Source organism: Schistocerca serialis, chromosome 7 (assembly GCF_023864345.2).
Source record: "Schistocerca serialis cubense isolate TAMUIC-IGC-003099 chromosome 7, iqSchSeri2.2, whole genome shotgun sequence".
In the NCBI taxonomy this organism is placed as follows: domain Eukaryota; kingdom Metazoa; phylum Arthropoda; class Insecta; order Orthoptera; family Acrididae; genus Schistocerca; species Schistocerca serialis.
Genome location: NC_064644.1, coordinates 469047119 through 469191297, shown reverse-complemented (window position 1 = coordinate 469191297; position 144179 = coordinate 469047119). Strand labels below are relative to the sequence as shown.

General features: G+C 43.9%; 1 protein-coding gene and 1 non-coding gene across 2 annotated transcripts; both read right to left on the bottom strand.

Moving 5' to 3' along the window:
- Positions 1-47903: 47903 nt before the first annotated feature.
- On the bottom strand, positions 47904-93934 carry LOC126413150 (uncharacterized). The gene is made up of 3 exons (XM_050083044.1): positions 93790-93934; positions 48389-48492; positions 47904-48047 (listed from the first exon to the last, which is right to left on the bottom strand). Exons 1-3 carry the CDS (start codon positions 93932-93934, stop codon positions 47904-47906), a joined length of 393 nt encoding a protein of 130 aa, XP_049939001.1.
- Trnat-agu (transfer RNA threonine (anticodon AGU)) lies at positions 84791-84864 on the bottom strand. The gene has a single exon. It is a non-coding gene; the product is annotated as a tRNA-Thr (tRNA).
- Positions 93935-144179: the final 50245 nt, after the last annotated feature.

Here is a 144179-nt window from a genome sequence, read left to right as displayed (position 1 = left end):
ACCTAACCGTGTCGCCCTCTAGGCGGCTGAATAGAGAAGTAATACGCAGTATGTTTCGGACAGCCCTTGTGATAGTGTGTGTTCTCCATGGAAATTTGAAAGATTCATTATGGACGTGTGTTTGCGATAGAGAGAGTGGCTAGGTCACAGGAACGTAGCCCACCTAACTGTGTCGCCCTCTAGGCGGCTGAATACAGAAGTAATACGCAGTATGTTTCGGACAGCCTTTGTGATAGGATGTCTTCTCCATGGAAATTTGAAAGATTCGGTATGGACGTGTGTTTGCGCTAGAGAGAGTGGCTAGGTCACAGGAACGTAGCCCACCTAACCGTGTGCCCTCTAGGCGGCTGAATAGAGAAGTAATACACAGTATGTTTTGGACAGCCTTTGTGATAGGATGTGTTCTCCATGGAACTTTGAAAGATTCGGTATGGACGTGTGTTTGCGCTAGAGAGAGTGGCTAGGTCACAGGAACGTAGCCCACCTAACCGTGTCGCCCTCTAGGCGGCTGAATAGAGAAGTAATACGCAGTATGTTTCGGACAGCCTTTGTGATAGGGTGTGTTCTCCATGGAAATTTGAAAGATTCAGTATGGACGTGTTTTTGCGCTAGAGAGAGTGGCTAGGTCACAGGAACGTAGCCCACCTAACTGTGTCGCCCTCTAGGCGGCTGAATAGGGAAGTAATACGCAGTATGTTTCGGACAGCCTTTGTGATAGGGTGTGTTCTCCAAGGAAATTTGAAAGATTCAGTATGGACGTGTGTTTGCGCTAGAGAGAGTGGCTAGGTCAGAGAAATGTAGCCCACCTAACTGTGTCGCCCTTTAGGCAGCTGAATAGAGAAGTAATACGCAGTATGTTTCGGACAACCTATGTGATAGGATGTGTTACCCATGGAACTTTGAAAGATTCGGTATAGACGTGTTTTTGCGCTAGAGAGAGTGGCTAGGTCACAGAGACGTAGCCCACCTAACTGTGTCGCCCACTAGGCGGCTGAATAGAGAAGTAATACGGAGTATGTTCGGACAGCCTTTGTGATAGGGTGTGTTCTCCAAGGAAATTTGAATGATTCAGTATGGATGTGTGTTTGCGCTAGAGAGAGTGGCTAGGTCACAGGAACGTAGCCCACCTAACTGTGTCGCCCTCTAGGCAGCTGAATAGGGAAGTAATACGCAGTATGTTTCGGACAGCCTTTGTGATAGGGTGTGTTCTCCATGCAAATTTGAAAGATTCAGTATGGACGTGTGTTTGCGCTAGACAGAGTGGCTAGGTCACAGGAACGTAGCCCACCTAACTGTGTCGCCCTCTAGGCGGCTGAATAGGGAAGTACTACGCAGTATGTTTCGGACAGCCTTTGTGATAGGGTGTGTTCTCCATGCAAATTTGAAAGATTCAGTATGGACGTGTGTTTGCGCTAGAGAGAGTGGCTAGGTCACAGGAACGTAGCCCACCTAACTGTGTCGCCCTCTTGGCGGCTGAATAGGGAAGTAATACGCAGTATGTTTCGGACAACCTATGTGATTGGGTGTGTTCCCTATGTAACTTTGAAAGATTCAGTATGGACGTGTGTTTGCGCTAGAGAGAGAGGCTAGGTCACAGGAACGTAGCCCACCTAACTGTGTCGCCCTCTAGGCGGCTGAATAGGAAAGTAATACGCAGTATGTTTCGGACAGCCTTTGTGATAGGATGTGTTCTCCATGGAAATTTGAAAGATTCGGTATGGATGTGTGTTTGCGCTCGAGGGAGTGGCTAGATCACAGGCACGTAGCTGACCTAACCGTGTCGCCCTCTAGGCGGATGAATAGAGAAGTAATACGCAGTATGTTTCGGACAGCCTTTGTGATAGGGTGTGTTCTCCATGGAAATTTGAAAGATTCAGTATGGACGTGTGTTTGCGCTAGAGAGAGTGGCTAGGTCACAGGAACGTAGGCCACCTAACCGTGTCGCCCTCTAGGCGGCTGAATAGAGAAGTAATACGCAGTATGTTTCGGACAGCCTTTGTGATAGGGTGTGTTCTCCATGGAAATTTGAAAGATTCAGTATGGACGTGTGTTTGCGCTAGAGAGAGTGGCTAGGTCACAGGAACGTAGCCCACCTAACTGTGTCGCCCTCTAGGCGGCTGAATAGAGAAGTAATACGCACTATGTTTCGGACAGCCTTTGTGATAGGATGTGTTCTCCATGGAAATTTGAAAGATTCAGTATGGACGTGTGTTTGCGCTAGACAGAGTGGCTAGGTCACAGGAACGTAGCCCACCTAACCGCGTCGCCCTCTAGGCGGCTGAATAGAGAAGTAATACGCAGTATGTTTCGGACAGCCTTTGTGATAGGTTGTGTTCTCCATGGAAATTTGAAAGATTCGGTATGGACGTGTGTTTGTGCTGAAGAGAGTGGCTAGGTCACAGGAACGTAGCCCACCTAACTCTGTCGCCCTCTAGGCGGCTGAATAGGAAAGTAATACGCAGTATGTTTCGGACAGCCTTTGTGATAGGATGTGTTCTCCATGGAAATTTGAAAGATTCGGTATGGACGTGTGTTTGCGCTCGAGGGAGTGGCTAGATCACAGGCACGTAGCTGACCTAACCGTGTCGCCCTCTAGGCGGATGAATAGAGAAGTAATACGCAGTATGTTTCCGACAGCCTTTGTGATAGGGTGTGTTCTCCATGGGAATTTGAAAGATTCAGTATGGACGTGTGTTTGCGCTAGAGAGAGTGGCTAGGTCACAGGAACGTAGCCCACCTAACCGTGTCGCCCTCTAGGCGGCTGAATAGAGAAGTAATACGCAGTATGTTTCGGACAGCCTTTGTGATAGGGTGTGTTCTCCATGGAAATTTGAAAGATTCAGTATGGACGTGTGTTTGCGCTAGAGAGAGTGGCTAGGTCACAGGAACGTAGCCCACCTAACTGTGTCGCCCTCTAGGCGCCTGAATAGAGAAGTAATACGCAGTATGTTTCGGACAGCCTTTGTGATAGGATGTGTTCTCCATGGAAATTTGAAAGATTCAGTATGGAAGTGTGTTTGCGCTAGACAGAGTGGCTAGGTCACAGGAACGTAGCCCACCTAACCGTGTCGCCCTCTAGGCGGCTGAATAGAGAAGTAATACGCATTATGTTTCGGACAGCCTTTGTGATAGGATGTGTTCTCCATGGAAATTTGAAAGATTCGGTATGGACGTGTGTTTGTGCTGAAGAGAGTGGCTTGGTCACAGGAACGTAGCCCACCTAAACGTGTCACCCTCTAGGCGGCTGAATAGAGAAGTAATACGCAGTATGTTTCGGACAGCCTTTGTGATAGGATGTGTTCTCCATGGAAATTTGAAAGATTCGGTGTGGACGTGTGTTTGCGATACAGAGAGTGGCTAGGTCACAGGAACGTAGCCCACCTAACTGTGTCGCCCTCTAGGCGGCTGAATAGATAAGTAATACGGAGTATGTTTCGCACAGCCTTTGTGATAGGATGTGTTCTCCATGGAACTTTGAAAGATTCGGTATGGACGTGTGTTTGCGCTAGAGAGAGTGGCTAGGTCACAGGACCGTAGCCCACCTAACCGTGTCGCCCTCTAGGCGGCTGAATAGAGAAGTAATACGCAGTATGTTTCGGACAGCCCTTGTGATAGTGTGTGTTCTCCATGGAAATTTGAAAGATTCAGTATGGACGTGTGTTTGCGCTAGAGAGAGTGGCTAGGTCACAGGAACGTAGCCCACCTAACTGTGTCGCCCTCTAGGCGGCTGAATACAGAAGTAATACGCAGTATGTTTCGGACAGCCTTTGTGATAGGATGTCTTCTCCATGGAAATTTGAAAGATTCGGTATGGACGTGTGTTTGCGCTAGAGAGAGTGGCTAGGTCACAGGAACGTAGCCCACCTAACCGTGTGCCCTCTAGGCGGCTGAATAGAGAAGTAATACACAGTATGTTTTGGACAGCCTTTGTGATAGGATGTGTTCTCCATGGAACTTTGAAAGATTCGGTATGGACGTGTGTTTGCGCTAGAGAGAGTGGCTAGGTCACAGGAACGTAGCCCACCTAACCGTGTCGCCCTCTAGGCGGCTGAATAGAGAAGTAATACGCAGTATGTTTCGGACAGCCTTTGTGATAGGGTGTGTTCTCCATGGAAATTTGAAAGATTCAGTATGGACGTGTTTTTGCGCTAGAGAGAGTGGCTAGGTCACAGGAACGTAGCCCACCTAACTGTGTCGCCCTCTAGGCGGCTGAATAGAGAAGTAATACGCACTATGTTTCGGACAGCCTTTGTGATAGGATGTGTTCTCCATGGAAATTTGAAAGATTCAGTATGGACGTGTGTTTGCGCTAGACAGAGTGGCTAGGTCACAGGAACGTAGCCCACCTAACCGCGTCGCCCTCTAGGCGGCTGAATAGAGAAGTAATACGCACTATGTTTCGGACAGCCTTTGTGATAGGTTGTGTTCTCCATGGAAATTTGAAAGATTCAGTATGGGCGTGTGTTTGCGCTAGAGAGAGTGGCTAGGTCACAGGAACGTAGCCCACCTAACTCTGTCGCCCTCTAGGCGGCTGAATAGGAAAGTAATACGCAGTATGTTTCGGACAGCCTTTGTGATAGGATGTGTTCTCCATGGAAATTTGAAAGATTCGGTATGGACGTGTGTTTGCGCTCGAGGGAGTGGCTAGATCACAGGCACGTAGCTGACCTAACCGTGTCGCCCTCTAGGCGGATGAATAGAGAAGTAATACGCAGTATGTTTCCGACAGCCTTTGTGATAGGGTGTGTTCTCCATGGGAATTTGAAAGATTCAGTATGGACGTGTGTTTGCGCTAGAGAGAGTGGCTAGGTCACAGGAACGTAGCCCACCTAACCGTGTCGCCCTCTAGGCGGCTGAATAGAGAAGTAATACGCAGTATGTTTCGGACAGCCTTTGTGATAGGGTGTGTTCTCCATGGAAATTTGAAAGATTCAGTATGGACGTGTGTTTGCGCTAGAGAGAGTGGCTAGGTCACAGGAACGTAGCCCACCTAACTGTGTCGCCCTCTAGGCGCCTGAATAGAGAAGTAATACGCAGTATGTTTCGGACAGCCTTTGTGATAGGATGTGTTCTCCATGGAAATTTGAAAGATTCAGTATGGAAGTGTGTTTGCGCTAGACAGAGTGGCTAGGTCACAGGAACGTAGCCCACCTAACCGTGTCGCCCTCTAGGCGGCTGAATAGAGAAGTAATACGCATTATGTTTCGGACAGCCTTTGTGATAGGATGTGTTCTCCATGGAAATTTGAAAGATTCGGTATGGACGTGTGTTTGTGCTGAAGAGAGTGGCTTGGTCACAGGAACGTAGCCCACCTAAACGTGTCACCCTCTAGGCGGCTGAATAGAGAAGTAATACGCAGTATGTTTCGGACAGCCTTTGTGATAGGATGTGTTCTCCATGGAAATTTGAAAGATTCGGTGTGGACGTGTGTTTGCGATACAGAGAGTGGCTAGGTCACAGGAACGTAGCCCACCTAACTGTGTCGCCCTCTAGGCGGCTGAATAGATAAGTAATACGGAGTATGTTTCGCACAGCCTTTGTGATAGGATGTGTTCTCCATGGAACTTTGAAAGATTCGGTATGGACGTGTGTTTGCGCTAGAGAGAGTGGCTAGGTCACAGGACCGTAGCCCACCTAACCGTGTCGCCCTCTAGGCGGCTGAATAGAGAAGTAATACGCAGTATGTTTCGGACAGCCCTTGTGATAGTGTGTGTTCTCCATGGAAATTTGAAAGATTCAGTATGGACGTGTGTTTGCGCTAGAGAGAGTGGCTAGGTCACAGGAACGTAGCCCACCTAACTGTGTCGCCCTCTAGGCGGCTGAATACAGAAGTAATACGCAGTATGTTTCGGACAGCCTTTGTGATAGGATGTCTTCTCCATGGAAATTTGAAAGATTCGGTATGGACGTGTGTTTGCGCTAGAGAGAGTGGCTAGGTCACAGGAACGTAGCCCACCTAACCGTGTGCCCTCTAGGCGGCTGAATAGAGAAGTAATACACAGTATGTTTTGGACAGCCTTTGTGATAGGATGTGTTCTCCATGGAACTTTGAAAGATTCGGTATGGACGTGTGTTTGCGCTAGAGAGAGTGGCTAGGTCACAGGAACGTAGCCCACCTAACCGTGTCGCCCTCTAGGCGGCTGAATAGAGAAGTAATACGCAGTATGTTTCGGACAGCCTTTGTGATAGGGTGTGTTCTCCATGGAAATTTGAAAGATTCAGTATGGACGTGTTTTTGCGCTAGAGAGAGTGGCTAGGTCACAGGAACGTAGCCCACCTAACTGTGTCGCCCTCTAGGCGGCTGAATAGGGAAGTAATACGCAGTATGTTTCGGACAGCCTTTGTGATAGGGTGTGTTCTCCAAGGAAATTTGAAAGATTCAGTATGGACGTGTGTTTGCGCTAGAGAGAGTGGCTAGGTCAGAGAAATGTAGCCCACCTAACTGTGTCGCCCTTTAGGCAGCTGAATAGAGAAGTAATACGCAGTATGTTTCGGACAACCTATGTGATAGGATGTGTTACCCATGGAACTTTGAAAGATTCGGTATAGACGTGTTTTTGCGCTAGAGAGAGTGGCTAGGTCACAGAGACGTAGCCCACCTAACTGTGTCGCCCACTAGGCGGCTGAATAGAGAAGTAATACGGAGTATGTTCGGACAGCCTTTGTGATAGGGTGTGTTCTCCAAGGAAATTTGAATGATTCAGTATGGATGTGTGTTTGCGCTAGAGAGAGTGGCTAGGTCACAGGAACGTAGCCCACCTAACTGTGTCGCCCTCTAGGCAGCTGAATAGGGAAGTAATACGCAGTATGTTTCGGACAGCCTTTGTGATAGGGTGTGTTCTCCATGCAAATTTGAAAGATTCAGTATGGACGTGTGTTTGCGCTAGACAGAGTGGCTAGGTCACAGGAACGTAGCCCACCTAACTGTGTCGCCCTCTAGGCGGCTGAATAGGGAAGTACTACGCAGTATGTTTCGGACAGCCTTTGTGATAGGGTGTGTTCTCCATGCAAATTTGAAAGATTCAGTATGGACGTGTGTTTGCGCTAGAGAGAGTGGCTAGGTCACAGGAACGTAGCCCACCTAACTGTGTCGCCCTCTTGGCGGCTGAATAGGGAAGTAATACGCAGTATGTTTCGGACAACCTATGTGATTGGGTGTGTTCCCTATGTAACTTTGAAAGATTCAGTATGGACGTGTGTTTGCGCTAGAGAGAGAGGCTAGGTCACAGGAACGTAGCCCACCTAACTGTGTCGCCCTCTAGGCGGCTGAATAGGAAAGTAATACGCAGTATGTTTCGGACAGCCTTTGTGATAGGATGTGTTCTCCATGGAAATTTGAAAGATTCGGTATGGATGTGTGTTTGCGCTCGAGGGAGTGGCTAGATCACAGGCACGTAGCTGACCTAACCGTGTCGCCCTCTAGGCGGATGAATAGAGAAGTAATACGCAGTATGTTTCGGACAGCCTTTGTGATAGGGTGTGTTCTCCATGGAAATTTGAAAGATTCAGTATGGACGTGTGTTTGCGCTAGAGAGAGTGGCTAGGTCACAGGAACGTAGGCCACCTAACCGTGTCGCCCTCTAGGCGGCTGAATAGAGAAGTAATACGCAGTATGTTTCGGACAGCCTTTGTGATAGGGTGTGTTCTCCATGGAAATTTGAAAGATTCAGTATGGACGTGTGTTTGCGCTAGAGAGAGTGGCTAGGTCACAGGAACGTAGCCCACCTAACCGTGTCGCCCTCTAGGCGGCTGAATAGAGAAGTAATACGCAGTATATTTCGGACAGCATTTGTGATAGGATGTGTTCTCCATGGAAATTTGAAAGATTCGGTATGGACGTGTGTTTGCGCTAGAGAGAGTGGCTTGGTCACAGGAACGTAGCCCACCTAAACGTGTCACCCTCTAGGCGGCTGAATAGGGAAGTAATACGCAGTATGTTTCGGACAGCCTTTGTGATAGGATGTGTTCTCCATGGAAATTTGAAAGATTCGGTGTGGACGTGTGTTTGCGATACAGAGAGTGGCTAGGTCACAGGAACATAGCCCACCTAACTGTGTCGCCCTCTAGGCGGCTGAATAGGTAAGTAATACGCAGTATGTTTCGGACAGCCTTTGTGATAGGATGTGTTCTCCATGGAACTTTGAAAGATTCGGTGTGGACGTGTGTTTGCGCTAGAGAGAGTGGCTAGGTCACAGGAACGTAGCCCACCTAACCGTGTGGCCCTCTAGGCGGCTGAATAGAGAGGTAATACGCAGTATGTTTCGGACAGCCTTTGTGATAGGATGTGTTCTCCATGGAACTTTGAAAGATTCGGTATGGACGTGTGTTTGCGCTAGAGAGAGTGGCTAGGTCACAGGAACGTAGCCCACCTAACCGTGTCGCCCTCTAGGCGGCTGAATAGAGAAGTAATACGCAGTATGTTTCGGACAGCCTTTGTGATAGGATGTGTTCTCCATGGAAGTTTGAAAGATTCGGTATGGACGTGTGTTTGCGCTAGAGAGAGTGGCTAGGTCACAGGAACGTAGCCCACCTAACCGTGTCGCCCTCTAGGTGGCTGAATAGAGAAGTAATACGCAGTATGTTTCGGACAGCCTTTGTGATGGGGTGTGTTCTCCATGGAAATTTGAAAGATTCAGTATGGACGTGTGTTTGCGCTAGAGAGAGTGGCTAGGTCACAGGAACGTAGCCCACCTAACTGTGTCGCCCTCTAGGCGGCTGAATAGGGAAGTAAGACGCAGTATGTTTCGGACAGCCTTTGTGATAGGATGTGTTCTCCAAGGAAATTTGAAAGATTCAGTATGGACGTGTGTTTGCGCTAGAGAGAGTGGCTAGGTCAGAGAAATGTAGCCCACCTAACTGTGTCGCCCTCTAGGCAGCTGAATAGAGAAGTAATACGCAGTATGTTTCTGGCAGCCTTTGTGATAGGGTGTGTTCACCATGGAAATTTGAAAGATTCGGTATGGACGTATGTTTGCGCTAGAGAGAGTGGCTAGGTCACAGGAACTTGGCCCACCTAACCGTGTCGCCCTCTAGGCGGCTGAATAGGGAAGTAATACGCAGTATGTTTCGGACAGCCTATGTTATAGGATGTGTTCCCCATGGAACTTTGAAAGATTCGGTATAGACATGTGTTTGCGCTAGAGAGAGTGGCTAGGTCACAGAGACGTAGCCCACCTAACTGTGTCGCCCACTAGGCGGCTGAATAGAGAAGTAATACGGAGTATGTTCGGACAGCCTTTGTGATAGGGTGTGTTCTCCAAGGAAATTTGAAAGATTCAGTATGGATGTGTGTTTGCGCTAGAGAGAATGGCTAGGTCACAGGAACGTAGCCCACCTAACCGTGTCCCCCTCTAGGCGGCTGAATAGAGAAGTAATACGCAGTATGTTTCGGACAGCCTTTGTGATAGGGTGTGTTCTCCATGGAAATTTGAAAGATTCAGTATGGACGTGTGTTTGCGCTAGAGAGAGTGGCTAGGTCACAGGAACGTAGCCCACCTAACTGTGTCGCCCTCTAGGCGGCTGAATAGTGTAGTAATACGCAGTATGATTCGGACAGCCTTTGTGATACGATGTGTTCTCTATGGAACTTTGAAAGATTCGGTATGGACGTATGTTTGCGCTAGAGAGAGTGGCTAGGTCACAGGAAATTGGCCCACCTAACCGTGTCGCCCTCTAGGCGGCTGAATAGAGAAGTAATACGCAGTATGTTTCGGATAGCCTTTGTGATAGGGTGTGTTCTCCATGGAAATTTGAAAGGTTTAGTATGGACGTGTGTTTGCGCTAGAGAGAGTGGCTAGGTCACAGGAACGTAGCCCACCTAAGCGTGTCGCCCTCTAGGCGGCTGAATAGAGAAGTAATACGCAGTATGTTTCGGACAGCCTTTGTGATAGGGTGTGTTCACCATGGAAATTTGAAAGATTCGGTATGGACGTGTGTTTGCGCTAGAGAGGGTGGCTAGGTCACAGGAACGTAGCCCACCTAACTGTGTCGCCCTCTAGGCGGCTGAATAGGGAAGTAATACGCAGTATGTTTCGGATAGCCTATGTGATAGGATGTGTTCCCCATGGAACTTTGAAAGATTCGGTATGGACGTGTGTTTGCGCTAGAGAGAGTGGCTAGGTCACAGAAACGTAGCCCATCTAACTGTGTCGCCCACTAGGCGGCTGAATAGAGAAGTAATACGCAGTATGTTCGGACAGCCTTTGTAATAGGGTGTGTTCTCCAAGGAAATTTGAAAGATTCAGTATGGACGTGTGTTTGCGCTAGAGAGAGTGGCTAGGTCACAGGAACGTAGCCCACCTAACTGTGTCGCCCTCTAGGCGGCTGAATAGAGAAGTAATACGCAGTATGTTTCGGACAGCCTTTGTGATAGGGTGTGTTACCCATGGAAATTTGACAGATTCAGTATGGACGTGGGTTTGCGCTAGAGAGAGTGGCTAGGTCACGGAAACGTAGCCCACCTAACTGTGTCGCCCTCTAGGCGGCTGAATAGGGAAGTAATACGCAGTATGTTTCGGACAGCCTTTGTGATACGATGTGTTCTCCATGGAAATTTGAAAGATTCAGTATGGACGTGTGTTTGCGCTAGAGAGAGTGGCTAGGTCACTGGAAAGTAGCCCACCTAACCGTGTCGCCCTCTAGGCGGCTGAATAGGGAAGTAATACGCAGTATGTTTCGGACAGCCTTTGTGATAGGATGTGTTCTCCATGGAAATTTGAAAGATTCAGTATCGACGTGTGTTTGCGCTAGAGAGAGTGGCTAGGTCACAGGAACATAGCCCACCTAACTGTGTCGCCCTCTAGGCGGCTGAATAGGGAAGTAATACGCAGTATGTTTCGGACAGCCTTTGTGATAGGATGTGTTCTCCATGGAACTTTGAAAGATTCGGTATGGACGTGTGTTTGCGCTAGAGAGAGTGGCTAGGTCACAGGAACGTTGCCAACCTAACAGTGTCGCCCTCTAGGTGGCTGAATAGAGAAGTAATACGCAGTATGTTTCGGACAGCCTTTGTAATAGGGTGTGTTCTCCATGGAAATTTGAAAGATTCAGTATGGACGTGTGTTTGCACTAGAGAGAGTGGCTAGGTCACCGGAACGTAGCCCACCTAACCGTGTCGCCCTCTAGGCGGCTGAATAGAGAAGTAATACGCTGTATGTTTCGGACAGCCTTTGTGATAAGGTGTGTTCTCCATGGAAATTTGAAAGATTCAGTATGGACGTGTGTTTGTGCTAGAGAGAGTGGCTAGGTCACAGAAACGTAGCCCACCTAACTGTGTCGCCCTCTAGGCGGCTGAATAGGGAAGTAATACGCAGTATGTTTCGGACAGCCTTTGTGATAGGATGTGTTCTCCATGGAAATTTGAAAGATTCAGTATGGACGTGTGTTTGCGCTAGAGAGAGTGGCTTGGTCACAGGAACGTAGCCCACCTAACCGTGTCGCCCTCTAGGCGGCTGAATAGAGAAGTAATACACAGTATGTTTCGGACAGCCTTTGTGATAGGATGTGTTCTCCATGGAAATTTGAAAGATTCAGTATGGACGTGTGTTTGCGCTAGAGCATTATCCCCTCACATGTAAATCGTCTCGTTCACTGATTCTTCATATTTTCCATCTTCGTTTGGTTGACAGAACATCGTTTGTGGTGTGTGTTATGTGCATCTTGATCGTGAAAAACAGGTGGACGAGACGTCTGCTGGTTCTCAAGACATGAGTAACATCTTAGCTGACTTTGTAAAGTAGAAGGATGATTTGGAATCTGTCATACCATAGACATACATACTCGTTAAAAAAATATGAGTGGAAGTAACAGTTTCCCCTATTTTTCGAGTTTTCTTGTAAAATTATTGCCGGCCCTGTGGCCGAGCGGTTCTAGGCGCTTCAGGCTGGATTGCGCGACCGCTACGGTCGCAGGTTCGAATCCTGCTTCGGGCATGGATGTGTGTGATGTCCTTAGGTTAGTTAGGTTTAAGTAGTTCTAAGTTCTAGGGGACTGATGGCCTCAGATGTTAAGTCCTATAGTGCTCAGACCCATTTGAACCACTTTGTAAAATTCTTCACAGACGCGAAAAGTTTCTAGCTACTGCTGAGTGATTGATATTGAGAACTATGGTGTAAAAGTTATGATATTCTGGCAAACCATTTGAAAATACGTATGCTCTTGTAAACGCAGAATCTGGAGATGGCTGTAGAAAGCATGGCAGGAAGCAAGCAAGCAGGTCAGGGTTTCTCTTGTGAATATTGTGTGTTCAGGTATCTCCTATAACAGGATACCAGCCCATTGTTTCCTGTCGGGTTTTCCTCCATTAGCCGAAGATAAAGTTTTAATGCTCCCGGTACTCGCCTTTCTCTCGTCTGCTCCACTCCTAATGAGGGAGTGCATTGCGCAGGGGCTACGTGATTTTCAGCTTTGTGGGCATGGGAGCTGGGTCTGCTGGTAGAGTTGCTAAGTGATCACAGAAGCGCTATGTGGTGTTTTACTACGCCAACGTACTCGGCATCCGCTGGGACTCTCGAGACCGCGAGACCGTACCAGTCTTTAGCCCTCATTAAGTGTAGGGAAGGTTAGCGAGGAACCGGCGAAACAATCACACTATATATATATATATATATATATATATATATATATATATATATATCATAGTTTTATCAGTTTTACGTGCATCGAAAAATGTGTTAACGTGTTGTCATTGATAGTGAATTGAACGACGAATACCTATCACAGTGCGACGTTTCTCGCTACCATAGCAGCATTTAAAAAACTGCAAAGCTCATAGCTCACAAATTAACTAAATGCAATTATTCACGAATTATGCGTCACCGCATTTCGTGTAAATTGACCGTCTGGCATTTCACACGCGGTTCGCACAAATCAGTACGCTATCGAATAGTAATTACGTGGGATATAGTGCGATACATCCGTCAGCAATATTAAAAGCTTGTGACCGTGACCTTTGCTAGAAAAGTGTAATCAGATCAAATTGACTGTGGAGATTCATACCAACAAATAACTTCTACAAGGCAGTCATTGAAGAAATACAGGAACCAATCACATTTTACATATCTTTATGTATTCCAAGACACGATTCGGGCTTTTGTCGACAGCATTTTCAACGCTGCAGCTACCTTTTTAACCTGCAACTTGTAAGAGGGAAGGTCATGAGGTTTTTACTATCCCCACGAACAAATGGAGTTACATAATTTATTTTTTGTTTGTTTGCAGATAATTTATCAGGCCAAAGTACCACCACTACGGAGCCATAATAAAATGGCGCAGCGCATTAATAAACTGGCGTACAGAGCTCCTTGTTTCTTATTTACTCGCACATATGTAATAAACAATATCCGGTAGCACATAAAATAAGTGGTAATTACAGCGAATAATCGATAGACTGCGTAGAGCGTCTACATCTACTCTTTCTTTCCAGCTCAGAGACACTGCGAAGAATCATTGAGTTTGCACTGTATACCTTACACATAAAGTATGTAGCAGATGATCCATTATCCACAATGTTTCCTCCGCCCCCTCCATCCCCAAATGTTAAAGATATTTTAGGTTAAAACGTATGTGGCGCCCTAAACTAGTGGTGTCTTGAGGTTCAGTTGGAGGCATGGGCTGTGGCAATTGCAGACTAGGTGTCTCCGGTATTCTTGTGGAATTACAACGGAAGCAGCATCTCGATGCTAACTCGAGTCAAGGCTGACTTGAACCTGTCGACGCATATTGTGACAGAAGGACCACTGATATTTACCTCACACGTTTTGTCGTAGCGTGCCAATACCGTGTATGCGCCATGTATTGGGGGGGGGGGGGGGGGCTGGAGAGGTTTTCGAATAGCATTGTGTCGGACGAAAACCTGTTTGCCAGACTAAATCTCAGTAAACAAATGGTCTTCGGACAGTGAGGATGCAGCTTAAGAAACTGCAAGCGAAGATGTTGTGCAAAGCCCGTGTCTTCAGGAACACTGTTTGATGTATCAGCAAAGAAGTATGCCGGTAGACGAAGTGGCTGTCCCTACACTGTCAGCTGTTGCGATCAGATCTGCTTTGAAGACTGTCCGGAGGCCTAGTAGAACAATTCATAGGTTGTCAGTCCAGAGCTATGTGGCATGACATGTGAGCGAAGCTCTTAACTGCCGATGCACGTGACCATTGGCGGCGTGAGAGACGCGGGTTCGAATACGGTTCATGCCGAACAACGATGATAGTGGTTTAATGAGCCATGACTGCAAATGTTTGCCGTGACCAGTAGATACATGGAGGGGAATGCCGAAGCGCCGGATCCACGCAAGGAAAAATCCCTTTATAGTGCTATGTTCAAGCTCGGCATTCGGTGTGTCGGATCAGTAAGCCTCACAGTGTTTCAAGGCGTGCTATCAGCTGGCTGTCTCTTCCCTGGGCGTTGGAAAGTGCTACGAAGTTCCTTTGTGACAGTGTCAGTGCGAGATTGTGCATCTCCTGGTCCATTCTGCTCACCATCAACATGCTGAATATGTGTTTTAAATCGCACGATGAAGTCTGGATGCTGTAACTGGCGCAGTGATGCATTTTCTGGCTTCTGGCGGGAAGCAGACAGCGTGGCTTATCGTCTCTAAAAGCAGCGTAAATTGTCTAACTTTTGATTGACGTATACGCCGCATACAGTTCGCAGTTGTATCTTGTCCAATTTACTTGTGAAGCTGATAATTTATCGCTAAAGATAGCTAGAGGCTGTCGGTAGTATTGCACATGTTGTTGTAACACGGCTCCAATTGCAGCAGATGATGCATCTACCATAACTGTGAGAGGTGCGTTAGGAAGCTTTTACTCTGGCCAAGGATGCTTTCTTTTTATCAGTTGACTGTAGCGTGTCTCCACGTTTAAGTTAACTTTTTAACATTTCGTTGAAGTGTGCTGCCAACAACGTGTGATTGTGCACAAAACTTTGATAAAAGTTTGCCAAGCCCAAGAAAGGGCGCAATTCTTATTGTAGTGGGTTAGGAAAACTGAGAAATAGCTTTCACTCCATCTTCAGGTGACAGGATTCCTTATTCATTGATACCCAAGGGCTTCTATTTCTATTGCTTCGAAGACGCGGTTTTGCTGGTTAATCACTAAATCATGTTCTTGTAGGCCAGTGAATAGTTGCTGCAGATGTGCAAAATGCTCTGCCTCATTAGATGACATCACAATCAGTTCATCAATGTAGATATAACCACGTGGAGTGAAGAGGCCGAACTCCTAAATGAGACGCGAGAACTCTTCCTTTGTGGCCTTTAGTTTTTCTGGATGCAGATGACGTGGTTGGGCATGAACTGGAGGTCCTGATGTAGTAACAACGCGATGTACTTGTGGGTGTAGCATCAGTGATGCAGTAGGCGATGACTTCAGGGAACTGATGGAGCACGTAGTGGTATCGTGATTCACCTTCAGTCACTTTAATGCCACCGTAGTTCCCATGACTAGACACCCGTGCTGTAGTATCAAGCAGGCAGATCCATTCCAACAGTCGGCTAGGCAAACTTGCAGCAATGAATCTCTACGTGAATTCAGGTCGAAAATTTAAGTTTAGGTGTACGTTAGTGTATCCTTAAGTACCGGTGGGAGATCCATTCTCAATATAGAAGTAACTACCATCGGTATTCCGCCATGGAAGACGAGAAGAGGTATAAACTGAGAGATCAGCACCAGCATCAAAGAGAAAATAGTTTGGTAGTGTGCTCTGCTATGAAAAGTCAACGGCTGTCCGGTTTAAAATCAGTCGCAGTCGCTATTGATTTCTAACAGCGTTTGCCTTGTCATTCGGTGGTCGACACTGCCGAGGTTCAGCTCCAAAAATTTTGTGGTGCCGACAGATATTTGCCTTGGTGGGCGAACACCCGTTTCTGCTGGAAGAGCGTCGCCGTCGCAAAGGACGTGAGGAGTGCCGTATTTACAGTACCGCGGCTTGGTTAGACAGTTCAGCCACTTGGGTTTCCAGTGCTTCCAGAGAAGTCGCTATTCTAGCAGAGATGGTTGCTCCCTCGACTATTCGGTCAACAGGTTGAACGAGAACGTCGAAGACACCAGCGCAGATTGTGAGTCCTTACTTTGCATTCGCAGATAAGCGCGAGAGCCATATATTCTGCAGAATATCTTCATAACTCCGTTGCAAGCCAGCGTGCGAAGATGGCGAATTAGTTGAGTTGGTTTGTGGTCTCGGAGTTCAATGCGTGGCAATTTTTCAAGTCACCCAACATCTGAATGCAAAAAGTACGTTACAAGCACACGCTAAACAAGAGTAATTTTCTGTGCTTGTTGGTGAAGCTAGGAAGTCTTGTACATCGCTAGCAATTTGCTTGTTAAGCATAGCCACCACATAGGTGTATTTAGTATCGTCCGAAGTGATGTGATCCAAAACAAATTGGCTCTGAAGTTAGGCGGGTACTGGATTATCCGGCCAGAAGGGAGGGCGTTTCATCGAAATAGGAGTAAGGATCACATTTGCCGCTAGTAAGTGAGTGCCTGCAGGTTTCCATATACTATCATGGTAGGCGTTGATCTCACTCCGCTAGCCTTCACGAGTGATTCTGTGCGGCCCGATTGACGCGAATTCTTTCTTAAGGTGCATTTTATTGTTCCTGCTCGCAATTCAGTTTGGCAAGAGATGCGACGGTTCCAGCGCAGTATTCAGAAACTCGGGGTCACCAAATTTTGTCGTAATACTTAATTGCAACGGGTAATTCTGAGGCTGCTAACAACGTCTGTGTCTATTCTTTGTTTTCAGTTCGTTTCATAACAATACTCGCAAACGTGACGTTATTCAGAAGTCGCACAAGATACCTATGAACGAATGATCAGCTATCGCCGTTAGATAGCATTCGATAGAGGCGTCTCACAAGATTTCATGCGCGTGTACCGGAGATTTACAAAAACACGTCATGCTTGGAATGATTTTTTACAATTATTGCTATAATAAAATGTCACTAATGATTTATCGGAGGTTAATAAAAATGGTTCAAATGGCTCTGAGCACTATGGGACTTAACATCTGAGGTCATCAGTCCCCTAGAACTTAGAACTGCTTATACCTAACTAACCTAAGGACATCACACACATCCATGCCCGAGGCAGGATTCGAACCTGCGAACGTAGCGGTCGCGCGGTTCCAGACTGAAGCGCCTGGAACCGCTCGGCCACACTGGCCGGCGGAGGTTAATACCTTCATAGTAGAGAGCTCTCTTAGGAGTGAGTTGTTATCGTCAATATTTCATAAATTAAGAATGAAATAGACTTTTTTTATAATTTGCAGTATGCCGTTTCAGTGTAACAGAGCACTGAAAATTTATCACAAGCTTATCTCCATTATCATTAAATGTCACTTAATAACGCATCAGCGATACAAGCCTTAAAAAAATGGAAATGAGCGTTTGGCGTCATTGGCCGGGAGGCCCCTTGCGGGGCAGGTCCGACCGCCTTGGTGCAGGTCTTATTACATTCGAAGCCACATTGGGCGACCTGCGTGCCAGATGGGGATGGATGAAACGATGACGAAGACAACACCCAGTCCCTGAGCGGAGAAAATCCCCGACCCAGCCGGGAATCGAACCCGGGCTCGTAGGACGGCAAACCGTCACGCTGACCACTTTTTTTTTCGATATTGTGCGTTGCACTTGTTCGGTTCGGATGTCCCATGACACCCGTTCAAGTTCAGTGTTGAGCCGTTGACTCAGTTTTTTATTACAGAGGGCAGCTAACCCTCTGACCGAACACGATGAGCTACAGTGCTGGCACCACTCAGCTATCGGGGCGGACACAAGCCTCAAAGATAAAGTACGATAATCACGGCCGGAGCTAAACATCACATGGCCAAGTATCAGCTAATAAATAATGTCGCGGTTTTTCGATTCGAAAGTTGTTGGTTCGCGTAGCTTTACATGCAATTTTTTTTCATGTTAGTGTTTTTAACATGTGCTGTTACTTTCTTATGAATGTAATACAAGTGTATTCTTCAATATTGGATGTTATTTACATTCACTCTGATCTGAGAAAGAAGGACGAACCAAATATTTTGCATTTTCCGAGTATGTAGTTAGGCAGAAACCTAAGAGGACAGCTTGAAGTGCTGTAAGTGAAACGGGGAGCATTAACGTTAATATTCTTCCTCGTAACAAAGAATTCGCTGTTTGTTTACGAATTTGTGAAGTTTTCCGAGGGTGCGGTTAGGCAGGACCTTAAGAGTACAGCTGTAATTGCTGCGACTAAAACGAGCTGTAAGACAATTTCTATTTTTTCTTCTCACGAATATTTATCTCTTTTTTGTTTCCGAATATGTAGCGACTTCCGAGTATGCACTTAGGCAGGAACCTAATATGAGAGCTTAAATTTCTGCGAGAGAATCGAGGAGCAACAATATTCATATTCTTCTTTGTCACAAAGTCAATAGCCGATCATGCGGCCGTCGATATTGCGCATGACATCAAAACGCGACTTTTGAGAGGAATTGTGAAACGAGCATTACCCTTATTTCAGTGCGCGAAGATTAAGAGAGCTCACACTGTACACTGCACACATGAAATATGTTGCAGACAATTCACTGTCCACATACATTTTGATTCGCTGTTTTACTGATGTACGGATAAATTCATCTTTCCGACACAATACAAAAAAAATGTAACATGGAACAACATGCAGCTCATCCCAGTACTTATATTTGTTGTTGGTTAAAGTACATTTAAGGAAACTGGAATGTAGAGAGCTTCCAGTTCCGAACACATTGTGAATTGCTTTTGATAGGAATATAACTGTCACAGAAAACGAAGACAGTACTTTTCAGTATAAAAGACACACTGGGGACTAATATACTCGTACTTTTAAAGATTGTGTAGTCTCCTGCAAAGACTATACTGAAGAAAGACTCGGCAAGGTGAGCAGTAGAGAGATTTATGCAAACGGAGAAATTTATCAATGGTATCTCAAGTTTCCCCGTAGTGATTTATAGAACGTATTTTTTTCGAGTTGTGTAGTTATGTAACATATTTGTTTGCCGAAAATGAATTCGGAGTTTAGATTGATCGTGGGTTCCCATAACTCATATAAGTTCATCTCAGCCCGCAAAGAAGCCGAATAGTTCATTTGTATACAATCACTGTTTCCGAAGAAGCTCCGTTCTCTTCAACATGTAAGTCACTGCATGAAAAATTAATTTCAGAAATAGTGTTACAGTTTCTCTTGTCATCAACTCGCGAGATAAAAGTCATGAGGAGCGTAACAGGGATGACGACATCTACATCTACGTCCATACTCCGCAAGCCACTTGACGGTGTGTGGCGGAGGGAACTTTGAGTACCTCTATCGGTTCTCCACTCTGGATGCTTCAGTTTACATTACCGTCACGTAACTCAGTCACAGAGTAGCAAAGAGCTTCTATATGCGGTTCCAAAACAGTAAAAAAATTCTTCACTCGCGTTAAAATACCCTCAGATTCTGCAAAAGGAAAGGAAAAAGCCATTCTCTGTTTAAAATATGCTGTACAGGTCTCCCGCCCTCAACGCTTGTAAAATTAACGTATATCGTTCGTTGAAAATTATGATTAGTAATTTCAACGAATCAGCCCGTTACTCTGAGATAACATTTAATTCCATCACCAACTTTCGCTCAAAATTAAACTTTCATTCGTATCGAAGTTAATCTGAGAGACTTCCATCGTCAACTTACTGTTAAAATTCATTCAGCAAATAATTAGAGACATTCATTTAAATAATAATTATTCCGACGCTTCAGTGTTGTTCGGAGATTCTAAGGACAATACGTAAGCGCTTCGCTGATCGGCGATGGCCGGCTTTCGACCTTCTGCAGCCGGTTGCCACTCGACAGCAGGACTCGGTCTTCGGAGGCGTCACACGTTGTCCCACTGAACAGCAGTTACACGAAAATAAAAACAATTTTTGTTCTTACGTAGAAAAAAGGTATCTACTTAAACAAAGTACACTCCTGGAAATTGAAATAAGAACACCGTGAATTCATTGTCCCAGGAAGGGGAAACTTTATTGACACATTCCTGGGGTCAGATACATCACATGATCACACTGACAGAACCACAGGCACATAGACACAGGCAACAGAGCATGCACAATGTCGCCACTAGTACAGTGTATATCCACCTTTCGCAGCAATGCAGGCTGCTATTCTCCCATGGAGACGATCGTAGAGATGCTGGATGTAGTCCTGTGGAACGGCTTGCCATGCCATTTCCACCTGGCGCCTCAGTTGGACCAGCGTTCGTGCTGGACGTGCAGACCGCGTGAGACGACGCTTCATCCAGTCCCAAACATGCTCAATGGGGGACAGATCCGGAGATCTTGCTGGCCAGGGTAGTTGACTTACACCTTCTAGAGCACGTTGGGTGGCACGGGATACATGCGGACGTGCATTGTCCTGTTGGAACAGCAAGTTCCCTTGCCGGTCTAGGAATGGTAGAACGATGGGTTCGATGACGGTTTGGATGTACCGTGCACTATTCAGTGTCCCCTCGACGATCACCAGTGGTGTACGGCCAGTGTAGGAGATCGCTCCCCACACCATGATGCCGGGTGTTGGCCCTGTGTGCCTCGGTCGTATGCAGTCCTGATTGTGGCGCTCACCTGCACGGCGCCAAACACGCATACGACCATCATTGGCACCAAGGCAGAAGCGACTCTCATCGCTGAAGACGACACGTCTCCATTCGTCCCTCCATTCACGCCTGTCGCGACACCACTGGAGGCGGGCTGCACGATGTTGGGGCGTGAGCGGAAGACGGCCTAACGGTGTGCGGGACCGTAGCCCAGCTTCATGGAGACGGTTGCGAATGGTCCTCGCCGATACCCCAGGAGCAACAGTGTCCCTAATTTGCTGGGAAGTGGCGGTGCGGTCCCCTACGGCACTGCGTAGGATCCTACGGTCTTGGCGTGCATCCGTGCGTCGCTGCGGTCCGGTCCCAGGTCGACGGGCACGTGCACCTTCCGCCGACCACTGGCGACAACATCGATGTACTGTGGAGACCTCACGCCCCACGTGTTGAGCAATTCGGCGGTACGTCCACCCGGCCTCCCGCATGCCCACTATACGCCCTCGCTCAAAGTCCGTCAACTGCACATACGGTTCACGTCCACGCTGTCGCGGCATGCTACCAGTGTTAAAGACTGCGATGGAGCTCCGTATGCCACGGCAAACTGGCTGACACTGACGGCGGCGGTGCACAAATGCTGCGCAGCTAGCGCCATTCGACGGCCAACACCGCGGTTCCTGGTGTGTCCGCTGTGCCGTGCGTGTGATCATTGCCTGTACAGCCCTCTCGCAGTGTCCGGAGCAAGTATGGTGGGTCTGACACACCGGTGTCAATGTGTTCTTTTTTCCATTTCCAGGAGTGTATAATACCCGTAATAACGAATAGTACATGCATTTCGTCGAAGTTGCAAGTAGTTGTAAAGCTCTGTCAGTGTCATCTGGGTTTAATTTTGATTAAATTTTCAGCTATCTAACTATTGGACTCAAGTGTGAGAGCTTTACATACAGCATACGCTTCATTGCGAAATAAACCTAATCATATGCTTAATGCAAATACGCGTCTCACAAACTTTTCAAATATTAAATTAATTAATTCAAAAAGAAAATGTCACTTTGATATAATAACAGTCCAAGTCGCATTACTTCGTTTTACTGTACCTTTAGCACGTAATACACTTCTCTAATAATACCTAAGATCATCCAGTCTCTTTTTAACAGTTATGCTTGTTTCGTATTCACACTGAAGTAACCATTGCTACGTTGCGTTTCGACATTCATTAAAAAGGTAACCACTGATCACACAAGCCTTCTCAATCACGTTCTACTATCAACATGTTTCTTCTCGTTCATTACTGATTCTCTAAGACGACACTGTTTCAACGAAAGTTCTCATAATAAATCTCGCACGCATTTCCGCGAAACATCATAATTACTGAAACACGTTTCTTCGGCGACGCGAATTAACAACTTCAACTACAATGATGGAGAAAGAACGCGAAACACTAGAATGTACCTGTGCGGCTGGTCCCGGCGGGGGTTACAGTCCTCCCTTGGGCATGGGTGTGTGTGTTTGTCCTTAGGATAATTTAGGTTAAGTAGTGTGTAAGCTTAGGGACTGATGACCTCAGCAGTTAAGTCCCATAAGATTTCACACACATTTTTGAACTAGAATGTAACTAATACAGAGTAATGAAATTTAGGAGTACACTTTTTTAGGTAACATACTTAAGTGATTAATACTGAAAGATCACAGATAGAATACATTTTTTTTAGTTAGTGTACTTATGTGTTTAATATTGCAAGATCACAGATTAGTGTAAGAACAAGAGATCCACTGCAAATTGAAATGCTAGTACTTTAAAAACCACTGTAACTCCCAGAATGTTGACTGCAAGCGTGCAAACGTGCATGCATTGTGTTGTTAGGATACCAGATATCAGTTTGTGGGATACAGTTTCAGTCCTGTTGCACTTGGTCGGTCAATACAGCGACGGTTAATGCTGTTTGTAAATGACGCTGGAGTTGTCGTCCGGTGATGTGCAATATGTGCTCTGGTCTAGCAAAGCAACATGTCGACACTCTGTAGAACATGTAGGATTACAACAGCAGTAGGTGAGCCAGCGTTATCCTGTTGGAAAACCACAGGGTTCTGGGTTCGATTCCCGGCCGGGTTGGAGATTTTTTTTTCTGGCCGTGGTGTCTGTCCTCATCACTTCATCATCATCATCATTCGTGACGGTGGCTAGATTGGACTTTGGAAATAATTAGACTGGGTGCAAAGTGGGAGTTTGTAAGGGCGCTGATGACCGCGCAGATGAGCGCCCCACAAACCAAACATCATCATCATCGTCATGATCATCATCCTGTTGAAAAACACCCCCTGAAAACGCTGCTCATGAATGGCAGCACAACAAGCCGAATCACTAGACCTAAGCACAACTCTGCAGTCAGGTGCGTAGGATAATCGCGAGAGTTCTCCTGCTGTTATACAAAATAGCACCCCAGACCATACGTCTAGGTGAAGGTCCAATGAGTCTAGTATACAGAGAGGTTGCTTGCAGGCCCTCAACTGGCCTCCTTTTAACCAACACTTGGACATCACTGACACCGAGGCAGAACCAGCTTTCATGAGAAAACGCAACAGACCTCTGTGCTATTTTCCAATGAGCTCTCGCTTGACACCACTGAAGTAGCGAAACGCAATGGTTCGAGGTCAGTGGAATGCAGTCTACAGAACCTCTGGCTCGGAGCTATCCTTGAAGCAACCGATTTCTGATAGCTCGTTGTGTCACTATGGTGCCAACTGCTGCTCAAATTGCTGCTGCAGATGCAGTTAGATGCGCCAGAGCCGTACTCCGAACACGATGGTCTTCGCTCTCGGTAGTGCCACGTGGCCACCCGTAGCCTTTATTGTCTCCAAGCGACGAACAAACAGCAAAATGATTAAAAAACAATGGAAAGCCGTACATTCCCGTGACCACCGCTGGCAGCAACCATATACAGTGGCTACGTTCCTGCCACGTCTTTCTGTAATATCGCAGAAGCAACATCCTAGCCCTATTAGACGGCCTCGTTCAAACATAGTGCGGTGTTGATAATGGCATCTTTGTCACCGTAAAGGCTTTCTTGAGTAACATGAACTCAACGCGTCCAATCTCACAGGTAACTTACGCTCATGACAGTTACAGCGAGTATTTAAAGCAAACCTGATTTGCATTCTCGCAGTGGCTCTACTAGCATCACTCTATGCGATGTGCACGAAATTTGATTAGACGTCATCGTTCAGATGTAGAAACACGCCTACCAACTTTTCTTTAAATCGTACAACGCCTTCTTGGTGTTACAACTTCTTTTCCGTCAGTGCGTTAGTTATCTTTCTACGAAATTATTCCGCTCCACGTGGGAGCTCAACACCGTCTCTCCTTCATACATCAAGACGGCGCGTGTCTACTACAGGTGGGGCACTGTTGCCCCGTGTAAGAAAAGCCCCGCTCAGGTTTAAAAGTTCCAGAAGCCAGCGATAAGTAAGGAGTACAATCTCTATACGTTACAATCTCAAAAATAGCAGAACTCCGTACGTAGAGAGTGTCGCAAATAAATTTTCATTGTAAGTCTACGCTTGGCCGGCTGGTCGAATCGTACGATATCCAGATTTGTAGGGCATTTGGATGTGACACTAACCTAATGTTGTACTGCGTGAGAACAGGCGTTCTCGTTGTCAGGGGTCTGGCCAACCACATGACCACCACAAGGGTGGACCGCTGTATGGTGCACCAAACATATCCTCACCGCCTCAGATCTGTGCCAGCAATCCGAGAACAAGTAATGAACATACTGTATCATCCCATGCCACTGGTCGGAGACTAGAAGCAGTCGGATCAGCGAATTACTGCCGACTAGCGTTAACACCGAAACACAAACGTCTGCATTTGAAGTCGTGCTGTGACTGGGTAGCATGGGCTGCTGACGAATGGCGTCGCATTATCCTCAAGAATGGTTCGCGTTTCTCCTCTACCCAGATGACCCTCATATGCGAGTAAGGCGGCTGCCAGGTGAGAGATTCAATTCTTCTAATGTGATGGAGAGGCACAGCGATGTTACTTCCGGCGTCACGGTGTGAGGAACCATCAGGTTCAACTCCAATTCACTGCTGTTAGTTGTCGAGGAAACTCTGACAGTACAACAAAAAGTTACGGATATTATGCGTCCTTATGGTGTTACACACGCAACAGTATCGTGGTGCCATTTTTCAACAGGACAGTGCTGCACACGGTACATGTCTCTATGAACTGTCTGATACTGAGTTTACATCCACATCTCCATCTACGTGATTACTCTGCTATTCAGAATAAAGTGCCTGGTAGGGGGATCAATGAACCACCTTCATGCTGTCTCTCTACCGTTCCACTCTCGAACGGCACGCGGGAAAAACGATCACTTAAATTTTTCTGTGCGAGCACTGATTTCTCTTATTTTATCGTGATGATCATTTCTTCCTATGTAGGTGGGTGCCAATAGAATGTTTTCGCAGTCGGAGGAGAAAACTGGTAATTGAAATTTCATGAGAAGATGCCGTCGCTACGAAAAACGCCTTTGTTTTAATGATTGCCACTCCAATTGACGTATCATATCTGTGACACTATCTTCCCTATCTCGCGATAATACAAAACGAGCTGCCCTTCTTTGTACTTTTTCGATGTCATCCGTCAGTCCCGCCTGATGCGGATCCCACACCGCACAGCAACACTCCAGAGTAGGGTGGAGAAGCGTAGTGTAAGCAGTCTCTTTGGCAGACCTGTTGCACCTTCTAAGTGTTCTGCCAATGAATCGCAGTCTTTGATTTGCTCTTCTCACAATATTATCTATGTGATCGTTCCAATTTAGGTTATTTGTAATTGTAATCCCTAAGTATTTAGTTGAATTTACACCCCCCAGATTTGTGTGACTTATCGCGTCATCGAAATTTATCTGATCTCTTTTAGTGCTCATGTGAATAACTTCACACTTTTCTTTATTCGGGGTCAATTGCCACTTTTCGCACCATACAGATATCTTATCTAAATCATTTTGCAAGTCGTTTTGATCATCTGATGACTTTACAAGACGGTAAATGACAGCATCATCTGGAAACAATCTAAGGCGGCTACTCAGATTGTCCCCTACGTCGTTAATATACACTCCTGGAAATTGAAATAAGAACACCGTGAATTCATTGTCCCAGGAAGGGGAAACTTTATTGACACATTCCTGGGGTCAGATACATCACATGATGACACTGACAGAACCACAGGCACATAGACACAGGCAACAGAGCATGCACAATGTCGGCACTAGTACAGTGTATATCCACCTTTCGCAGCAATGCAGGCCGCTATTCTCCCATGGAGACGATCGTAGAGATGCTGGATGTAGTCCTGTGGAACGGCTTGCCATGCCATTTCCACCTGGCGCCTCAGTTGGACCAGCGTTCGTGCTGGACGTGCAGACCGCGTGAGACGACGCTTCATCCAGTCCCAAACATGCTCAATGGGGGACAGATCCGGAGATCTTGCTGGCCAGGGTAGTTGACTTACACCTTCTAAGGCACGTTGGGTGGCACGGGATACATGCGGACGTGCATTGTCCTGTTGGAACAGCAAGTTCCCTTGCCGGTCTAGGAATGGTAGAACGATGGGTTCGATGACGGTTTGGATGTACCGTGCACTATTCAGTGTCCCCTCGACGATCACCAGTGGTGTACGCCCAGTGTAGGAGATCGCTCCCCACACCATGATGCCGGGTGTTGGCCCTGTGTGCCTCGGTCGTATGCAGTCCTGATTGTGGCGCTCACCTGCACGGCGCCAAACACGCATACGACCATCATTGGCACCAAGGCAGAAGCGACTCTCATCGCTGAAGACGACACGTCTCCATTCGTCCCTCCATTCACGCCTGTCGCGAAACCACTGGAGGCGGGCTGCACGATGTTGGGGCGTGAGCGGACGACGGCCTAACGGTGTGCGGGACCGTAGCCCAGCTTCATGGAGACGGTTGCGAATGGTCCTCGCCGATACCCCAGGAGCAACAGTGTCCCTAATTTGCTGGGAAGTGGCGGTGCGGTCCCCTACGGCACTGCGTAGGATCCTACGGTCTTGGCGTGCATCCGTGCGTCGCTGCGGTCCGGTCCCAGGTCGACGGGCACGTGCACCTTCCGCCGACCACTGGCGACAACATCGATGTACTGTGGAGACCTCACGCCCCACGTGTTGAGCAATTCGGCAGTACGTCCACCCGGCCTCCCGCATGCCCACTATACGCCCTCGCTCAAAGTCCGTCAACTGCACATACGGTTCACGTCCACGCTGTCGCGGCATGCTACCAGTGTTAAAGACTGCGATGGAGCTCCGTATGCCACGGCAAACGGGCTGACACTGACGGCGGCGGTGCACAAATGCTGCGCAGCTAGCGCCATTCGACGGCCAACACCGCGGTTCCTGGTGTGTCCGCTGTGCCGTGCGTGTGATCGTTGCTTGTACAGCCCTCTCGCAGTGTCCGGAGCAAGTATGGTGGGTCTGACACACCGGTGTCAATGTGTTCTTTTTTCCATTTCCAGGAGTGTAGATTAGAAACAATAGAGGGCCTATAACACATCCTTGGGGAACGCCGGATATTGCTTCTATTTTACTCGAGGTCTTTTGTTTATTACTACGAACTGTGACCTTTCTGACAGGAAATCACGAATCCAGTCGCACAACTGAGTCGATATTCCGTAGGCACGCAGTTTGGTTAGAAGACGCTTGTGAGGAACGGTGTCCAAAGCCTTCTGGAAATCCAAAAATATGGAATCAATTTGACATCCCCTGTCGATAGCACTTATTGCTTCATGAGTATAAAGAGCTAGTTGTGTTTCACAAGAACGATACTTTCTGTATCCATGCTGACTGTTGTTGTTGGGGTCTTCAGTCCTGAGACTGGTTTGATACAGCTCTCCTTGCTTCTCTATCCTGTGCAAGCTTCTTCCATCTCCCAGTACCTACTGCAGCCTACATCCTTCTTAATCTGCTTAGTGTATTCATCTCTTGGTCACCCTATACGATTTTTACCCTCCACACTGCCCTCCAATACTAAATTGGTGGTCCCTTGATGCTTCAGAACATGTCCTACCAACCGATCCCTTCTTCTGGTCAAGTTGTGCCACAAACTACTCTTCTCTCCATTTCTATTCAATACCTCCTCATTAGTTATGTGATCTACCCATCTAATCTTCAGCGTTCTTCTGTCGCACCACATATCGAAAGCTTCTATTCTCTTCTTGTCTAAACTATATATCGTCCATGTTTCACTTCCATACATGGCTACACTCCATACAAATACTTTCACGAACGACTTCTTGACATTTAAATCTATACTCGATGTCAACAAATTTCTCTTCTTCAGAAACGCTTTCCTTGCCATTGCCAGTCTGCATTTTATATCCTCTCTACTTCGACCATCATCAGTTATTTTGCTCCCAAAATAGCAAAACTCCTTTACTACGTTGTCTCATTTACTAATCTAATTCCCTCAGCATCACCAGACTTAATTCGACTACATTCCATTATCCCTGTTTTGCTTTTGTTGATGTTCATCTTATACCCTCCTTTCAAGACATTGTCCATTCCGTTCAACTGCTCTTCCAAATCCTTTGCTGTCTCTGACAGAATTACAATGTCATCGGCGAACCTCAAAGTTTGTATTTCTTCTCCATAGATTTTAATACCTACTTCGAACTTTTCTTTTATTTCATTTGCTCCTTGCTCAATATACAGATTGAAAAGCATCGGGGAGAGGCTACAACCCCGTCTCACTCCCTTCTCAACCGCTGCTTCCCTTTCATGACCCTCGATTCTTATAACTGCTATCTGCTTTCTGTACAAATTGTAAATACCCTTTCGCTCCCTGTATTTGACCCCTGCCACCTTCAGAATTTGAAAGAGAGTATTCCATTCAACATTGTCAAAAGCTTTCTCTAAATCTACAAATGGTAGAAACGTAGGTTTGCCTTTCCTTAAGTCGTAGGGTCAGTATTGCCTCACGTGTTCCAACATTTCTACGGAATCAAAACTGATCTTCCCCGAGGTCGGCTTCTACCAGTTTTTCCATTCGTCTGTAAATAATTCAAGTTAGCAGTTTGCAGCTGTGACTTATTATACTGATAGTTCGGTAATTTTCACATCTGTCAACACCTGCTTTCTTTGCGATTGGAATTCTTATATTCTTCTTGAAGTCTGAGGGAATTTCGCCTGTCTGATACATCTTGCTCACCAGATGGTAGAGTTTTGTCAGGATTGGCTCTCCCAAGGCTGTCAGTAGTTCTAATGGAATGTTGTCTACTCCCGGGGCCTTGTTTCGACTTACGTCTTTCAGTGCTCTATCAAACTCCCATTTCATCTTCATCTACCTCCTTCCATTTCCATAATATTGTCCTCAAGAACATCGCCCCTGTATAGACCCTCTATATACTCCTTCCACCTTTCTGCTTTCCCTTCTTTGCTTAGAACTGGGTTTCCATCTGAGCTCTTGATATTCATGCAAGTGGTTCTCTTTTCTCCAAAGGTCTCTTTAATTTTCATGCAGGCAGTATTTATCTTACCCCTAGTGAGATAAGCCTCTACATCCTTACATTTGTCCTCTAGCCATCCCTGCTTAGCCATTTTGCACTTCCTGTCGCTCTCTTTTTTGAGACGTTTGTATTCCTTTTTGCCTGCTTCACTTACTGCATTTTTGTATTTTCTCCTTTCATCAATTAAATTGCGTATCTCCTCTGTTACCCAAGGATATCAACTAGCCCTCGTCTTTTTACCTATATGTCAATAAATCGTTTTCTTCGAGGTACTTCATAACGTTCGAACACAGTATATGTTCTAAAACCCCACTGCAAATCGACGTTAGTGATGCAGGCCTGTAATTCAGCGGATTACTCCTACTTCCCTTGTTGGGTATTTGTATTGGTATTACTCCAACAAGATCCCCAGGTCTGTCCTAGGTGGAACGTGTGTGGTACCAGCTCGTTTGTCAGCTCCATTTCGGTGCCAGTATCCGGGATTTAAAGGTCCATTTACAATAGTTGTGGGTAAGCTTGCGTCAGGAGTGGATACAATGGCCTTATGATACCCTTCGCAGCAATGCATATATTCAGGCCAGTGCGGGTACTGAAATAACGTCACACACCCTCTCAGTCCGTGAAGTTTCATTTCGTTTCCTCGTCCCCTTCTTTTTTCGTCAGGCAGTATAAGTAAGTGCTCTACTCTTAGTCAACGTTAAATTTAGCAGACATTAGCGTAAATACGTCGCTGGACAGCGACAAAATCGTCCGAGACGCAGGTAGGGGAAAGCGGCCCGGAGAAGGTCACACGGGCCTTTACGTCAGCCGGCAGGTTGCTGCATCCCAGCTGCACACGATCGATGGCCGGTCGCTGGCGCCGGAAACGTGACACGGCTGCCCTCTCCGTGTGTCAGGGGCCATTAATATTACGAGCAACACATTTCGCGTCCCGTGGGCTTCAGTAACCGAAATGCAGGTCGTAGATGCCCGTAGAAAAATAATTAAAAACCTAGAACGGCGAACAATATGTTGTGTTTCACGTAAGCTCTTGGGGGAAACGTGAAGATATTGAACTAATATTTTACGCTTAATGATGAAAATTCACCACCGAAAAGTTTCTGCGCACGAAATGTCGAGAGGATTTATGGTTACTAACGCTGCAGATTCAAATAACACTTTCCGACCAGTAAGGAACTTTTTAAGGGTTCAAATATTGTACACTTACTTCTTCATCTATATATACATACATTCATCGAAAATGTTACTTAAAAATAAACAGTCTAAAACTAGATTAATCTAGAACACTTTGTTTTTTACTGTAGCTGCCGGTGTGGCATTTGGGGGGAAGGAGGGGGGCAGTGTATATCTAGAAATCGAAGTCGGGGGGAAGGAGGTGGGCAGTGTATATCTAGAAATCGGAGTCAATTATGTCTTCTGCTGGTTTTCTTCTTTGTTGTTGACTATGTATATCACAGCCTGTATCGGATGCAGATAGATTTTCATCAGTTATGTGTTACGAAAATAGTGTGAAAGGCTTTTATATGACAGTTGATCACTTACAGTTACATCATCTTGCTGCTTCACTTACGTCATTGATGTAATAAACGCTCACCCAAATGCTGCAAGATTTGTAAACTCAGTTGCCACAATTCATCGTAAGGATATGAAATGCAATTTTACCAGCAGGGTAATGCAAAAACTCGCAGTGCATTTATCTCCACAAATACCTGGACTAACTTGCCCAGCTGTGTCACATATTCAGTATGTCTAGGACCCGCCTCCAATCAGCAGTCTCCATGAAGTGACACAGCATTTGTTGCAGGCATGGCAAAAAATTAGTCAAGGTTATATTCGGAGCCTGTTTGCTTCTGTTCCTCAACCAATGCAGCTGTGTATTCATGCGTATGAGGAAAAGCTTAACATGGACATGTTGCGAACGAAATACAACTTTTATCATTTAATTTTTTGATGAACATCTAGAAAGTTTTTGGGAAATGTAGGACGTTTTCTTCATAATGTAATGCTTTCCATTTAGTCTAGTTCATTTCCAGTCCTAGTAGCCTCTATTCGATCTTTAGCGTTCGGCTAGAAGCAGTTTAGACTTACGATCCATAACACTTTACTTAGCCGTAAGTCGTTTAGGAAATAGAGGGCGTGGCAGTAGTCGGGAGCTGGGCGTGCCTCGCATTTCACCCTCATTGCCCCAGTTCCGTCGGTCCGTTACTTAGCTTTATGTGAAACGTAGTTTTTAAGGGAAAGCCGTTTTTAAATATTACGACCGGTGAACTGCAGTCGGCAATCTTCGTGTGCGCACTGAGTATGCCCGGGTCTATCAGTTGTACTACAGTATTTGTTAGTGATTACGTTTATTTGCGCTTCTTTAATCTTTAGCTCACGATGTGTGGTCCCTCATACCGAGCTAAAATTTTACAACTCGCCTTCCAATGTCATTTCTGGCGGAATGCTTATATACAACACCCGCACTCCTTAAACCGTGCCGGCCGGCGTGGCCGAGCGGTTCTAGGCGCTTCAGTCTGGAACCACGCGACCGCTACGGTCGCAGTTTCGAATCCTCCCTCGGGCATGGATGTGTGTGGTTTCCTTAGGTTAGTTAGGTTTAAGAAGTTCTAAGTTCTAGAGGACTGATGACCTCAGAAGTTTAGTCCCATAGTGCTCAGAGCCAGCCCCTTAAACCGTCGCCCAGATACTGTTTTGCTGTCAGTTGCATTACCGCCTTCTTTGCTTGTTTTGACACACGTCATTCACACGTGCTAGGGTCTCCTAGATCACGCCTCATGAACTACGTACCTACTTTGTTTTAGTATAGTACACGGTGTGTACACAGGAACGTGTCAATTTTAACACTCCTAAGTGTGATGAAATTGCTAGTCGGTGTATGGATGAAGATGTCAGTGATGTAAATCAAGAAATAGACGATGAAGACAACAGTCAGTAATCACAGCTCTGTTACAGGAGGGTCATTCAGAGGAAGAACATCAAAACAACTGTGGTGTATTTTTCTGTTTCTCGAATAAAATACTTAGTGTTAGTTGCAATAAAATTTGTTCTGAATTATGATAAAGAAATCCCAGCACTGAATGCCACTTTTGCCGACTTGCACTTTGTACCTATAGAGAACTTCTACGTGCAAGTTTAAGACTTTTAATTTAGTTTTATGCGAAAATTTACTTGCTACAAAGAGACGATAAGTCCTCGGAACACAAAATTCAGTTCTATAACAGTTCGTTTAAGTGAACTGTTTAGAAACCTGTAGAAAAGTATGTGATTTTGAGTTGTAAATAGTAAAATACTGCAGGCTTTATTCAGGCCAAGAAATCAACAAGGAGTATTTCAGAAACACTTAAATATTTGTAAAAATAAATGTTCTACAACTTAAATTAAAAATTTCAAATGATGAACCTTATGTCTGGGTTTACACGCGGGAGCCCCCGAGATCTCACCTTGTACTGTACGTTACTGGAAATTCACCTCGTGTGTTAAGGGTTAAAACAACTCGGTTAACTACATCCGTTTGTGAAACACGAACATTGATTCGTTTTCTGTGTGAAAAATAGATGTAGGTGGTCGAAATCCATTGGCAGATACGTGACATTTATCGACATAACACTACAGCTGACGGTATGATAAGAATTTGGATTACACTGTTTAAAGATGGGCGCAATACTGTACATGGTGAAGCGCGAAGTGTAGGACCCTCTGTCATCACTGAAGACGTGTGACTGAAACGTGATGGACAGTTCAAGAAAACTGTAGCTTCACCATTTCATTTTTATGTCATGAGTTTTTAAAGTCTTTTGAGATTTTTAAGAAACACTTAAATTATCAGAACCTGTCTCATACTAGGCAGCGAATATTGTAACTGAAGTGCACAAAACTAATCGAGTACTCAGTACTTCGAATTTATTGAATGAGGATTATGTATATTTAAAGCGAAGTCTCACTGAAGGCGAAGCATGTATGCCTCATGTTACATCAGAAACCCACCCCCTCATACCCACCCCCCAAAAAGTAAGCAGAGAACGCTAACTGTGTATTTTTTGCCTCAGGGCAACATAAGACTTACATCGTGATACCTCAACTAAATTACATGGATCTATCCAAGTCTTAATGAGTGGTAAGCACAGTGAAGGGATTTATTTGCTTCATGACGTAGCCCAACCATATGTGGCTGAATGATGCAAGAGTTCACAGCTTCATATGGTTGGGAATGACTTGACATCCGTCTGTATGGATCTGACCAAGCGCCCGGTGATTACCATATCGTTATGAACTTGGAAAAATAAAAAAATAAAACCTTATACACGGTCACCACCACAACAACGATGCTGACGATGATGAAAATTATATTTAAAAAAAAGAGGAAAACTGCCAGTCGAGCAAACGCTCTGAGGATTCCGTAAAAACTTAATTATGTATACAGGCTAGAAGCGAGCAAACTAAGGCTATTGGTCACCGATGAGAAAACAAGGTATAGTGTAGTCTCTCGTCGACAAATGGTATGGACGCCATCAGTCATAATTTTGAAAGAGTTGAAAAATTCAAATACCGAATTCAAATACCGAATAGAGAAGACAATTCTACAAAGAATAATAAGTGCGAACCAGGTGTACTACAGTTTAAACCACCTATACATGACACGGATCGTATTCCAGGAAAGAAAGATACAGTTATACACTACTTGCCATTAAAATTGCTACACCAGGAAGAAATGCGGATGATAAACGGGTATTCATTGGACAAATATATTATGCTAGAACTAACATGCAGTGGTCTCTGGAAGATATTGTCAGATTCTTATTGTACCGCAGACACTCCAGCACCGTCCGTACACTCTCATAGTTGCGCAACGGCGGCGCTAACGGCGGCCACATGTTCTACAGCACCTGTGCTCGGGCAACACCAATGCCGCATACCAAAGAACATCATCACTATTAGCGATAAATTAGCCACGTCAGGCCCAGTACTAAAACAAAATTGTATTATATCAAAATTGTAATTGTATTACATTGTATTAAAATTGTAATTGTATTATATCAAAATTTTATTATATCACGCCTATGTGTGACCTCAGGATTGCCAGCCACTTACATTGTGGCAGTGGTCTCCGGAAGATATTGTCAGATTCTTATTGTACCGCAGACACTCCAGCACCGTCCGTACACTCTCATAGTTGCGCAATGGCGGCGCTAACGGCGGCCACATGTTCTACAGCACCTGTGCTCAGACAACACCAATGCCACATACCAAAGAACATCATCACTATTAGCGATAAATTAGCCACGTCAGGCCCAGTACTAAAACAAAATTGTGTTACATCAAAATTGTAATTGTATTATATTGTATTAAAATTGTAATTGTATTATATCAAAATTGTATTATATCACGCCATGTGTGACCTCAGGATTGCCAGCCACTTACATTGTGGCAGTGGTCTCCGGAAGATATTGTCAGATTCTTATTGTACCGCAGACACTCCAGCACCGTCCATACACTCTCATAGTTGCGCAACGGCGGCGCTAACGGCGGCCACATGTTCTACAGCACCTGTGCCCGGACAACACCAATGCCGCATACCAAAGAACATCATCACTATTAGCGATAAATTAGCCACGTCAGGCCCAGTACTAAAACAAAATTGTATTATATCGAGAACAAAACACATTTCTCAAGCACAGTGGACCTAAAAAGTAAATATTTTCATGTCTACATTTGTCTGTATCACTGCTTAAAATACGGATGAAAGCACACACAGCTTGCATATTGGCCCTATTGATAAAAACTTCTAGGTTAAGCAGCACTCGCTAATGGCAAAAGTTCAATTTCTGTACCACGCTTAGCAAGCTCTATGAATCTTCAAATTAAATATTTTCATATCTAATTTGCCTGTGTAACATATGAAAATACACGCAACTCACTTTTAGGCACTAGTGAATTAATTTATAGGTTAGTACACGATCTTGCCAATGGCCTTGCGGCAGTGATAACACTGCGTCCCTTCAGATCACCGAAGTTAAGTGCTGTTGGGCATGGTTAGCACTTGGATGGGTAACCTTTGAGGTTGCCGAGTCCTGTTGGCAAGCAGACCTGGTGGGGCCAATTGAGAAACCCTCTGACTGTGAAGCAGCAGATCTGGTCACGAAAACTGACAACGGATGGGAGAGCGATGTGCTGATCACATAACCCTTCACATCAGCATCCACTGACGCCTATCGGCAAACGACGACACGGCGATCAGTCTGTACCGTTGGGTTTTACGAGACTTTTCGGACGGAGTTTAAATGAGTTTAGTTCGAGTTTTATTGCAAAACCCACATACAAGCACTATCCTGACCTAACTTACAGCCTTAAAGTGCTCTGATAGTTATCAAAGTAAACAAAGACAAAAAATCACGGTCACAAAAAGCAATAAATAATAGTGTGTCTACAATTAGGCCTAAATTTTCAGTTCTCCTTTGAAATCGAAAAGAAACCCTCACTACTGGATGTTAAACGGCATTCTGATCCATGTAGTTTACAACTTTAACAAACGAATGGTCATTAAATGTAATTGTTCCATTGGTTTTAATCACTACATACAACTTTATAGTTGGTAGATGCAGAATATACTATTTTTATGACCTCTCAAGTAGATGCAAGCAGGAAGCATACATTCATTCTAAAAGAAGTTTCATGTGATCAAATAGGAGGAAGACTTGCACACAAGTGTTACACTTAAATCTGCTAGTATTAAAAAAATGGCACTGTCAGATCAACAGTGAATTATTTTTCACGGTTAACAAAGTACAAAAATGTATATCAACAATAAATTTTAAATGTCACAATTATTCGTTGGTATTGGAAAAACATGCTCTTACCAGAGGCCAAATAGGGCTCTCACACACGGCACACGAGGAAAGGGAAGGTGCACATTTAACTTAAAAGTAGTGTGTCTGCATGGAAAGAAAAGCATTCCCATCTTTTCCTGGGAAATCAGGAAATGAAGCACTTGCTGCCTTGAGGTTAACAATCGTTATAGATCTCTGAGAATTTGAAGGAAGTTTTATATCAGCTGCGTCCTTTACTGTAATCAATACCTCATTGTTGTGGTTCAAAATGGTTCAAATGGCCCTGAGCATCCCGGGACTTAACATCTGAGGTCATCAGCGGCCGACCGTTGATCAGGTATCGGTTGAAGTCAAAACATTTCAGCTCGTTGTTACTACTCCTCAACGAACTTCAGTGTTATGATGACTAATATTAATGCAAAAGCTTATTCTTGGTGTATTTGTAACCTTCAGCAGGAATTCTAGAAATTTCTGCACTTTCTGGCTTAGAAAGGTGCAGCGGAAAGCGTGGGACTGTGACACTGTTCCACTGGAAATTTCGGAAAACACGCAACATTTCCTACGCTACGCAGATAACAGGAGGGTCAAACACGGCATATATTGTCACCGAACTCGACTTCATCCAATCACGAACTGCAGTCGACAGCAAGCGGAGAGGATAAGGATGATCATTGTTTCCCTACACACAACTTTCGTTCAGCGCTGTCAGACGCCAACCGGTTTAAACAGGACTGTACAGAACAGCTACCTACATCATTGTCTACCAGATACGCCCAGAGTTGCTGCCGTGCGGATCAAAGCAATGGCCAGTAATTGCTCTTCACTTGTCACTAATACCAGATTATCCATCACTTTCCACTGATCACATATGGTTTCGTGATTCCGTAATATCTTTGGACGTAGTAAAATCACATTCGTCCTAAAAAACGAACGAGCGACGTTTTGCAGCAATGAACACGCCACACTGGCATTCGTGTGAGCAGCTCTGAAAACCTCATCCATTCAGATTTTCCCTAAGACGGAACGGTTGTTTCGAAGCTCGTGTCCGTTCCAAGATTAAACAATGTCTTCAAAGGAGTCGTCATCGTCGAGACGTTGAGTCGTAATCCGCCATGTCTCCCTTTTGAACTGCTACGACAGTTTCAAACAGAAACAAGATAGTACGTAAGAAGCCTTCCGAACAAACGTGCGCCACTGTCTACTCGTTTTAACTACTTTTATATATTGAAACTTCGTGGCACATTAAAACTATGTATTCAACTGAAACGGTCATTTTTTAACGTGTACGTTTCGATTTTTATGTACATCATTGGTTCATTCTCCAGTTTTAATGAAACTATTATCGCATATGTTGTTAAATTAGGTATAATGATAAACTGAGCAATTATATTTTGTTGTCACATGTGCATATACTGTGTAAGCTATGGTTACAATATGAACTGAAAATTATACTCTCAATTAGATTAGAAATATGTTTCACTTGAGGAAAATGTTGTCGAGATTGAGGATATTTTGTTGCTGAAACAAAAGAATGCTAATTGCCGTGTCGGGAGGAGGACTTGCAGACGCGCTACGTAGAGATTTCATTTAATTGTGAGACATTTTGGTTACGAATTTAAGCTTGGACTGCGAGAAGCTTCGCAAGTGGTCACACAGAGGCCTCATCGGCTGCACTTACCTAAGTGAAGATGTAACATAAGCCATGAAGTAGCAATTATGTACACCGTATTATTATGCAAATGGAGGTTACTGCTGTATTAAACCCGAAGCTTATTAAAGATTATTAAAAGATTACACTCGTGAATTGGAACTGTGTGGAAGTTTAATAGGTGAAATTTCTAATAATAGCTGTGAACTGTGTTAATTAGATGCCGAAGGGTATCCTATTGTAATTTGTATTTCAGGACTTTATTAAGGAGAGGTTAAGACTTTCAGCAGTCGATTGCAGTTCAAACAGTCAGAATCTGACCGATTGTACGGACCGTACATTATAAAAATGTGTGGATCTATGTGTGTACGTACGTTCAACATCTCCTCCTAAATTACGTAATCGATTTCAACCAAACGTGGTACAGCTATAATTTGCTATCTGGGACGAAGTTCTATGTGATTAGGAACCACCTACGAAAGGGATGGCGGTGGCAGTGAGAAAAAGAAGCATAACACACGGCCCGCAAATACCCACACTATATTTACCCTGTATTTGATTCAAATGGTCCAAATGGCTCTGAGCACTATGGGACTTAACATCTATGGTCATCAGTCCCCTAGAACTTAGAACTACTTAAACCTAACTAACCTAAGGACACCACACAACACCCAGCCATCACGAGGCAGAGAAAATCCCTGACCCCGCCGGGAATCGAATCCGGGAACCCGGGCGTAGGAAGCGAGAACGCTACCGCACGACCACGAGCTGCGTCCCCAGTATTTGAGAATAAGAGCACGTAGCGAACGGAATAATTTCAAAAGTTTACGAAAGTAAGTTTTTCTTGCTGACATCCCCACAAAATAAAGGAAGGAATAATGGTTGTTGCTTACTACATTTTCGGCTGTTCATGCATTAAAACTGTTGCGTCAGGCATGACATTTCAATTTATTGCTTCTTTACTACTGACTACTCTCAACACATTTTGCGGACAGTATCCACATATGCAGTTGAATGTACAAGTAGTTGCAAAATAATATCGCTGTACGATACAAAGTTTAGAAGAACTGAGCTGCATGAAAACGAAACTGGCGGGCGCCATTCGCTAGAAATACAGAAATTATGTGCAAAAATACGCATGAATTATGTTAAAGAGATGTGAAATATGTCTGACACGTGCGCACACCTGTGAAGTGGCGTGCATAAATCTCCTCTTAAATAAACCCCTCGATCAATTTCAGCGAAACTTTGTACATACGCTATATGATCAAAAGTAGTCGAACACCCCCAGAAACATACGTTTTTCATATTAGGTGCATTGTGCTGCCACCTACTGCCAGGCACTCCGTATCAGCGACCTCAGTAGTCGTTAGACATCGTGAGAGAGCAGAATGGGACGCTCCGCGGAAGTCACGGACTTCGAACGTGGTCAGGTGATAGGGTGTAACTCTTGTCATACTTCTGTACGCGAGATTTCCACACCCATAAACATCCGTATGTATACTGTTTCCGATGTGATAGTGAAATGGAAACGTGAAGGGACACGTACAGCACAAAAGCGCACAGGCCGACCTCTGTTGTTGACTGACAGAGACCGCCGACAGATGAAGAGGGTCGTGTAATAGGCAGGCATCTATCCAGACCATCACACAGGAATTCCAATCTGAGTCAGGATCATTTGCAAGTACTACGACAGTTCGGAGGGAGGTGAGAAAACGTGGATTTCGTGGTCGTGATGCTGCTCATAAGCCACACATCACGCCAGTAAATGCCAAACGACGTCTCGCTTGGTGTAAGGAGCGTAAACATTGGACGATTGAACAGTGGTAAAACGTTGTGTCGAGTGACGAATCACGGTACACAATGTGGCGATCCTATGGCAGGATGTGGGTATGGTGAATGCCAGGTGAACGTCATCTGCAAGCGTGTGTATTGCCAACAGTAAAAATCGGAGGCGGTGGTGTTATGGTGTGGTCGTGATTTTCATGAGGGGGGGGGGGGGGCTTGCACCCTTTGTTGTTTTGTGTGGCACTATCGCAGCACAGACCTACACTGATATTTTAAGCACCTTCTTGCTTCCCACTGTTGAAGAGCAATTCGGGGCATCTTTAAAGACGATCGAGCTCCTGTTCATAACGCACGGCCTGTGGCGGAGTGGTTACACACCAATAACATCCCTGTAACGGACTGGCTTGCACAGAGTCCTGACCTGAATCCTATAGAACACATTTAGGGCTGTTTTGGAACGTCGACTTCGTGCCAGGCCTCAACGACCTACATCGATACCTCTCCTGAGTGCAGCACTCTGTGAAGAATGATCTGCCATTCCCAAAAAATCTTCGAGCACCTGACTGAACGTACGCCTGAGAGGGTGGAAGCTGTCATCAAGGCTAAGGGGTGGACCAACACCATATTGAATTCCAGCTTTACCGATGGAGGGGGTCACGAACTTATAAGTCATTTTCAGTCTGGTGTCCGGATACTTTCGATCACATAGTGTATATAGCTTACTATCTGAAAAGAAATATTGTGGACGTAAGAATCACCAACCTCCTATTGGTGTGGGGTGATAACGTGGTGATGGACGAAGGAGGAGGAGATGAAAGAAAGGGGTGGAGGAACTGTACAGAGAGGGCGGAGATGATGGCCTGAGACAGTGAGACGGAGGAGATCTATATCTACACCTACATCTACATGGCTGCTCTGTAAATTACATTAAAGTGCCTGGCAGCATTAGCCGAGCGGTCTCAGGCGCTGCAATCATGGACTGTGCGGCTGGTCCCGGTGGAGGTTCGAGTCCTCCCTCGGGCATGGATGTGTGTGTCTGTCCTTAGGATAATTTAGGTTAAGTAGTGTGTAAGCTTAGGGACTGATGACCTTAGCAGTTAAGTCCCATAAGATTTCACACACACACTTCGAACCATCTTCAGAATAATTCTGTTACTCCACTCTCGAACAATGTGTGGAAAAAACGAACATCTATATCTTTCCGTGCGAGCTCTGATTTCCCTTACTTTATTATGATGATCGTTTCTCCCTATGTAAATCGGTGTCAAAAATACATTTTCGCATTCGGAGGAGATAGTTGGTGACTGAAATGTTATGAGAAGATTCCGCTGCAAAAAAACGCCTTTGTTTCAGTGATGTCCACCCCAAATCCTGTAATCATGTAAGTGACATTGTCTCCCATATTTCTCGATAGTAAAAAACGTGCTGCTTTTCTTTGAGCTTTCCCGATGCACTCGGTTAATCCCGTCTGGTAACGGTCTCCCGCCGCGTATTCCAAAAGAGGGCGGACAAGCGAAGTGTAGGCAGTGACTGTAGCAGATCTGTTGCATCTTCTGAGTGTTCTGCCAATAAAACGCAGTCTTTGGCTCGCCTTCCCCGCAACATTTCTGTGTGTTCTTTCAAATTTAAGTTTTTCATAATTCTAATTGCTAGGTATGTAGCTGATTTACGGCCTTTAGATATTATTTATTAATCGTGTCACCGAAGTTTGACGGATTGCTTTTAGCACGCATGACCTCACAATTTTTCGTCGTTTAGGGTCGGCTGCCAATTTTAGCACCATACAGGTATCTAAATCGTTTTGCAGTTGATTTTGATCTTCTGACAACTTTACTAGGCGATAAACGACAGCATCATCAGCGAGCAATTTAAGATGACTTCTCCGATTGTCTCCTAAATCGTTTATGCAGATAAGGAGAGTAGAGGGCCTGTAACTCTGCCATGGGGAACGCAAGAAATCAGTTCTGTTTTAATCGATGTATTTCCGTCTGTTAGTATTTACTGTGACCTCTCTGACAGGAAATCACGAATCCAGCAGCATAACTGGAACGACATTCCACACGTACGCATTTTGATTACAAGCCGCTTGTGAGATAAAGTGTTTAAAGCCTTCTGGAAATCTGAGATCAATCTGAAATCCTTTTAATACCCCCGCTAAACCCGCTGGGCAGAACAAGTAATTACGATTGTGGAAAGGGCCAAACAGGTTGGGGTCAGTTTCACCTTCTAATTGTAATTTATTGTAATTTAATATTACTTTTACAACCAAAGCGGCACATGGCCAGACCTTTACCGAATGCAACTCTTTCACGTCTGAAGGCCTCCAAACAAGAAACCTTAACAAATCAACAAGATAAAAATCCAGTTAAGATAGTAATAAAATAATTTAAAAAAACATCACAGCAAAGTAGATAGAACAAACATATGCAGGGTGCAATACCTAAGGCTGAAGGCCACAATTAAGGTTCAAAATTTCAGGATGTATTACCACAAACTTTTAAAGGCAGAAGGCCACAATGTTTAAAAACAAGAAATCTTAGAAATCAACAAGATAAAAATGCAATTAAAAGGCAAAATAAATATAAAAAAAAACATATCACAGCTAAGTGGAAGCCTCAAAGCAAAGCAGATAGAACAAACATATGGAAGGTGCAATGCCAATGGCTGAAGGCCACAATTAAGTTTCAAAATTTTAAAGTATATTACCATAATCTTTTAAAGGCAGAAGGCCGCAATGTTTAAGCTTGAAAGATAAATTATAGAATTAATTTTGCAAAATTTTTAAGAAAAAAGAAAAGTAACCATAAACGTTAAATTTTAAGCAGCTGAAAACAGATAATTAAACACCGGTGGCACTCAGAAGCCTCCAGGGAGGTCGGCCTGCCCTCGTTCACTTGGGCGAGACAGGTGGTGAGCCCAACTACACTTGATCCATCGGAACCCAACCTTGGACCGACCGACACAACGACTTGCTTCCCATCAATCAGTACATGAGAACTCAAACAGAAAAGGTTACAAACGGGATAATCCACAATGGAGTATGTATTAGCTGTCAAAATTACACACCATGTTGGACAGCGACAACAGGTGAGGAAAGGACGCTGCCTGAAATTAAGTTAGGGGCCATGACAGGTAACCAGAACACTGACGGCCTCAAGGCAGAAAATTCCACTAGTGCACTCGAATTGTAGTCAACCAAAATAGTTAGTTACATGGCGGCTAAATTTCAGCAGTAGAAACACTCGGTGTTGGTCACAGGAAAATCTCCCCAACGGAAAACCACCGAAACGAACCACCACAACATGAATGGACGTGGCTTGGGTAGTTGAAACCACTACTCAACTTTAACGTCCTGGGTCGACGAACCACGAAGCTCGTAGCGATAGGACAGCTCCACACACGCTCCGACACTGCGCAGGGGCTGCCAACGGACCCAGCCGACTGCATCGCGCTGAGGTAACTTCCCTCGTCCGGAACAACTGACCGACTGCCTGCTGGTTCGTCCGCAACTACTGCTCCGTCGTGATTGCACTGCTTGTGCGTCTCCCCCTCACTTCCAGACACACGACGGCGGAAATACTGGTTCGTACCCAACCGTGCACAGGAAACACGCCCACTGGCGAAAACGACATCCCTGCACCAGGAAAGGACCGACCCAAGTTCCACAAGATGGTAATTGAAGGAAATAACGCCAACTACACACACAACCTGACAAACATTTGAACGAAGACCTGAACGATACCCAACAATAACTAAACACACACGAAGACGAATCGGGAGACGACGCACGCATTCAGGATTTCTTAAAACGGAGTGCAAACTACCCAGGCTATACTCTTCCAGTATTTGATAATGAGAGCGCTTAGCGACTTACAACAGACTTGAAACCTAATTGCAGACTTTCTATAAAGTTTTGTTCCCTTACATACCCAACGTCAAATATTTAACACATTAATAACCCATTTGTAAAGTAATCATAAATTCGAAGCTGTTATATAGAGGGGAGTTACATTCTTTAAAAAACCGAGGATTTACAGGTTACTTACTATCTGGCTAGAAGCACTGTGGGGTTATTAAACACCTACATCCCACAGGGGTGGATATGAAGAGCAGGTGACATTGAAGAATAACACAGGAACACCTGTAGGAAAACCAGTTAAATTTGTTAGGTACATGACTTATTTGCATAAAAATACTGTGGGAGGAAGAGTCCTTACTATCACTAGGGGTGAGGGTGTGGATTAAAAGAGGTCGAAAACAACCTGTTGGTATTTATTTCCTGTATTTAGTTGACCTGGAACACTTTTACAATTATAAAATGCAATTTTATCTATTATCTGTGCCGTTAAGTGTGTCAACCAAATGATTTTGTCTACCTCTTTCAGGACCTAAGATCAAGCCACACTCCATAATACCAAAAGAAACGTGACATCTTCTGTCTAGTATGGTATAAAACAGCAGACAATCAGACATATACATTGATGAGCTAAAACATCAGCGCCACCTGCTTAATAGCATGCTCGTTCGTCTCTGGATCCAAATACGTCACTGAATCTGTGTATCAGGGATCCGACAGTTTGTTGCATTAAATGACTACGCATAGGTTACGTAATTGTAATTAGCGTAAATAACGGGCCGCTCATTTGCGTACGCGGTGATGGCGCCCGATAGCCACCCAGATGGGCTGTATAAGATATGAGATATACATCAGGGGAATATGGTGGCCGAGACATCAACGTAAGTTCACTATAATGCTCATCAAAGCGCTGTAGCAGGTTCTGGCTACGACACACGGACAATTATACCGCTGAAATGACATCGCCATCTGGGAAGACATCAAGCATAAAGTGGTGCAGATGGTTCACAGCTATCAGCGTGTTTTCGACTACTATCACAGGTCCCGTACAAGCGCTGAAGAATGTCTCCCGTCGCCTAATACCTGCATCCGTGGAGCGCTGCACATTTCGAGCCGTCGTTGCACTCGATGTGGAGACTACCATCAACCTAATGTAAAAAAAATGTGACTCATCCGAAGAGCTCACACGTTTCCACTGATCGATGGTGGAATCCCGATCGTCCCGTAACCATTGGGTCAATATGTGAACACATAGGGGTGGTCTGCTGCGCAGCTCCATGTTCAACAATGTATGATGAACGACGTGCTCCGAAACACTTATGCGTGCACCAGCAGTGTGCTCTTTCCGCAGAGATGCCACAGACCACCAAATATCCTACTTTACATAGTAGAGAAGCATCCGAACCCCAGGAAGTCGAGAGGGGAAGAGAGAGAGAGAGACAGGAGGATTACATGGACTGAGAGATGGGAGGAACAAACAGAGAAAAGAGGATGTAAGAAGCAAAATAGCAGAAGCAAAACAGGGATTAGGGTGGAGGAGATAGACTAATAGAAGATTGGGATAAAGAAATACCCGGGAAACGCCGAGGTTCTCTGTTAGTTAAATATAAAAAATAAATCCCTTACAGTAGACGGTTACGTAATGTAAACAGTCAACATACAGAGGGCAAAGTACTTGACTGACAGCCTGATAACAACATTCAAAAGCTATTAAAAATTAATAGTATTGCAGCATTATTTATTATTTCTTACAGACACCTAAAACCTAGCAAAACACATTTTGTTCAAGAAATTCTGATGTGCCATATACTGAATGTCTTACAGAATTACTTTTCACAGTCGTCTGGTATCACGTGTCATTATACAAGCAACCGCCACAGTTAAATTTTAGTTGCCTAATAATTTGCACCAGTAATGTTTATTTATATGTCACATAATAATAGTGTCATATTATTTGAACCTTACTGTGTAATATGATTGGACAGGAGAGCGTTATGTGTTGTGTGCGTTCCAGTTACGCTTATGTTGACAGACGGGAAATCCGTCCAACATTTTTGGTGGAAAATCTGTTTAGTGGGGAACGACAGCATTACTGACTGCAACCAATAATTGCAGGGTTATAAAACCAGTGAGACCTACAGAACAGATACCTCTTTCATTGCCTTGCTGGATCCTAATATATTTCCTATACTTCGCAAAATACTGATAGCACAGTGACTCCTCCTTGTTTGCCACTATCACCTCTTATATAATTTCTTATCTAAAATCTCTCTATACATTACTAGACATTAATATGAGCGTACTGGACTGTCTTTAACGATTTGTGTTGACAACCTATAATGTGTAAAGGGTATCAGTGCAATATTTCTATTGATGAGTAAGGACAATGAACTGATCAATATTACATCAGTATGTATCTCATTTCCCGTCTACTAATTATAGCTTTTATAAATTGCATGTTTTTTGGTTTTGTGGCAAGAGCAAGCCATTAATGCTTCTTTTCCCCTGGACGGAAGGTTAGTTATTGAAGTGTGGACACATGGACGCAAAACAGTTAGTCTATGCTGACTGCACTTAGTGGTGCAGTTACGACCATTCAGAAAACATCTGGTCATAAAGTCTGTGATGTGTTTGTGGAAAGACTGTTCAGTACACAGAAAAAACAACCAACACATTGATGTGTAGACATATGAAGGTACCAAAAACAAAAATACCTGCGCTTACTCACTCTGTGTATCGAGTGATGATTAATGATGACATTGCTATCCTCGGTGAAGATGAGGAAGAATGAAGAACCTGATGAATGACATGAACAGTCTACTGAGAACAGAATATGGATCGAGTTTAACCCACAGAAACACGAAGGTGTTGAAGAGTAGGAGAAATGAAATCAGGGATAAACCTAATATCGAAATTGATGACCAAGTAGAAAGTGACGGAATCCTGCTACCTGGAGAGAAAATGCTACATTACGAATAAAGAAAGGCGGGTATAGGAAAAAAATAGCACAAAGAAAAAGGGGTAATCCTCGCTAAGGAAAAGGTCTACTACTTTCAAACATGTACAGTAATTCGAGGAAGAAATATCTGAGAACGTATATCTGGAGCAAAGCATTGTATTTTATTGATGTACGCAACATATGAAAACTGGAAAAGAAGGGAATCGAAGCATATGAGGTGTGGTGCTAGAGAAGAATGCTGAAAATTAAGTGGACTGATAAGTTAAGGCATCAGGGTCTCCACAGAACTGGCGAGTAGAGGAATACGTGGGGAACACTGGCAAGAAAAAGTGACAGGACAATAGGGCGTGCTAAGACATCAGGGAACAACATCCATGGTACTAGACGGAGTTGTTCATGGTACTAGAGGGCGTTATAAAGAAAAAGATGGTAGGGAAAGATGAAAATTCAAATATACCGAACAAATATGTTTAAATGCTACTTTGAGATGAAGAACTTTGCGTTCTTAGAGAAAGTCATGGCCAACCACATAAGATGGCTAGTGACAAAATGAAACCGTATGACACCATTGCTGTATGATTCCTTCAAAATAACTGCAGCTTCTTGTCCATTTACAGGTGAGACTTTGTCTTTAACGACTTCGTCGTCGATGAGACATTCAAATCATAGTCTTCCTTCTTTCCTTTTTCAACTTCTTCGGCAGCTCTACTATGAGGTAGGAAGCGATACTCCGTCGGAGTAATATTCGGCAACAAATGCCTGTTTGTTGTCTGCATATTCTGATTAAGCTCGAAAGTCCATAAAACAAGGTGAAATGTATTTAGCTGCTATTACTAATACTTTTATAAGCTTTACATATACATACACTAGTTCGGTGACGTTCCATACCTTGGTTACTTCACGCTAAACATCAATATCCTGTTACCATAGAGCCAGCTACGTACTAAATTTACGCAGAACTTACAGCTGTTACGTATTTATTCCAGAGAAGGTCAATATCCATATATCTGTAAGTTTTATTTTATATTGACGTTTTGACATGTATGTATAATCGATTCCAAGACACTATTACTTCATATCTAATTCTTGTTAGGTGCGGTTCATGTATTGGCACCTACCATCATAGAACGATAGTTGCAGTACGGCATTCGATTCATGATACACCTCTAGCGGGTACGTGGAGATGAGACAATGTTGTCCTGAAATAGATTGGACATACGTGAGAGACCCATCGAAATCAAATTAAAAAAACGGAGCTATAAGGAAACTGACCTTCGCTGGAATAAGTTATTCTGCTGTGGTTTTAGTGACATTACGGAGTTTCGTTACTTTATAGTATGGCTTTTAAAATACACAATATTTTACAACATACATTAATTCCATTATTAATGATATGCTTATGCACTTTTTGTGAACCTTTACACCCTCAGGCAAGAAGGTAATTCAACGTTTGGAACTCCTTGGCAGATGAAAGCGGTATGCAGACAGGGACCCGAACACATAGGCTTTGCTCCTGAGGGCGCTGATCCTACTTTTTTAACGAAAACTTTATTGCATTTAAAGGCATTTAAGTTGCTTCCAATAGCCTCTGGTGGAGCTAAAACATTAGCATTAATAACCTTCCAACAAAGTGGGAACAAAACTGCTCGCATCTGCAGGTATAAAAATCTATTGTTAGTTGATTGCAGTAACTTAACGAAAAGCAAGTGCCACCCCCTTCAGTAATTTCTTATGAAACAAGAATTATCGAAGAGGGCCTTCACTTTCTGTCATGTCTCCAAGGATGAACATTTTTCCAGCAAGGTCACGATGACTGTGATATTGTTGCTCGAGATATAACCCAGCGAGGTAATCTATCGGATGGTAATCGTTGAATGAATCCTTTGTCTTTCGCAAAGGCTTATTGCCAACGTCACGTTTGTGACCCTTATACTTTGGGGACTCACATTCGTTACTCACAGATGTTAAACCAACAGTTACATTTCCCTCGAAGTGACGCCATCGTGGCCGGCCGGGGTGGCCGAGCGGTTCTAGGCGCTTCAGTCTGGAACCGCGCGACCGCTACCGTCGCAGGTTGGAATCCTGCCTCGGGCATGGATGTGTGTGATGTCCTTAGGTTGGTTAGGTTTAAGTAGTTCTAAGTTATAGGGGACTGATGACCTCAGAAGTTAAGTCCCATAGTGCTTACAGAGCCATTTGAACCATTTTTTGACGCCATCTTTCCATACCAGCTCTGTTGATAGAGAAACTATTATAAGACTCTTTATGTCCCAGAGGGTTTCACCACGCATCAGCAAAGAATGTGTTAGTTTGATAGCATGATCGCGTTCCTCTTTTTTTCGTTATCGATAAAAATCTTGACAAGTGCCAACCTGTTGCACAACTCTTTGGAAAATATGCACTTATTGCTACGTATTCCACAGATGCAGTGACTTTGTATTTGTTCTTTCAATATGAATGCACAGGGTTCGACCATGTCAGCTCCTTGCGTACATCCATCGCTGAATACTGCAGAGCATCACAACGGTGATTCCCAACTGACGAAACCGCAAAAACGGAGCAGTGCCACACCATCGCTGACAACTTTCGTATCACTCGCTGAGCCGTGTGCGGCTCACGTTCATGCCGTTTGTTCTTTGGCATTTTGTCACATCGAGTGGAGTCTTGTTTCTTGCTTACTTAGTGGCGTAACGAAGTTGCTGGCTTGCCTCCTTGAGTGGCAGCAGCAGCGCTTATCGATACTAGTACTGTTGTACTATCTTTGGTGTGACCGCTAGTATTTCTGGATGGTGGTGGTGTGTGTGATGGTCAATCGGTTGGGACAGAGCAGCGAGGAAGTCTCCACGGCGCGAGCGCCAGTCCGGGACCACTGGCGGCATGCACACGCTGTCGGATCGTGAGGCGCTGGCTGCGAGAGCGACAAAGTTCATTGCCCACCGAACCTGGACGCTGAAGTTGTTATGAAACCTCAACTACTGTGACATCTCTTCGTTCATTTGCAGGTTGTTGCTCCCTGGGCCGTTCGGGTTAGCAGCAGTGTATGATGTGTTGGAGTCGGCGAAATCTTGCAGCCGTCTTCCTATATTGTGCCACCCGGAGTGGTCGAGCGGTTCTAGGCGCTACAGTCTGGAACCGCGCGACCGCTACGGTCGCAGGTTCGAATCCTGCCTCGGGCATGGATGTGTGTCATGTCCTTAGGTTAGTTAGGTTTAAGTAGTTCTAAGTTCTACGGGACTTATGACCACAGCAGTTAAGTCCCATAGCGCTCAGAGCCATTTGAACCATTTTGAACCTATATTGTGATTAATAATTAAATTGACTGTTGCTTGCTTTTTAAAAAAAAGTATTTTTTCCTTAAAATTTGTTCTATCTGAAATTGTTTGTAATCCAGGCTCTAAGCCGTTAGTTGTTCGATGTGTTATGTGTGGTCTTGAGCCGAGGATTTACGTGAACCTCTTTTAAGAAGCCCTTCAGCCATGTGTATTTTTTAAAGGAAAATTTTTTATAAGAAGGAATGGGTTTTAAATTGTTTGTCTGACTTGTTGTTCAGGCCTTCATCCATTGTTTCAGATTTGTTTGTGGCCTTCAGCCTTGCAGTAAGTTAATATTTCTTTAATTAGGCTTTCGGCCATTCTGTTGTAAGTTTAAAAAGAAATTTCTTCGTTAGAAAAAATCGTTCATTAATGTGTTTTGATTATAGTTGTCCTTCAGACGTGTAATGTAGGCTTTCAGCAGCTAATTGTTTTCAATTGCATGTTTTTAAAAAAAAATTACCTTCCATTGTTAGTTGCTTTTGATTTCTAAGCCAGGCCTTCAGCTGTTCTTGTTTTAGGTGCGGTTTTGGGCCTTCAGCCCAGAAAGAATCTCAAGTTATCATTAACTAGGCCTTCACCAGTATTGTCTAATTGTGATCTTTTAAAGCAGTGTGTAAGTAAGTGGTTCTTAGAAAAATAAAGTTGTATGTTTGATTGCAAAACTCACAGTAACTGTTTACGGCCCCATCCAAAATCGCAGTCTTATCCTGTGCGCTCTCTGAGTACCTACCAACCAGATTTCACTCGCCATTTCCGAAATATTTGATGGTTTCACAATTGACAGACGAAATGAACTCTAAAGTAATTTACACGCTGAGTGTCTCGGTGAGATCGCTAATCTAGCTCTATACACACTAGCATAGAAAGCGACTACTCACACGAACCTTCTTTTTTTTTTTTTAGTTACGTTCCACCAAGACCACTTAGCTACTCACACGTGACTCATGACCTGTTTTCACAACTTCATTTCTGCGAATATCTCTTTCGTACGTCTCAAAGCTCAACTGTCCTGTATAATTTGCTGAACCATTGCCTCTGGAAGAAACAATATCAGGTGGATATGGCTTAGACACAGCCTAGGCGATTGTTGCCAGAATGCATCTTTCTCTCCGCAGCAGTGTGTGGACTTCTGGCGGATTACAACTGGAGTCGAACCTTAGCTCTTACCATCAATGCGCCCACAGTCACCATCTACGTCTGCATCCTGGCAGTAAGCCGCCGTTTTTCTTCATTTTTATCGAATCCACTCGTTTTAGGGCAGCGCTGCTTTCTACCATGTGCTTACTCGGATCGGCTTTAGAAAATATTAAGGGGCTGCAAGTTAAAAACGTCGGCTAGCAGAACAAAAGAGCCTTGAGCCGCAGGCCTGCAAGACAAGAGGTTTAAAGGCGATACCGCAGAGAAGGCGGTAGGAGAACGTTTTGGGTTGCGCCACTTCTGTGCCAGTAACGAGCAGAGAAACAATAAACTGTTGCGGTCACTGCACCACAACAGAGCACTTACTCGCCACGGTGAATCACAAACATTTAAACTGGCGCAGTTCATTTGCATTGTGTACTAACGGCAGCATTTAAACAACGTCCTCTCTATCCCTACGCAGCTCACACCTAAATTAAAGGGCATACGCGAATAAAACTTACAAAGCACGAACATCTATATTCAGAGGGGAAACTTCACTACAGTGTCATTTGCCTAATCTGCGAAACGTTTTATAAAGCCATACTTCAACTGAGTCTCAAATTTCAAATGTGTATTGGTGCCCAAGAGGTAGCAATACATAAGAGAAGTACTTAGTTGCCTGTAAATGGAATTTTGTCACAAACTGGGTTTAGATTGATTCCACCATGATCCAGGAAGGGCATGGAAACAGCAATAATGTAAATTACGATGGGTACGACACAGGTCTACTGCTTTCTTTTATGACAAGTAGGATGCACAAAGAGTCCGAAATAAATATGTCCGCTAGTAGCAATGTTGTGGAGATGCTGCTTCACAATGTTTTGACGATTTCAAATTTGAATAAGACACAAACTAAATTCGAAACGAAGTTAAATAATTCACAGAAGCTACAACATTTATTCAAGTTTACTTACGAAATACTGCCTCAGGGAAATGACGACTATGCGCGTTTACACAATACGTGAGGATTTCATCCTGTTTTTAAAAACATCATTCGTAACTGCTGGAGGAATCCTGCAGATTTCATCATGAATTCGGTCTTTTAACTGTTTTAAGCTGCTCGGCCGGTGGGAGTACACCCTCACCTTCAAATAACCCCACCGGTAAAAGCCTGGCATGGAGTTCAGGCGGTTTTCTGAGGGAGGATTGGTTCAAATGGCTCTAAGCACTATGGGACTACTTAAACCTAACTAACCTAAGGACATCATACACACCCATGCCCGAGGTAGGATTCGAACCTGCGACCGTAGCGATCACGCGGTTCCAGACTGTAGCGCCTAGAACCGCTCGGCCACACCGGCCGGCGAGGGAGGATTGACTGCACATAAGTTTCTTACCGAGTTCAAAATTTTTCCACGAACAGGAACTGGATATCGGGGATGAATCTTGAAATGCCTACGAAAGCCACTTGCAAACGCAAGACATATTCGTCGTAGCGAAAACAGCACTCCACTACTAACGCACGAAGTTTCTTCGACCAGTACTGCATGATTACTGAACTGTATATGGCACGAAACTTGACATTATGCTCTTTTAATAGATGCTGCCACAGTCGTTGTATCTTGTTTCTAGCGAGCATGTTCATATTTGATATCATCAAAACATAGTGAAACACCAAGAATTAATATAGGCTATCGGAAATGACAAAGCTGTCGAAACTGCTGTAAAAAATGTGAGCATTGACTGAAATCTTTGTAGTCCGATCATCTGCAAATTTCTGTAAATTTCATGACAAGTTTCTAATAGCACGGCATGAAAGACTGGGGTATCCCAGCGGGCAGGTGTTTTCTATCCTTTGCTCCCGTAGGTACCTTTCCCCATGAAGAGTGAGCGTTGTGGGTTGTTTAGGAACAACAGTTAAGCGCTTGTAACTGTAATGGGTATGTATGTAATTCGGTATGATGTATGTATTGTATGATGATAAGAGAGCGAAGAGTGAGGGTTAAATCCGGTGCCAGGACATAGCCTACTCCTCACAAATGGCACCAATGAGCTCGATGAGCTTAACAACCCCATTCGATGGATGGATCACCATCTACAGTGTCACATGCCCTCACTGCGTGAGAGATTGCAGAAAGGTGTGGAACTCCATCCAGGAAGTTGGCGCAAAGACCGGTGACCAGGGACTGGAGGTCGACAACCTTCCTAGGGAAAATTGTCAACACCATGCGGCGTACCCAGACGGTTGTAAGGTGACATCTTGGGTGAATGCTAATTTCGCACCTTACATAAGATTTTATACATCGTAATAAGTAGATGGATATGTCACCTGACATACTTCGGCGATAGTAAGCAGATTTGCCTATCGAAATGTAATGTAAAGCAAATGGATGACACTGGATTCGACAGTATTAACACACCAAACCCAAACCCTGCATGTCAATGAGCAAAATGTGAAAAAAGCTGCTGGAAGAAACGCTTTAGCTTGGAACAGACTCAAGTTGCACTGTCATGGCCCGCATGCAATGAAAGGCTTCTAACAGGGGTCGGTGACCCACAGTGAGAGAGACAACGAACACTCCAGGCGATACATCGAGGGGAGCAGGTAGCGGCACAGCGCTGCCTGCGCGGAGAAATTCTTCAGAAAATTGTGTTGGGGGATTTCCAGATGGATACAAACAAGTTAGAGACGCAGTTAAAAGAGAGACGTAGTTACTCATCATGTGAAAGGTCTGTGGTGCTCTCGTGAAGTACACGTGTAACTTTTAGGCATCAGGAGAGGGCACAAAATGACCGATAGGCTGAAAAACTCGGACGGAGTAGACGTGGAGATATTATGACTCGGTTTAAAGATAGGCCCTTTGAGATTGGCGGAGGTAGTTTCCACGAGATGAAAGGAACGCTCCCATCGGTCTGAAAAAGGCTGTGACGCGAAGCATGAAAGGACACAGGTGGGGGACAATTTGCTACGAAAGACAGAACACCGAAAACTTGGGGAACTCTCCTCTGAACCAGTATCAGGTGTGGAACAAGGTTCATCACGCTCTGTGTGAGGCCAAAAGAGGAATTTTGTGTGAACACTGCGTTCACTTTGGCTGATATTCAGCGAGAAATTAGCTGAAGTGTCGTTGAGCTCTGATAGCGGATAAACGAAGCAGCCACGTAGTTACGTGTTCTTGCGAGAACTGAGAGGACGTTGAAGTATACACGCTGCTCCGTCTATGCACGTGCATATAGCCATATTTTCCAGACTAGGGATGAGTGCATGTTTCATTGCCTAACGAGAAACATAGGGCAATTTCAGCTCACAAAATCAGTAAAGATTTTGATTAGCTTTTGATAGGATTTTCAGAGGGCAAGAGCAGCCATGCAGCTGACAGCACGTCGCAGGTAAAGGTAAATGCCGCTGTCAGAGGCAACTGTTGGATCGCCAGCTTGCGTCCTCTGTGAACATAAGAAACATCGAGTAATCTTTTGCATACCTTGTCACAAAAATTAACCATCCTCCGTAGACTTGATTGCCATCCTAAATAGTACCGAACTTAGAATCAGAATCGGATGATTTGACAAAATATTTGACAACTCAGAGAGTGCTTCACTGTCTAGATGTAAGAAAAATCTTGTAGAGAACCTTCTATTTAAATTTTATATTGTTGTGTTCAAGATTATTTCTGCTAACCAGGACGTAATGCCTTACCTTGGCAACTGTCCTGAGATTGTCATGTCACATTCTATGTAAACCAGTGCGCTTTATTGAAAAAAAAAATACAGAAACTAAACTAATTTTGTACAGGTAAACACCGATGTGCTCTGTCGTAGAATAAGGGTCAACTTCTAACCCCAGTAATTTATTCTAGTGATGCTAACGCACTAATAGGGTGTTTTTGCTTATGTCTGACGAATGTGAAAAGGAGTGGAGTGTCAGCCGGTCACCCATACAAGTAGTCACCACACCTGAAAGTGCTTGACTTCGGTGATCTCACGGAATCTGGTGTATCCACTGCGGCACGCCCGTTGCTAATGATGTCACCTCACTGCACACAACAGCGACATCTATGAATGGCACAAACTTTGTATATATACACTAATCAGCCAGAACATTGTGACCACCTGGGATATGGGCACCTGTCGCACTGGTAACAGCGGCAGTGCATTGTAGCATGGAAGCACTGATATCTTGGTAGGCCGCTGGAGGGAGTTGGCACTACATCTGCACACGCAAGCCACCTCATTCTCATAAAATCCGGGGAAAGGGGCGATGAATTCTGACGCCACGTTCAATCACATCCCAGATGTGTTTGATCGGGTTCAGATCTGGCGGACTGAGTGGGCAGAACATCAATTCAACTCGCCACTGTGTTCCTCGAACCACTCCATCACACTTCTGGCCTTGTGACATGGCGCATTATCTTGCTGAAAAATGCCACTGCCCTCTGGAAACAGGATCGTCATGAAAGGGTATTCGTGGTCTGCAACCAGTGTAAGATACTCCTTGGCCGTCATGGTTCCTTGCATGAGCTCCACTGGACCCAGAGATACCCACGTGAATGTTCTCCAGAGCATAATGTAACCGCCGCCAGCTTGTCTCCGCCCCACAATAGGGGTGTCAACGAGCTGTAAGACGACTGGTACACTCCCTCCCATCGACATGATGACATAGGTGTCGGTATTCATCAAACCATGCAACGCTCTGCCACTGCATCAACGTCCAGTGCCGACGGTCACTTGCCCATTCCAATAGTAGTTGTCGATGCCGTGGTGTTAAAATTGCACATGCATAGCTAGTCGGCAGCGGAAGCCCATAGTTAGAAGTGCCGAATGCATTGTGCGTTCAGACGCCCAGCATTAAAGTCCGATGCTAGTTCAGCCACAATTCGCCGCCCGTCCAGTTTTACCAGTCTGCCCAGCCTACGACGTCCGACATGTAGGGTAGCCGCCCAACCGCACGACTTCTGGACGCGGTTTCACATTGGTTTTGCAACGTATTGCAGACACTAACCGCGGCACTCCTCAGACACCCGACAAGTCGCGCAGTTTCTGAAATGCTCGAGCCGAACCTCCAAGCCATCACAATCTGGCCCCGGTCAAACTCAGATAAATAGCGCTCCTTCCCCATTCTGCACACGGACAGTACACTCACTGATCCTAGGTGCGCTGTGCGTGTCTCTGACTGGCAGTCATTCTTCGGCAGTTGACGCTGCTATCGCCTGGATGGGCTTATATCGAGAGCATGTCAGTGGTCGTATAGCTCTGGTTGATGAGTGTATGATAAACAGTTCCAAAGCAAGCTTACTTGCTAACCTTCTTATGGCATGGAACGGTTTGTACTATTCTCCACCACTTGGTACGCTCCGCTATCCTAGCGAACTATGGGAAACTGATGCCAGAATAGGGGCCAGGTCCTACGGCAAGAAAGGAAGAATGAATTGATTGTTGGTGTTGATAACGATCATCCTCCTTTACCTCCTGTGCATTACTGCAGATGACGTGTCACTGAGCACATTTGTTCTGTGCATGCAGTACGCGTGAGGCGCCTAGTTGTTTGCACTGCACTGTGTGGAATACGAAGGTTCTGTTATAGTTCACTAACCTGCTGCCTTCAAGCTGATGTCCCCAGCGCAGAAAACAGCACGCAGGTCGTAGGTTCTGTATTATCAGGCTGAAACTGACTTTTAGCGAGGTTCTATTCTGAAATAATATATCACTTCTTTGGGATGCCACTCGCATATTTTAATATAGCCACACGAGGAGACTATATGATCTTAATACAACACCTTCTGATACAGCAAAGTACATGATAAAACCCAATGTTTACGAAAATGTATCTTTACAGTATTTGTGGCACGTGTCTGTGCCTCATGACTACCGGAGTGAATCTTTTTTAACTGAATACTGGCAAACACATCCTGCCACAGACAACATGTCTGTACATCTCGACTGCCTAATCCAGAGTGACAAACAGGAACTTAAGTAAAAATTGGAAAGACATCCTACGACAGACAATATGTCTGTTCTTCTCGACTGCCTAATCCAGAGTGACGAACAGCCCGAAACATTTCGCGCGCCATACCGGAAAAGGCGTGACCCGAACGCTTCCGAAGTACTTCGTCTGTAATTTCGCCAGTCTTTTGTTTTTGATTTAAATTGTTTTTAATAATTCTAAAATGACTGACTGATAGTCAGCTGTTGATTGATATTTATATTAAAAAGTGAAGTCATTCCAATGAGTAGTTTAACGAATAATAATAACTATACTTGTAACGTTTTGGCGCCCTTGCCCCGAACACAGGAGCCAATCACGGAGCAGTAACATTACGCAGGCGGTCTTTCTCACGGGAATGGTACCGAATCTAAATCTGTCACAGGTACCTCACACCACATTTCGTCATCTATATACGTCTTCCATCTCCACTGCTCTGGGAACAGCTTCTTGGAGCCTAATATGATGGCTGACTAAGCCAGAAATATTACAGTCCTCCGCATACTCAATGTAGAATCGAAAGGGCACTTGTAAGGTGGCAGTAAAAACGAAACATTGACAGATAATTAATTTTTCTTTATCTTCATTCTCCATTTATTATACGAGAGGACCTCAAAAATTAAGTTACACATACTATGGCAGCCGAAGAAGGTTTTATTGAACGTTGCACTACACTTCAAAGTAACACAGGAACATTAGCCTAATTTTTCAACAATGTAACCAGGTCTCTGTAAATAACGTTCGGAATGTTCTGCCAATCGTTCAATTTCTGGACAATAGAAAACCGTCCCTTGGCGCGTAACCTTACCAGAACGCCTATGTGAACATATTCACATTGGAAAATCTGTTTCCAAATGTTCTTTTAGTTTACTGAAAAGATGGAAATCGCATGAAACAAGTTCTGCGCTTCCTGATCAGTATCATTCACGTCCATGCCGCTCGGCCGAATTGTAAACACCATTTCAATGCGGCTATACGCGACATTGCATTGGATCCATATACCGCCAGAATTTCATGGCGAATTTGTGTACAATTTACACTGTTGCCCACAAGAACCATACGTCAGCTTTGGGTTACATTTCCAGTGCTACGCCATTTCAGTCGTCCTCTGTGATTCACATGTTACCACGACAGGACTATGGGCGATAAACGAAATGCATGCTTGAACATAAATGCAGGCGCTATCGAAGCCTACTGGTTGCACTGTTGTATTTAACCATGAAAGGCTCCTCTGCAATGGCCTCAAGACGTGGCAACTGTCAGGCGTACTCGTAACAGTGTTCAGTATAATTTGTGACTGTCTTATTGTAGCTCAGAGCACTCGAACGTGAGAAGATGTTGGCGAAGTGTTGGGTGTTTAACGAGGCATCGCATCGGAGATTTATAGCGCATACAAGTAAAGCGGAAAAATGTCATTCTGTAAGTCACAACGCGGACGAAATTGTGTGTCGAGTGTTCACGACGGACGGTCACTGAAAGGGAATCGCGGCGAAAAATACACTACTGGCCATTAAAATGGCTACACCACGAAGATGACGTGCTACAGACGCGAAACTCAACTGACAGGAAGAAGATGCTGTGATATGCAAATGATTAGTTTTTCAGAGCATTCACACAAGGTTAGCGCCGGTGGTCACACCTACAAAGGGCTGACATGAGGAACGTTTCCAACCGATTTCTCATACACAAACAGCAGTAGATCGGCGTTGTCTGGTGAAATGTTTTTGTGATGCCTCGTGTAAGGAGGAGAAATGCGTACCATCACGTTTCCGACCTTGATAAAGGTCAGATTGTACCTTTCGCGATTGCGGTTTATCGTATCGCGACATTGCTGCTCACGTTGGTCGAGATCCAATGACTGTTAGCAGAATATGGAATCGGTGGGTTCAGGAGGGTAATACGGAACGCCATGCTGGATCCCAACGCCCTTGTATCCCTAGCTGTCGAGATGACAGGCATCTTAGCCGCATGGGTGTAACGAATCGTGCAGCCACGTCTCGATCCCTGAGTCAACAGATGGGGACGTTTGCAGCACAAGAACCATCTGCACAAACAGTTCGACGACGTTTGCAGCAGTATGGACTATCAGCTCGGAAACCATGGGTGCGGTTAGCGTTGACGCTCCATCACAGACAGGAGCGGCTGCGATGGTGTACTCAATGACGAACCTGGGTACACGAATGGCAAAGCGTCATTTTTTCGGATGAATCCAGGTTCTGTTTACAGCATCATGATGGTCGCATCCGTGTTTGGCGACATCGCGGTGAACGCACATTGGAAGCGTGCATTCGTTATCGCCATACTGGCATATCACCCGGCGTGATGGTATGGGGTGCCATTGGTTAAACGTCTCGGTCACCTCTTGTTCGCAATGACGGCACTTTGGACGTTACATTTCAGATGTGTTACGAACCTTCATTTCATCCCTGCGAAACCCTACATTTCAGCAGGATAATGCACGAAAAATTAACCACATGTTAGTTCTAGTATAATATATTTGTCCAATGAATACGCGTTTATCATCTGCATTTCTTCTTGGTGTAGCAATATTAATGGCCAGTAGCGTATTTACTTCAAGCGTTAGCCAATTTGACATCAGCTATAGGATACAGTTTTGCTGTACAGATTATTTATCAATAAGGTGATTTAATTTTGTTCAGCTAATCGTGCTAAATTTCTTCATCTGTGGACATTACTCGTGAATCACCAATTTCATACTTATTAACAGAAATTTCTTATGTTTTTATCTCCACATGGGAATCGAGCCTAGTGCTGTGAACGCCCGTAAGGTCACGACGGTCTTCTACACACATTTTTCCATTAGCAGTTATTTATTATTTATTTACACGTCAAGTTCCATAGTACCAAATTGAGGAGCAATTCTCCAAGGTCATGGAACGTGTCAGTACATGAAATTACAAAAAAGTAATAACAGATAAAAATGAAATGTTTATGAACCCGAAAAAAGTCAGTCCGTAAGTTTAAGTTAACCCAATCAACAATACGAGAAGAATCAGCTTAATTTTTCAAGGAATTCATCGACAGAATAGAATGAGTGACCCATGAGGAAACGTTTCAGTTTCGATTTGAAAGCTCGTGGATTACCGCTAAGATTTTTGAATTCGAGTGGCTGCTTATTGAAAATGGATGCAGCAGTATAATGCACACCTTTCAGCACAAGAGGTAAGGAAGTGCGATCCAAATGCAGGTTGGATTTCTGCCAAGTATTAACCGAGTGAAAGCTGCTAATTCTTGGGAATAAGCTGATGTTGTTAACAATAAACGACAGTAAAGAATATATACATTGAGAGGCCAATGTCAAAATACCCAGACTAGTGTAAAGGGCTCGACAAGAGGTTCGGAAATTTACACCACATATTACCCGAACTGCCCGTTTCTGAGCCAAAACTATCCTTTTAGGATGCGAAGAGTTACCTCAAAATATAATACCATACGGCATAATCAAATGAAAATAAGCAAAGTAGACTAATTTTCGCGTGGAACGATCAGTCACTTTAGAAAGAATAGTGAAAATGGCAGCATTAAGTCTTTGAACAAGGTCCTGGACGTGAGTTTTCGACGACAAATGGTTCAAATGGCTCTGAGCACTATGGGACTTAACTTCTAAGGTCATCAATCCCCTAACACTTAGAACTACTCAAACCTAACTAACCTAAGGACATCACACACATCCATGCCCAAGGCAGGATTCGAACCTGCGACCGTAGCGGTCACGCGGTTCCAGACTGTAGCGCCTAGAACCGCACGGCCACTTCGGCCGGCTCTTTCGACGACAGTTTACTATCTATCCGAAAACCTAGAAATTTTAACTGTTCAATTTCACTAATAATATGCCCATTCTGTGAAATTAAAACGTCAAGTTTTGTTGAATTGTGTGTTGGCAATTGTAAAAACTGAGTCTTACCGTGATTTAGCGTTAGTTTATTTGCTACTAGCCATGAACTGATGTCATGAACTGCACTATTTACAACCGAGCCAATGTTGCACACAACGTCCTTTACTACCAAACTAGTGTCATCAGCAAACATATATATTTTAGAGTTACCCATAATACTAGAGGGCATATCATTTATATAAATAAGGAATGGGACTGGCCCCAAGACTGATCCCTGGGGCACCCCCACTTCACCGTACCCCACTCAGACGTAACATTGCAGCCATTCTCAACATTGTGAGTAATCACCTTTTGCTGTCTATTGCTGAAATAAAAGCTGAACCAATTGTGATGTACTCCCCGTCCAACTTCTGGAGCAATACTTTGTGATCAACACAATAAGACGCCTTAGTTATATCAAAAAATGTCCCTACCGTTCGAAACCTTTTGTTTAACCCATGCAGTATCTCACAGAGAAAAGAGGATATAGCATTTTCAGTTGTTAAACGACTTCCAGAGCCGAACTGTACATTTGAAAGCAAATCTTGTGATATTAAATGATCAATTATCCTTACATAGAAAGCCTGTATACTAACTTTAGCAAACACTGATGGCATAGAAATAGGTCTACAATTGTCGACATTATCCCTTTCTCCCTTTTTATAAAGCGCCTTTACTGCTGAGTACTTTAATCGTTTAGGAAACTGACCATTCGTAAAGGAAAAATTACAAATATGGCTAAATACAGGGCTAACATGTGCAGCACATTACTTTATTATTCTGCTAGGCACTCCATCATAACCATGAAAGTCCTTAGCCTTCAGTGATTTAATTATTGACTCAATCTCCCCCTTGTCTGTGTCACAGAAGGGTATTTCATACATCCATCTCGGAAAGGCATTAGCCAAGAAAGTTATATGATTCCCCGTAGAAACTAAATTTTTATGTGATTCACGAGCAATACTCAGAAAATGATTGTTAAATACTGTACATATATCTGATTTATCAGTAACTGAAATATTTTAACCACGAACTGCCTTTAAAAAAAGAGAAAGTTCTGAATCTGCATCACCCTATCTTATTGGATATCTATGAAGGGATACAGTGAGGTTGACAGCATTAGACTCAGAGTAAATGAGACTTTTCTGACATACACCGGTACACTAGAAATCAAATGGTTCAAATGGCTCTGAGCACTATGGGACTTAACTTCTGAGGCCATCAGTCGCCTAGAACTTAGAACTACTTAAACCTAACTAACCTAAGGACATCACTCACTTGAAATCAATCACTCACGCATCCACAACCTACATAAATTATTCAAGGCGTGGCAGAAAAAAGGAATAGGTCGCTGATTTTAAAATAAATAAAACACAATAAAACACGACTGTATCATCGTATTGAAGACACAAAGGAATTTGAGACGTTAGTTGCCAGTGGCAATAGGGAAATTTGAAAATTTACGCCGGACCAAGATTCGAAACCGGGTCTGCTTATTAGGCAAATGCACTGACCACTATGCCATTCGGACAGTGGTCAAAGTATGCCTCGCATCAGACCAAAATGAAGGAAGGGAGTAATATTGGGTATGTCCCGTCGAAGTCCTGGTCGTTAGAGACGGAGCACAAGCCCGGTTTCTGTCAAAGATGGGAAAGGAAATCAGCCATGCTCTTTCAAAGGAACCATCACGGAATTTGCCTGGAGCCGTTTAGGAAAATCACGGAGAACCTAAATGTGGTTGGCCAGACACTGGCCTGAACAGTCGTCCTCACGAATGCTAATCGACTGTGCTAACCATTGCACCACCTCGCTCGGTAGACCAAAATTGTCAACTTATCCATACACTACCGATGTAGAGCTCCTTGCCACTTACCCTCATTACTAGCGGCATTTTACCGACATCCGTAAGAATTCGAGCTTGGTGTGCATCTGCACTGGAGGGATCATTGGCCGTCCTCGCCTTAATTATACTAGTGGTGTCTTCTTTCGGTAGTGTGTGGATAATTTGAGAGTTTGGGTGTAGCGGAATGCGTGCTAGAGGAGTCCACGCAGATGTGTTGACCACTGTGTCCGGATGAGTAGCGGTCAGTGCACGTGTTTAGTAAACAGGAGACCCAGGTTCGAATGCCAGTCTGGCACAAATTTGTAACTTCCACCATTTTTATAAATCAAAGTCCACTGGCAGCTAATGTCTTCAATCCTTTTGTGTCTAGACTCCTAGTGGCTGTAGGATCAAAATGGTGTCCTTTCTTTCGGCCTGTCTGTTCTTTCGAACTATCTGTTTTTCATATACGTCGGAAAGAGAAGAAACCACCTATAAAGGGTGAATATTAATAAAAACGAGAAAATGCGGGGATGGAAATGGAGGAAATAAGTTGCTGAGTCCAGAAATGCATCGCTGCAATGGTAGATGGCGCTGAAGAATGACTTCCTCTGACCACGTGGATTATGTTCCTTGTGTGTTGAAGTCTTTGTGAAAGACGCGGCGTACTGTAAGCGGCAGAATGTTACGATATTCATGTCGGCAACAAACCGACATGGTGTTTGTGTAGGTCCAGGCAGATGGAAGCGGTCGAGAGGCAGCACCGCTACAACAAAACAATTACCCTCCCAGACATCAATCACATCACACAACATTTCAAGCTCTTTTTGGGCATTTGTGTGATGATAGGTCACTTCAGACAGACGAACGTGCAGGGAGGCGGCGGACTGTGCGTATACCAGACTTTGGAGGAATGGGTTATGCAGGATATTGAGAGCAACCCTAGTACAAGCAAGAGACAAGTGGCCCGCCGACATCGTGTAACCAAATGTACAATAACGTGTATCCTGAATGACAACCGCTACTATCTCTATCACTTGCAGCGAGTGCAAGGTTTATCAGCAGCGGGTTTCCCTCTACGGGAAGGATTTTGTCGATGGTTTTGGTACCGGACCATCACAATTATGGGATTTCTGTGATCAGTTCTCTTGACCGACGAAGCAACCCTTACCAGAACTGGCATCATTAATCTACATAGTCGTCGTCTGTGGCCTACAGACAATAATCTGGGAATGGTTGAGGCCGCTCATCAGTATCGGCTCAGCATCAATGTGTGGGCAGGGATTCTTGGCGACCACATACATGGACCAGTTATGATTCCACAACGCCTCGACGGAGGAAAGTACCTACGGAATATTCTGCCTGGGCTGCTTGAGAACGTGCCATTGGCAATACGACTGGTTATGTGGTTTCTGGATGATGCAGCACCACCCCACTTCCGCGTTACAGTTCTCCGATACCTCAACATCATCGTCACCGGATGTTGGATAGGACGCAGTGACCCCGTAAAATGGTCTGCTAGATCACCGGACTTAAACCGCCTGGATTTTTACATCTGGGAACATCTGAAAAGCGTTGTGTGTACTGAATCGGTTACTAATGTGCAAGCCCTTCAACAGCGTGTCCTCGACTCCTGTGACGCTACTCGGAGAGAGGTCGGAACGTGTGAAAGAACGCAGCAATCCATGATGCAACGTCTGAATGAGTGCATTGCATCCCATGGAGGCCACTTTAACATTTGTTGTGAGGTGGATGCGATGCACCTCTGTACTGCGTTCCGGGATGATTTGTTGGCGTTTCACACGTACCGTCCATTTACATTCATAGGATTTTTTTTCCTCCATTTACAGTCAGTAATCCGTCCCTGCAATTTGTCGGTTTTATTAATGTTCGCCCTTTATAATTACGGTGAGGACGGCCAATAATCCCTTCAATGCAAATGCACACCAAGCTGAAAGACTTATGGGAATCGGTGAAATTCCGCGAGTAATGAGGATAATGGGCAGGGGGCTCTACATCAGTGAAGTGTGGATAAGTTGAGAATTTGGATCGGACGGGGAGGGGGGGGCGTGTGCTAGAGTCATCCGTGCAACTGTGTTGATCAGTGTGTCCAGATGGCTTACAGTTCGCCATATGCGCCGAGCGAGCAAGTCATTGTTTACATGTCCGCTCCGCCACAGCGTGGAAAGTGATCGGGAGTTTACCGCGTCAACGCTGTTTGTGCCTTGGTATGTGTGACATCTTGTCCTTCGTTGGTTGTGTGTCTGACAACGGCTTACTCCGTTCCCACTTGTTTCTCATGGCGTCCAAGAGTGTAGAGGTACTGTGAGTTTCTCATTTGACAAATCGATACGTAACGTGCAACCCGGATCTTAAGAAATCCGTGACTTGTTAACTGATACTTTTCATATTACCTCGAACCAAGTGCATACCCCCTATTCCGAAGCCGGCCGAAGTGGCCGTGCGGTTAAAAGCGCTGCAGTCTGGAACCGCAAGACCGCTACGGTCGCAGGTTCGAATCCTGCCTCGGGCATGGATGTTTGTGATGTCCTTAGGTTAGTTAGGTTTAACTAGTTCTAAGTTCTAGGGGACTAATGACCTCAGCAGTTGAGTCCCATAGTGCTCAGAGCCATTTGAACCATTTGAACCCTATTCCGATTTTGAAATTTATATATTTTTCGTGAAATTTGTAGATCCCCTACAAGTGCACAAGTTCACATTAAAGCATGGTACTCAGGGTCCCTTCCGGCATACAGATAGTTCGATCACTGTGATGCTGCTAGCGAATGCCGACATTGAATATCCGAATGTTCGAATATTCAGTCTTCCTCCGGTGGAAGAGCATATTTATCTTAAGGAAGATTTGGCACAATCTTGTGACGTGAGAGGCATTCGTCGTGGAGGTTGGTCAAGTGAATACAAGCTACGATGTTACAGCAGCATATGCCCAGTGGAAATGTAAATAAAAAGGAAAGTTCCATCTCTCCTGCAGGTTTGTGGCTATAGTATTCGTATTACTTACAGCGGATAGGTGGGGACCTGTTTTCTGTGCCATGAAAGTGTCCATCTCCAAACTAACTGCCAGCGGAGAGTTTTTAGGTAACTAGCGATCATACGGCAGTTCCCACTTCCACTGCGGGTGGTTTTGCGCCGTTGCAAACAAAGCCTGAACCCGTTCCTGCTGTTGCTTACAAGGGAACCTCCCCATCGCACCCCCCTCAGATTTAGTTATAAGATGGCACAGTGGATAGGCCTTGAAAAACTGAACACAGATCAATTGAGAAAACAGGAAGAAGTTGTGTGGAACTATGAAAAAATAAGCAAAATATACAAACTGAATAGTTCAAGGAAAGATAGGCAACATTAAGGTCGATGGGAACGCCGGAGCGTCGTGGTCTCGTGGTGACGTGAGCAGCTGCGGAACGAAAGGTCCTTGGTTCAAATCTTCCATCGAGTGAAAAGTTTAATTGTTTATTTTCAGTTTATGTGACAAACTCTTATGTTTTCATCACTTTTTGGGAGTGATTATCACATCTACAAGAAAACCTAAATCGGGCAAAGTAGAAGAATCTGTTTACCCATTCGCCAAGTGTATAAGTTAGGTGGGTCGACAACATATTCCTGTCATGTGACGCACATGCCGTCACTAGTGTCGTATAGAATATATCAGATGTGTTTTCCTGTGGAGGAATCAGTTGACCTATGACCTTGCGATCAAATGTTTTCTGTTCCCATTGGAGAGGCACGTCCTTTCGTCTACTAATCGCACGGTTTTGCGATGCGGTCGCAAAACACAGACACTAAACTTATTACAGTGAACAGAGATGTCAATGAACGAACGGACAGATAATAACTATGCAAACTAAAGAAAGTAAAATTTTCAGTCGAGGGAAGACTTCAACCATGGACCTCTCGTTCAACAGCTGCTCACGCTACCACGAGACCACGGCGCTCCTAATCTCACGTTCTCCGTTATGTTGCTTATGTGACCCATGTACTACTCAGTTTGTATATTTTGCTTATTTTTTCACAGTTCCACGCTTCATCCTGTTCTGTGTTCAGTTTATCAAGGCCTATCCACTGTGCCAACTTATAACTAAATCTGAGGGGGGTGCGATGGGGAGGTTCCCTTGTTAGACGGCGGCGCACGGTTCGTGATCAGCGGCGCCGCACTCGGGATGGTGATGAATTAGTAGTGTCTTCCCCTGTCCCGTCTTCCGCTGAGCCGTGTTTGTCTGTCAGTCGTACCAGTCCTGGCGAGGTGGAGATAGGAGACAGTACCTGGTGCTGCTGCTGCTGCAGGGGTGGCTCCTACAGAGCGAGTATGCTTGGGGTCGTCTCCTTCGTAGCCTCCACAAGTGCAAATGGTAATACAGCAATGCCCTCCCGCAGTGTGCTCTCAGTGATGGGGATCGTGATTTGCCGCTTATTGCGACTCCCGTTGCGGATATTGCTACCCCTGTGTTGTCCGCCGCTGCCTCTGAAATTAACTCTGATTGCCCTGTGTTACGGAGTCGGCGTGCCTTGCAGAGTGACCCTTCTGTAGGGTAGGCCTCGAGCCCCGGGACGTCACAGATTGACATGGAAGTGGTATAAGATCCGTCTGCAACACCTGCTGCAGAGGTTATTACGTCTCACAGCCGGGTTAAACAACGTATACAGCTGGACGCGCAGCGGTGCGCATAAATAAAAAAAAATAAAAAAAACAGAGTTAAAGCTTCAGTTGCGGCCAGCAGTGATCACACTGACTCGGATAAGTTACTCGACCCAGCAATGGACAGTTCTGGGCGACTGGTGGAATACTTGTAGTCTGCTGTTCTGTTGTTCTTTCTTGGTTTTTTTTAACTGATGGCTGAGGCATATACATTTGTTACAGTAAATTTAAACCGATGGGTATCGGAGATGCGCCTATCTTCGCTAAGTCATTCCTGTGCCCAATAGTGTTGATGCAAGAAGTTTTATCTGCCAGTTTCCCCTTCCCTGGATTTCGCACTGTTTTCCATACGGCACCCGAATTTTCGACGTGAACTGCCTTATTCTTTCGAGAAGACATTTCCACTGCTGAAGTAGATGTTCTTGAATCTGGCAGAGGAACAGATTGCAAACTTTTTGACATTGCCTTGATTGTCTTAAATGCTCCTCCTGGTATCTGGTCACACACTGGACCATTTGCTTTGTTATAAAGATGAAATTATTTATCTTTTACGTAGGACTCTTCTGCTTCTGTCGTTGGGTGGTAATTTTGATGGTGTTCTACCTCCTGTTGATTAGGCTCCCCATTTTATTATTGTCGAGATTTAAAAGAATTAATACGCTCCATGCACTTGAAAGATGTTTGGAAGCGTAAATATCCGACATTCGTTAAACTTCCTCATTTTACTGCGACTTCTAGTAGCAGGACTGATTGCTTCTATTTATCGGCTTGGATTCGCGAACGCGTTCTAGAAGTCGACGTTATTCCTACTATCTTTCCTTATTACTGTGCTTTAGCCGCCACTTTCCAACTTGATCGGCAACCGATGAAACTATTCCGTTCCCCGTGGATGCTGAATGTCGCTCACTTGGCAGAGCCTTCTCTCAAATGTGATACACAACGTGTGGGAGTGTAGTCTTCGATTCGCTGGGAGATGCTCTACCACTACGGAATTGTGGACTGCCCTGGCTATACTGAAGCTCCGTCAAGCTTTGATCGCTTATTGTAGTGCTAGGGTGACGGATTTTCGGAGAACTCGTGAGTTTTATTGTTCTCTCTTGCGCGACGTGACGGTGCGCCGGCCGTTATGGCCGAGCAGTTCTAGGCGCTTCAGTCTCGAGCCGCGCGACCACTACGGTCGCAGGTTCGAATCCTGCCTCGGGCATGGATGTGTGCGATGTCCTTAGATTAGTTATGTGTAAGTAGTTTTAAGTTCTGGGGGACTGACGACCTCAGATGTTAAGTCTCATACTGCTCGCCGCCTTTTTTTTGTGACGGTGCGGGCCGCCCCCTCCCCCTTTCGGACTGAGACATTACAACGTATTAAAGCAAAGTTGTTGCATTTAAAGCGGCGATAGATGGTGCGATTGAGACCATGTTCACTAGAGATGGAGGAATTAGCTTCGTTATACCACCTGCTTCGACATCAAGGTCGATGTCGCCGCTCTTGCTTCACCTCTCTTACAGCAGTTGTCGGCCGTCAGCTGACAGCGCACGTTGATGTACTTCACGCCTTACGTCAGTATTATGTGGATCTTTAGGACGTGGATACACCTAGTGACTTTCTCCTCTACTTGGCTTTTGGGTCTCTAGGTGCACCACTGAGCAGAAAACCGAGTTCTCGGCCGCCTTTCACCCAGATGACGTATATGATCTTATTGTTACTGCTCCTTCTCACAAATCGCCAGGTATCGATGGGCTCTTCAAGGAATTTTATGTGCGTTTTTGACCCTCTTGCCGGCCGCGGTGGCCGTGCGGTTCTAGGCGCTCCAGTCCGGAGCCGCGCTGCTGCTACGGTCGCAGGTTCGAATCCTGCCTCGGGCATGGGTGTGTGTGATGTCCTTAGGTTAGTTAGGATTAAGTAGTTCTAAGTTCTAGGGGACTGATGACCACAGCAGTTGAGTCCCATAGTGCTCAGAGCCATTTGAACCTTTTTTTTTTTTTTTGGCCCCTCTTGGGCATCACATTTACGTCATTGTTGAATGAGGAGATAAGAGGGACAGTTGGGCATGCTCCATTCAAGGTGGGGAAAAGTATGTTGAGGCCTAAACATCCTGGTAGTAATACAGTTGACAATTTTCGTCCTCTCACGTTTCTGAATTTTGATTAAAGACAGTGGATAAGGCGATAAATCGTATGATGTCTACCTTGCTGGCGGCTGTCGTCGGCGAGTATCAGAGTTGTCTCCATGCCGGCCGGAGTGGCAGTGCGGTTCTAGGCGCTACAGTCTGGAGCAGAGCGACCGCTACGGTCACAGGTTCGAATCCTGCCTCGGGAATGGATGTGTGTGATGTCCTTGGGTTAGTTAGGTTTAATTATTTCTAAATTCTAGGCGACTGCTGATCTCGGAAGTTAAGTCGCATAGTGCTCAGAGCCATTTGAACCAGCCAGTTGTCTGCATGGACGCTCTAATCTTACCCCTGTGGCCCAATACCTTGACGTGATTTCGGCTGCTGCCGTTACTTCTATCCATTGTGTCTTTGACTTTTGGATTTTAATAACGGTTTCGATTGTGTAAATCAAGACTTTCTGCTTTGGATTTTGGAGATGATTGTGTTGACTGTTGAGGCTCGTAGAGCGTTACTGAAGACATCAACGGGCATTGCAGCTTCGGTAGTTGTGAATGGGCAGCTGACGCCCTCGATTCCCATCCGTCAGGGAGTGCCACAGGGGAGTCGGCCGCTATGGCTGAGCAGTTCTATGCGCTTCACTCCGGAACCGCGCTGCTGCTACGGTCGCAGTTTCGAATCCTGCCTCGGTCATGGATGTGTGTGACGTCCTTAGGTTAGTTAGGTTTACGTAGTTCTAAGCCTAGGGGACTGATGACCTCAGATGTTCGTGCTTAGAGCCATTTGAACCATTTTGTCACATGGGAGTCAGCTCTCCATATCTGTTTGTCTTATCTCTGGAACTGCTGCTTCAGAAGGTTGCTTCGCAGCTTCATGGTTGTGCGCTTTCTGGAAGTACCCTCGATGTTCATCCGTACGTTCATGATATGATGGTTTTACTCCGTCGATGTGCAGAGAAACCTCTGCTGAACGCGATCGTCGATGATTATTGCAGAGCTTTGGGAGCCTTACTTAACGAAGGCAAAAGAAAATTCTTTAATTTACGGGATTCCGATGGATCAGTGATCTTGTAGGCCATTGCTGTGGATCGTCACAAGTCAGCAGGAGTTGTTATTGGCCGTTGTCCGCTCCAAATAGTGACGCTCAATTAGAAATCGGTTCAAAATGGCTCTAAGCACTATGGGACTTAACATCTGAGGTCATCAGTCCCCTAGACTTAGAACTACTTAAACTAATCTAAGGACACCACACGCATCCATGTCCGAGGCAGGATTCGAACCTGCGACCGTGGCAGCAGCGCGGTTTCGGACTGAAGCGCCTAGAACCGCTCGGCCATAGCAGCCGGCTGGAAATCGAATAATGATACTGGAACATGAACGACGCTCTCTTACGCTTCTCCAGAAGGCACCATTTTTGGGTACGTATTTGTTGTGCAAGGCCTATTACATCCCACAATGTTTCTTGTTTCCCTCTATGATAGCGTTTTATGGAAGCGTCATATCTTCAGGCTACTATTCGAGATTGTAATGGAGCCACGTTACCTTGGCCTTTCTTACATTAAGAGTAAGGCATTTGTCTTATATGTTCGCCGTATCGTTTTGACGATCTCTGAGTACTTATATGTCTTTACTTTTCGACTGTTCACCTTAGTGAGGCTAGCGAGTGTTGATCCCCGTGTTCACATTGATCGTCTGAATTTTAAGCTGAGACACATTCCAGTGTTCTAACTAGCCATGACCTTATCGGAGGCTGACATTTTACAGCGACCAGTGCTCCTACCCCAGTTCCGTTGAACACTTATCACCGCAAATATCGTGGGAAACTGTTTGGGCCAACATTATCCCCTGGTTCTATCAATGACAGCGGCCTCCTTCTGAAACAATGTGGTTAACAATTTGACTTCCACCAACGAGCGTCTATATTGTGTTGGGATTAGTGACACAGATAAATGCAGAAAGCGTTCGTTCCTAGATGCACTGCAACACCAGTTTACTTGTCGTAGTCGCCCAGCACACTAGCCCTGGCTCAGGAAGCAATTGGCTTTCCTCACTCACTCTGTTGAAGCTGCATATTCCACTATATATATATATATTGCGAGACTTCAAAGAAGAAATAACAAGGCCTAAAACTACATTTAACATGAAACTGGGCTAAGAGACCCCCTTTGATATATCCATCTGGTAAGCATATTCAAGATAGAGCCTTTAAATGCAGCATGTATTTAGATCCTGAGATTCGAATAAAAACGGTCACTACCAATCATAGTTTTTTCCTTTATGTTTCGGCATAGCCTGTTGTCACCTGCAAATACGACTCGGTCAAACGATGAAGCAATATACGAAAACAGGCATTGACTAAAATTTTAAGTAGTCTGAACTCAGTATTCGGTCACAAAAATTTCGATGATTCATTGGATGGTATGTTTAAACTCAGTAAACAGCTTTCTGTGGTAAGAGGCAGTTGACGGCGGCCGCATATCGGTCTCAGGGAGAACGACAACTCCATAGCTAGTGGCACCCGATGAAGGAGAGTAACCTGAGTGTATTGCCTAGCGGCTTGGAGAAGCCGTAAAGTAGGCTGACGTAGACATTGAAGTACAAGAGCCCACGGAGTGTCAAACAGAGCGTTTTAGTAATTAAGAACATGAAACTGATGGGAGGTTTTATTATCTACTTTTGCATGTAACGAGTCTACGAAGGACCGCCACGCGAGTTCAAGGTGGGGCAGTGATCACACCATCTCTACGAGATGAAGTGCCTGCGTTGTCTTTTGTGTACTCTCCACGCGTCGTCGATCTAACAAGGCAACAAATAGTAAATGTTTGCAGCGTAATAAAAACGCGAGAGACCCGTGCAAAACAGAAGAAGAATACGTATACTGATCACTCATTGATATAACGAGCTGTCAAACGGAGACTTACACTCCTTATGTTGCACAGTTTTCAGTAGGAGAAATTGCTGCATTTATGGACCGATATATGGAGACAGTAACAGAAGACAGCCTCACACATCTTGAAGCATCTCAGTTCCATCGTACTCGAGACTGCCATGGCGACCAAGTCTGACTGATATGGAATGTCATGGTCGTAATATAAGATATTTACTTGTAAAAATATGCGCTGGTGTGCAAAACGTAAGGATGAAAATAACTTCCGCGTGATGTGTCACTACCAAGTAACATAGTTCCATGGAACATGGACCATAGATGGAAAGAACTGCTACAGCACCGAACACTACAGTATAGAACAAAACAGAAGGTAACAGAAAGGAATATGCAACGACACGAACAGGAATGACACTTATATTCAAAGACAGTAATTACAATTAAGTCAACACGATTTACGGATATTGTTCTTAATACAGTGTTTCATCACGATGGATGGTAACAGTTCATGCTCCGAAACCTGCTCTCTTACTGGTCACAAGGTTCGTAATGAGTACTTGAGGCAGCACGTTCCATTCTTCAGCCAGCGCTGGAAGCTCATTGGTGCATATGGACGTGCTGCAGTACCACTTACCAACGCATCCCGCTCGTATTCGATGGAATTTCGTCGCGGGAATTGGCAGCTAAGCCCATTCACCAAAAGCTTCTCTGCTTGCACTGTTCGATGCGGTTGCGCATTGCCATCCATACACTGGAGTCAGAGCCGAAAGGACCCCTGAAAAGACGCATATGAGGAAGCATTACAGTGTCATAGTGATACTGACCGCTGAGTGTACAGTGTTCAGAGATTTCGAGGTCAGATCCATCCGTGCAGTATTACACATCATAACTCCTGGACCGTGAAAACGACCGTATTGCCAGGGTTAATTACGCGTTCCCACATCTTGCCACATGGGGGTAGGTCCAGAATCACAACTCACAGAATCTGCTCTCAACCGAGAAGACCACCGGACCCGCTGGTCCATTCCCTATGCTCTTGACACCATCGCAAACTGCGCCGCCTATTTGCGAGTGTCAACAGAACAAATAGTATTTGTCGTCTGGCAAAGAGACGACCCCCATGCAGTTACTGCGCCAGTGTGGAGCAACAGATTGCGTGCCTTGCAGCCCTGTTAATTACCATCTGTCTCACTGTTTTACGTGCATCCCTTCTTGCCTGTTGCACACTGTAGCGGTCATCCGCCGCTGCTGTTAACCGTCGTCGGCCACCTCCTGTCTTTCGGTCATCAGTGCCTATGGGTCGGAACGCTCCCCATGCAGGTGAAACAATGCTTCTCTGAGCAATGCCAAACTCCTGGGCTACACCCGTCTCATTTGGCGCTATAGTTACGCTTACCTCGCGCGATGTGACGTCCAGCTTTCTGTGCAAGACTGGGAGGAGATCTCTGACAAGAAGCTCATGCAGTTTCATTCATTTCCACCCAGTTACTGATACGTCATGTTACTCTATCTGTCTCGTCATAAGTTTTGCATAGCAGAGTACGTTACAATTAATGATTTAATGAATGAAGAACATTTAAAAACAAAATGAATTGAGATTATCAATGTATAGAAATTACTGTGAAATAATCCTTCAAAAAAAACAACAAAAAGTTGAGATCTATATTTAAACGAAAATCAGTATTTAATTTAAAAAATAACATATTTTAATTATAACCAAATAAGTTTGTTAGGCATATGACGGAGAGCAAAAACAATATAACGACGAAGCAAATTTTACTCGTATTTCATGTGAGTGCAATACTTTCCCAAACCATCAGCCTCACAATGAAAATTTCAAACAATTTTATCGGCAAATCTGTTTGAGCCCAGGCCCGATACGGATAACTACATAACTTTCTACATGAACATAGTAACTGTTCCGAAAGAACAGATACCAATGACGACCATGCACCTTCTCTAGAAAGAAATGATAATTAATCGAAACCCTCAGCTCCCAACAGGTGTTGTTGATATACCTCGACGGCGACAGTTGAAAATGTGGATCCCGTCCGGGACTCGAGCCCGGGATCTCCTGCTTACCTGGTAGACGCTCGATCCATCTTCATCTGAGCCACCGAGGGCACAGAGAATAGCGCGACTGCAGGTACTTATCCCTTGCACGTTTCCCGTGAGACCCACATTGGTATCTGTTCTTTTGGAACAGGTACTATCTTCGTATAGTGTAAAGGCTACCCGGCCATTGACCTTCTTCTGTGCGAATGCACACGCTTTGACCGAACTCTTACGGGACTCGTCAGCTTGGTCTGGCGAGAGTAATAAGTGAACGGGCAAATATCCTTTAGGAACATTACGATTGTAGGTTGTGGACAGTTGGGAATGTGGGTCTCACAGGAAGCGTGCAAGGGATAAGTCCCTGCAGTCGCGCTGTTATCTGTGCCCGCGGTGGCTCATGTGAATAGAGCGTCTGCCATGTAGGTAGGAGATAGCGGGTTCGAATCCCGATCGGGGCACACATTTTCAACTGTCCCAATTGACACATGTTGACAGCTGAGGGTTTCGATTAATTATCATTTCTTACATAACTTTCTCTTTTTTGGGGGAGGAAGGGGTCATTAATCTTCTGAATGGTTCGGTGTTGTCCGCCACGATTTCTTCTCATGCGCTGTCCTCTTCATCTCAGAGTAGCACTTGCATCCAATGTTCTTAATTACAAGTAGTTAGTAGATATATGACAAGTTCTATCATCCTGCACAGTTTTTGCCTTCTACAGCTCCCTCTAGTCCTGTGGAAGTTATTACCTGCTATCTTAACAGACCCCTTATTAGACTGTTCCATTTTCTTATCTCTGTTACCTTATCTCTATATGCTCCTTTCCTCGAGCATTCTGCTTAGAATCTGCCCATTGCATACCTTACCAATCCACCTAATTTTCAACATCCTTCTACAGCACCACATCTCAAACGCTTCGATTCTCTTTTGTTCCGGTTTTCACAAAGTCCATGCTTCACTACCATAAAATTCTGTGCTCCAGACATACATTCTCAGAAGTTTTTTTCCTCAAATTAACGCAGATATTTGATACAATTAGACTTCTTTTGTCCAAGAATGCCATCTTAGCCTGCTCTAGTCAGTTTTTCATGTACTGCTTGCTTCATCCGTCATTACTTCCAATTTAACAAAATACCTTCACACCACACACCTCGTGAACACCAGTCTTGATCGTCATTTCTTTTGTTTTCCGTCTTTCCCTTAGTTGCTCTAAATTCGTGAAGGTATGTTCCGCTAAACCAAACATCAAGACTGATCCGTGGAGCTATGTTCTGTCTATGCAACCAATTGAAGGCAGTTTGTTTATTGCCATATGCGATTTGCTTCTTTTATTTGGGAAACAACTTCAGTGGCCTGTACTACATGTTTCTTTTTATACATACAATAAACGTATTATGTGTTAGATACAAATATGCTGCTATGAGCAGCAATACACGACAAAATGTAACACAGCCGCATGTTGTATCTACCACATGATATGTTTATTGTGTGTATAAAAAGAAACATGTACTACAGGCCACTAAAGATGCTCCCCAAATAAAACAAGCGAAACGCATATGGCGCTAAACAAACTGCCTTCCACTAGTTGCATAGACGGAACATACCTCCACGGACCAGTCTTGATGTTTAATTTAGCGCTAATCTCATGAGTACTTCCTATTACTCAAATCTCCGTTCATTTTCTGCGCTCATTGAGTCGTTAATTCCATTCAAAACGTCACGTAATTCTTCGCTTTCACTTAAGATAGCAGCCAATCACTGTGAAAGAGCGGTTCCAGGCGCTTCAGTCTGAAACCGCGCGACCGCTACCGTCGCAGGTTCGAATCCTGCCTCGGGCTTGGATGTGTGTGATTGGTTAGTTAAGTTTAAGTAGTTCTAAGTTCTAGGGGACCGATGACCTCAGATGTTAAATCCCATAGTTCTGAGAACTATTTGAACCATTTTTTGAACTCAAGATAGCAATGTCATCAGCAAATATGACCACTGGTATATTTCACCCTGAATTTTAATTCCAGTGCTGTATCTTTGTTTTGTTACCCTCTTGTGTCACAATTTCTTGGAAGTCTAGACTGAACAGTAGGAGTGAAAAACTGCATCCATGTCTTGGACTTTATTCTTGGTATCCGTCCTTATGGTTCCCTATTTGTTTTTTACTGTTTGTATATTATCCGTCTTTAACTGTAACTTAACTCCCACTCTCCTCGGAATTTCGAACGTCTTGCACCATTTTACATTGTACAACTTTTTTACTAGATCGACAGATGCTATGAACTCGTGTTGATTTTCCTTAATTCTTGCTGCCATTACCAAGAAAAACATCATAACTGTCTCTCCGGTACCTTTATCTTTCCAAACCAACCGGATTACCATCTAACAGATCTTCAATTTTCTTTTGCATTCTTCTGTATATTATTTTAACAGAAACTTCAGTGCATTAGCTGTTAAGCCGAATGTGCGATATTTTTCGCACTTAGTGCGCATGCTGTCTACGTGACTGTATGGATGTTATTTTACCGAAAATTTTTTGGTATATCTCTAGTCTCATAGCTTATCAAACCAACCTGAAAAGTCCTTAGGTTGCCAGTGCCCCCAATGATTTCAGAAATCCCGAATGTATGTTGTACATACTTACCATCTTGTTTCATCTCAAATGTTGCAAAGCTCTGTTAAGCTATGACACTATTCCTGAATCACCTATATCTCCCATATCGACTTACATTTCTTCTCGTATCAGGTCATCAAACAGCTCTATCCCGTTGCAGAGGCCTTCAATATACTCTTTCGACCTATCTGCTCTCTCCTCTACGGTTAACAGTGAATCTCCTCTTGCAATCTTAATGTTGACGCCTCTTCTTTTAATTTCATTTAACGATGTTACGATTTTTCTTTATGCTGAATCAGTCTTTCCGCCGTCCATCCTTTTTCTCTCTCTCATCGATTTTCTCAAATGTTTCCTGCGACCATTTCGCTTTAGCTTGCCTGTACATCCTATTTATCTAAGTCCTAAGTGACATATATTTCTGTATTCCTGGCTTTTCCTGAGCGTTTCTGTGTTCCTTCTTTCGTCGATCAATTGTAGTATTTCCACTTTTACCCATTGCTTCTGCGCAGTCTCACTTCCGTCGGCCGTCGTAATTTAATATATTATTATTGTTGTTTTGATTTTTTGATTGTTGCCGACTTACGTGGTGGGCCTTAATAAAAATGATATTTCATTCAATTTTGATTTACGGTTAAATGTTTTTGTGAAGTTCTCCTTTTTAACAATATTAATCTCAAATTATTTGTTACGTTAATGAATGTTAGACTCGCTGAATCTTAAAACATGAGCATACAAGTTGAACAATGGAATAAACTTTTCATATCAATTTCCTCGGCTAGTCAGTTCACTTTAAAGCAAGAAATCTTTAGTTATTAATTACAATTGCGGCCCACACACGCGCGAGAGTATTTTTTCTTACCTCCGTAACCATTGTATTGTAGTCGGAGTCCTGGCTCTGGCTGTTGGCTATGGTACTGAAAGTAAGAATCTTAAAGCTACGTATTACTGAAACGTCGTGCGGCTGTGGAGAAAAATTAATATTATGTTAATAGCGGGCGAGTTTTTCGCTTCCGCTAATTTTTCGTAAGTTAATATCGCCACGTAATGGCGTCGTTGGCTTGAATGCAGGGTAATTCAAGGAAGGCGGACATGAAATCGGAATCATCTCTTACAAATTGAAAGTGCACAATAATATTAAGTCAATGTATTATCTGTTTAACTCATACAAATATGCTTACATTTGCCAGCACTCGAAAGATGTCCGTCTACACGCAATCAAGACAAGAGAAGAAGTGAAGACGACTAAAAAATTAACAAAAGAGCGTATCTTGTTATCTCTTTAGATCATTTTGTTACATTTCCTTGCACTCGAAACCCACCCAGAGAAATTATTGTTTTACGGTTACATGATAAAAATATATTATTCGATTTTTAAATGCCTCTTCTTTATAAATACTGTTTTTTAAGTCTTTTCGTAATGTAGCACTGGTGACGCTATAGCAGTTACCTTTCTTGTACCTACGTGATCCAATCACATTAATGTGACCACCGCCTATGTCTGACGTCGACGCGACGAGTAACAATCATTCACAGACGACAAGTGGCAACACGAGCAGTGGTGGATATAAAAAGCGTGTCGTGGGGACGCGGAAAACAGTGGAGTCGTTGTTGTAATCCGGAAACGGAGCGATTTATCTGACATCCTAAAGAGTGTGATCATTGGCTTTCAGACCTAGCGTGGAAGTATTTCTAAATCGACTAAGTTTCTCAACTTTTCGGGTACCGCAGTGGTTAAAATACAATGTACATGGCAAAATGGCACTATCAAAACCGGCGCTAAGGCAACTGTTGCACACCATGGGCCAGTAATGACACCGGTCAACGACGGATGCGGAGACGTGTACGGGTGAAAGGAGGTGCAACTGTTGAGAAACTGACCGCCCAGATGGGCCAAGGGCCTACCAGCAGTGACTTCTCAACGACCGCCCAGCGAACGTTGCGGCGTATGGGCCTCCGCAGCAGGTGCCGGGTTTATGCACTCTTGCTGACTGCTGTTCATCAGCGACGAAGGCTGGAATTTGCACTCCAGTACCGCATGGGACGTCCACTTAGGGGCAACAGGTGGCGTTTTCTGAAGACGGTTAACTTTTTATGCTCCATCGAACAGATGACCGTTGAATCCTCGGAAGGGTCCACGTTGGAGGGGGGGACGGATCGTCTGGGGAATATTTTGACGGCATTCTGGAAGGCGTAATGGATCAACACAAGTATGTCCACCCCCACATCCAGTGTCACACAGTCTGTAGTATACTTTCGTGGTTCCGGGAGCACCACGATGAGTTTACCGTACTCCCCTGAGCATCGCACTCCACGGATTTAAACCCAATCGAGAATGTGTGGGACCACCTCGATCATGCTGTTCGCACCACGGATTCTCAACCGAGAAACCTGGCGCATCTGGCCACGGTACTGAAGTCGGTATGGCACCACATTCGTGTCGGGACCTTCCAGAATTACCTTCCTGTACCTCTCGTATCGGGCCGCGCTGCAAATGTGTTATTCAGGTCGTTGACAGGCGGTCACATTAATGTGATTGGACAGTGTATGGTTGTCTGTTCAACATGTGATTGCTTTTTTAGAGATTTCTGTACCTCTTCAACTGAATCATCTACTGTGGTACTGAATGAAACAATGAAATTACTGTGAAATCTAGACCTTTAGCTGTTTACAGGCGTTGATAAATGTCAACGGAGACAGTTGAAAATGTGTGCCCCCGACCGGGACTCGAACCAGGGATCTCCCGCTTACATGGCAGACGCTCTATCCCACTGCGCCATCGAGGACACAGAGCACAGTGCGACTGCAAGGACGCTCCGCGTGAGACTTACATTTCCAACGTACTGTCCACATACTACATTTGTAGTGCCCCTGCCAACTATACTCATTACTAGCGGCAGTCAATCTACCGATTCCCGTAAGAGTTTGAGCAATGTGAGCGCATCCGCACTGAAGTAGATCATTGGCCGGTAAGCCTTATCTATATGAAGATGGTATCAGTTCTTTCGGACATGTCCAAAAGAGCAGATACCATCTTTATATTCATAATGTAGTACTGGTTATCGCAGTATTCGCAGCCTTAGAGAACCGAAACGCACCCATCATTCTTTACCAGCTTAATACCCATGATTTTTTTTTTAATATTGGTTCTGCCGAGCGATTCTCTTAAACTACAGCCTACTCTTCATAATTCCCAAATTCTGAACTGAATCTACGTCAGCTGTTGAGTACGCCTTATAATCTATTGTCTTGTTTCTAAATCACTGCCTGACCATGATGTAATTCAACCCGTTTTCAAGTATAGTTTCCCCTCTTGTCACGTCTGAACACTGTTCGCTATTACTCACTGAAATTTATTGCAAGACTCAGTTAGTCTTTGTCTTCCCTTACTCCCACTACCGAGCCCATATGCTCCCGTAACTCTTTCTTCTATTCGCTCTCCTATTACAGCGCTCCAGTCTCTCGTGATTATTACATTGTCGTCTCCTTCTGTATTCTGTATTACACCTTCAAGTATTTTTCTCTGCCTCTTCATCCTCTGCTTATAATGTTGGCATGTACAGGGTGTTTCAAAAATGACCGGTATATTTGAAACGGCAATAAAAACTAAACGAGCAGCGATAGAAATACATCGTTTGTTGCAATATGCTTGGGACAACAGTACATTTTCAGGCAGACAAACTTTCGAAATTACAGTAGTTACAATTTTCAACAACAGATGGCGCTGCGGTCTGGGAAACTCTATAGTACGATATTTTCCACATATCCACCATGCGTAGCAATAATATGGCGTAGTCTCTGAATGAAATTACGCGAAACCTTTGACAACGTGTCTGGCGGAATGGCTTCACATGCAGATGAGATGTACTGCTTCAGCTGTTCAATTGTTTCTGGATTCTGGCGGTACACCTGGTCTTTCAAGTGTCCCCACAGAAAGACGTCACAGGGGTTCATGTCTGGCGAATAGGGAGGCCAATCCACGCCGCCTCCTGTATGTTTCGGATAGCCCAAAGCAATCACACGATCATCGAAATATTCATTCAGGAAATTAAAGACTTCGGCCGTGCGATGTGGCCGGGCACCATCTTGCATAAACCACGAGGTGTTCGCAGTGTCGTCTAAGGCAGTTTGTACCGCCACAAATTCACGAAGAATGTCCAGATAGCGTGATGCAGTAATCGTTTCGGATCTGAAAAATGAGCCAATGATTCCTTTGGAAGAAATGGCGGCCCAGACCAGTACTTTTTGAGGATGCAGGGACGATGGGACTGCAACATGGGGCTTTTCGGTTCCCCATATGCGCCAATTCTGTTTATTGACGAAGCCGTCCAGGTAAAAATAAGCTTCGTCAGTAAACCAAATGCTGCCCACATGCATATCGCCGTCATCAATCCTGTGCACTATATCGTTAGCGAATGTCTCTTGTGCAGCAATGGTAGCGGCGCTGAGGGGTTGCCGCGTTTGAATTTTGTATGGATAGAGGTGTAAACTCTGGCGCATGAGATGATACGTGGACGTTGGCGTCATTTGGACCGCAGCTGCAACACGGCGAACGGAAACTCGAGGCCGCTGTTGGATCACCTGCTGCACTAGCTGCGCGTTGCCCTCTGTGGTTGCCATACGCGGTCGCCCTACCTTTCCAGCACGTTCATCCGTCACGTTCCCAGTCCGTTGAAATTTTTCAAACAGATCCTTTATTGTATCGCTTTTCGGTCCTTTGGTTACATTAAACCTCCGTTGAAAACTTCGTCTTGTTGCAACAACACTGTGTTCTAGGTGGTGGAATTCCAACACCAGAAAAATCCTCTGTTCTAAGGAATAATCCATGTTGTCTACAGCACACTTGCACGTTGTGAACAGCACACGCTTACAGCAGAAAGACGACGTACAGAATGGCGCACTCACAGACTGCGTTGTCTTCTATATCTTTCACATCACTTGCAGCGCCATCTGTTGTTGAAAATTGTAACTACTGTAATTTCGAAAGTTTGTCCGCCTGAAAATGTACTGTTGTCCCAAGCATATTGCAACAAACGGTGTATTTCTATCGCTGCTCGTTTAGTTTTTATTGCCGTTTCAAATATACCGGTCATTTTTGAAACACCCTGTATATCTGAATTATTGTCGTTGGCATTAGCCTACCGTCGATTCTGATAGCAATAATGCAATCACTGACCGTTCATAACTCACTATCTGCCATACTTTCCCATTCGTGATGAATGCTACTCCTATTACACCATTCTATGCTGTTTATATCATCCCATTTTTGTCACAACGCCGGCCGCGGTGGTCTAGCGGTTCTAGGCGCTCAGTCCGGAACCGCGCGACTGCTACGATCGCAGGTTCGAGTCCTGCCTCGTGCATGGATGTGTGTGATGTCCTTAGGTTAGTTAGGTTTAAGTAGTTCTAAGTTCTAGGGGACTGATGACCACATATGTTAAGTCCCATAGTGCTCAGAGCCATTTGAACCATTTTTTTGTCACACCAGAGATACTTATCTTCTATCCATATCACTTAACTAACCCTCATTATATCTAGACTGATCGTTTGCACATCCATTTTCAATTTCTCTAACATCCCTTCCATATTCAGATCTCTGACACTCCACTCTCCGATTCGCAGAATGTTATTCAGTCTTCTTCATACGGTAGCCTTCCCCTTGACAGTGCCCTTCCATACATTCGAATGGTAGACCAATCCGGATTCTTTTTCCAATGGGAAAATCATCATTGTACTTCATAACTTAGTTGCTTTAAATTATCACTTTCAGTACTAGGTGAACCCAAAATTTCTCGATAAAAAAGTCACGGTGGTCGGTTGACAATGCAGTGGCATCTCGAGTCAGTTATCTGTCAGGCGCTAGGGATCTTAAGAGATCTCTTAGGTTAACTGTAATATAAGGGGCGATCAGAAAGTTTCCATTTGAAAGCTGTACAGTCCAGAATCGGTATGCCAATCAGACAGAATCGCCGTGAGCAGTGAGGAAATCATCGCACCGCATCAAGTTGAAGATTGGTAAAACATTGTGCTCTGCTGAGTAAATAGGTCCGTAACTGCCTGTTGTACATCCTCGTACGACGGGAATTGTCGACTCACCAAGGCCTTTCTTAAGGGACCGAAGGGGTGGTAATCTCATGGTTAGAGATGAGGGCTACAGAGTGGATGCTCGAGTGTCTCGAGTATCGATTGTAATGTATGAGACTGGTCTCCCATACCGACTGCTGCTTTCCGTCGAATCGCGACAAGCACGGTGGTTTTCGACACACATGCTGCCCCATATACATTCTTCCTTCTCCGATGGATGTCGACCGAGCTTTGTTCTTCGGCAGCCAGATTAACAGCATGTTGGTCCTACCTGGACGCATTTGGTAATAACGTTGCCATAGTTCACGATGCCACATTTACCATACATCAGAAAGGCTCGAACGTCACACTAATCCCTTGTCTATAAGTTGGTGCTTATAGATCCTCATCGTAATCGCACTACATTGCATATAGCTGCAGCAACAACGCCCACAAACGGAAACTTTCTGGTCGCCCCTCACACATCTGTAACTAATGAAGTTATCTGAAAATGGCTTTCCCCAGCAGATACTGTGTGTGAATGCAGAACGTTAACGTTTGTATGCAAATTAGTTTGGACGAAATGAGATACTGAAGAAATCGGAGTCAGCGAGCTCTTAGCCTCTTACTCACTTCTAGTTGCCAAAATCACGTAAACCAATCTTGTCAATTTTGTCTACTGAAGTGCCATGCATTTCACCGGGTTGGACTGGACATTTGACGCTCGAAATTACAGACAATGAGAAATGAATTTACAGTGTGACGCACGAAATGTGTTACCAATTGTTTCTTTCACAATTTAGGACGCTCATTAGATATCCCGCTGGGATCTCTACATCAGTACCATCAGAGCTTGGAAAAACAAATTTACGAAATGACGTGTAATTCACGATACTGCCGCTAGGAGATTAGTAAGCAGCAATGGCTGACAATGGAAGACTGACGACACAGCAACGATCGGCAATTGTGTTACTTTTTCATGAAACGGAAAGCCTTGTTATGACTTTGTCACTTTGTGACTTGTCGTTTTCGACAACAGTTTAACACACGATGGGTCCCTTGCAAGAAGACCATCCACAGGTTGTACGATAAATTTGCACAGGAAGGATCAGTATTGGAAACGAAGCGACCTAGGCCTAAGCCTGTTTGTTCGCCGGAGGATATTGAAGCGGTACGAGTTGCTGTACAGAGAAGTCCCGGGAAATCGTGCAGAAAGGCAGCAGTCCAATTGGGAATATCCAGACGCTCCGTTCAACGTATTCTTAAAAGTGACCTCCATATGTACCCATACAAGATGACCTGTGCACAGAAGCTCACTGAAGAACACAAGCAGCAGAGACTACTGTTTGCTCAGTGGGCGGAGGATAGGGAAGAAACTCTCAACAATGTTTGGTTTTCAGACGAGGCGCATTTTCATTTAGACGGTGTGGTTAACAAACAAAATGTACGCTTTAGGGCCACTGAAAACCCACAAGTGCTTCACGAACGACAACATTATGCTCCGAGGATTACAGCGTGGGCAGCAATTTCCAGTCACGGACTTATTGGACCCTTTTTCTTTGAAGAAACTGTGAACAGCGAGCGTTATTTGAGCATGCTTCGCAATAGCTTCATTCCACAGCTTCTTGCTACTGCCTTGCCCTTCAACACGCAGTGGCTCATGCGAGATGGAGCAAGGCCACGTACTGCAAACACTGTGTTGGAGTTTTTACACGAGCATTTCGACATGCGGATCATTTCACTCAGGTTTCCAGGTCGCTTCAATGACGGACAAAATTTCCCCCCCCCCCCTCCAATAGTGCAGACCTCAATCCAAGTGACTTATCTCTTTGGGGGGTACCTAAAGGAAAAAATTTTCCCGAAACGTCCAGGTGATGTAATGGTGCTCAGTATACTTATTCTTCAAGCTTGCAGTGAAATTACGGAAGATATGTGCCGTAGGGTAATCACTAACTTCAGTGTTCGTTTGAAGGAAGTTAGGAAACGAAATGGTGGAGATACTGAGCATGTGCTAAGTTAGAACAAATCTCCATGGACGGCTCTTCATTGCAGTATATGTACATTACCTTATTACAATGAAATGAACACCCTTAGTTGCTTACAGGCGTTGACATACGCCAACGAGGACAGGTGGTAATCTGTGCCCCGACCGGGACTCGAACCCGGGATCTCCTGCTTACTTGGCAGACACTCTATCCATCTGAGCCACCGAGGACACAGAGGATAGCGCAACTGCAGAGATTTATCTCTGGCACGCCTCCCACGAAACTCACATTCTCAACGCATTGTCCCGCACTACATTCGTAGTGCCCGCGCCCATTATACTCATTACTCGCGGCGCGTTGCCGATTCCCGTTAGAGTTCGAGCTCTGTTTGTGCATTCGCACTGAAGAAGAAGATGGTCAAGGGGCCGGTGAGCCTTAACTATATATTTACTAAGATGGTATCTTGGCCTCCTGATCATCTTCTTCTTCTGTGCGAATGCACAAACAGAGCCCGAACTCTTACAGGAATCGGGAACGCGCCGGGAACGCGGCGCGAGTAATGAGTGTAATGGACGGGGGCACTACGAATGTAGTGCGGGACAGTGCGTTGAGAATGTGGGTTTCGCGGGAGGCGTGCCAGAGATAAATCCCCGCAGCCGCGCTATCCTCTGTGTCCTCGGTGGCTCAGATGGATAGTCTGCCTTCGGCAGTGACACAGTGCGGACCGTGTTGCCCGCCGGCCGCGCTGTGGTGCGCGCGCCTGTTTGTTTACGCCGGAGCGGCTTCGCGTGTGCAGTGTTGTGAGTCTAGAACGAGATGGTACACTCGTACAGAAAAACGACTTTGAAGTTCAGGTTTGCGAACGACTATACACCACCAAAGGCACACGAGATTGAACGTTTTTTAAAAGAAGAGGTAAAAATCGATCCACAGGAAATCGTGGGAATCCATTTATCGATCGTTTCAAGCGTCGTCTATGTCAAGCTTGTTGACGAGGCTGCTTGCGAAAGACTTCTACAACGATCACCGAACGGGTATCGTTTCTGTCATGCCGACGGGAATGTTGGTGCGGTTACGGTCGAACACGCGGGAATGGGGATCCGCACTACACGAGTCTTCGAACTTCCGTTTGAGGTCCCGTCTGAACTTGTTATCGACGCCTTTAGACCATACGGTACAGTTCTATCCCGAAAAATGGACGAGTTTTACCTCATACCTCATACCTCGTCCTAAATGGGGTGCGACAAATACGGATAGAACTGCGAAAGCACGTTCCCTCTTATTTGTACATAGGAGGTTGTCGAGCGATTATAATCTATGATGGACAACCTCGCACTTGCTCGGGGTGCGGGAAAGAAGGTCACGTCCGCTCGGAATGCCTCCAGCGACGTTTAGTGCAAACTCCACGGGATGACGTTCAGGCGCCACAACCGACGACTGTCTTACCGCTGACCTTTGAGGAAGCCCTGAGAGGCGACGTGAGGGAGATTTCCGATGGGCACCAGCAGCTGCCCCCTATAGAGAACATGGACACCAGCGGACTAGAACTCCGACCACCGGTTCCACCACAGCAGACACAGGACACCACACAAGAGATGCAGCTGACGGCCGCTCCAGACTCAACCGTGGTGGCTGCCGGTGCTTCCACCGAGGGCGTGGTAGGCCAGGCCCAAGACGGAGGATACGCAACCCCAACACCCGAGGCGGAAGCAAGGCAGCGGAAACAGCGTTCGCCGAAGAGAAGAAAGAAGCGTCGACTGACTTCTGCTGACGATAGCCATAGTCGCGAGAGGACAGTGGACGACAACGACAGTATCGACCTGAGACCAGTGGATTCAACGGATACCGAGATGACGATGCAGGAATTGCACGGCGACGATAACTTGAACTCTCCTTCTGGTGACCGGAAGGCAGAAGTGGAGATGACAACTGTTCAACATCAGAGCGGTGAAAACGTTGCCTACCATCCTTCGGCCAGTTCCGGAAATATGCTGGGGGACTGGGCGCAAGAAATGGACCAATAGGAGCAGGATGAAGACACGAACGCGACGATTGAGGATAGTCCTGGCCAGACGCCGGGAGGGGCCGGGGAATGTTGAACAACTTGACTTGGTGTAGTGAGGAGCGGCGGGGGTGCCGATAGCCGACAGCAGTTCGGTTTTCAACACCATCGCTTGATGACACCCCCCTACAACTGATGAACACACGCCAGGCGTACCGCATTGCAACGATAAACATTTATGGCATTCGGACACCACTTAAAATTCAAATGCTGAAAGATATGTTACGCGCTGCGGACGTGGATATTGTATTCCTACAAGAAGTGCGTTTCACATCGCCGCCAGAGTTCTACGGCTACGAAGCACATTATTCAGTGCACGATGAAAGTGGATGCGGTGTGGCGATCCTCACCAGGGAAGGAATAGGACCGGAGGAAGCCATGTCTCTCCCTTCGGAACGTGGCATAGCGATCACTGTCGGCGGCGTTCGTTTCATCAATTTATACGCGCCATCTGGCTCCACAAAACGAAGAGAAAGGGCGACCTTTTACACCGAAGAGATAGCACCATTGTTCGCTGGACGCTATGATAACTATATAGTAGGCGGTGACTTTGTGTCGTCGACCAAAAGGACCAAGTACCTCATTATGTGCCATGCATGGAACTGCGTGCTTTGATTACCGAAATGGCGCTTCTGGATACCTGGGAACTGCAGCATGGCGACAGACGGGGTCATACGTTTGTAACGGGACACTCGGCGAGCAGACTTGATAGAGTGTATGTGACACGAGCTCCACGGACTGCGATACTGGGTGCCGAAATCTGGCCAGCGGCTTTTACGGATCGTATGGCGTACGTCTGTACGATTTCACTAACTCGTCAGTAGATATGGTGGAGTAAGGGTCACTGGAAAATGAATAGTTCACTTTTACGTGACGCTGCATGTCGCCGGTGGATAGAGGCGGTCTGGGAGACCAGCGTTCGCCGCCAACGAGCATCCACCTCGGTTCTCCAGTGGTGGATCAAATGCGCAAAACCAACGTTACGGAGAACGTTGATACGATACGGGCAGGACAAATCGCAGTGGAGCCGCACGACGGCTGATTTTTATTTTACAGCCCTGAGGGAGCTGATGACCCAACAGCCATCGCCGGAAAGGCACACGCCGATGCGCAGGATAAAAGCCAAGTTATTACAGCTGACGAGACTAAGAATGGAAGGGATGATGGTCCGGGCAAGATTGGCGGACACAGTTGCTGCCGAAACCCCCTCCATGCACCACGTAGTACGTGAACGCCAACGACGACGAAGGACATTGATCAGGGCACTAATCTCTAAAACTGGCCAGCAAGTTGTGAACCAGCGTGATATTGCGCATGTGTTTACTGACTATTTCCGCCAGTTACATGGACCTGTACAAGTGAACCACGAGACACTACATGATCTCATCTCGGAAATGCCAGATAGAGGACCACCACTGGATGCAGAGGCTTTCATCACAGCAATAACAGAGGACGAGCTGACAGACGCAATTGCCAGGAGGGCTCCGAACAAGTCCCCAGGACAGGACGGCTTCCCAATTGAATTTTACCGCGCCTTTGCATACCTCATGGGACGGACCTGGATTCAGATGTACAACGAACTCCTGTTACCGCAGACTGAGATGCCCGCCGAATTCACGGCGGGTATCATCATCCCAATACCCAAACCACCCGGTGGCAGAAGGCCAGGAGATTATAGACCACTCACTCTCTTGAACTGCGACTATAATATTTTCGCTCGCATCCTTGGGGCTCGCCTGCGGTCTTCAATTTCTGATACTCGGCGGTAAGAGTAACGTACATACGGCGCTCGGTGACTACCAAGATATCATCGCATTAGCAGCGGCATGCCGAGTGCGTGGGGCACTAGTCGCTATTGACAGAGTGGATCACATATCCTTTTGCACGCAGTGATGGGCAGGTTGGGAATCCCACAGGCCTTCATTCTAGTGATCATGCGACTGTTACACGGCGTGCGATCAAAGGTCTCGGTGAATGGGTGGGGCACTGACTACATTGTTATTTCAAGGTCAGTTCGTCAAGGTTGCCCCCTTTCGAGTTCTACGGCTACGAAGCACATTATTCAGTGCACGATGAAAGTGGATGCGGTGTGGCGATCCTCACCAGGGAAGGAATAGGACTGAAAGCAAGGGGAAACTACAGCCGTAATTTCTCCCGAGGACATGCAGCTTTACTGTATGATTAAATGATGATGGCGTCCTCTCGGGTAAAATATTCCGGAGGTAAAATAGACCCCCATTCGGATCTCCGGGCGGGGACTACTCAAGAGGATGTCGTTATCAGGAGAAAGAAAACTGGCGTTCTACGGATCGGAGCGTGGAATGTCAGATCCCTTAATCGGGCAGGTAGGTTAGAAAATTTAAAAAGGGAAATGGATAGGTTGAAGTTAGATATAGTGGGAATTAGTGAAGTTCGGTGGCAAGAGGAACAAGACTTCTGGTCAGGTGACTACAGGGTTATAAACACAAAATCAAATAGGGGTAATGCAGGAGTAGGTTTAATAATGAATAGGAAAATAGGAATGCGGGTAAGCTACTACAAACAGCATAGTGAACGCATTATTGTGGCCAAGATAGATACGAAGCCCACACCTACTACAGTAGTACAAGTTTATATGCCAACTGGCTCTGCAGATGACGAAGAAATTGAAGAAATGTATGATGAAATAAAAGAAATTATTCAGATTGTGAAGGGAGACGAAAATTTAATAGTCATGGGTGACTGGAATTCGAGTGAATGAAAAGGGAGAGAAAGAAACATAGTAGGTGAATATGGATTGGGGCTAAGAAATGAAAGAGGAAGCCGCCTGGTAGAATTTTGCACAGAGCACAACATAATCATAACTAACACTTGGTTTAAGAATCATGAAAGAAGGTTGTATACATGGAAGAACCCTGGAGATACTAAAAGGTATCAGATAGATTATATAATGGTAAGACAGAGATTTAGGAACCAGGTTTTAAATTGTAAGACATTTCCAGAGGCAGATGTGGACTCTGACCACAATCTATTGGTTATGACCTGTAGATTAAAACTGAAGAAACTGCAAAAAGGTGGGAATTTAAGGAGATGGGACCTGGATAAACAGAAAGAACCAGATGTTGTACAGAGTTTCCGGGAGAGCATAATGGAACAATTGACAGGAACGGGGGAAAGAAATACAGTAGAAGAAGAATGGGTAGCTTTGAGGGATGAAGTAGCGAAGGCAGCAGAGGATCAAGTAGGTAAAAAGACGAGGGCTAGTAGAAATCCTTGGGTAACAGAAGAAATATTGAATTTAATTGATGAAAGGAGAAAATATAAAAATGCAGTAAATGTAGCAGGCAAAAAGGAATACAAACGTCTCAAAAATGAGATCGACAGGAAGTGCCAAATGGCTAAGCAGGGATGGCTAGAGGACAAATGTAAGGATGTAGAGGCCTATCTCACTAGAGGTAAGATAGATACTGCCTACAGGAAAATTAAAGAGACCATTGGAGATAAGAGAACGACTTGTATGAATATCAAGAGCTCAGATGGAAACCCAGTTCTAAGCAAAGAAGGGAAAGCAGAAAGGTGGAAGGAGTATATAGAGGGTCTATACAAGGGCGATGTACTTGAGGACAATATTATGGAAATGGAAGAGGATGTAGATGAAGATGAAATGGGAGATATGATACTGCGTGAAGAGTTTGACAGAGCACTGAAAGACCTGAGTCGAAACAAGGCCCACGGAGTAGACAACATTCCATTGGAACTACTGACGGCCTTGGGAGGGCCAGTCCTGACAAAACTCTTCCATCTGGTGAGCAAGATGTATGAAACAGGCGAAATACCCTCAGACTTCAAGAAGAATATAATAATTCCAATCCCAAAGAAAGCAGGTGTTGACAGATGTGAAAATTGCCGAACTATCAGTTTAATACGTCACAGCTGCAAGATACTAACACGAATTCTTTACAGACGAATGGAAAAACTAGTAGAAGCCAACCTCGGGGAAGATCGGTTTGGATTCCGTAGAAACACTGGAACACGTGAGGCAATACTGACCTTACGACTTATCTTAGAAGAAAGATTAAGGAAAGGGAAACCTACGTTTCTAGCATTTGTAGACTTAGAGAAAGCTTTTGACAATGTTGACTGGAATACTCTCTTTCAAATTCTAAAGGTGGCAGGGGTAAAATACAGGGAGCGAAAGGCTATTTACAATTTGTACAGAAACCAGATGGCAGTTATAAGAGTCGATGGACATGAAAGGGAAGCAGTGGTTGGGAAGGGAGTAAGACAGGGTTGTAGCCTCTCCCCGATGTTGTTCAATCTGTATATTGAGGAAGCACTAAAGGAAACAAAAGAAAAATTCGGAGTAGGTATTAAAATTCATGGAGAAGAAATAAAAACTTTGAGGTTCGCCGATGACATTGTAATTCTGTCAGAGACAGCAAAGGACTTGGAAGAGCAGTTGAATGGAATGGACAGTGTCTTGAAAGGAGGATATAAGATGAACATCAACAAAAGCAAAACAAGGATAATGGAATGTAGTCTAATTAAGTCGGGTGATGCTGAGGGAATTAGATTAGGAAATGAGGCACTTAAAGTAGTAAAGGAGTTTTGCTATTTGGGGAGCAAAATAACTGATGATGGTCGAAGTAGAGAGGATGTAAAATGTAGACTGGCAATGGCAAGGAAAGCGTTTCTGAAGAAGAGAAATTTGTTAACATCCAGTATTGATTTAAGTGTCAGGAAGTCATTTCTGAAAGTATTTGTATGGAGTGTAGCCATGTATGGAAGTGAAACATGGACAATAAATAGTTTGGACAAGAAGAGAATAGAAGCTTTAGAAATGTGGTGCTACAGAAGAATGCTGAAGATTAGATGGGTAGATCACATAACTAATGAGGAAGTACTGAATAGGATTGGGGAGAAGAGAAGTTTGTGGCACAACCTGACCAGAAGAAGGGATCGGTTGGTAGGACATGTTCTGAGGCATCAAGGGATCACCAATTTAATATTGCAGGGCAGCGTGGAGGGTAAAAATCGTAGAGTGAGACCAAGAGATGAATACACTAAGCAGATTCAGAAGGATGTAGGTTCCAGTAGGTACTGGGAGATGAAAAAGCTTGCACAGGATAGAGTAGCATGGAGAGCTGCATCATACCAGTCTCAGGACTGAAGACCACAACAACAACAACATGTCAGAGCGAGATGTATACCAACTCTTACTGCCCCGGTGCCCCAGGAATACCCTGGAAAAGAAGTACCCAGACAAGAACTGGCGACGGATATGGCGCGTTATACGGAACGTTTACCTCCCAACGTCGGTACGCTCAACATGGTATGTGGTGGTAAATAGGAAGTTCGCAACGAATCAACGGCGGCACGCGATTCATTTGGCAGACACTCCACTATGTTTAGACTGCGCAACAGTGGACACTGATGAATTAGCATATTGAAATAACAATGTAGTCAGTGCCCCACCCATTCACCGAGACCTTTGATCGCACGCCGTGTAACAGTCGCATGATCACTAGAATAAAGGCCTGATGATTAGCATGTAGTGGGACGGCTTCGGTGTGGCACTTCGCACAACAGATATTGGCGTTCCTGTTACGCTCCGCCCCTCCCACAATTTCATCAGACACACTTTTTTTCCCACAAGAATCTTATTTTCCGGTCCAAATTCCAATGCAGTGACGGGGAATGGTAGTGGGCTACGTCAATAACGAATACGAGAAGGACAAAATGAATTTTTGGCATTTTCTCCTGGATGGACACACGAAGCTGCAACAGCACGATAAATTTGAGCAAGACTTCGCTAATTACTTGCGCCTTACATTTACCGACCCGCCGGCCAGATGGGGTGTGACGGGTGAGAGATGAGATAGACGAAGAAGTCGAGATAGACGTCGATCACACTTAGAGACCCTTAGTTAATTTCGAGAATACGACCCAGTCTTACACCAACGCCTGGAGAACGAGTCGATAGATGGCTCTCTTGCTCTATCGAACGTCGGGTCGTGAGCAGGTGTCGCCCCCGACACGAATTTCATTTCATTGCTACAGGAGCATGTTTCTTTTGTATTTGTACTATCCGCGATGTCTTCATGTCTTTTATTTGGACATTTTCAGTTTTATTCATTTCCTTAATTAATTAATTTTCTAATTAGCCACTATTTGTCAACATTTGCACATTGTAGACACTATTTATGCGGTAGCACAACAAAATGTATGTCAGCAAAGGTTGTAAGTCTGACATTGGGAAAAAATAAAATAAAATAAAAACAACAATAAAAAAATAAAAATAAAAAAGCGTGTTCGGACAGAGAGCTGGTTGGCCTCTGTAATAAAAAAAACCGAGTGAAACGAAAAAAAAAGAGTTGGTAGAGCAAAAAAATAAAGATGGATAGAGCGTCTGCCATGCAAGCAGGAGATCCTGGGTTCGAGTCCCGGTCGGGGCACAGATTTTCATCTGTCCCCGTTGACGTATGTCAACGCCTGTTAGCAGCTAAGGGTGTTCATTTCATTGTAATTTCATTCTAACGAGCTGCTTGGTCACCAATGGTATCTGTTTCTTCAGACATGTCCGAAAGAACAGATACCATCTTAGTAAATAAAGTTTATATTCAAAAACAAAATGGTAACACATTTCGTGCGCCACCCTGTAATTCATTTCAGCTGACCACTGAAAAGTCTATCAGAATAAACTCATACAAAATAAATGCATGTAGGTCTTTTGCGATTATAAGAGGACCCAAAGCACGGTACAAAAACAAAACTTATTTTTAATTTAGAATTTTTGAGTTGAGGGGCCCTTTTGGTGCTCGGTCCCCCGCTGGAGCCCAGATATTCCGCGCGTAAATGCAGCCCTGACGGCATCTGTCGCCGCATACTGCGCCACGTGACAACTGCGGCGGAACACGCCAGCCAGGCAGCGGACGCTGTCCGGAGCGTGGACACCAGCTGTCCAAGCGTGGGAGACAGCAGACAGCAGACAGCGGACAGCACCCGCCAGCACACATCGATCGCGCCGGAGGCTGCCTGGCTAGCGCCGCCACGCCGCGCGACGCCAGCACCCTCCCGCGGCGCGCCAGCTAATTATCGCTAATTGTCCCCGTACCTTCCGCATCCCCGGCGTCCCGGAAGAGGGCGAAGGAGGGAGTCAGCGCCGGGCGAGGGCTGCAGCCGCCCAACAAACTCCTTCCCTCGCGCCAGTGCGAATACAAGCCGGCGGCTACACAACTACTACTACTACTGATCGACATGAAGATACACTGTCGGCAGGTGTGCGGAGTTAACTCCACGAATAAGCCAGACTAGTTCCTCGTTAATCTACCTGATTTTTTTGTGAGTCTTGGGACTAATTTGAGATGGCCCGCCGGGCTTCCACTCCTGTGCCACCCTCTTCATCTAGAACAAAACAAAATTTTCTCGAGGACCGCCTCATCGAGCATGATTGGACCTTGTCATATCACAGTATCAAGTACCTAAAAAAACCAAATTAAGAGCCTTTTTACACGTTTTCTATTGTTGGTGCTTAGAAAAAACATTGACATATTCAGTATTGAAAAAAATATTGAGCTTAAAACTTTTTCAACCAAACTATTCCTAGTTAATGAAACACATCGTACAAATACAAGAGGAGTGCGTGCAATTCTCGGTGTTATCGCAGGATTTCAAGTAAAACTAAATCGTACTGATACCAGACGAGCGACTGAAATACTCCTTGTTCTCATAAAATTAAAAATTGTCGTTAGACTTGGCCATTGTTATTGTTAAATTTTTGATTATTGCTCAAAATCATTGTCTTCAAATCTGGGTGTTTCGTATAACAAACTCCTTAAATTTGAGTATGAACTGAAAATGACAGGAAAAAATTAAAACTGAGTATATTGGTCTTTCAAGTGTACTACACTTGAGACTGCATTGAGTAGACATGTGTGAAAAATAAGAAAACACTAATTCATACAATGTATTATTTATTTGAAGAAATATAGTCACAACAGAGTAATCCATCAGTGTACAGTTAGTTTTAATTTTCAGCTGTTAATGAGATGAGTTCACTCTGACCTTTGAGTCCATTATTTCCGAAATATTAGGTTCCAAGCTTGAAACTTTCATTCTGAAATCCGACCGCACGTCGAGCCGATTCCTATATTTGTTTTTCATGAAACACATGGAAGAAAATGCTTGCTCACACCGATATGTGGTAGCGGACCCCTCTGGCATAGCTAGTGGACCCCTGGGGGTCCGCAGACCACCTGTTGGGAACCATTGATCTAGAAAGTTCCTAGTCCGGTGGTTTAAATAGTGAATGAATGCCAGTCAAGGGCCAACTCATACTTCTGAGGGAAGTTGACTCAACTATTCCTAGTTGATAAAATCACATCCTATAAATACAAGACGAGTGAGTGCAATGCTCGTTGTTGTTACAGGATTTCAAGTGAAACTAAATCGTACTCACACCAGACAAGTGAATGCAATGCTCCTTCTCGTAAAATTAAAAATTATTGTTATACTTGGCCACCATGCACAAGAACAATGCGTACTAAGTGAAATTAACTAAATGGTTAAAGAATAGGTTGTATTCATTTTTAATGGGTCGCCTAAGAAGGAAAATTTGTAGGACACGTTGAAGGATCTTGTAATTTAAGTCAAATCTATATATGAAGATGGTATCTGTTCTTTCGGACATGTCGGTGACCATGCAGCTCGTTAGAATGAAATTACAGGGAAATGAATACCCTTAGCTGCATACAGGCGTTGATATAAGTCAACGGGGACATCTGAAAATGTGTGCCTCGACCGGGACTCGAAGCTGGGATCTCCTGCTTACATGGCAGACGCTCTATCCATTTGAGCCACCTAGGACACAGACGCTACGCTCCCAGTGAGACCCACATTTCCACCGTACTGTCCACATACTACATTTGTAGTGCCCCTGCCAACTATACTCGTTACTCGCGGCAGCCAACATACCGATGGTCTGTATCCTCGGTGGCTCAGACGGATGCCGGCATGGTAGCTCAGCGTGTTCGGTCAGAGGGTTAGCTGCCCTCTGTAATAAAAAAACTGAGTAAATGGATCAACGACGAACTGAAACGGGTGTCTTGCGACGTCCGCCTCGAGCAGATGAAACGAACGAAAACGAACAAAAAAGCCGGAACAGTAGCTCAGCGTTTTCTGTCAGTGGGTTAGCTGCCCTCTGTAATAATAAAAAAAACTGAGTTAATGGATCAACGACGAACTAAAACGAGTGTCTTGCGACGTCCTCCCCGAGCAGATGCAACGAACTAAAACGAACAAAATAATATTAAAAAGAAAAATAAAGATGAATAGAGCGTCTGCCATGTAAGCAGAAGATCCGGGTTCGAGGCACACATTTTCAACTGTCCCCGTTGACTTATATCAACGCCTTTATGCAGCAAAGGGTATTCATTTCATTGTAATTTCATTCTAAGTCAAATATGTTTCAAGAAATTAACAACTGCAGAGAGAAAAATTATCTGAATATTGAATTATATTGAGCAAGAATGTCACTATCACTGGAAGGTCCAAAAAAGTACGTGGAAGACTGCATGGAGAGAAAAGCACCAAAATACTTAACTTTGCAGCTCACGGATTCACAGTCAAAGTATCCAAAATTTCAGTTTGTAGTAAATCATATGGGCAACACACGTTGCGTATTAGAAATACATAAATAAGCGAGCTGCTCAGAATATGGTTTGCGCTACCACATATTGGGATCTTTTTCTCAAGAACAGCAAAGTGTGCTGAGTAGCACCAGACGGCCGCTATGAAGCCATCCCTCCAAAATTTCCACGCCAAATGGTATCCAGCCGTCGATTTCTCTGACTTAATTGCGCCTTTTCAATGCCCCATTTCATGAAACTCTACGTTGCAAGGGCGACAGACACTCTACTGTTGCCAATTTTACGGCCGGAATTGTAATAGCAGGGGAAACACGCGAAACTATCCTCCTTTTGCATACAAGACGCACGTTTTTAAAACCCACTTTGGTACTGAGCCGAAGCAGTTTCTTCACCACTGATCAGCTCTACGAGCCAAGAACACTGTCTAGTGCAATGGTTGTCAAATGCGGCACGCAGGCAGCATCCTGCCAAAATGAAGAATTAGTGCGGCCCGCGCAGCTGAGCTGCATATTATAACAACACCCAATTAGCAAGTAACAGTCAAATCCAAGAATTTCCACTAACATTGTCGTATTCCCGCTCAGTAATAAACAAATACTTACAGAGACAGTGTAACCCCCCCACAAAATAAAATAATAATTATGTATAGTATTCACATTTAGTGTAACCTCCCCACAAAATAAAAAATAATATAAATAAGATTCACATTTAGTGTAACCTCTCAACAGTAAAAGTTCCGAAACCTATCAACAGTGAAAACAATATAATTATTTCTTTCTTTCAATGTAACCTCCCAACAGAAAAATTCCGTAATCTTGCAATAATACAATGTGACTAATCTCTCAATAAAAAATTTGTCGCTCACTTATAACCTTTCAATAATGACTGTGAATTTAAACTGGTAAACTTAGAACGTCAGCAGTGCTGCGTCATGGCCCTGAAAATTCATTCTGAATAAATTGAAAAATCTTATCTTAATTAGGTCGCCGGATAACGCGTATATATCTGCTCCTATAAGAATTTTTTCTGGCGCAGCTCTGTGCAATGCTGGCCGATAGATTTGTCATTTATAAAAGGAAACAACTGATTTTTCTTTGCAATAATCGGGATGACCATGGATTGGAGAAATTAGTAAATTCTTTAAAATGAGATGATTGAGTGTCAAAAGTTACTTTTTTATGAGAAAGATTATTATTAAGAGATTCTTTAGACACATTCACATGGGACTTGATATAACAATACTACATATGCGCGAGGCTATTTTTACCTTACATTATATCGCTCAGGCTCCGCCATCGCCCACACGACCGGCCCAGCCAACTCCATACACCAGACTGCTCGCTAGCAACTACTTACTGCTACTAACACACAGTTCCTACTGCAGTCAACACTGCTCTTTGGTCTCAGATTCTCTTATAGCTTACATATCGCAGGTAGCGCGTGAGCAATCCATCGAAATTACATCTGATCGAGTGCGCTAGCAACAAATTCCTTAATCATGGACCTCTTACAACAGTAATATTTAAAGATGTATAGATCTCGTGTACAGACGTATGACACAAGTGATACCCAATCACCTGACCACATTCGAAGTCCGTGAGTTCTCTGAAGTGCCCCATTCTGCTCTCTCACGATGTCTAATGACTGCTGATATAGGTCGCTGATAATGAGTATTTGGCAGTAGGTGGCAGCACAATGCACCTAATATGAAACACGTGTGTTTTGGGAGTGTCCGGATACTTCTGATCACGTAGTGTGTGTCATGAACATATAAAATCTTAACAGTACTTTCTATCTAGAGATTGTTGCGACAAAACATAATTTGACGAGTGCACAAACAGTCATTGCCGACGTTTCAAACTAGCGATTGGCTGTTAGAGAGACAGACGGTGTGAGAGACGACAGAATTCCAGACCGACTTCATAGCTGAATCGTTATATCGCATTTTGACAACTGGACATTTAGAAGAGGCCCATATCAGTACATCTGTGACAACAGCGTGAACGTGGTTATACACTGGTTATATCACTGAAACTAGAACTGCCGCAAGCATATGATTTCTATCAAAATGTTTGGCAGTTCTGTAAACTAGTCAAAGTAACGAAATATAGTCGTACTATATCATACAGAGCTGCGGGTATATAATAACAAATATTACCAAGCGGATGTAACGAGAAATCTTGGCACAAACTGGGCGCTAATAGTGTGGTGATCAACTGTATAAACACCAAAGACGTATCATACACATTGAAAGAAATCCTGGCATGAGACGCCACAATGAAAATTAACACTGTTTGCACTATATAAAAAAATGATTGATAATGTATGCAAAGTCAAGTTTACTGACAACACTTATTTCCCCAAAAACAAAGACTGACGTAATTTATGCAAAAGACGTTATCATAGAATATCGTAAACTACTTACAGGTGGTTTAGGAGCACAGTGGACAAGGATCCTGGGTTGCAAAAGTGAGTCAGGTACTCTGGTCCTAAAAAAGTGGATAACGCAATTTGTATTAATCTGACGCTGAGCAGACTTTGACTATCCAAATCTATAGAAGTTTATACAGGTGCAGCAGAGAGCAAGTGGCGATTGAGATCTGTATACCCTGATAAGGCCGGAGCAGCAGTACATTACCCTGTTTGCTTCATGCAGTGATGTAACTTACTGCTGGCGAGATGTGTACGGTGGAGGTGAGGCGTAAGGTGGCAACTGTGAGTCGTTCCCAGCCACGAAAGAAATGCAAAATCTCACGGTCTAGCTACTGGGCAGACGGATCGCAATTTACTCTCTACTCTCTGAAATCACAGTAGATTTCAGTGTGTGACACACCCGTTCGCTGGTATTACCTAGGACCAATTTGGTTCACTTATACGTCAGCACTCACAAGGTTTACAAACATCAAGAGTGATAAACCAAAACCGAATAAGTGTGCCCTCGGCAATCGAGTAGTCCGAGACGTTTGAAGTTCCACTGTCGGTTCAGTAAGAACTTCACCACAGGCTTCCCAGTCTAAACTACTCGCAAGTGAAGTCAGTCTTAGGACAGGTTCCAAGTACCAACCACACATGCCAGAGCTTCGACCAGAAGATGCTTCCAGACCAAAGTCCAGAACCCGAGAGCCTCGCACCTCTCCTGATAAAAAAATTCCGTTTTCCTACAAAGTGCATGAACGACACTGCCTTCACCTTGTCTTGAGCCAATCACAGGGCTTTAGAGAGGCAAAATCTCCCCTCCTACACGACAGTACAAACTCATGTCAAACCATGGCAAGAATTAAGAAACCTGCGTCTCTGGAAAAAAAGAAACCGCCAATTACTGGCCTTTTAAAGATTTCATGGAGGGAGAAGATGTTTTTCTCCGAAGTCGCGTCGCTTCCTGCGGCAACAAGCGAACAGATAGAATCTTCAAGATATTTATCTAAATCTCCTATGCCTTGGAGCATGTTAGTCCTAGTTCTAGTCATAAAGATACTATCTCTAAACATTACTCAGATGCCAGAGTTTCTTATGCGACTGATGAGTCTAATGGAAGTGGGTCACAGGCCTATTTGCAGTATCGGCGACACGAAAACTTGTGAATTTTTATTAGGCGTGACACTGCACACAGTGCCCTGTTTACGACTCCGCTGTGTAGCTGCATCCCTTCAGTCCATCGCTCCCAGCCCAGCCTTCGGGTAGCGGCAATGTAGGTATAGCGGCAGTGTCCCGCTGGAGACCTGTCTTGACTATGGGCTGCTCTGTCTGCCCTGTGCGGCTGTGGGCCTGTCCGGCAGGTTTTACTGAGTTATGGGCTTGCTGCCACTAGCTTTCAACTTCCAACATACCGTTTCTACGAATTAAGAACCAAAAAACTACCTCTTCTTCTAGCACCCTACATGGCTCCATTAACGCCTGCTCAGGCCGTTAACTTTCCAGAGCCTCGCTCAAGTTGTGTAACGTTGTAACAAAATCTTAATGAAAAATAGGTGAGAGAGCAACTTATTCTCTCTCAAAATTAATGATGATCTCCTAAACACGAAGCGTCAACTGTAATGTGTCAGCAGTTTCCTGTATCTGGTCGGATTGTACTTTGACAACACGGTACATTCAGACATGGTTGATACAAGACTTAAATTCAAAACTGACTTACAAGGGGAGCCCACGACGTTGGGATCATGGATTTACTTCAGACTTTGTGTACTTTAGTAGACCACTAAAACAACATAATGTGCTAGTAGTAAGGTGCACTACTTTGGCAATTCCAAGAAAATTGCAAGAGAAGTTTTACTTCTCTATTATGTAACTGATGTATCTGTGCACAGGTGCTAGACGTTAGAGTTCGTGGAGGTCAAGTGGTTAGGGGTTGAGCTTCGTAAGATGAATGTGTATATGACGACACTTTGACTCCCACTCAACCCTTCATTTTTGTAGTAAAAGTGTAAATTCTGTGATGTTCAAAAAATTTGCACCTACGCTATACGTTCTTGCTGCATTAACAACGTCTCATCGCTACGCAGGTTAACTGCCAAATGGAGCCCACCCTGTGTCTGCAGCTTGAAACGTCTAGATGCAAAGTAGTTGCGGGTACCTTACCAGATTGCTTGTATAACGGATTCCGCAAATCACGACAGGTATACATTTTCAGAACAACTCTAAGCGTTTCTTCATTTATTTGCAGATACCTATAAATATGTCTGTTACAATAATTAAATTTAATTAAAAATAGTAAGTAGTCAAATAACACGAAATTCACTAAAACTTCATGCAAATACACATGGTTTTTTTAGCTATAGAAACTCTCAAATGTCATAGAAATGAAATAATATGACCAGTCGAACCGTCGCCTCCTACATGATCGTCTTTACGAAACTCAAATGCTAACCTCTTGACCACCATGAACTACACTCCTGGAAATTGAAATAAGAACACCGTGAATTCATTGTCCCAGGAAGGGGAAACTTTATTGACACATTCCTGGGGTCAGATACATCACATGATCACACTGACAGAACCACAGGCACATAGACACAGGCAACAGAGCATGCACAATGTCGGCACTAGTACAGTGTATATCCACCTTTCGCAGCAACGCAGGCTGCTATTCTCCCATGGAGACGATCGTAGAGATGCTGGATGTAGTCCTGTGGAACGGCTTGCCATGCCATTTCCACCTGGCGCCTCAGTTGGACCAGCGTTCGTGCTGGACGTGCAGACCGCGTGAGACGACGCTTCATCCAGTCCCAAACATGCTCAATGGGGGACAGATCCGGAGATCTTGCGGGCCAGGGTAGTTGACGTACACCTTCTAGAGCACGTTGGGTGGCACGGGATACATGCGGACGTGCATTGTCCTGTTGGAACAGCAAGTTCCCTTGCCGGTCTAGGAATGGTAGAACGATGGGTTCGATGACGGTTTGGATGTACCGTGCACTATTCAGTGTCCCCTCGACGATCACCAGTGGTGTACGGCCAGTGTAGGAGATCGCTCCCCACACCATGATGCCGGGTGTTGGCCCTGTGTGCCTCGGTCGTATGCAGTCCTGATTGTGGCGCTCACCTGCACGGCGCCAAACACGCATACGACCATCATTGGCACCAAGGCAGAAGCGACTCTCATCGCTGAAGACGACACGTCTCCATTCGTCCCTCCATTCACGCCTGTCGCGACACCACTGGAGGCGGGCTGCACGATGTTGGGGCGTGAGCGGAAGACGGCCTAATGGTGCGCGGGACCGTAGCCCAGCTTCATGGAGACGGTTGCGAATGGTCCTCGCCGATACCCCAGGAGCAACAGTGTCCCTAATTTGCTGGGAAGTGGCGGTGCGGTCCCCTACGGCACTGCGTAGGAGCCTACGGTCTTGGCGTGCATCCGTGCGTCGCTGCGGTCCGGTCCCAGGTCGACGGGCACGTGCACCTTCCGCCGACCACTGGCGACAACATCGATGTACTGTGGAGACCTCACGCTCCACGTGTTGAGCAATTCGGCGGTACGTCCACCCGGCCTCCCGCATGCCCACTATACGCCCTCGCTCAAAGTCCGTCAACTGCACATACGGTTCACGTCCACGCTGTCGCGGCATGCTACCAGTGTTAAAGACTGCGATGGAGCTCCGTATGCCACGGCGAACTGGCTGACACTGACGGCGGCGGTGCACAAATGCTGCGCAGCTAGCGCCATTCGACGGCCAACACCGCGGTTCCTGGTGTGTCCGCTGTGCCGTGCGTGTGATCATTGCTTGTACAGCCCTCTCGCAGTGTCCGGAGCAAGTATGGTGGGTCTGACACACCGGTGTCAATGTGTTCTTTTTTCCATTTCCAGGAGTGTATAACATCGGGCACCTACGCACAGATACAGATAGCGCATGATAGACGCGTAAAACTTGTCTTGTGATTTTCTCGGAATTGCCAGAGTAGTGCACCTCGCTGCTTGCACAGTTATGTTGTTTTAGTGGCCTACTAAGGATATACAAAATTTGGAGTAAATCTGTGATCCCAACGTCGTGGCCTCCCCTTGTAAGTAGTTCAGTAGATGCTACTTTGTCTCTGCCTGTCAATCGTTCCTCTGTCGTGAATAACACAAACTGCAAGCACGAACCATCTTTAGTATGTGTTCAGTTGAAATTGGGAGTTATAGAGACATATCGAAACCTGAATGTTATTTGGCTCAGTTAATTAGAACAAGCCCTGTAGCACATGGAAGCTGTTATTTGAAATTGTAAATATTGCACTGCTAGACTGCACTTACAGAGAGTGATTCCATGGTGATGTTCTAAACTTTCAGGGATGACGGAGAAGGGTTAATGTATGAATTTGAGGTAAGGGACTCTGGTCCAAAAGGGACAAAGTCGAAAGTTACAAACGAAAATACTTCTGATACGTCTGACAGGGGACAGCTTCTACAACAAGCACTTTGCTTTCAATATTTTGATAAATGGTAGTATGAACAAAAACAAGGGAAAGTATCCAGTGGACATGGGCTTAAATTGCATACCTTAAGATCTATGAGCACTTGTTCATCTTTGCTACTGTGAAACACTTTTGTTCTACTAAACAAATGCTTATAGCTCTTAAGGTATGCACATTAGAGCCGATGTTTGCCGGATATTTTCCCTTGCCTTGGTTCACACTACCATCCATCAGAAAATGGAAAGCAAAGAGCATGCAGTAGAAAAGGTCTACTGTCAGAGAAATCAGGATTTTCGCTTATAACTTTCGACTCGTTTCCAGACTGGAGTCCCTTGCCCCAAATTGATAGATTTGCCCGTCTCCATCATCCCTGAACGTTTGTAACATCATCACAGAATCACCCTGTGCAACCATCACTGTTCAATTCCATTATTGTGCTAAGTGCACCAAATGTCAGATTGGTCTAAAGTAGACTACATGCTTGGATATGCAAAATACTAACATTTCAGCGCAATCCCGCAAAGTAGGTAGGAATAACGCCATTTATATTACGTACATAATCAAACATTTGCAGTTTAATCCTCTTTGATAAATAGCATTTGAATGTTTGTTGAGCCTGAGAAGACTGTGTTCTCTTCGTACAAGATAACGTCTGACAGTACACAGAATACTACACCGCTATGGTTGCAGTTTATCGAGACCGTGGTTTTTCGTTTTGCGATACTACTGATCACATTGTCAGGATCCCGCGACTGTCACGCTTATAAGAGTCTATAAGTTCATAAGAGCCATACTCAACGCCGTAGACCGTCTGAATAGCCCCACACTACTGCCGTCAGCATAGTGTTTGATCAGTGGTGGCGGCGCATAATGTACCTTGAGCCATGGTCCTAGCATACCTAGAGTAAGGATAGTAGTGTAAGGTTCGCAGTGTACCTTGAGTCAGGGCTGCAGCATATATTGAGTCAAAGTCGTAGTGTATCTTGTACCAGCATCATAGAGTACCGCGGGTAAGGATCGAAGCATACTTTGAGTCAGGATCGAAACGTACCTCGAGTCAGGATCATATTGTACCTTTAGTCAGGATCATATTGTATCGTCAGTCAGGATCATTGAGTACCTTGAATTAGGATAATAGCGTATCTTGAGTCAGGAACGTGGCATATCTTTGGTCAGGAATTTAGCGTGCCTTGAGTCAGGATTGTAATGTGCTTTGAGTTAGGCCCGTTGCGTACCTTGAGTTAGGATTGCAGTAACACCCTGAGTCAGGAACGTAACATACCTTAAATCAGGATTGCAGTATACCTGGAGTCAGGATCGCAGTACACCTTGAGTCAGGATTGTATTGCACGTTGAGTTAGAGATATAGTGTACATTGAGTAGTGTAGACTGAATGAGGATCATAGCACACCTTGTATGAGGCTCATAGTATACCTTGAGTTAGGCTCTCAGCATACCTTGTGTTAGGCCCACAGAGTATCTTAAGTCAGGATCGTAAGGGACCTTGAGCCAGAATTTTAGCGTACCTTGAGTGAGGATCGCAGCGCCCCAGTATTGTAGTGGACCTTGAATGAGAATCGTTATATTGAGTCAGGATCGTAACGTACCTTGAGTCAGAAAATGGGCATGTTTCCAGCTAGACAAGTATCCACACTGACAATACAACGGCGTCTGGAGCACCACGGACTGCCAGCACAGTAACCATTTTTGCAGATTCCCTCTACACCACAGCAGAGAAATGTGCGCCGACAGTGCTGCGCCCAGCAACAGCACTGGGAACAGGTATACACCATGTCGTCGGTTCAGATGAGTGCATCCGTGTGTGGAGGCTCTGAGGAGAACGAATATGGTTAGCATGCATTCGTCAAGGGCACATGTCCTATCGTGATGGTGTGACGTTCCGTTGGCATTCAAGACGATCAGCTATGGATTGCTTAACCTTAATTTGGACAGCAGGAATCATATTTCTGATGCGTTGGGAGGGAGGTCTGTGACCTATATGCGAGATCTTCTTGTCGACGTATTTCAACAATGGAACGGGAGAGTGGGTGTTGCTCGTCCTGTCGCGATGTACGTCGATACAGAGGGTGTTCGACTGTTGCCTTGGACAGCACGTTCCCCTTGACTCTCACCCGCTGTAAAGAAATGGTCATCGGTTCCCGAGAGATTCACCCGTCGCCACTCATCAGCCGCAACGACCGATGATCTCTATGCCAGAGATGAGAAGCGTAGAATAACACATCTATATCTGTAAACCGAGCTCAGTTCTCCTCGTTACTCAGCCGGGTCGGAGCCACTGTTCCTGACAGAGGTGGCAGCTCTGAGTATTAAATTTCTATTCAGTAAACCCGCGTGTCACCTAAAAATATAAAATGTATTCTTCCTATTATGCTGTATAAGCACAACAAGTAAAATTTCGTTATTTGCTATCCTTCCTGGTATTGCAATATTAATGGCCAGCAGCTGAATGGACACATTATTGCTTTCTTGTCTATTCATTGTGATGGAAAACTAATAATTGTTTTATAGTTGCCTTTTGTGAAGGGTGATTGGAATGAAGTAGGCACTGTCAAATCAGAACATTTTATACAAATAATATTATTTTATGTGACTCTTTTACATTCGTGCTGCTGCCACTCTCGATTCCTTTATTTTTTTTATTAAATTGCAGTTGCTACGCTCAAGGACAACCATCTTATTATTAATAAACGTAGTCCGATGTGGGGCTAAACAAAAGTTTGTTGTTTTGTATCCTCAATCTGAAGGTAGTAGGCAGCGATTTCTTGCTCCACCCATCTTTGTTCCCTGTTAGTGTCTTCATTTTCTCATATTACCCTGCTCCTGCATGGCCTCTGAAATATTACATTCTATGTCTTCCTCTTCTTCCCTTGCCTTTGATCATTTCTTATATTACAGTAACTAAAAATTGTTGTGTCGGTACAGAGGGCCAAATAATTAATCTCATCTTTGGCACACAATGGGCAGTAAGGAATTTTTTCACCTTTATCAAGATCATTATCTACACTTTTTTTGTGATATGTTACAATACAGCATCACCGGTCTATTGCGGTCTAACTGTGTAGGTGAGGCAGTAAATTTATCCACAGGGCAGTGACTGCGTCACTGCAATTCACTTTGGAAGTGTGGCGGTGGGACTTGTAGTCCCGTACCACCCTCTGACGGTGACAATACTGCATCAGTCAGGCAGAAAAATTTAGCCTAGCGTGGGCAGGTAGGGTGGGAGAGTATTGGACATAGAATGGGGGCTAGTCCCGCCAAGGGATGCGTCCGTTGTGTGCGTGCGAGGCCTATCGTTAGCCATGGTCGGAACCCGATTCCTCTAGGATGGTTGGGGGAACCCGATGTCGGTAGATGCGGAGCTTGGTATGCAGATGAAATTCCCTTCTGCGGAAGGGTGGGTACAAACCCCTGGTTAAGTTTTGCCCCTTGGTGGCGACATACTCCACATGGCTCTGAGGTAGCGGCTTGGGGTCCATTTAAACCTCTGTCGAATGTTATCGACTGCGAAATACAATTTATAAACTCTGTGGCACACGGAGGTGTTCTTTGGCTTTATCTCTCATGCGAAGAAATTACTTGATTCTTTACGGCTAGAAGTTTATTTAAACGCTACGGCGTAAGTTTGTATACTGAAAAAGAAAGCTGATGTACTTAGGCGATAGTAAAAGGTTCAAATAAACAAGTTGTGTTGAAAGTGGAGATAACTTATTTTTTTGAAGAATGCTGGAGTGTGTAAGAGTCTTTACGTACAAGCATAGACAATCGGCTCCAATGAAGACTGCCGTTTCGAGCCTGTGCACGGCCCAGTTCCAGCGAATTAGATCCCTTTTCAATGGAACTGTCTTCAAATAGTACAGTCCGTCACTTAAGTTGGTACCACTTTTTACAATTTTTTGAAAAACTGGACACAAAACTGAATGCTTTGAGAAATGAAAATGTATTCTAACTCGGCGTTATTAGAATAAAAGTTCAGTTTTAATACTAGTACAAAGTTACACTGTCATTCAGAATAGCTATAGACCAGTCTAAGAAAGACAAAGAACTTTTCCTATATCAAATGCTCTGGGTAGATTTAAATCGCGCCAGAAAGAAACCAGGTGTTAATAAGAATTAAAAAGAAACGGTGTCGATGCAGTACTGCAATTTTGCTTCAAAATACCAAGATATTTGTATCGACTCGGCATCACTCAACTTAAATCACTGTCGCTGGAAGCTCTCTTCACAGACAACGCAATTAAAGGTTAATCACAGGCCTAAGAGCTTATAGGGAGTTGTAAGGAAAACTGAAATACTTACTGAAGATCAAAGAGGTAAGAAAACCGTTACTTTTATTAGAGAGTAATGCAAGCAGATAGAGCAGCAGCCATTTGAAACTAAAATGCTAAGTTGTACAAACATATCCTGATTGGTAAAAATTTACCCCGACTGACTGTAGGGCTTCTTCTCAATCAGCATCCAGCACTCAGTATTCACTGGAACGCACTACATTGCACCTACCTACGTGTTCTCCGGCTTCCCTAGCGTAAATAGTTAATACCAACAGCTTTACAGACATCTACGGAGTATTATAACAACAATGACGGCTCTAAGCAGAAGAAAGTTTTAAGAGTTCCAGAATTTTTTGTTTTTAGCTCTACCATTCGATGGCAACTGCGATGTTTAAGTATCACAATTTTGTTATAAAAAGAGGCTAGCTGAGCTCAAGAGTTTAAATAACTTGTGCTCTTTTCTTACGGTCAGATAAACAGTAATCATATTAATTAAACTTGTACCTCTACGTTGTTACGCAGCATTCTAATTTCAAATTAAATAGAATCAGCCTTTTCGTTTTTTGCGAAGAACATTAAAATTACACACTCCAAGTAAATGCTTTTTTGATAAAAAAATAAAAATCATTTCTGGAATCTTTTTTACGCGCTATGATCCTTCATGGCGTTGAGCGTAGCTGTATTGAATGTAAAAAGCAATTCTGTGGGATGAAAAACTGCACTAACCTGCCTAATTCCGACATGTACTGGTAGGCGTTTCCACTTCTTACACAACACGACCACACCAACAAATAACATTCAAATGCTATTTCTGAATGAGAAACGCTGTACGTAATTTTTCCTTACCTGCACAATATGGATGGCGTTATTCCTACGCTCTCCTTGCGGTCCCATTGAAACGCTAATAATTTTCCTATCCAATCAAATATAGGATTGTTCATAAATATAAGGTGGTTATAATTAAACTATAGCTACTTGAGGAGGTCTCCATGATAAACAAGTGATCATAGGACAATGAAACATTGCGGAAACATTTGTAAGGACACGTGGAATTAATTCCCACATGAGAGGGTAACATTTGCTGATAGCATACCACGTTTAGGTTCCAGGTTACAAACGTTGCTTAATGTGAACACCATCTGCATCCATGACTGAACTAGAGGTTGTTGTTCTGGTTCCACAAATTTATCAGGTGGGACTCTGGTCCATGGGAAGTCCAGCTGTCGTGACACAACTCATGCAACGCTTGAAGATAGCACATTGCGTTCCTCATTTTCAGCAATGGTAAGATTAACTTCTTCAACAATTTGCACGCAACTGGCCGTCGACCTCTCCCAGAAACAGTTTCAAGATTGCTGGTTAATTCAAACTTCATAATCATGTCCTTCAATCCCTGGGCGGAAAGAGGACTTCTCCAAATTCTGCGTCGATACTCGCAAAGAGCAGCGGCAGTATTACTGTTTTTCGATCAAACAGCTTTACGAGTAAAGCCCTGCTCTCCGCATCCAGACCCACGTTGACTTTCTTCAACTGTACTGTCCCCTGACGCTTATGTTTCAACTCTACGTCTATGTACCAGTGCCGGCGCCCTCCGGCAGGTGACGACACTAACACCATTAACAACGCAAATCCTGCAGTGCGCAACCCGAACCTCATTCCTATGAACTTGGGTATCCATGCGGTAATTATACTGAGATGATAGTGATATGCACATATACAGATGGTGATAGTATCGTCTACACGAAGTATAAAATGGCAGATACTGGTGGAGCTGCCATTTTTACTCAGGCGATCCATATGAAACTGTTTCCAAAGTGGTTATGCCCATACGACGGGAATTAACAGACTTTTAACTCGGACTGGTAGGTGGAGCTAGACATAAGGGACATTCCGCTCCAAAAATTGTTACGGGATTCAATACACAGTGAACCACAGTATCAAGAGTGAACTGAGAATACCAAATTTTAGGCATCACCTCTCACAACGGACAACGCAGTGGGCGACGGCCTTCACTTAGCGACCGAGGGCAGCAGTAGCGTTGTTAGTGCTAAGAGACGAGCAACTCTGCCTGAAATAACAGAAGAAATCAATGCGGGACGAACAATGAATGTATCTATCAGGACAGAGTGGCGAAATTTAGCGTTATTGAACTATGGCAGCAAACGACCGATGTAGTGTCTTTTCTAACAGCATAACATCGTCTCTCCTGGGCTCGTGACCATATCGGTTGGAACCTAGACGACTCGATTTCAGATGACCGTCGATTTTAGTTGATAACAGCTGGTGGTAGGATTAAAGTGTGAAGCAGCCCCCACGAAGTGATGGACGCAGGTTTTCAACAAGGCACTTTGGAAGCTGGTGGTGACTCCCTAATGGTTTGGGCTGTGTTTACATGGAATGGACTAGATCCTCTGGTCTAACTGATAAGAGCTTATGGTAGGTGTAAAGTGTGAAGTAGAGCCCACGAAGCGACGGACTCAGATTGTCAACAAGGCATTGTGGAAACTGGTGGTGACTTCATCTCCATAATGGTGTGGGGTGTGTTTACATGGCATGGACTGTCTTTGGTCCCACAGCACCGATCATTGACTGGAAAAGGTTACGTTCGGCTACTTGGACACCATTTACAGCCATTGAGGAACTTTATGTTCCCAAACAGCGATGGAATTGTCACTAGACACAATCGTTCGTGATTGGTTTGACAGTGTGAGCTAATGATTTGGCTACCCAGATCGTCCGAGATAAATCCCTTCAAACATTTATGACCCGTAATGGAAACATCAGTTTGTGCACAAAATCCTATATCAGCAACTCTTTCCCAGTTATGGACGGCTATACAGGCAGGGCTAGCATCTTTGATTCATTATCAAAAACGTTCTCGGTCCCGGGTTCGAAACCAGCCACCGCTTAAATTTTGATTAATAATCATCACTGACGGCCGAAGACTTCCGGCATAAAAAGTCACCCTCATTCTGTCAACGGCGTCGCCAAAGAGGGCGGAGGAGCAGACAGAGGTCCAGGACACTCTCTTGTCCTTGGGGTGGGAAACTGCCCCTAAAGGCGGAAGAATCAGCAACGAACAAAGTCATGAGGATGCAGAAGGCAATGGAAACCACTGCATTCAAGACACATAACGTGTATCCACACCATGTGGCCTGAAATGGAAAAAGTGACATTCGCAAAAGATTCCGGCGTAATCCACCACTGTAATTCCTTCCTATCCATTACGTCATATAGTCTTTCTTTTATTTCCATTTTCCTTATTATTTCAGTGTTCCTTATCTTTTCTTTCCTGGAGATTCTTGCCGATCTTCTCCAGAAGTCCACCTCTAGAGCTTGTAAATTTTTAATGTGCATCATGTTAATTGTCCAGGTCTCCGTTCCGTACAGAACCATGGATTCGTATATTAATTTTTTAGTTCTGATCATTACATTCCTGCTCCATAAGACTGAGTTAAGCATCCCAATGACCTTCCTTCCGCTACTAATTCTTTTATTGGTTTCTGACTCTGATTTTCCCTCGATTTCTAAAACCGATCCCAAATAACAGAAAGTGTTTACCTTTTTGATTTTCTTTCCTTCAATGTATTGCTCATCTGAATCATTAGTCAAGTATTCTGTTTCTTGGTAATTAATCTTCTAACCCCAAGTTTTGTATGCTACTGCTAGCTGATTGCACATATAGTTAGCATCATCTCCATCTTGTGCTACTACTACTTAATCATCAGCAAACAATAAATGATGCAGGTAAACTCCATCTCTTATTTCTAATACCGTACTATTACATTTACGAGACCATGTTCTAAGGCTAATATCTATATAGGTTTTAAATAATGATAGTGACATGGGACAGCCCTGTAAAAGGCCTTTGCTTGTTCTAAATTTCTGTGGAAGTTTATTACCAACTTTCACTTGGCAAATGTTACCTTTATACATCTGTTGTATTATTTTAATCAAGGAAGGGTTAATGTTTGTTATATCTAGTGCTCTCCAAAGTAATTTTCTTGGAACAGTGTCACGCTTTTTCTATATCTATGAAAATGTTTTGATTTTCCCCTATGTTTCTCCAGAATCTGTCGTAATGTGAAAATATGGTCTACCCATGATCTCCCAGCCGTTAATCCACATTGTTCTTCTTGGGTTCTAAAATTTTTTCCCAGTTTGTTTTTAATTACTTTCACAAAAATTCTCATTAATGTGTTTGTAACACAAATTCCTCGATGGTTTGAACAAATTTTGCGATCCCCTTTCTGAAATATTGTATTAATGTAACCTAGCTTCATCTCGTTGGGTATTGAATCTCCATGTATCATTTTGTTGAAGAGCTCTGTCATCAGTTTCACAATTTTGTCACCACCATATTTCAGACACTCCAGACTGATATTGCCTGGTCCTGATGATTTACCATTCTTTCCTATTCTCAACGCCTGAAGTGTTTCACTTTATAAAATCTCGATCTCATCATCTTCATGTCCTTTTTCTTGCACTGTTCCTTCTTCTAGATATTCTTCTCTGTCCTCATTTAATAATTTTTGAAAATGCTCTTCCCATTCCCTTTGTGTTACCAGTTGGAGATTGGTTTTGCTTTTTGTATCCTGTCGAAGCCCTTTTAATACTGACCATGCTTCTTTTGCTCTCCCAAATCCTAATTTGCTATTCACCTTGGCACATGTTCTTTCCCACGCTTCACTTTTTGCCATCCTTATTTTTTTCATCATTTCATTCTTCTTTTCTTGGTATATTGATTTATCATTCAACCACTGAAGGAACGCATTTCGTTTTTCTCTAACGAGGACCTCTATTTCCTCTGACCACCACTCTGCTGCACAGTTGTGGTTGCTACCTTTTTTACCCAACACCTCTGTTGCTATGATTTTCACATTAGTTTTTGTATAGTCATATATTTCCTCCGTACTTCCTTCAAATGAGTCAACCAGTTTCCTTTCCATCCTGGCCGCAAAGAGTGTTCTGATAATTTCGTCTTGTAGGCTGTCAATATTACAAGGTAAATTTTCATCTTTCTCAGTCTGGTTCGTTTTATTTATGTTACTTGTATCATTCCTTGCATTCTTCCATGGCCAGAAAGACTTCATTTTTACTAGATAGTGGTCTGATCCACACTAGGCTCCTCTATAAGATCTGACATCTACTGCCTTGAAACTACTTGTTTGCCTAGTGATAACATAATCTATTATAGAATGATGTTCTTTACTGTTCTGTTGCCAAGTATATTTATGAGTGTCCTTATGTTTGAAAAATGTGTTGATAATTTTTAGATCAAATTGTTTACAAATTGCAATCAATCGTTCCCCATTGCCATTACATTCGACCTCTCCCTGCTTTCCTACTATTCTACAGGATTCTGTAATTCCTACCCTTCCATTGATATATCCCATGATAATCAGTTCCTTTCTTCTTGGAATTTTTTCTGTAGTCTCCCTGAGGGTGGCCCAGAATATATCTTTCTCCTTATCTTTTATCTCGTTCTTGGGTGCATATACGCCAATAATCACAACTTCCCTTGCAAATAATGTCATTTCAACAGTTATAATACGTTGATTGATGAATGTCCAATTTGTGATTCTTTTTTTCCATGATTTCTTTATCATAATGGAGACTCCTGCTTTGGCTCTTACTGCTTTTGATACCCCACTCCAGATATGTACATAACTATCCAGTTCTTCTTCTCCTTGGCCTTTCTTCTTTGCTTCAGAGATTATGACAACATCCATGTTGAACATGTCAAGTTCTGCAGGTCGTAAATTTATTTAAGTGGAAATACCTTCCACATTCCAGCATCCAAACGTCATTTACCGTTTCTCATCGCCAGTTCGTCGTCCGAAGTTCCAAGTTTTCCGAGACATATTATGAGGTTTTTCAGCATTTTTATGTTTTTATGTGAGTGAGGAGCTGGCCCACTGCAAGACCCCCAACCCGGAGGACCAGGTAATTTTTACTCAAATGTTTCTTCCTTTAGCCTTTGATAAGCTAATATAATACTACAAGGCAGCAGTTGCTAGTTTTGGTCCACCCCGGGTATTTTATTTCCCCGGTACCCACCATATCTGGCGAGCATTTCCGTATCCGCCACCTGGGGAGGCGCCTGATGGGAGACCAGCAAACTCCACACGGGACAAAGAAGGTAACTGGAAATAAACCATGGGTAACGAAAGAAATATTTCAGTTATTCGATGAAACATGGAAGTACAAAAGTGTTCAGGGAAATTCAGGAATACAGAAATAGAAGTTGGTGAGGAATGAAATAAATAGGAAGTGCAATGAAGTTAAGACGAAATGCCTGCATGAAAAATGTGAAGAAATAGTAAAAGAGATGAAAGTCGGAAGGACTGACTCAGCATATATGAAAAAAAATTCTTAGAAATGAAAAGCAATGGAAGTAACATTAAGAGTGCAACCGTTAATCCACTGTTAAACGCAGAGGAGAGAGCGGATAGGCGGAGAGAATACATTGAAGCTCTCTATGAGGCGATAGAAGGAAGAACAGGAGTGGATTTAGAAGAGATAGGGGATGCAGTATTATAATCAGAATTTAAGACTTGATCAAATAAGGCAGAAGGGATCGATAACAGTCCATCAGTATTACAAAAATCATTAGGTGAAGTGGAAACAAAACGACTATTCACGTTAGTGTGTAGAATGTGTGAGTCTGACAACGCCGGCCGCGGTGGCCGTGCGGTTCTAGGCGCTGCAGTCCGGATCCGCGGGACTGCTACGGTCGCAGGTTCGAATCCTGCCTTGGGCATGGATGTGTGTGATGTCCTTAGGTTAGTTAGGTTTAAGTAGTTCTAAGTTCTAGGGGACTGATGACCTAAGATGTTAAGTCCCATAGTGCTCAGAGCCATTTGAACCATTTGAAGTCTGACAACATACGGTCTGACTTTCGGGAAAATATCATCCACACAGTTCCGAAGACTGCAAGAGCTGGCAGGTGTGAGAACTACCACGCAATCAGCTTAACAGCTGATGCGGCAGAGTTATTACAAGAGTAGTATACAGAAGAAAGTCAAAGAAAATGGAGAATGTGTTAGATGCCGATTAGTTTGTCTTTAGGGAAGGTAAGAGCACCAGAGAGGCAATTCTAACGTTAGGGTTGATAATGGAAGTAAGACTAAAGAACAATCAAGACACGTTCATAGGATTTGTCGACCTGGAAAAAGCGTTCGACAATGCAAAATGGTGCAAGATGTTCGAAATTCTGAGAAAAACAGGGATAAGCTATAGGGAGAGACGGTAATATACAATATGTACAAGAGCCAAGAGGGAGTAAAAGACTGGACGAGCAAGAACGGTGTGCTCTGATGAAAAAGGGGATAAGACAGGAATGTAGTCTTTCGCCCCTACTATTCAATCTATACATCAAAGAAGCAATAATGGAAATAAAAGAAAGGTTCAGGAGTGGAATTAAAATTCAAGGAGAAAGGGCATCAGTGATACGATTCGCTGATGACATTGCTATCCTGAGTGAAAGTGAAGAAAAATTACATGACCTGCTGAATGGAATGGACAATCTCATGAGCACAAAATATAAATAGGGAGTAAATCGAAGAAAGACCAAAGTAACGAGAAGTAGGAGAAATGAGAACAGCGAGATACTTAACATCAGGAATTATGATCACGAAGTAGATGAAGTTAAGGAATTGTGCTACCTAGGCACCAACTAATGATGGACGGACCAAGGAGGACATCAAAAGCAGACTAGCACTGGCAAAAAGGGCATTCCTAGTCAAGAGAAGTCTACTAGTATCAAACACAGGTTTTAATTTGAGGAAGAAATTTCTGAGAATATACGTTTGGAGCACAGCATTGTATGGTAATGAAATATGGACTGTTGGAAAAACGAAACAGAAGAGAATCGAAGCATATGAGATGCGGTGCTACAGACTAATATCGAAAATTGAGTGGAATGATAAGGCAATGCATGAGGACGTTCTGCACAGAATAGGAGAGGAAAGGAATATGTGGAAAACACTGACAAGGAGAAGGGACAGGACGATAGGACTTCTGCTAAGACATCAGGGACTGCCTTCCATAGTACTAGAAAGAGCCGTAGAAGGCAGAAACTGAAGGGGAAGACAAAGATTGGAACGCATCCTGCAGATAATTGAGGACGTAAGTTGCAAGTGCCACTCTGAGATGAAGAGGTTGGACCAGGAGAGAAATTTGTGGTGGGCCGCATCAAACCAGTTAGAAGACCGAAGACTTAAAAAATAAAAAAATAAAGGCAACATGGCTCAATAGTTCTGCAGGGCGCTTCGAACGATTGGTTGAGTCAATACCACATCGAGTTGCTGCACTACAGCCGGCCGGTGTGGCCGTGTGGTTCTAGGCGCTTCAGTCTGGAACCGCGTGACGGCTACGGTCGCAGGTTCGAATCCTGCCTCGGGCATGGATGTGTGTGATGTCCTTAGTTAGGTTTAAGTAGTTCTCAGTTCTAGGGGACTGATGACCACAGATGTTAAGTCCCATAGTGCTCAGAGTCATTTGAACCATTTGCTGCACTACACCGGGCAAAAGGAAGGCCGATACGATGTTAGGGGATCCCGTGAAGACCTCAGTGGTCTTCCTGTCTATTCTAACTCAAGCAACGAAAGTTTTATGACAGCCACCCTGTAATTCAGGGTTTCATAAGACGACTGAGCGAAAACTACAAGACATGTAGAAAATAGAGGCATACAACTGGACACAGCGTCTCTCTGATTTTCTTAACTCACGTTACACGTGGTCAGTGTGGGCATCATTTAAGTCGCGGCAGACGTCAGTACGTGAGTGCAATTCACAGAGGTTGGTGACATGAATCACCCGGGAAGGCGCGTCAACAGCCTGCTTTAGAAACTCACCTTTTTCTTTCTTTCCTTCCTAGTTGCAGGCGCGATCTGATTGAATGCGATAATGTAGAGCAGATGACTTGTATTCATGTTCTGATACACCTTTCCCCAAGTCCAACTTCGCGACGCAACTGGCACGGTTAATAGGTAGCCGGATGCCCTCCCCGTCGCCACGCTGTTACTCTCCAGCAATAACCGTTGTTGTCAAGTCCTCGAAGGAAGCACTTTAATAACGAATTCACATCTGTACATGAAGTGCATTCGGGGCCTGAAGGTGGCATATTGAAATGCCGAAATTGGTTGTTAAAATAAAATAAATTAACTTTCATAACGTACTGATGTTTGGCGATTTTCGTCGGTAAATATTTGCCCAGCCGCTGAAAAATGGTTCAAATGGCTCTGAGCACTACGGGACTTAACTTCTGAGGTCATCAGTCCCCTAGACCTTAGAACTACTTAAAACCTAACTAACCTAAGGACATCACACACATCCATGCCCGAGGCAGGATTCGAACCTGCGCCCGTAGCGGTCGCGCGGTTCCAGACTATAGCGCCCAGCCCCTGATTCGCGCCCACAATGGATCAACAGAAATTTCAGAACGTGGATTCCTACGTAAAACTTTTCTGAACAACCTCTAGACGTGTGTAACATGAATATGTATACAGGGTGATCCATTGATAGGACCGGGCAAAATATCTCACGAAATAAGCATCAAACCAAGAAACGAAACTCGTCTAGCTCGAAGGGTGAAACCAGATAGCGATATGGTTGGCCCGCTAGATCCCGCTGCCATAGGTCAAACGGATAACACCTGCGTTTTTTTAAAAATAGGAACCCCAATTCTTTATTACATATTCTTGTAGTACGTAAAGAAATATAAATTCTTTAGTTGGAGCACTTCTTTCGCTTTGTGGTAGATGGCGCTGTAATACTCACAAATGTTTAATCACGTGGTATCACGTAACATTCCGTCAGTGCGGACGGTATTTTCTTCGTGATACATTACCCGTCTTAAAATGGACCTTTTACCAATTACGGAAAAGGTCTATATCGTCTTGCTGTATGGCTATTGTGATCAAAATGCCCAATGGGCGTGTGCTATGTATGCTGCTCGGTATCCTGGACGACATCATCCAAGTGTCCGGACCGAACGCCGGATAGTTACGTTATTTAAGGAAACAGGGAGTGCCGGCCGGGGTGGCCAAGCGGTTCTAGGCGCTACAGTTAGGAACTGCGAGACCGCTACGGTCGGAGATTCGATTCCTGCCTCGGGCATGGATGTGTGTGATGTCCTTAGGTTACTTAGGTTTAAGTAGTTCTAACTTCTAGGGGACTGACGACCTCAGAAGTTCGGTCCCATACTGCTTAGAGCCATTTGAACCATTGTTCAGCCACATGTGAAATGTCAACCACGACCTGCAATAAATGATGATGCCCAAGTAGGTGTTTTAGCTACTGTCGCGGCTAATCCGCACATCAATAGCACACAAATTCCGTGAGAATCGTGAATCTGAAATACGTCGGTGTTGAGAATGCTACATCAACATCGATTGTATCCGTACCATATTTCTATGTACCAGGAATTGCATGGCGACGACTTTGAACGCCGTGTACAGTTCTGCCACTGGGCACAAGAGAAATGACAGATCTTTTGCACGCGTTCTATTTAGCGACGAAGCGTCATTCACCAACAGCGCTAACGTAAAACGGCATAATATGAACTACTGGGCAACGGAAAATCCACGATGGCTGCGACAAGTGGAACATCAGCGAACTTGGCAGGTTAATGTATGGTGCGGCATTGTAGGAGGAAGGATAATTGGCCCCCATTTTCTCGATGGCAATCTAAATGGTGCAATGTATGCTTATTTCCTACGTAATGTTCCACCGATGTTACTACAGGACGTTTCACTCTATGAGAGAATGGCGATGTACTTCCAACATGATGGATGTCCGGCACATAACTCGCGTGCGGTTGATGCGGTATTGAATAGCATATTTGATGACAGGTGGATTGGCCGTCGAAGCACCATACCATGGCCCACACGTTCACCGGATGTGAAGTCCCCGGATTTCTTTATGTGGGGAAAGTTGAAGGATATTTGCTATCGTGATCCACCGACAACGACTAACAACATGCGTCAGCGCACTGGCAATGCATGTGCGAATATTACGGAAGACGAACTACTCGCTGTTGAGAGGAATGTCGTTACACGTATTGCCAAATCCACTGAGGTTGACGGACATCATTTTGAGCATTTGTTGCATCGATGTGGTATCTACAGGTAATCACGCTGTAACAGCATGCGCTCTCAGAAATGATAAGTTCACAAAGGTACAGGTATCACATTGGAACAACCGAAATAAAATGTTCAAACGTACCTACGTTCTGCATTTTAATTTAAAAAAACCTACCTGTTACCAACTGTGCGTCTATAGTTGTGAGCCATATGTTGTGACCATTACAGCGCCATTTGTCACAAAGCGAAAAAAGTGGTCCAACTAAAACATTCACATTTCTTTACATGCTACAAAGAATATCTAATAAAAAATAGGGGTTCCTATTTCTAAAAAACGCAGTTGATATCCGTTTGACCTATGGCAGCGCCATCTATTGGGCCAACCATAGCGCCATCTGGTTTCCCCCCTTCAAGCTAGACAAGGAACAAAGTTCCTTGGCCGCTGGTGTCGGCACCAATGATGTGTGTCGCTATGGGTCGGAGGAAATAATCTCTGGCTTCCGGTGGCTATCTGTAAGTATCTGTAAGCAAGAGCCAACATTACAAATGTAATGTATTGCGAATACATAGAAAGAAGGATCCTTTATTGTATGATTATATGATAGCGGAACAAACACTGGTAGCAGTTACTTCTGTAAAATATCTGGGAGTATGCGTACGGAACGATTTGGAATGATCATATAAAATTAATTGTTGGTAAGGCGGGTGCCAGACTGAGATTCATTGGGAGAGTCCTTAGAAAATGTAGTCCATCAACAAAGGAGGTGGCTTACAAAACACTCATTCGAACTATACTTGAGTATTGCTCATGAGTGTGGGATCCGTACCAGGTCGGGTTGACGGAGGAGATAGGGAAGATCCAAAGAAGAGCGGCGCGTATCGTCACAGAAAATGGTTCAAATGGCTCTGAGCACTATGGGACTCAACTACTGAGGTCATTAGTCCCCTAGAACTTAGAACTAGTTAAACCTAACTAACCTAAGGACATCACAAATATCCATGCCCGAGGCAGGATTCGAACCTGTGACCGTAGCGGTCTTGCGGGTCCAGACTGCAGCGCCTTTAACCGCACGGCCACTTCGGCCGGCTTTTCGTCACAGAGTTATTTGGTAAGCGTGATAGCGTTACGAAGACTCTGCAAGAGAGGCGCTCTACATCGCGGTGTAGCTTGCTGGCCAGGTTTCGAGATGGTGCGTTTCTGGATGAGGTATCGAATATACTGCTTCTCCCTACTTATACCTCCCGAGGAGATCACGAATGTAAAATTAGAGAGATTCGAGCGCGCGCGGAGGCTTTCCGGCAGTCGTTCTTCCCGCGAACCATACGTGACTGGAACAGGAAAGGGAGGTAATAACAGTGGCACGTAAAGTGCCCTCCGCCACACACCGTAGGGTGGCTTGCGGAGTATAAATCTAGATGCAGATGTACAAGTTTCGTTCTGTGTATTTTTCTCGTTTGACGTTTATGTCGTGAGATATTTGGCCCGGTCACAATCAATGGACCACCATGTATAGCGATACACAAGAGTTTATTTTCGCGGCCAGTTGGACTATCATTGTCGTGAATTTAAATTGTGTGCCGTCCTCCCCTGGAAGAGTGAAGTTGTATCGAGATGAGCGTCTGTGTGGAGCTGCCAGTGCCCGCACTGGCTCACAGGGAGCTCTCAGAAGGCGACGCGCAGCAGATCCTCGGCATCGGTATGGGCGAGGTGTGGGACGCCGGGGCCAGCGGCGCTTTGTCGCAGCCCGTGGCGTGGCGTGTGGCGGCGCCGGCAGCTGCCCACTGCGGCAGAGTGGCGACCTTTGGGCGGCCTTGCCCCGCTGCAGACCGCCTCGGGCCGTTTCACTGAGGCGAAAATCCGACTAGAGCCCCGGCGGTCGATAGGCGCCTCTAGCGCGCCGTGCAGCCGCCGCTGCAGCAATCCCCTCTCCGCTTGTGCCAAGTGCCCCGGCGCACTGGCAGGGATCTGCATGTCTCAACTTGTTATCCTCCTCGCGGGCCAAACATCCACACCCAGCAGCGCTTGTGAGGCCAGCAACGAGCAGCAAACGGATACTCCTGCCTGAAGCGAACTTTACACGAAAGATTTCTCGAACCAAAAGACACAGAGCTTTACATCGGTCCCGTTAAGATGCGTCCGGAATTCAATACCTTTTGATATATGGGCCGATCTTTCCTCTCAATCCCACGTGTCTGTTTCATAAAAGTAGACAATATAGGCAGTGCTGCACGTAGTTACCATACATCCTAACACACCTTTCAGTTGTTCTTCGCAAAGAATCGCGCACTTTTTCAAATACACCTGGCTCCATTCATATTGCGAAACATCCATTGATCGCACGGTCCAGCCCCGTCTGCCGTTTTCATACGTTTTATGACATTACAAATAATTTACCTTTACCGTACTGGGACAAAGATGCGTGCGTACACTGCTCGAGTAGTGGATAATGTCCTTGTGTTTCATGTAATCTGTGGTGAATAATCTGTGCTGAACTTGCTTTCCAGTTACTTGCGCAGCGCTGGGGCATTCTTACTAGAGGCATACTAGCGAGCACTTGAGTTTTCAGAGAAGGAGATCTCGTATTTCTGAATCTGGAAGAAATTATCTGAAATGCTATTATGGAGACGACAACTTGTTTACAATCTTCGTACATCCATATTCAAATTGGATGAACGTGCGACACAGCTAGTATAATTTTTGTTAAAATGACAACTCCAGCCGTACTTAAGATGTTATATTTACTTGGCTACTAGTTTCGACGTTGCGTCAACGCCATCTTCAGGCCGGTACACTTTGATGAAATCAATTGTGTGTGGCTCAGTACTAGAGGTCCGCGGTAGCACATGCTCCACTGCCCGCCATCCATGTGGAGCACGTGTTACCGCGGACTTCTAGTACTGAGCCACACACAATTGATTTCATCAAAGTGTACGGGCTTGAAGATGGCGTTGACGCAACGTCGAAACTAGAAGCCAAGTAAATATAAAATCTTAAGTACAGCTGAACGAGTTGTCAGTTTAATAAAAACTTGTTTACACACCTATTTTATTGATTGTATTGATGGAGACGACTTTTGGAAGAATATTGCAATGTAACCCATGTAAGAATAAAATGTTTTGTTCGTCAGGACTATCAGTAGAAGGAAATCTTTGTCCCTTAGATAACTAATAATATTCATAATTTGTGTTAAATTCGTCTAATTGTTTTCATTACGTCACACGTTACATAGTTGGTTGAAAAGGCTGTAATTTTTGTGAAGAGAGAATTTCGTAATTGTTAGAGTCTTCTTATGTTGGACAGTCTTTTTTGACAGTAATCAGCGTTTAAGTTTTCAAGAACGATTTTCTTTAAAGTAAGACCCTCCACCATCATTTTCGGTAAAGTTTAAAATATTTTGTCGTGTGCGCATTGCACCTGATCACACGTAGCAGTCGATTGTTTCTGGTAAGCAAAGAAAAATTTAGAGTAGATTACTTTTTTTAGCTGCTGCATTTCCTGGTATTAGATTGTTTCCGGGATAGTCAGTATATCAGACACAAAAGAGGATACTGAGCATGAGATAAGTTGCGTTCATTTCTGGGCAGTTTCCACTTCGCATTCCTGTAAACAAACAGTAAGTAGTCATAATTTCCAGATGTTGTGGTAAGCCAGCAGATTAATTTGCAGTCAACAGTGTAGGTTATCTTAGACAGTTACTTTCTACCGTGCTTAATAGCATCTCATTTTGTGGATATTCCAAGTCGGACACTGCTCCTCTTATTATGTAACTTTTATTATACAGGGTGTCCCAGCTATCTTGTCGACCCAAAATATCTCTGGAACAATAATAGCTATTGAAAAACGACTTTCACCGGTATCAATGTAGGGCTGAGGCCCATGAATGTACATATTTGGAAACATCCTAAAACGAAAGCATATGTGTTTTTTAACACAAACTTACGTTTTTTTAAATGGACCTCCTATATTTGTTGTTCAGCAATCCATAGCATGACAAAGCACATACACAATGGCGTTGATTGCATCGCAATATTGGCGTTACATCCCGAGATATTGAAACACCCGGCATGCGCTGCTAGCGCACGTCTTGAAGCTCAGGCGTGAACCCCTTGCTGCCCGTAATCGCGATGTGATTGATATGCGTAATCACACTTCCATACTTATCAAGAGGTCCGAAACGAATAATACGGCTGCTGCCATCCTGCATTAACGTCGTACATTCCAGCAGGTATTTATCCCATAGGCTAGGGGTGATGCGGTTCTGTAAAATATCTGTGTACCGCAACGTTAGTCACAAAGTTAACTTCGCTTATCGTTAATCCGTTACTAAAAAGGTAGTGCCGTTCAACGTTAAAACTTTACTTTACTGTAGATCTAGCGCAAGTGACAGTTAATCATTCACTCGTAATAGTAAAATTCATGTTGATGGTTTTAGTGAAACGAGCAAGTGGACTAAAAGTTTTACCGTTGTTTAGGTAAAAATGTTTTGATATGGGAAGTTCAGGTAGGACATAGAAGATGAATGGAAACATGTTTAACCAATTAGTTTTATTATCACATAATTATCAATGTTATGTTTATCTAATGCGTTAAATGACAAATTGTTGCAAACAAATGTTTCTTAACATCACTGGGTAAAATGGCCCTTTGTAGAAACTTCCACTGTGATACCAGCACTACACACTAAACATAGCGTTCACATCTCATGCTCAAAATGATGCCCATTGGCTTGCATACATAGGGTCACTCTGCAGATGAAGGATGCCCTACTTCGTGCTACTGTTTCCTCTTTGATGGCTGTACAAGCATCAATAATGCGTTTCTTCATGTCCTCCGGTGTTGTTGGTTCATGTTGGTAAACAGCATCCTTCACTGCTCCCCAAAGAAAATTATCCAGCGGTGTAAGGTCCGGAGATCGGGCAGGCCACATAACTGGGCCACCTCGTCCAATCCACCTACCAGGGAACTTAAGGTTCAGATGTCGTCGTGCTCGTAAGGCGTTATGTGCAGGGCATCCGTCATGCTGATACCACATGACCATTCTCCGGTTCAGAGGTACGGTGTCCAAGAGAACAGGAAGATTGTGTCGCATAAATCTGGAGTATTGTCTGCCATTTTGGATGCCATTTATAAAGAAAGGTCCGATAATAGTATCTCCAATAATCCCACACCAAACATTAACTTTCCACGGACGTTGATGCTCTACCTGACGGAGCCATTTTGGATTGTCTGCGGATCAATAATGCATATTCCTCATATTGACAATTCCTTTGTTGGAGAATGATGCCTCGTCGGTAAAGAGAACATCTGCAAAAAAATTTGGATTAGTCAGAAGTTTTTGCTGAGCCCACCGACAAAATGTTACCCTATTGCGGAAGTCATTTCCATGAAGATCCTGGTGTAAATGAACATGGTAAGGATGAAATTTATGACGTTTAAGAATACGCTGTGCACTTGATTTCGACACACCAACTTCACGTTCAATTTGACGTGTGCTGATTTGAGGATTCACAGCTATGATAGCGAGCACAGAAACTTCAGCACGTTCATCTGTGCGTGTTCTAGGACGATGTCGAGATCTTGGATTTAAGCTTCCCGTTTCACGTAGACAAGACGTGAGACGACCAAACATCCGGCGCGAAGGCGATGGCTTATCAGGGAATCGTCTTCTGTACAGTCGTTCTGCCTGAACAGCATTTCGTCCACCTACAACGGGGTACAGTACAGGTATGTAGAGTAGGGTAGAAAACAGACATATTAACTTAATAATCATAATGTTCGCTAACAGTACTATCAACAAACAAGCAATCTCATAACGTATTTCCCGTCAACGCACATTCTCCATAGATCAGCAGCATTTCTACCATATCTTCATGTGTGTACATTATACTGTACAGTATAAGTTCCACAACACAACGTTTATTCCCAATGTGTACTACCTCCGTGCCGTCACTAGATTACTCTGATGCACGACTACACTGGCAAGCGGTGTACTGCACGCCAAAGCAACGCCGGCCGGAGTGGCCGTGCGGTTCTAGGCGCTACAGTCCGGAGCCGAGCGACCGCTACGGTCGCAGGTTCGAATCCTGCCTCGGGCATGGCTGTGTGTGATGTCCTTAGGTTAGTTAGGTTTAATTAGTTCTAAGTTCTAGGCGACTGATGACCTCAGAAGTTAAGTCGCATAGTGCTCAGAGCCAGCCAAAGCAACAACAAACGGGATGCTCGGGGGGTGGTGGAGTACAGGAGTTTGCATGGGTCGCAAATCATAAACAAGGTGAAGTGGTAACTGTGGAAGTAGTGGGAACTACGTTGGACACTTGACTAGATAGAGCCAGGCCCTGCGCGACAGGCACAATGGGTCATATAAAGCATTAGATAAACCTTATTTTCGGTGTTCAGGATAAATAAGACAACCTGACGGGTGTACATCGATCGGTACTGGTTCATATTGTGTACGTAGATACATATAACGTGCAAGAGGGAAACCATTATGTGCTTATGAAAGTTGATGGCAGCAGACCGTATTATTCGTTTCGGACCTCTCGATAAGTATGGCGGTGTGATTACACATGTCAATCACATCGCGATTGCGGGCAGCATGGGGTACACGCCTGAGCCTCAGGACGTGCGCTAGCAGTGCATGTCGGGTGTTTCAAGCGTCAACTTCGCGTCTCAATATCTCGGGATGTAATGGGAATATTTCGATGCAATCAATGCCATTGTGCATGTGCTTTGTCATGCTATGGATTGCTGAAGAACAAATATATAAGGTCCATTTAAAAAAAAACATAAGTTTGTGTTAAAAAACACATATGCTTTCGCTTTAGAATGTTTCCAAATATGTACATTGATGGGCCCAAGTCCTACACTGATACCGGTGAAAGTCGTTTTCCAATAGCTGTTATTGTTCCAGAGATATTTTGGGTGGACAAGATAGCTGGGACACCCTGTATAGGGTGTAAATGTTTAGTTGACAAACCAGAATAACTCGGAAAATAAGCTTCGCACGAAAAGATGTGTAGAAACCAAAGTCGATTATTTTCGAGGGCGACATCTGCTGGTGCTAAAATTAGCCCGCCACTCGGTGGGGCGGGAGGCAACTTTAAAATTTCAAGTGGAAACCCCCATTTTTTTATTGCAGAATCAGATTCTACGTAAAAAACTACGTACATTTTGTCTTAAACATTTGTTTTGATTCTTGGAAGTTGGCGCTGTGATTCAAGAAAATCTATGTTCTCATTTTTGGGTGGAAAATGGTTACGGGTAAATAAAAAATACTTATTTACTTCGTAAATATTGATTCGGTTAATTAGTTAGTTAGCTATTCAGGTGATTTGTTTGATAATTAAAAGTTGTGTGGCCTCATGACCGCGAAACAAACAAAACTTATCTGAAACTGCGGAAAAAATTAATATTTGGGTCAACATTTGTAAAACTCTAATTCCTCTCTCTAAAACCCCACCCCATTGGGAGAAAGGGTGAGTTTTAGTTTTAGCGAATCAAAATTTACGAAGTAAATAAGTATTTTTTATTTAACCGTTTCCACGAAAAAATCATGGATTTTCTTGAATTAAACGCCAACTACCAAAAATCAAAATAAATGTTTAAGAAAAAATGTACGTAGTTTTTTTATGTAGAATCTGATTCTGCAATAAAAAAAATGGGGGTTCCCATTTGGAATTTTAAAGTTGCCTCCCGTCCCGCCCCCAAGGGGCCGGGGTGGCGGGCTAATTTTAGCACCAGCAGATGTCCCCCTCGAAAATAATCAACTTTCCATTCTACACACTTTTTCGTGTGAAGCTTATTTTTTGAGTTATTCTGGTTTGTCAACTTAAAATTTACACCCTGTATACTGCAGTATCGAGTGTCAGTTTCCACTGACGACATAATTAGTTTCTTTTGCAATTTGATTAGCTTCATGTTCATTATTTCAAATTCAGCATTTCATTAAAATTTAAGTTGTGTTTCACGGTATTGTTCACATGAGCAGCACAGGGCCAACCAACAGTCAGTTTTGCTCAGAATTTGAATATAATATCCAAAGCACACGTTACACTAGGAGTAAGGTTTTGGAAAAAGAATAGTTAGTATCACATACGTAGATAGATCACACAGAATGCTTACGCTGCACACTATCGAAAGCTGGACATATAACAATGCCTTTACATGACCCCACAGCAAGAAATCCAACGGGTTCGGGTTCGCTGCAGAGTAGGCCATGCCACCGGATCACTCGACCAAGCCATTACGCTTGAAACGTTGGGGCGAGGTACTGTCGTACGATGCTTAGAAAATGCAGTGGCATCCCGTCTTGGGTGTAAGCCACAGCTGTTGTCTTTGTACAAGGGTAACGTTCTCAGAAAGTTCTGGTAATTCATCGCTCAGAAGCCGGCGATAATGGCCTTCTGGGTCTCTCACCGACAGTTGTACCCCATACATTGATATCGAAGCGATCTTGGTACCTCCATGACTGCTCTTGGATCTGCATCTACCTACACCTGCCTACTATGGCAGTTTACGATCCCATCACTTGTGAATCTTGCCTAAAAAATACCAGTGAAATGAGAGAAAAGATAAAAGATATAAACATAGCATCAACTGCAACCCTGGTATCTTTTGACATCACATCCATGTACCCAAATGTGACATTGTTAAAAAACAGCTGCATTATCAAGGGGACATGACAAGTCAACACATAGATTATTACAGAACAGAACTACTTCATTGTCAAAAAGGAGTTCTATCTGCAAAAAAAATGGGCCACCAATGGGATCACTTATCAGTGGTGTAATTATAAACATATTTCTAAACCACATTGAAAACAAAATGTTCAATGACATGATAAATTCAAAACAGTGCTGGAGTATATACTGGTACCGATATGTGGATGACATCACTTGCTTGATTGATGAAACAGACACCCGAATAAAACATTTACACAGCGACATAAATACAGTTCACTCAAAACTAAAATTCACCATTGAGACAGAAAAGGAAATGAAACTGAATTTCTCAGACATTACCGTACACAGAATCAACAACAAGCATAATTCTGGAATTTGCAGGAAACCTACAGCCTCAAATACAATCATTCACATCAATTCCAACCACTCCATAGCACGCAAACTCTCAAGTTTCAGACAAATGCTACACAGGCTCAACAGAACTCCACTGGACAAACTGAACTACACACAGGAACTAAACAGAATACACCAGATAGCCAGAGAGAATGGGTACGTCACACAAATGATAAACAAACTGAACCAAAAAAATTAAAAAACAAATAAAAAGAGAACAGTCCATGATGAAAACACCAGCTACAACAGAGAACCATGAACACAAACTCCAGGCAAACACAGGGAACCAGGAACACCCTACAAAGAGTACATCATGGCACATACTAACATGCAGTAACAAAAAGTTCCACAGGGTGGGAAAAATACTGAAGAAACAAGGGCTACAAATATCATTCCTCACAAATAACACAGTACTCAAAAATCTAAGCACTAAGAACACCTCTGCGGACAAATTCTCCAAAGCTGGAATATATCAGATAATCTGTACTTCACGCTAGTCGGTCTACATAAAACAAATGTGCAGAAATTTCAAACGAGGTACTCTGAACACCTCAGAGCCCTAAGAAGTGATAGCACACACTCCACTTTTGCAGACCATCTAACACAAGAACAGCACCATCCAAAAGACATGGAGAAAGCAACAGCCTGTATCAAAAACTCGCAATAGAGGAGAACTACCACATACAAAAACCAATAATACGAGGAAAGAGAGTCCTGAATGAAAATACAACACTGTGCAGCAAAACACTGTTTGGAACACTCAGTGAACCAGTGAACTATACAAAAGCACCTCCCCATATAAAACATAACAATCAAACTTTATTTTCTCGGTTCCCTCCCCACCTCTCTTTCCAGCTCTCTCTCTCTCTCTCTCTCTCTCTCTCTCTTTCTCTCTCTTATACGCAGAAGTGCACACACACACACACACACACACACACACACACACGTTATGTACACTCTGCCCTCTCGCAGCAGCCAGACCACACTAATTCTAATGAAACATTCAAAATAAGCGCCACAACAAAGCCCAATGGTGAACAAGCGAGCAGCGACAATAACATAACACCTCTCACTGAGTATGCAGGCAGAAGTGTCTGCTGAGATCACGTTTCGCGACATTTTGTGAAAGTACGTGTGAGGTGAACTAGTGAGCGAAAATTTTGTGAAAAACTGCGTGGAAACAGTACACTAAATAGCAGTTGATCGAGACATCAACCAGAGACGCAACAAGACGAAAATTGTAAGCACAGAAACGTACATAACCTGTAGGCACGATACAGTTCTTTACAAATACACAATAATTTTCTTCATGGCTAGTTTGCAGATGCTGTCAAAAAAACTACGAAAAAGGGCACAAAAACCGATGTATAATAATGCAAATCGTTCAGCGATGTAATTTTAAGGTGTGCATCTAAACAAAACAAAACAAAATGCACATATTGTAATTCTTAGGCCTACAATAGGGAAATTATTATAAATTTGATATTGCACTTTAAAGAACTAAAAGTTTGACCCACAGAAGATGACACATAGGTGTCGACACATGTCTGGGAAAATATGAAAATAAAAAATACAGTAATTGTATTTACATAAGGCTGATTTTCAAAACAACCCAACCAATATTACCTCCTGTAGCAATATGTGACACTTTTAAAAACATTCCGTATGTGACCCAGGCGAGAGATAGAATAACTAATAAGAAGTACTGAATTAAACCTTGGATAAAAGCACTTGTTGGCAGAATTTGGCTTAAAGAAGGGATAGGCTGATAGGACACAGACTGATGGATCAGGTAGACTTGCGACGCAAACAAGAACCGTATCTCTCGCACGATGACATGATGAATCTTTGAAAGAAGAAAAGAAGATCAGGTTTTAGCATTCTTTCTACTTCGAAATCATTAAAGCGGTGCACAAGCTGGGGTTGAACAAGGATGAGACGAAACCCGTCTGTGTACTGTGCAAAGGGACCAGCCACATAATTTCCTTTGGCAGTTTAGGGGGAGTCACAGAGAACCTAAATCTGGATGGCCATGCTGGGATCTGAACCGATATCCTCCCAAATGCTAGTCCAGTCTTTCACTGCGGCATCTCGTTCAGTGTAAAAATTTCGCGTCACTCCGAGATGGGTGCCTGGCTAACGTAATTGGTAGGGTAATTGGAAGTCGATATCCGTTTTCACTTCCCATTCTGGCTATTTTTACTTGAAACAAATGATCATAGCATATCGTGTGTGTTACGGTCGTCCGGCAAGCGCTTTTCGAGTGGTAGCATACAGACCGCTTGGAGGAAAGTTCCCCAGGGAAAGATACAAGCTTTGTCGGATATCGTGTAACAATGTTTAGAGACTGTCGTTGTAGTGCGAGCGGTTGACGCCACAATGAATTCTCACAGTTAGAAATCAAGTTCAGAAATACTAATCATTCTCATATTTTCATGCCCGTGACGTGTTGTTATTGTCGTTGTAGTCAGGACAGCATAGAAGTGTTTATTTAAGACTTGATTGCTAGTCTTCATTGCGCAAGTCAGTTTGTATTTGCCTAACTATTGCACCCTGAAATTATCTGATCTTTCTCACTGTATTTTAGCTTTGATCATTATCTACTCATCCTATCGCCTGTACATCCCTCCATCACCGAAATAACTACTCGTGGTGTGTCATATCACCCAACTCTCTTTAGTAAAATTGTGTCATAACGCACTTTCCTCCCCATTTCGACTCGGAAGCTCTTCATTAGTTATTCTATCTAAGCATCTAATCTTCAGTACTCTTCTGTACTACCACATTCCACAAGCTAATTTTCTGTTTTTGTGCAACGTTTTATCGTCCACATTTCACTTCTCCAAGTGCAAGTGGGCGATTCTTTTCCACTGGCCACCCTATACTTTGGCAGCAGAAGAGGGCACTCATAGTCCAGAGACACTGGCAAGCAGGTGTGCTCCATTGGGTCCACCGGATCCTGCACGACAACTATTGACGTCAGATGCAAACTTGTCATTCTGTTACCAACCTTGATACGCTGTAGGGTGGTCTCGATATGTAGCACCACACTTCCATCCATCTGTAGATAATTCATGTTAGCAATTAGCAACAGTTGCTCATTACAGTGATGGTTCAATAATGCTCACACATACCACTACCTGGTTACTATGGGATAGTAGATTTTTGTAGAAGTCTGTCTCTAATGACCTCATCGTCGACAGGACGCTAACTCCTGATCTTCCTTCCTTTATTCAAAGATCCAGTTTGTCATGGTGTGAGCATACAGTTGTTGTGTGTATCACAAGGATTGCTGATGCCTCAGGAGATACCCTATTCCCTGTCTAAGTAAAGTTGTGACATCAAACATTTTTCTCACTTGTTTCACTTTTATTGTGTTCATCTTATAACACCTCTTTTCAAGGTACTAACCATCTTTAATACCCAACAGAGTCCACCTGCTTAGCTGGGTGGTGACGTGCTTACCTCCCATGCTGCGGGCATAACGAAAAAGGTATGGCCAGGTACGTAAACAACTAGGTTTGACTTATCTTGCAGCTTCATAGACATTTAAATCAAAACATCTTGGCATATTCATTCCTTTTTACTTGTCAGTTTTAGGTGCGCATGTCATGCGATACGTGCGGTAGCGTTCTCGCTTCCCACGCCCGGGTTCCCGGGTTCGATTCCCGGCGGGGTCAGGGATATTCCCTGCCCCGTGATGACTGGGTGTTCTGTGGCGTCCTTAGGTTTGTTAGGTTTAAGTAGTTCTAAGTTCTAGGGGACTGATGACCATAGATGTTAAGTCCCATAGTGCTCAGAGCCATTTGAACAATTGAACCATTTATCATGCGATGTAATGAATCATGTCAAGTAAAGTAGCGTAATCCATCATTTCACGTCGTACAACATGACACATGACACCATGTCATCCAACATGGCGTATGTCACGTCGCGCTGTATGACACAATACGTCCTTAAATTTTTAGGATGCTTGCATCCCCACTGTGGGATACTTCCAATTATAGATGCACCCCTACTGACGTACACTTCCTACTGTGGAAGCACACAAATTTGCGTTTATTTCTTCTTACACCTTCCACCATTCATGTCACTGGTGATTGATTTGGAGGAGAAATGGTCCTCTCGGTGAAAAAATCAACCCTCCACCCAAAAAACAAAAATTTTACAAAGTTGTTTAAGCGTCTCTTCCAGGAATAAATCCACCCACAGAGATTTTATCCCTCCAAAAACGAAAAAAAAAAAAAAAAAAAAAAAAAAAAACACTTTTAGCTATTACATGTATGCTCTTCAGTTATATGATATTACATATTTTATACTATGGCAGTCGAATCTTCTGCATTTTGGGCGAAGGATCAGGGACTATATCATATAAATTGCAAGATGCATGCGTGCCAAAAACCTGCAGCTAATATAGCTCACTGCACTGGGAATTTAGGATTAAGGAAGTGCGCCGGCCAGAGTGGCCGAGCGGTTAAAGGCGCTACAGTCTGGAACCGCACGACCACTACGGTCGCAGGTTCGAATCCTGCCTCGGGCATGGATGTGTGTGATGTCCTTAGGTTAGTTAGGTTTAAGTAGTTCTAAGTTCTAGGGGACTTATGACCACAGCAGTTGAGTCCCATAGTGCTCAGAGCCATTTGAACCATTTGATTAAGGAAGTGCGATTATGTCAAGTTGTTTTGATTTAAATATCTTTTAAGCTGTCAAATAAATTGAATAGCTAGCTCCCTTCTGTTACATCACTAAGCCTGTCCAGATCATATTCGCCAATTTTTTTACTATGATAGGAGTATTTTTCGTTCTGATTCCCAACTTCTACTCTGGCATAATTTTGACAGCTGACCTCCATAGCTTGAAATCGATGTAGATTTTTCTTGTCTCAGGCGAGAACTGGTCCAATTCTAGTTTTTTATTGTCTTTCGAATCATGTTGCTTGAGCTGGACATCGTTAGTCTCGCTGCTCTTCGGCTAGCCGCCTGGAATGGTTGAATCTGTCCAAAATAGCGTACTGTATCGTTAAAACATGCAAGCCTCACAAGCACTGTCAAGATCACATACCCACGGAAGGTCTTTTGTTTTAGTTTTTCTTTTTTTATTTTTTTCATGTTTTGTAATTTTCATTATTGATATTACTTTGTTTTACATGTTTTAAATTTTTTCACATTTTGTATTTTTCATTATTTTTGTTATTTTCTTTTATATATTTTAACTTTTTAAAATTTTGTTCAATGTCTATTGTTATGTTTAATGTTTTGTTTTATAGTTACACATATATTATTAATATACGCATGAACTGTATATGCAAACTTATGAGAAATAACCATAAATATTGAAACGTCCCCTTTGAACAAAGGTTCGAATCCTGGCAGGGTCGCCATATGAAACGTCCCCTATGAACAATTATACATGACTGTGCTTAAACTAACACACAATATTTTTTAGCGCAACGCAATCTGACTTTCAATAATCCCTACAAAAGAATGGCCCTGACTAACATTAATCTATACCTTTCACAAATCACTTACCTCACCAAAAATCTTCGTTACTCGAACTACTGCAAAACAGCGAGCGCCACTACTGCCAGCTAAATAAAAGATTCAAACTACGGAAGGGACTAACTATTGATAGGCATAGTTAGCAAATGAAAGATTTTGATAGAGAACAAACAATGTATTTACCTTAATAGTCATCAAAAGTCATAATATATATAGGAGTTCATAACATTCATTCTTACAAATATCAAAACTCCGCCATTTCTCTCTCCACATCCACCACTGCTGGCGGCTCTCCTCCAACTGCGCAACGCTACGCGCTGTTCACATCCAGCTGCCGCTGCCCAACACTACAATGGCAGACAACAATGCAAACTAGCCACAGACTGCACATAGCACAGCCAGTGATTCTCACACAGGGCGCTACGTGGCGTTACCAATAAGAAAACCTAAACAGCCTAATTACAATATTTAATAAACCGCACAAAAAAACAGCAAACATAAATACAACGGACTACCGAACGTAATATTCAGTATTGTGCGAAGTTTATGATGAAAATGTATATAAATAGTTTATATTTAGTAGATAAACGTACCAGACGACCTTACTACGAAGATAAACCTGCTAAAAGCTTACTGTACCGTAAGCTGAATGACTCCTACAATAAATAATAAACTATTGAAAAGGATACCTCTTGTTATTATCGCTTATCTTAAAATTCCTGCCCTTGTTTATTTCAAATGTACAATAATGAAAATTGAAAATTAAGAAACAGTCGCTAGAAAAACGCAATAATATTGGCGCTATATGCTGCAACAACCAATCTGAATGAAGTTTGAGTATCATTGTCTGAAATGAGCAGAAGTACTGCGAAACAATGTATGCACAAGAAAATACTATCAGTTTTCCAATCCCGTACGGAAATTGACGAACTAAAGCTTATTTTGTCCGAAAATAATTTTTTTATAAGATACCGTAGTTGTTTTTGAAGAAAATGCAAGCAAGCATTTTCTGTTGGTTAGAAATAAGGTGCCCTTTTTTCTGACAACTATTTTACTGCAATTTTCAGGTTAGTTTAATTTTACGCGTGATCATCTATAAAGCTTTAAATGCTTGATCAAACAGTATATCACTTTGCACAAGGCTGGGCGTAATTCTGGTTTGGTACATGCAATTTTTTGCACGTCCGTATATTTGTCGGTGATTTTCAGCCACTGGTGATTAAAATCTTTAACGTATCAACAGTGAAACGATAATCAGCTGTAATTACCAGTTTTTTAATTACATCCAAATGCAGCGCTTAATGGAACTCATTTTTACGAAACATGGTTTCATGTGCAAACGCTCGATTTTTCGCACTTAAAACGTGAACGATGAAAGATTTTTGCAAACTCTTCTTATAATTACCATAAAAATGTATTTCTACGATATTATGTTTTGTATAACTTTAAACCAACTCAGAACATGCGACGCGCTTAACCGGATTTTACGTGCATTTTCCTTCTGCAACTTTAAACTGCTACATTGTGGCAACGGATAAAGCTTTCACAGAATAAGAGGTCGACCGTAATTACGTGTGATTTGTCTACCTTCTTGCAAAATTTGAACCAAATTGCACGAGTCTGAAACACGGAAGTGGATTTTGTAAAATAAAGAAACGCCACAACAGCTGTTAAATCGACAAGATTTTTTATTGTATACACTGCTGTGCGGTGTTTTAATTTTACAAAATGGAGTTATACACTAGTGGCTGCCTCATAAGAATTCTTTATACATAGAAGTGGAGCGGAAAAAAATATTTTTTGCATGTAAAATCCGAATGAAGCTACATTTTTCAAAGCGAGTTTTCAATTTTGTCGTAAGAATGCATTTGTTATTTATTTGATTCACTTTGAACCGTTTCCGCACATTCAATTCACGTAACAACGAATTTTACATACTACATTATCTCGACTTTAAACGATCGTATCTAGATAACGAATAAAGATTACTGAATGAAAAAAAGAATATTGTTTCAACTGTATCCATTTCTCTACGTTCCTGCAAAGTTTGAATCGATTCTTACAAGTTTAAAATACAGAAGTGGAGCTCTTCAGATATCTCCAAGAAAAACGTGTTCTTCGCTCGTAAAATCTAAATGAAGCAAGATTTTTTCAGACGGTTAAAACTTACATTAGACCAAGTTTCGGTAGACCTGTGGACCAAATCTGAACCAATATTCTCACTCCAGTCTGGAGTTAATTAAGGGTGTTTTTACACGCAAAATCCGAACGGTGCACCTACAAATGTATGAGCATTAATTTCAGCCCAATTAAAATCTTTTGCAAAAGGAATTGATCAATTCGCACTGTCTGCATGAGCGCCAGCTCCGGTTCGTCGTTCAAGCATTACTTAATATTCTGTAATACAGCTACAGCAAGACACAAATGGCCGCTGGTCTGTGTTACACTGAAAAATTTTACCTCTTGTTCCTAGCTCAAACACGAATCTAGAACCAAGCGACGCCCCCCCCCCCCCTCCCGCCCCATCCCCAGCCGCGCGGGTTTTTCATATCTTGTTATAATTTGAGAAAACTGAATCACGTTACAATATTTTACATGTGCTTTGCTGATCTGAAGTGCAAACATCCTCATCATGTGCAAAATAGCGTGTTTGGGATTCGTAATCATGAAACATATCCGTAAGGCAAGAATAATGCAACTTGTGGTAACAGTGCCTCCGAAATTCGACTTGCTAATTATAATTTATAGTGACTATAATAATTTATAGAGACTGAAACAGAGAATTTAATCTAATTTATGGCGTATCAGAGCTCACACAGGTCTTTATTTCCAGACTGGAGGAATCCAACAGCAATTTTTCTTCCGTTCTTGGTTTTCGTACGTACACGGTGAATGAGAGTAAATTTCCCTAGCACACACTGTACACCTACCTTGTTTCTCTCCCCCCCCCCCCTCTCTCTCTCTCTCACACACACACACACACACACACACACAGACACACACACACACACACACACCAGTCTACATATGATGTGGAAGCGAATGAGTACAATGTTATATGAAATCCATCATATTTGGCACGTTTTTTAATTCATTAACGTATGTCAGGTGAGTAATATTTTTTATTTGACCTTAACTATGGCTAGAGTAAGGCATTCAAACTCTTTCTTTCAGTATATTACAAACATTGGCTGTGGCGATTTATATCGTACCCTGCTTTTTGTCAGTCACATTTTACTGTTTACCTCTAGTGCAGTTAATAATAACGAATACAGCAACTCAACATATCAAGTTTGTAACTAAGCCTGAAAATTAAGTTTTTTTTTTTTGTATTATCTATGGCAGCTGAAGACGAAGAGTGGAACGACACCAAAAGAAACGAACTCGAGCTTAAAAACTACCAAGAGTGATACTGATGAAATAAGTACGGTTTACGATATTAATCTTCCAACCTGTCTGGATAGACAAGATTACAATCAGTATGCACTACCAGCCCCAATTATCACGTGAGAAATGGGCTTTTAATTTTTTTTTAATTTCGAAAACCGGGGCTGCTAAGAGAAAAATCGAGAGTAGGAGGAAAGAAGCAAATGGATAAGTGAACAGACTGCTGTGGAAGAGGTAATTATGTCCTTAATGAAAATGAAGTAACGCGGGCAGGACATGTGGACACGCTAATGGGTTGCACGTTGTCCACTGAAGTATTTTGCTATATTTCAAGAAATGACGAAGGCCGCAAATACGATGTACTCGAAGATACACTAATGAGCTGAAACATGGTCACCGCTGCCCACCACGAGACTGAATGTGTTCTGGATACCACTGCGAGTACATGGCGCTGTAGGGAAAGTTTGTGTGGAGAGGGGTGGGGAATCAGCTATGGTCAGGCGCCTGGGAACGAACATCCCAGAAACCTATAGTCAGCTGATGACGTGCCACTGTCGGCAACATCTACGGAGAATGGTGGAAGCACGTTAAAATCGCGAGTAGGCGACAAAATGTTGGACGTCTATGTCTCATCTCTGAACGTTGAAGTCGGGGGCTTGCCCGCTTTGTAAAGCAGGACAAGCGCTGATTTATGGCAGTTTTGGTGACAGAGGGCAGTGTTTGTGTTTTCAGGCTGAGCATGCGTGGTTGAACATGGACCCTGTAGCAGACAACTGCTAAGTGTTGGCCCAACGACATACATGTTACAATTGTATTTGTTACGGTATCAACTAGAATGGACTGTGGATCAATGGAAACGTGTCACCTGGGCGGATGAATAACGTTTCTTATGACGCCAGGTTGATGGTCGAATCTGGATATGTTGTCAGCCAGACACACAGCTGCTCAAAATGTGCAACACGCCCCAGATGCAGGCCAGTGGGCGCAGTATTGTGACATAGACATCCCTGCCTACTTGCTGTCTTCCCTGAGGGCGATGACATTGAAAGGGTAGTAGTAGGGTAAGGGCAGTATGAGGACAATTTTATATCAAATAGATATCAGATTGATATACAATGAAGAGTGTGTAATAATTGTGTATAATAATTATATCTTATTTGTGGCTGTTAAAGCAGAAAAATATGTAAAGACTTGTTATAGGTAAAGTGAACATTTTAGAGACCTTGAGTCACGTTAAGCCACAATATTCAGAAGCATCAGCAGTCGAACAAGAGAGGTCGGCATGTGTGTGACAGTGGTCACGTTTCTAGCCAATGTGAGTAGATTGATGACCAGCAGGGTTTGCACAGTAGCAGTCAGCACTTCGACAGGTCAACGACAGAGCAGAAATGCAATGTTTTCCAGGAGACCAAAGACTCCTGTTGTCTGCACATCAGTGGTCAATGCTCCAGGAACTGACAGCATACTCAAGTGTGTGTCGTATCTGGCGATGTGGAGGAGACAACAGGGCAATTCCTGACCACACCAGCATACAGGTACAACAATGGAAAACTATCACGTGTGTCAACAATGGTCACATTTCTCCCAAATGTGAGAAGCATACATCAGCAACCAAAGAGTCAGTTGCTGCCCTAGAAACTTGGCAACGTTGGCAAAAACACAAAATACCTCCAACAAATGGGCGTGAGAGGATCCTTTGAGTTGGTCATTTGGAAGGTCCTCCAGTGGGAGAAAGAAGACATGAAGAAACATTGCCTAGATGAAAGGACCGGTGGTTAGTCAGCAGACGTCATACTTCGCTACAACGACTTAGCCATTATGCTGCTCGACAGAAGAAGATTTCGGTATCGTGGCAGTAGGTCAATGCAGAAGACACCATTCCAGACATTACCAGAAAGAAGTTAACCAGGTGGCTGGTGAGGACGAAGGGGCTGCAGCCTCACCTAATGGGTCACCTGTGAACCTGGGGGTTGATGAACTCCACCAGAAGACACTGAACCTGAGGGTCGGTGGTTTGATTATAGAATGGAGCACTCTGCGCCACCCTATAGCCACTTGTTAATAATACAGTGAGCGAATTCACAAGGAGAACGTTGTTTCACTGCCACAGGGAGATACGGGCACTATAGCGAATGGAATTAAACGCCACTGGGACGCTACTGCAACTTGAGCTGTAACCACATCAGCTATCATTGGACTCTGCATGCTACAATTGCGCTGCTCTGCTGCTGTGAGGAATTGAGCGAGTTAAAACACAACGTATTAGTCTGTTTGCTTAACGGATCGTATGGCCCAATAAATGACTGTTAGTGGAACCACCAATGTTTCACTCACACCTCACCCACCAATCTAAGGAAAGAGCCAGCTCCACTGCCCACAATGTGTAGCTCCCTTTCTGCAATCCCTGACAAGATAATGACCTTAGCTTCCCTCTGTCACTGATGCTCAAAATCTAGTGTCACTAAACCCTGAACTGTTACTGATAAATAATTACCCCCACTATACTGGAGGAAGAGCACATCTAGCAGACTATCTGTCACAAGAGAGGGTTCCTGTACTGTTCCTCCGCAAGCAAATGAATACATTATCTTTTTGGATGTAACACGTCCAAGCAGTGTGCAACCACAGCTTTTTAACTGTGCTTTTCTACCAAGACCTCGAGGTCTGCATCAGGTGCTAAGCTGACATTAGCACGTTTCAATCCATTGACTTTCACAAAAGCTGAACATCGTGTAGTGCAAACTAGACAGCACCCACAACGCACAGGTTGGTAGAAATAAAACACAGAAGCGATGTTTCTCATTGACAAAAATGTGCAAAACATTGCAACATGTGGAAACTGGAAGAGTTTGTGGGATTGTAGGGCACTTCCAACAGCAGTCTGAAGGTAATGACTTATACAGTCAATCTCATCTTCCACACTGACAGATTAGCAGATGTCTCAGTGTTCTGTTTTGAAGAGCACTGTTTTCTCATTTTTGAGTCATGAATACGATTATTATTCCTTTGTTTACCACAACTGGAAGGTGCTGTTCACAACACATGTGAGGTAGTACAAATAAGAGTAGGTATTGTTATCTTATCGGTGAAAGAAAAAAACATCTGGAGGGGATAGCAGCGTATGGAAATAGGACGAATCTTCAGTGTTGAGGAACGCTTGCAAACAGTTGTCTTAAGGAGATGACCTCTACATTTCATCTCATCATCCACAGTGACCAGTAGCAGATATCCTGTGTTATGCCAAGGCTCCCTCAATCTCTACCAATGGTGTCAGTCAATCATGATGTGGTAATCAACAGCATACCAATGGACAGATGGGATGGGAAAGACACTGTTGATATGGGACAATCTAATGTAATACACACTGAAGATGATAGCATAATCAATTTTAGCAATTTTACCAGTACATCCATTTGCTCATCTACATCACAGTATACCAGTTGTTCTGTAATTTCAATTCTAGCCAGTAACGTAGCAGAATGCTTCACAGTTTCTGCATCATCACTAAATCACTCCTCCACTACTTTGCAGGTGCCCATTTGGCCACATATGTCAAAGTACACCAGACAGCATCCCATACCGATGCAATTAGGTTATCTGCATGTTTCGAGTGCATTTATCACAGAGCAGAATTTACGTTTGCGACTGGCCTTCTTTCCCTGTGTGGATGGACATCAGAGTATTCTCATAGTTGTAGGATAATGCCGGAGATTGACAGATCCCTTCCAAACTGTCGTTGACCAGTCCTCCCTGCAATACCAATCTTATCCATGATGCCCTTCCAAATGTGCGAGATCTCTCCAGACGCATGCATGTTGAGGAGGGCCGCATCTCTTATCGATGTATGGTAGACATGAGAAAATTGTAGTGATATAACAGATGGTAAAGATGAAATATGTGGTTGATACATGATGGAGCTCCAGAAGGATGAAGTGTGGAATATTTCCTGTAAATCAATCGTGCTACCAATTCTGAAACATTATTTCACTGTCTGGCATCATTACCAGGAAGGTAATGGCACGAGAGAAATGACTGTAGAGCATAATCGCACACTCCTATAGTTACACAGTGTTAAACCTATAGTCATGCTAATTGCAATGCTCTTACTACCCTAATGCAGGATGTATTTGTCCAACTTCAGATATACAACCATCCAGCAAATTTCCTGCACCAATCACTCAAAAATGGTAAAACTAGTTCCTTCTACACTATTCTGCTGTCCTAGGAAGGCATCATCATTGTATCTCCGCCACTCGATATGCTTGTAAACCAACTAGGTTGAAATCAAGAGACTGCTGTTCTGTCTCTTAGGAAATAAATGGATTCTATATGTTTTTTAAATTGGAAACATACATATCCTCAGTCAGACTTTCTCATCAGTCATGCTTATCATGAGTAGTAGTAGTAGTATCAGTTTTGATGGGTACAGTTATGTTTCACTAGGAAATAGAGCGAGAAGATACTGACATTAATATTTATGATAGCTAATATATTAAGGTACCACCCACACCCTGCTGCACGAAAATGCACATGAAGAACCAGCAACTTCTTACAAGGATGTAAGTGCTACGATCAGTAGCCAAAGGATATTTGGCAGCTGTGGTAGCATTCCCCTTGCACAAAGAAGTCCTGGTCTGATGTTAGTTTTATTCGTTGTAGGATGATAGGTCAATTTCGTCCTAACACCACGTCCCTCAAGTACATTACCCCTCACACTATTAAAGGTAACATATGAGCCATCGGTCCACTCTCCTACAGAACATCTAGGGAATGGGTTAAGTCTGATAAACTCATTGATTATTCTCCTTAGTATTTAAGCAATAACATTGTTCGTGAGAACCAACTATAATTCGGTAATATCTATAATCGACTGCATGTGTGACAATGTAGTTATGGATTGGGATACATATGTTTTGACTGCTTCACTCTAGAGCTCTGTGTAATACTTACGCTCTTTGTTGAAGTATTTGTTACAAAAACCCACGTAGTTTACAGGGTGCATTTTGGATAGGAAGATCATGAAAAGTATAGTAATATTCATCTCGTACCTGAACGAGAAACAACAAGTGCTGCAAATTGGAAACTAATAGTCTGGAAACAAATCCCTCTACTGCTGTGACGCATCAGACAGCATATCTGCAGACTCATGTAGCGCTGCACTTGATCGGAACTCGAAGTGTGACACAGTTCTACACGGTCATATAACTTCCACTCTGTCGTGCAGGAATCTGAAACAGAGTTTTGACATGTGTACGGAGTTAATTTCTGCTGGTGCTCTGATATTTTTTCACATAAGTATTTCGTCCTATTGCTTTCCAGATGAACTTCACTGCTTTCCTTTACACATTCCAACTCTGATATTCCCCCACAACAATGGCAGAACATCTGCAAACTGTAGATTTCGGGTATTTTTTATCCTAGTACTAAGTTATTCATTAGTCGACGGTGTGCTGACTGCACTTATCACCCTGGAACGTGAGAGGTTCCCGTCCCTCCATTCCTACAGAATGCACACCCCTGGCAACATAATTTATAGACAAACAGTTAGAGACTTATGCATTGAACGACAACTGTCTACCGCTGACAGTCAGCAGCTCGTGGTCGTGCGGTAACGTTCTCGCTTCCCACGCCCAGGTTCCCGGGTTCGATTCCCGGCGGGGTCAGGGATTTTCTCTGTCTCGTGATGACTGTGTGTTTTGTGATGTCCTTAGGTTAGTTAGGTTTAAGTAGTTCTAAGTTCTAGGGGACTGATGACCATAGATGTTAAGTCCCATAGTGCTCAGAGCCATCTACCACTGACAGCTCTACACACGCACATATGGGGACATGCATGCCTATTACCAATCGCGAAGTATCGATTTCAACAACTCTTCGCAAAACAATTCTGTAGGAGATGTAAGCACATTTAAATTCATCCTGATAAAAAGCATAACATCTTTGATGCAAGTTACACTACTGATATTTCGTGAAAATATTGTCCAGATCCTCCAGTAATAACAACAAACCAAGACATCCTACTGCGCCAGTCGAACCTTCTTTTATCCTCTTCAAGATACACGACGACGCCACATGATCACCCCAGTTCCGCTATTTTGTGTGCTATATGTCCATTGGATGGAAGGAGACAGTGCTTTGTGAATATTATTCTTATGTACGATACATAACAGCATATTAGTCAGTTAAGCACCATACTCGCAGTCACTCACAGACATGTATTCCATAGATGCAATGCATTTCTGTCTCTAGCGAAAATATTCATATTGGTTTTTCCTTGCTCTAGTTCCTAGTGAGACACAGCTGCACCCATCGAAATTGATAGTGCTGCTACCACCACCATCACTACTGCTACTACTACTACTACTGCTACTACTATTACTACTGTTAAGCATGACTGATTCAGGAAGTAGGACTCAGGATATGTACGTTTTTCGACTTAAAAAGATGTATAAAATCCATTAATTTCCTAAGAGACAATCTCCTGACTTCGTTCTAGTTGGTTTATAAGCACTGATGATGCCTTCCTAGAGCACTAAAATAGTGTAGAAGAAAGTAGTTTTATCATATTAATGTTTGTCACCCTAGTGACTGGGGTAGGAAACTAACGAGGTCTGATGCTGAACAAGTATACCTTGAATTAGAGCATTAAGAGCGTTGCATTCTGCACAACTAATACTTCGGAAACAAAATAGCTTAGCAATATAGCATTTTTATGTGCAGAACCTTGTAGGTATTGGAGTGTGTGTTTATGCTCTACGATCATTTCCCTCATGTCAGTACCTTTCTTGGACTGACTTCAGACAGTGGAATAATGCTTCAGAATTGGTAGCACAGTTTATTTACATGAAAGTTTGAAATCCTTTCGTCTGGATCCTGTCCTTTCTCCTTATCAGTGTTTTCCACATATTCCTTTCCTCTCCGATTCTGCATAGAACCTCCTCATTCCATAATTTATCAGTCCACCTAATTTTCAACATTCGTCTATAGCACCACATCTCAAATGTTTCGATTCTCTTCTGTTCCGGTTTTCCCACAGTCCATGTTTCACTACCATACAATGCTGTACTCCAGACGTACATCCTCAGAAATTTCTTCCTCAAATTAAGGCCGGTATTTGATATTAGTAGACTTCTCTTGGCCAGAAATGCCTTTTTTGCCATAGCGAGTCTGCTTTTGATGTCCTCCTTGCTCCGTCCGTCATTGGTTATTTTACTGCCTAGGTAGCAGAATTCCTTAACTTCATTGACTTCGTGACCATCAATCCTGATGTTAAGTTTCTCGCAGTTCTCATTTCTACTACTTCTCATTACCTTCGTCTTTCTCCGATTTACTCTCAAACCATACTGTGTACTCATTAGACTGTTCATTCCGTTCAGCAGATCATTTAATTCTTCTTCACTTTCACTCAGGATAGCAATGTCATCAGCGAATCGTATCATTGATATCCTTTCACCCTGTATTTTAATTCCACTTCTGAACCTTTCTTTTATTTCCATCATTGCTTCCTCGATGTACAGATTGAAGAGTAGGGGCGAAAGGCTACAGCCTTGTCTTACACCCTTCTTAATACGAGCACTTCGTTCTTGATCGTCCACTCTTATTATTCCCTCTTGGTTGTTGTACATATTGTATATGA

Coding starts and splice junctions, on each gene's coding strand:
- LOC126413150 (XM_050083044.1), bottom strand. CDS start 93,934: ATGTCGATCAGTAGTAGTAGTAGTTGTGTAGCCGCCGGCTTGTATTCG. Junction 48,493..93,789: donor GGACGCCGGGGATGCGGAAG/GTACGGGGACAA, acceptor AACGAAAAAAAG/AGGAACGCGATCATGCTATC. Junction 48,048..48,388: donor TTTCTCTATCAACAGAGCTG/GTATGGAAAGAT, acceptor CCTTTGCGAAAG/ACAAAGGATTCATTCAACGA.